At 33.0% G+C, this 110216-nt stretch overlaps 4 protein-coding genes across 6 annotated transcripts; 1 reads left to right on the forward strand and 3 right to left on the reverse strand.

The window, feature by feature from the left end:
- Positions 1–779: 779 nt before the first annotated feature.
- LOC132700148 (estradiol 17-beta-dehydrogenase 11-like) lies at positions 780–45814 on the reverse strand. Of its 3 annotated transcripts, XM_060667295.1 has the most exons (8): positions 45659–45805; positions 27731–27808; positions 23122–23507; positions 6494–6618; positions 5802–5912; positions 3525–3693; positions 3278–3473; positions 780–1303 (listed from the first exon to the last, which is right to left on the reverse strand). In XM_060667295.1, exons 3-8 carry the CDS (start codon positions 23405–23407, stop codon positions 1102–1104), a joined length of 1089 nt encoding a protein of 362 aa, XP_060523278.1. In that variant the 5' UTR covers positions 23408–23507; positions 27731–27808; positions 45659–45805; the 3' UTR covers positions 780–1101. The 3 variants fall into 3 exon arrangements, with proteins under 3 accessions (XP_060523278.1, XP_060523276.1, XP_060523279.1); XM_060667293.1 differs by lacking the exon at positions 27731–27808 and having other exon boundaries at positions 45659–45814; XM_060667296.1 differs by lacking the exons at positions 27731–27808; positions 45659–45805 and adding an exon at positions 23562–23628.
- A 72-nt stretch (positions 45815–45886) lies between these two features.
- Positions 45887–70176, forward strand: LOC132699647 (major facilitator superfamily domain-containing protein 12-like). Its single transcript, XM_060666483.1, has 10 exons — positions 45887–46020; positions 51560–51739; positions 55884–55967; positions 56025–56223; positions 63134–63242; positions 63311–63492; positions 66917–67052; positions 69404–69512; positions 69570–69720; positions 69777–70176. Exons 1-10 carry the CDS (start codon positions 45954–45956, stop codon positions 69913–69915), a joined length of 1356 nt encoding a protein of 451 aa, XP_060522466.1. The 5' UTR covers positions 45887–45953; the 3' UTR covers positions 69916–70176.
- Positions 70177–71960: 1784 nt separating this feature from the next.
- LOC132700147 (integrin beta-nu-like) lies at positions 71961–98604 on the reverse strand. Its single transcript, XM_060667292.1, has 10 exons — positions 98129–98604; positions 95085–95271; positions 94408–94739; positions 90083–90373; positions 87783–88115; positions 84997–85160; positions 79855–79944; positions 79599–79804; positions 75786–76004; positions 71961–72554 (listed from the first exon to the last, which is right to left on the reverse strand). Exons 1-10 carry the CDS (start codon positions 98300–98302, stop codon positions 72214–72216), a joined length of 2337 nt encoding a protein of 778 aa, XP_060523275.1. The 5' UTR covers positions 98303–98604; the 3' UTR covers positions 71961–72213.
- Positions 98605–101966: 3362 nt separating this feature from the next.
- On the reverse strand, positions 101967–110010 carry LOC132699448 (aldehyde dehydrogenase, dimeric NADP-preferring-like). Its single transcript, XM_060666165.1, has 8 exons — positions 109614–110010; positions 109272–109468; positions 107382–107622; positions 106888–107167; positions 105306–105391; positions 105041–105245; positions 102288–102463; positions 101967–102227 (listed from the first exon to the last, which is right to left on the reverse strand). The coding sequence occupies exons 1-8, from the start codon at positions 109705–109707 to the stop codon at positions 102025–102027; spliced, it is 1482 nt and encodes a 493-aa protein (XP_060522148.1). The 5' UTR covers positions 109708–110010; the 3' UTR covers positions 101967–102024.
- Positions 110011–110216: the final 206 nt, after the last annotated feature.

The raw sequence follows: 110216 nt of genomic DNA on the forward strand, positions 1-110216 counted from the left end.
TTTCTGCCCAATTTATTTAAAAAATAATATATTGCCATTGCCGAAGTAAATTAAATTAAAAAGGTTTATCTAAGACAAAAATATAACAATATCGTATTCTTAAACAAATACTTTTATTAAGTATGAATAATATTTGTTTCAAAATAAAGCATTTCTACAATTCTAATCAAAATTGATTGAAATTCCTCTAAAAATTAAGCGGCTCATACCCAGTGCGAGTCTCTAATTTAATTTAATAAAAGGACGTGGCTATCAAATGCCAAAGATCTCCAAGAGGCTTATATTAATCTTTGCAACATCTAAGTATAAAATTGAAGATATTCTGACCTTTAGGTTACAAAAAACTCTCTATGAAGCATTGGTTTTGAAGGGACGATTTGCCTAAATGTAAATTATAAACAGTACAGAATTATCACCTGGATGTTTCTCATATTTATTGGAAAAAAGGACTTGAAGCAATAGCCTTCATTTCAATGGAAATTCTTAGTATGAAATGCCCATAATGAAGAATATGCCTTTCTCAAAAAACATCTTATTTCTAACTTAATGGTGGTGGGCAGCAATAAAAAACAACGCCGTTTCCTCTTTTATATTCCAAAATATAATTGAGTTTTATCTCAATGCTAGCCTTATCCGAACACTCTTTATTGGATAGTCAATATTACTTTTTGTATAGCTGTTAAAATTAAGATTAACATGTATGGAAGTTGGTATGCCTGATTAACGCTCGGTTAAACTAACAGTTCAGCTGATGTTCGCCGACATTAAAATAAAAGCGGTTTTATTTATTTATTTTATTTATTTAAAACTTAATAGTGGTGGGTAACAATAAAAAAACAACGCCGTTTCCTCTTTTATATTCTAAAATATAATTAAGTTTTATCACAATGCTAACCTTATGCGAATACTTGTTGCCGGACAATATTAATTTTTGTAATGCTTTTAAAATTAACATCCCATGGTTGATAAATGAAAAGAGGGGAAACATATTCACAACCGCGTTTATAGAACCTGTAAGAGAAATCTAATACCCACTGAGAGCATTTCTGAACAAATGGCACTCGCTATCTAAATTATAAAAAGTTGCAAATAAAATTTGAATTATGGATTCTTTCCGATCGGCGAATTCCGACTCAGCTTCGATACAGTTTCTGTTAAGCTGTTGCCGTTGAGTTTGACATTGTCCAAATTTGTGATCAATTCTTCCTCTTCGCTGTCCGTATTGATCACCGATGGGGAGTGCGGTCCCGCGTCTGGGACCAAACCTCTTAGGAATGTGGACAGTACCGTCCATGGAATTATTCTGTAACACAGAGTAATCATATATAAAACACCAGGTGACTTGCTAAGCCATATCGCTAAAAAAGCCACGTACCAGGGAAAATAATACATGCGCCTGTCATTAGTTCATACTTTACAAGGATATTAGATGAATAAAAAACACCCGTTGCTGAAATTCAGTTGGTAAACTTTCATTAAGCACGCATTTTTAAAATTTGTTAAATACCCATTTTTGATGCATTAAGCATTAAACATATTCTGTAAGAAATTTTATAAACCTCATTATATTAAACAATCATAAGTGAAGTTATGTGAACAAAGTTATTTCTTATTAATTATAATATAATAATAATGAATATATTGTACACATATAGTTTCTTCTCACAGAACTCAATAGAAAATTATTTAAAAATATTTAACTAACAAGCAATAAAAACCATTATTTTGTAAAAACCTACACCATTTAAACGAGACGGCAACTACGTAAATTGGTCCCAACTTGTAATTGGCAAGGAATAATAAAAATTACTATCGATTACGTCACTTTGCACTTAGCGCAAAACACTACCTGCTAATATTAAACTTGGAACCAGCAACCGATTGGGGTTTCGCGTCCGATTCATTGTCGACATCTCCAGGTTCTGTATTTGGATTTTTAATATGTTATCGAATTTTCTATTACTTTAGTCACAAGTTTGGAAGCGATCATTTGCAAGTTTTCACGGTCACGTCACACGTCATTCTCTATGAATGTATTCGTGCTCCAAGCGGTAAAATGAGAAGGTTTCAACTTATTTTAAAACCAGAGTCTATTTAGTGGAAATGGTCTTTGTTTTATATTTTCGACTTGTATTTGGGTTTGTAAATTAGGATATGAAGTAAGTTTTTAACAGGCTGGGAGGTAAGTATAGTATAGTAAAATATTTTTATAGCTAACAAATTTATCCTGAAATGCTGGAGAAATAGTTATATCTTCTTACTGGCAATCAATAAATTGATGTCACATTATAGGCATCATATTTCTAAGAAATTCTTGGATCTTGTACATAATAAAATATCGTATATGTTTTATGTTTTATAACGTAACAAATATGGCCGAATAGGATCTAAAACAAAAACCAAATTCGAACAAAATGCTTGATGGAAGCAATTATATTGGGTTTGTTTTAGTTTTCTCTTTGCCCTTTTATATTTTAAAAAACACAAACAAAACAACAACTTGACTGGTCGCTGATTGCAAAACCGGCTTTATAAAAAAAGTAAATGCCTGAATGGGCGTTCAGGCGATCTAAATATATGAAACCGTACATGTGGGTTTGGCGGCTGATCGGCCGTTGATATCTCCAGTTTTGTTTATTTGTTAATACATTTATATGAACATGTCTAGCTCCAAAATTCCCATTTTCTAAGATTACTGTTATCTGTTGCTGTTGATGTCATTGAAATTGATTAAAAAATTGGTGATGGTACCCTTACAAAAATATTTGTATTAGTTGTATTGAGAAATGTACATTTTTTTAGGGATTTAGGAATGTTAAGAGTACATGGAGCAACTGCGTTGTAATTGTGGAGTTGAAAACGAGATAAACTATGCAAAAAATCTAAATTGTTGAGGGTTGTTTGTTCTGGAGTTAGGGTACATATACTAAGCTATTTTTTCTGTAAAAAAGTTACTGTTGCCGGTCACTCAGCTAGTTTTCCAAAAAGTTGAAAGCAAATGCTAAATCTTTAACATGAAACTGTCGACGAGTTTTTTAGTTAATCAATTGCCTCTTTTAATTTATAAAGATCAACACAGAGAGAAGTACAAAAATTATTTCACATTAAAAAAACGAAAATTTAAGTAAAAGGCAGAAATTCTTTCCGTAATAATAAACAGACCCGATGCGAAAGGTGTGAAAAATGAAAATCATGCTCAGAAGTTTGTCGTCTGATCGATTGTTGATATTTCCACGTCGTGTTTACTGTTTACAGAAAAATCGATATTTCCACTTACGATTTGAGGACTAGCCCGAATCTCATAACTCCCGGGATGACCACCATGACCTCGTTACTTCGTATTCCTTCGATGATGCGATCCGCAACGTCGTTGGGTTTTAACCTTGGCAAAAACCTCGAATCGACGGTGTCGAACATTCCGGTTTGTTGGATGAAATACGGGCACACCGCCGTAGTCAGAACTCCTTTGACCCCTAAAACAGTTGAATTTGCGACGGAGATCATAAAAGAAAATGCTTGGTTACCTTGGGCTTCTAATTCTACTCTGAGTGCTTCGTCGAAACCCACTGCCGCAAATTTCGACGAACAATAGTCTACCAGTTTGTTAATCCCGACGTGTCCGGCCATAGACGCGACGGTGACGATATGTCCGTGCTTGTTTTTTATCATCTTTGGTAAAAACGCTTTTACAGTCTGAAAGAAATACCGAGATAAGAATGGCTGTTAATAATGCAGATCATATTTTGGTGGTCGACACTGTGCAATTTCCAGCAAAATTTGCTTGATTGTTTTGGCAGCATTTTGGTTATTTTTTAACTTTGAGCACTTAACAGAAACCTAGATTTTGGTTTTCGGAAGTTTCAGTTAAATGCCAAAAATGTATTGAACACTTACGTCTAAGGAAAATCAAAAAACTAATAGGAAAGGAAAACGGGGCTGTTTGAAGTGCTAAATAAAATCCAATATGCTAATTTAATTAATTTTTGTATTCTCTAAAACTCATTTTTTTTATAGGCTTCTTTTATACTAGTTTCAGTTTTCAGGATAATTGCACACATACATTTTTTTAAACAAATGGTTTATTGCAAATTTTCTATAATAATGAGCGTTCTATCTAGTACGCTTGGGTTTTACTAAACAAGCCAAAACCACATCAGAATCTTCTTTTTAACACTTTTACAAATGATTTTTTCAGCCCGATGTTTAATATCTCATAGGCTGGAAACAGCGGTTACTTATAAAGGTATTTATAATAAATAAATATTTTTCTATTTTTAATAGTCATGTTGCAATATTCTCGTGTCTACCGGGCTTTAATTCATTCTCTGCTATCGTATTATACTGGGTCGACTTATTATAAGTATATTTGGAATGGAAAAAAATAAGCTTTTAAAAATTGGGTGACTGTCATAGAGGGCTATCTCTCTATCTCCATTTTGAAATATTTTTGTTGTCGTTGTCGCTTCTACTCGAGACAGATATCAACTTCACATTCTTAAGAGAATAAAATAGATGCCTATTTTGTGAATGTAATTGATAGCTATAGAAAAATAATACATCAAAAACAGTTTTTAAGCTCTTCTTTCTAAATGTCTGTTCTTGTACTACAAACTAAGTTAGCTTGAATTGTCACAAGCTGGTGTAATCTGTCTCATCTGGAAAAGTCATTTTTTTCTAGTTCTCCATTTCATGGGATATCCGATTGAATATATTTTATTAATTAATTTTTCAACTAGACTACATTATTTTATATTATTTGTATATTTTGTCCATTACACAGGCATACATTTTCTTCCAATCTGCTTCAAACAGAGACCTTTTACTGCATTTTTGTACGCCTTTATCCTTGTCAGCTTTTGCAGATCTTTGGGTAAAAATTGTATGTAACTTTATAACATAACATTTCATGTGGCTCTTCTCATATCGTTCACAATTTTTTGTTTTTGTGTATAAGCCTTAGTGCCGACTGTCTGAAAAAAACAAATTCCTATTATCAAGAAGTTGGAATATATAATTTTAAGAAGTTACTTTAGCACTAAACTTAGATTTAGCAAATGTGAATCACATAACCTGCCTTAACCGAGGAGACCATAGCTGTAAGTGAGAATGTGCTAGGGATAAATGTCTTGCGTGAACTTACCGATAGATTTTCTTTTATATATTTCAATCTAACAACGAACCTGAATTTCAAATGTGGATCCAATATTACTCAACTAATAATAATTTTAAGTGAAAATCTAAAATGTTAGTTATGGCTTGCAATGACTTCTGTATAATGTTATAACAGGCTTAAGTAGAATATTGAAGACCTATGTAAATATACAGATTTACAAAACCATAAAAAGACAACCATTTTACTCGTGCTGTTGTATCAAAGTACATAAATTTATTTTTTTCAAAGTAACTTTTACAGTGCCATCGCTTAGGGATCTGCAAGGCACTGTAAGTCAAAATAAAGAATTTTCAGTTTTCAAAAATTCTATACAAATTCCATTAAATTTTTGTTCAAAAAAGGAATTACTTGTATGGAGATCGCATGGAGAAAATGGCGTAAAGTGTAATAATATTATATAATAACTATATGATAGAACTTAAGAAAATAAGTTCATGAACAATAAAAAAATAATAAAATGCAAATAGAATTATGTGGCACTTGTAAGACGTCGGAGCCTTTTCCATCGCACCCGAACCAATCGATTTCGCGTCTTCCATAATGAGGCAACGAAATCGAGAACATATTTCTCAAGGTCGCATTTTAATAAAACCGCAAACCATTCATTGGAATATTATTGTTTGCTTACCCAAAAATGCGCAATGACATTCACATCGAACGTCCTTTTAATGAGATGGTCTGGCGTGTCCAATAATAGGTTACCCACCGCGACTCCCGCGTTGTTTATCAAAAGGGTCACCTATAACATAAACTCAATGTTATGATACCGAGGCACCATAATATTGTAAGCGATTGGTTTAGACAAATTACGATTTTTGTGCGTTTTTTACGAGTGGTCTTTTTTGCACGACGTGCTATTTTAAGCACCAAGCTAATTAGATTACTATAATAATAATAATAATAATAATCATAATAATAATAATAATAATAATAATAATAATAATAATAATGATAATAATAAATGGTCTGTATTGGTAAAAAAATATTACTATTTTAATCGCAAACAAGGAAAAATTGGCCAAGAGGAAAGTTTAGCTAATACAAAAAGGTACACTTATAAATAATATCGAATTTCCTAAAATAAGTTAGAACATATGAAAAAGTTTTTCCTGCACATTTAAAGATCTAAATTGGTTTACACTGGAATTGCATATGCTCTACAAAGTCTTTGAGTTAAAATTTTTTGACTATATATTGCTGATGTGATATCCATGCAACAGAACAAAAGCGTGTTATAGATACACTTTTTGTATATACTTACAAGAATCGAATGACCACTCACGTATTTACGTACGTCGTTTATAAAAAAAATACACTTACGTCCCCAACTTCCTGTTGCGTCTTTTTAGCTACCCGGTACACGTCATCTTTGTCGGCTAAGTCACATTTGTAGCCATAAGCGATTCCACCAATTCCTTTAACTAAACTCACAGTTTCTTCAACACCTGAAAGATCAAAACCCAATCAGATAAATATAAAATTTGAAACTAACCACCGATTAAAAATCTGTTGCTCACTCATACACGAACCATTCATGAATAAAATTTGATATCATTGGATAGAGAGTGCAATTTATTTTACACTTCCTTTTTAAATAATGTTGACAAAAAAATAATGCTTTTCCCAAAAATATCGTTTCTTCTCGTGTGGTCAAATCTTAAGTATGTTTTTTTATTAAAGTCCCCATTTCTTTTTGCTATTTAAAATCGATTAACTATTACAAGTTTAAAGAAAGTTTCATTTTTTAAAATTTTCTGTCATCCTCCGACGTGTTCAGCTTTCTTTCTATTTTTATGAATAAATTATCGTGATATATTACCGCAGTGGAGGAGAAAGCTTTTCTGTAAATCCTCTCTTGTGAAAATTTGTCCATAAAACAACCAAAAAATTTCTCATTAGGAATGACGTGGTAGTGAAAAATTATTACCTACTTCAAATATTACTTCATTTTACTTAGCGTATTGCAAGATGTCTTGCGACAGAATAATTATTCCACAATCACTTTGTAAACCTTAATTATGTACGCTAGAACACTGTGATTTATCTTAAAATTGCAGATTAGTTCTTTAACCGCTTCGTATAATCGAATACATATTTTCACTTACGCACTAATAAATGAAATGCCGACGATGAGAGCGCACCCTGAGACGTAAATACGTTGGTCAATTTATTAATTATTTTTTTGGCAATATTTAATGAACCATATTATATGCGTTCTTTAAAAAATAAAATCACTACATATAGTTAGCAAAGTGGAAGAACCGTTATTACTTTTAGTTTTGCTTGAATAAAGGGTAACTTATAAGTGCTTTATAAGAAACCTTCATTTAAATAACAGTTTTTCCAGTTTTGTAATAAATTTTATAAGATTTCCAATAAATAAATAAAACATTTCCGTTCATAATGTATTAAACCTTTCATGCTGGTTACTTGAAGCTTTTTAAAAAGATTTTATAGGCTTCGTAAACACCTTGTTATAACATTTTCCTCTTGGAGTTTTATAAGTTACCCCGTAGCCAAATAAATCACAAACAATCTCCTTTCAAAAAAGATTATAGAAAAAAAGGAGAAAAAGTTTTATTAGCCATTCATGTAAGCTTTACAAAACAACAAATAGTAAGTCAGCAGACAATATCACAAGCAGATCGACATTGAAGAAATATTCAAATCATAGATTTTGACTCATAAATAACCTTGAAGTTATAATCAGCTTTATGTAATGGGATTCTCTAACAATAATTGCTTCTTCAACCGCGTGGTAAAGATTATTATTCTGAGATGCCCGCCTGGTATTATAGTTATGCATGCACTAAATAAACAATAATTGAAAAGTGAGGTTATTATAGAATGCGCACTTATAGTTTTCGATTGGTCTTCCAGTTACTCATAGTTTTATGGCGACTACCAAGGTTTTTATAAATAATATGATACTGCTAAAATACATCAAATCGATAAAATAACCTATTAAAGTGTCATAAAAAAACAAGAACATAATATTAGTTACCCAGAAAAATGTAAGAAAATATATTCTTAATTGCCAATAAAAATTAGTTTAAGAAGCAAATATAACTTGTAGTAGTTTTTTAATGTTGAAGAACTTACTGATTCCTAGTATATAATTTGTTGAAATGTTCTTATTACAAAAAAAATCAGTTTAATAATCAGCAAACTGGAACCATATGGGAAAAACTCATTTTTATAAAAACTTCTGCATCTTTTAGACTCTAGAATATTGTCGATGTTTTCCAGCAGTAACAACATTTGTTAAAAATATAATGTTTAGTCAAGTATTTTGAAATTGGACAATAAATATACAATTAAATCAATTTTTGAAATGTGTTTCTAGGTACAATAACAATGCAAATTTTACTATAGATACTGTAGAGCTGCCTCATGTCACAGTACATTGAATGTTAGGGAATATGTTGAACATATATTCCCCCTCGGGGGAGCCTGTAACCCCTAGAGGGCGCGTCCCCAGGTGGCGGATAGGGGGATGCCCGACCCGGTTCACCGGTGGGTAGGAGGGAAATAAAATACCTCCCGCGGACCAACAGGCACTTGCCAAACCGTCTGGCCAGCGTGGCAAGTTAAGGCTAGATACCCCTTATGGAATGTCGAACTCAAAAACAAGTGTATCCCAGGCGAGTAGAGATAATATCTCAGAATCTCGCACTGTGAAAACAGTCAGCCTCACGGATTCTGGGAGAGGCAAAAGTTCGATGATATCAAAAACAAGGAAAGACAGAGAGCGCATCAAGACAAAAACCCTATACGTGTCCACTTTTAACGTAAGAACCCTATCCACAGATGACAAATTAATTGAGTTTGAGGAAGAGCTGAAAGGTGTTAACTGGCATATAATTGGACTATCCGAAGTGAGAAGGTGTGGAGAAAGTTGCACAACACTGCAAAATGGACACACTCTCTACCACAGAGGCAACCAGACAAACAAGATTAATGGAGTGGGATTTCTCGTAAACAAAAACATAGTAAACAACATTATAGAATATAAAAGTATATCTGAGAGGGTGATATCGATAGATCTAAGAGTAAACAAAAGATACACATGTAAAATAATACAAGTATACGCCCCGACAACAGAACATGAAGATGAGGAAGTAGAAGAATTCTACGAGGAAATCAATCAGGTTTTGAATAACAACACGGCTCACTATGTTCTTATGATGGGTGACTTCAATGCAAAAATTGGAATAAGATCAGACCCACAAGAAAAAGGAGTAGGAGCATTCGGATCGGGAACACGTAATGAAAGAGGAAAACTTCTACTGAATTACGTTAAAGAAAACAACCTCCATATCATGAACACCTACTTTAAGAAGAAAGAAAGCCGGAGGTGGACTTGGAAAAGCCCAAACGGATTAATCAAAAACGAAATAGACTTCTTAATAAGTAACAACAAAAACATAGTACTAGATACAAGTGTAGTAAACTCCGTTAAAATGGGAAGTGACCACCGTATGGTCAGATCTAAGATATACTTCGATACAAAAATAGAACGATACAAATTGATCTCAAAGGGACCCAAAGGTATCAACACAGAGGAACTCAGAGTAAAACAGGAGCAATACCAACGTCAACTAGAAAATTGTATCGATCGAAATATGCTACACACCCAGTCTATTAATATGCTAAACAACGAGATCTCAAAGCAAATCCAAGAAATAGCACATAACGTGGCAGGAAATAAGAAAAAGAAAAAACTTCAGCTTTGCCAACAAACTCTGGATCTAATCAAAAAACGCAAGACGATAAACCAAGATATTACATTGAATCATATAGAAGTCACGGAACTAAACAAGACAATAAGAAAGAAAATCCGACTCGAAACAAGGAATTATAAGAACCAGCAAGTTAGACAGACGCTAGAGGAGAGAAAAAGTTTGAAAGTACTGCAAAGGGAATTTAAGAACAGGACCCACATCACAAAGCTTGTAAATGAGAACAACATCGAATGTACCAGGATGGAAGAATTAAAAGAATTAACTGAGGCATTTTATCGATCGCTATACGAAAGCAAAGCCAAACCACCACTAGAAACATCTTCTAAAGAACGACAGAAGGTAATGAATGTAGGCTCAGAAGAAATCCCAGACATAACAAGTGAGGAAATTGAGAGAACCATGTCCAAAATGCCAAAAGGAAGAACAGCGGGAGGGGATGGTATAGTATTGGAAATGCTGATCTATGGAGGAGAAATAGTTCTGGACATTTTAAAGATATTATACAATAAATGCCTGCTGGAGTGCGACGTCCCCGCAGACTGGAAGAACGCCCTAGTAGTTTTGCTCTTCAAAAAAGGCGATAAAACTAAATTAAGCAATTACAGACCAATCAGCCTGTTGTCTGTCATGTATAAAGTATTTATAAAAATAATAACAGAAAGATTGACCAACAAACTTGACAGTTACCAGCCTAAAGAGCAAGCCGGATTTAGAAGAGGTTTCAGCACACTAGATCATCTGCAAGTAGTAAGAACAGTTATAGAAAAGACAAATGAATACAATATCCCAATCTGGGTCGCTTTTATTGACTATGAAAAAGCTTTTGACTCTGTAGAGATATGGGCTGTATTGAAGGCATTAAGCAACAGCAGAGTCGACTATCGATGCACAACCTTAATCCAAAATATATATAGCAACGCAACCCTCCAAGTTATGTTGAAAGATTTCACAGATAAGATTGATATAGGCAGAGGAGTTAGACAAGGAGAGTCCATCTCACCGAAGCTGTTCACGCTTGCGTTGGAGGATATGTTCAAGAATATCGGATGGGAAACTAAGGGCATTAAAATAAATGGAGAATACTTAAGTCACCTACGGTTTGCTGACGATATTGTTCTCTTCGCGGATAATCAACAAGATTTGCAAGACATGCTATTGGAACTAGATCAAAACTCTAAAAAGATAGGCCTCAAGATGAATATAGGAAAAACCAAATATATGACGAACGATAATATCACACAAGAAACGAGAATCGAAATAGATAACAAAAAAATAGAACACACAGAATCCTATGTTTATCTAGGTCAGAAAATAGAAGTTTCAAAAAACAACTTAAAAGCAGAACTACCGCGAAGGATATCGTTGGCATGGACAGCCTTTGGAAGACTCAGAGAGGTTTTTTGTTCAGGCCTCCCAAACACCCTCAAAGCGCAAATCTTCGATCAATATGTACTTCCAACACTAACATACGGTACAGAAACATGGGCAATTAATAAAGAAATCATTTGCAAGCTACAAACAACACAACGAGCTATGGAAAGGAGGATGATAGGTGTAACCCTCCGGGACCGAATAAACAATAATATAATCCGGGAAAGATCAAAAGTGACAGATGTCATAGAGAGATTATGTAGACTGCGATGGAGCTGGGCAGGACATATAGCCAGGAGCAAAGATGATCGTTGGACACGCAGAGTGATGGAGTGGAGACCATGGAGCAGTAAGAGGAGCAGAGGACGCCCCCAGACTAGGTGGACAGATGATATAAAGAGACTGGTGGGAGACAATTGGATGTGGCATGCGCAGGATAGAAAGGAGTGGCAATGCTTAGGGGAGGCGTACGTCCGACGATGGATGGATAGCTGAGGATGATGATGACTGTAGAGCTGCCTCATGTCACAGTACATTGAATGTTAGGGAATATGTTGAACATATATTCCAAGGAAACGTTATTCACAGATATTCTGATTATTTTTTGTCTGCTATATCCCCTAAACTCCCCCTCTTGACCACTTCCAAAGGGGCTACTTCAAAAAATAAGTATACCAGGAAGGGCCATTCCATGAGCAAGAATAATTTTGGAAAAACGCAAGGAAATGTCTCCAGAAATAAAATTTGCCAAGGGTACGAAAAAATTAAATAATTGTAATCAATGTTTAAAAATCTGTACGATCACTCATAAAAAAATTTAAAACCATTGGATAGCATTGGAAAACATTAAACGAGACGGCCGATATGTGGAGACGTTTGTTTTGGTTAGTTAGGATTAAAATAAATTTATATGCATTCAACAATTTTTATTGCAAATTTCAAACCTCAACATCAAACATTTTAACAAAATTTTTAGTTGTGGTCAACTTTTTTTAACAACTGCACTTTTGAGTAAAATTATTATTTGCGAAAACTCGTATATTACGGGAAAAAATGATATGTGAGACATATTGCATATTTAATTTTACTATTAAGTTGGAAGTTTCTTTAATAATTTCAATTCAGATTGAACTTCAAAACTAAAATGCAACTTTACATATTTTTTAAAATTTGATTATTTATTTATTATCTAGGTAAGACAAGAAACACACGAAAGTACTCATTTTAATTTAAAACGAGTGACATATTTCTCATAAAACTGCATGATCAGACCAATGCAAATTTAAAACAAACGATACACTATACAACAATCATCTGGTAAATGCCACTATGAACCCTTGTTTCATAGCATGTACTTAATTAGAATTAGTTTTTGCATTGCATTTTTTGAAAAATATGTAATGATAAACATAATACTCTCCCATAAAAAGTTGTTGTACTTGGTACTGCATTCGATTAAAACTTATACTAATGCGTTCTGAATGTTCTTGAAATTCTAACCTTTTTTACGATTTTTTTGGGATTATTCATATGCACATATTTTATATATTTGTTTTAAATTTACTGCGCTTTATTTATCAACATGCAATTATTTAAACATTTGCCAACGGCCGAGTCAAATTTCCTGTTTTGCTATTTCATTATTGTACCTCTTTGTGAATTATAAGCAAATTAAGTGAGTTAATGAGTTATATTCGGTGTACGAATTATTCTCTGCTTATTGCCGTATATTTTCCAACTTAAAGTATAAAAATATTTGGCGACGATAATGGATTATTTCATATTATTAACATATTGTTTAACCCATAGTATCCCAAGCATAAAAAAAAATAAAAAATACTTTTTTGTTCTGAAATTATTTATTTTGTTGCTCTTAAGAATACATTACATGTATCAATAAAAATATATAACATACAAAAAAATACTTTTGCGTAAACGAACCACTGGGAAAAAACATTGAATAATGTTTTGGGGCACATAAGATGTAACATATAATTTATGCATAAATATACAAAAGAAAGTTCAAATTCGACAGAAAACAACTAAAAGTAGATTGTTTTCTAAATAGAACATGATTTGATACAAAAAAACGCATATTTTATGGTGCGCGGTAACACAACATTTTTGGTGATATTTTACAAAGCATGAAGTATGTAAATGCACATTACACTTATTACAAACGTAAATTGTATGGCTGTTGCAGATTCCACATCTCCTTCGGGCGTTATTAGCATGAACAATCATGAGATAACATTGATTATCATAACGCACTTCATCTATGGCAGGTGTAAGATTTCTTTGAGTAATTGTTTTATCAGTTTTTAAAAGTTGCAAAAAACATAAAAAATATTTCAAGCGGAGTTTTTCTAGAAAGCCTATTTTTTAGTTCCTCACATGATCTACATTTATCGGATATAGGTGTGTGAGTGTACTAAATCTGACCTTTCTTTCATTTGACAGTAGAAGCAAGTCAGTCGTTTGCAGAAAGGATACGTTTTTTTTTGAATTCCAAGGTTTCATTATCTGATGAGTCCCATTCAGGTTCAGTAGTTGATGAATTACGGGACTGTCGAAGGACAGCTGTATCATTTGGTGTATGTAACCCGAAAGTTCCAACTATATCAGTTGCTTCCCCAAACTCTTGTAGATTTATGCTTTCCTTCATATCTTCTTCGTCATTCCAGGTATCCATGCCGGGTGGAATATAGACCGCGTCAATATGCTCTGTAAATATTTCTTCACTGTATTTTTAGCATAAATTTATAAACATCATAATCTAAATAATACTTACGACTTTCATTGTTATTGTCCTTATTCATCACGATCTCCTCCATAGCCGTCTCTAATTCCCTTTGAGTCAAATACCTCGGAAATGCCATATTTTACGAACTGTAACGTTCACTGCACAAGGCACAAACTAATACTAAAGAACACGCAAATTGTTGGATGTTTATTCTATATGCGCTGACTTGTCTAGACGTGCAAAAACAAAGTTTTGTTTTACAGATAAAACCAGTGGTGCATTCACGAACCAGTAAGTATTTTCAAAATATAAAGCCTAATAATAAAGTATTTCGAATGTATGTTTTCTGCGATATAATCTACATGCTCTCAAAACAAATACAAATCCAAAATATTTTTTTTTACTTTTTTGTGATACAAATTTATGTACCGCTTTTGTTAACTTTTGAAGTCATATATAAGATCTTTCCTTTACACATAACTTACCGATTTCTATGGTTTTATGTCGTTTAGTAGTGATAATAATAAATTTTCTAAATGGATGTGCAAAAACATTTCCTGAATGTGACAAAAAAAAGCATAGAATAGGTGCTGCATTAACGCACCACTGGGACAAAATGGGTTGATATTTACTTTTCTTTTTGCTTTATTGATATTAAGAGGTAATACCTAGATCGTTATTCATTCTTGGCAAGTTGGAGGGTTTATAAGGAATTTTCGTTAGTTTTATTATTAAAATTTTTATCAACCATCATCTAGAACTATATCTAATTTTACGAGCAGAAGATGGGGGATAGAAAGTGTCAATTTTCGATATTAACCAACGTAGACATTAGAGTCGATTAAAATCACCGCTAATTCAACTTAATACATACAAGAATTTCACTTCAGGTCCATAAATAAAGTGGCAGATAATTATTCAAAATATCTAGCACGCAAACGGTGAGTGGATATTACAACTTATTTTAGAAAATGTTATTTAAAAAAAATTAACATTGCTTTATGCCTAAAGCAAATCGATCGTGTGTCGAAAGATCGCAAAAACAAATTTTATCGCAATTTATTTAATTAGGCAGGGAAGCGGACAAACTTTGTGGATACCGTAAAAAGACCACTGAATTAACATTTCGTTAAAGCTATTAAGCGAATATAATTGTTATAGAAAAAGAAAAATTAAAACTATTATCAGTTTCCCTTAGCTAAAACGGATGAAAGTATTTTATCAGTATCAGTTTATTTTCTTTAGTCTAACGTTCCCTTTTACAACTTCCGTTTCAAATATCCCAACTGTGAAGGTAATTAAAGTGACCATCCCTTATGCCCAACTTAATTAAATTACATGTTTTTCGATTCACCATACTCAATCAGAGCGTAACATTGACGACCGTCGAAAGTAAATAAAGAAATTATTCGATACGAATTAAAAATGGCGCATGTACCTACTATATGTGTGTTATTTTACGGTTCATATATAATGGCGCTTATGTGGGTTTTGTTTTTCACGGTTTGGCAGCATAAAACGTTTCCTCGAGCATTAAAATCATTATTTTTCGTGTGACATCAAAGAAATTTGGAAATGCAATCACCAGGAAAATTATCTCACCAAACAATATTTTGCTAAATTTTGGTGTATACTTTAAAACTTAGTGTTCTTAGCCTGAACGTCAAGGGTCTCGAGCGTGACAGATAGTTTAGTGTTTAGAATTGGAACTATAGTTACTTTCCGATAGTTGTTGTTGAGGTTCGTTCCTAAAAATGGCTAGTGGTCCTAAATTTGTTGATGAGTTCAACTGCACTTTCTAAAAATGAAAAAATTATTATCTCAAGGTGTTCAAAGGACTTCGCCAAAGAGAAATACAAGAATAAAAGAAACTCTGACTATAAAAAGAGTGCCGTCAGAAGAATAAGGCAACAGATTGATAATTACTCACTTTCGTAGCAAGAATAGATTAATCAGTACTGGCTTACTAGCATTTCAATCAAAAGGGACTTAACACTACCATGCAGACATGAATGCTAATGTCATTGAAAACTACTTTCAGCAAATTGTAGATCTTATTCCTCCTGGGTACTGTTTTGGTAGTGGATAACATCATCTACCATTCGAGAAAATCCAAATACTTATAAAAAAGAATAGATGTGCTTAAAAAGAGCTACCAGAGTGTGAATTAAACCCCATATAATTGGTATGGGCGCAAGTACCAGGGGTCTGTTAATTCATAACACCGCTTTTAAAATGAGGGGGCGTTGAAACCATTTTGAGAGACGGAATAAAAGCTGTGAATTGTGAATAATAGAAGCAAGTGATGAGTGAGTAACAAGAATGTGGGAAGCTGCTAGGATCCTAAAAAGCAATGTAGTGCCTCTTTGGACTCCAACAACTATAGTTCATCTGACTAAAATTTGCAATTGAAGTTATTTTTTAAATGCCAATATTTATTATAATTTATTTATTTTCATATAATTCTTGTTTTTTTATAAGTTCTTATTTACTTGATCGTAGAAAAACTGATATAATGATGTATAATTACTATTAACTACCTGCAAACTGCGGAATTTATAAAAACTATCATTGCACTTCATCTTAACTTTACGATATAACCTTTAAGTTGTCCGCCATGTTTAATAGTCAATGTCATTCCAAACTTACAATTCATTACTCCCTCGCATTAAGAAATATTGTGTAATTATTATAAGAAATATTTTTTGTCCATAATTTAGAACACAATGTGCACTACCGGCATTTTTCAGGAAATGTTGCATGGATGTAACTCACGATGCAACTTTTACTGTAAATGTGTTAACCCCATTACTTCAACAAATGTTACATGTAAGTGTTAACATCGTTTACACAGATATTATTAAATATGTAGCATGACAGCTCAAAAATAGTAAATAAAGTCTTTTCCAAGCGCTAATTGCAGCTTAGCTCTGAGTACGATCGTATCTAAAATAAAGAATTTGAAGTGAGCCAAAAAATGAAAGGACAAATAAAAATCTCTTGACACCCCCGTCGTTCCACAGAGTGTTCTAAATTGCGTGGCGACACTTATCCACAATATAAAACATATATAGCTAATAAAAATATTTACGATGGACGTTTATTAAAACATTGAGTGGATTAACAATTTCGCCGGCTGGTTTGCAAATAAAATGTCGGGCAATTAACAGTTTTCTGCAAACAAATAATGACGGACCGAGCGTTTGACGTGAACCGATCGTTCATTATGTAACAATTATTGCCGGCTGACTCTGAACGGTCGAAAGTAGGTATTGGGAGCGATAAAGTTGGCAACGTCGCAAAAGCTGAATATTAGTCGGACACGGCAATTTGCAAGAATAACCGGAGGCAAAATCGTTAAATCCACGCGTATTTTCACATACGTAGCGCGCACATTTTCAAATAGGACTTTTCACATTTCTGGCGTCTTCTGCAATAACGAAAGAAATGCCTTATGGGATTAGAAATGCGCAAAATTCGTTTTTTTTTTATTTAAAATTTTTTGCTTAAAGAAAAAGAAAGTTTTTTTTTAAATATCAATCCTGTTGAAGCAGTTAATCATCATACATATTTTGGAGCTATTTTCCGTTCTTCGTTTTTCCGGGAAATAACTTTTATAACCAAAGCAGAGACCCAGCAATACATTTTTCTGGTAACATAGTGTCTGGGACACACGCTATTTTGATATTATAAAAATACCAATATAATTTCTTCAATTATCGTCAATTACAATTGGCGGATACATGGACATCAAATATAATTATAGTGTGCAGTTGAGGGGTCTAACTATTAACTATGGTAAAATCTTAATCCAAGCACTCTAAAACAACAGCATAAGTATAAGCATAAGTATTAGTGACCGTTTTCCAAAATATCTCAACTCTTATTTACCTGTCCACACAACTAACATTCTGGATCAACTTAGCGAATAATTATTTCACAAAATTTACGGTCACGTATAATGCGGTAAGAATCTATCCTGTTTAAAGATGTGGCTTTTGTGGAACAATTGGATAATTTTACACACAGAGCCGGGGTGGATATTAGTGCAGGATTGATGTCCGTTCTTAAGCTTAGATCCATTCTCATTAATGAATAATATTTAATAAATCGGTTAAAATTAACTGTAGTTTTTTGCACATATTAACATTCAGACATCCTTGTTGCAGGAATTTCATTTAAACAATAAGTCATCATATTACAGTTAACTAAATTATTACACCATTTGGACATTAGGATAGTCACGGCTTGTTATTTAGTGAACTACTTTATTTATAAAAGTCAAATCAATTTTATTTATGTGTTAACTTTATAAGTTGTTATTTATTTATGAAACAAATTCAAATACCTTAATATGCAAAAAATCTTTCTTATATGGGTTACATATACATTACTGCAACCATATGCAATGGCACATTAGATTATTAATAGTAAAACATTCAAAAAATATCACCACCAAAGCAGAATAAGCAAAACAAACCATTGAATTCATTATTCAATAATGTAAACAATCCATTATTACAGTTATGATAACAACAATAATCTAAATCATATGTTTGGTATGCTTAAAATATACAAAGAATTAAAAAAATAAAAATAAAATTAATATTAATAACCCTAAAACAATGCTAAAATGGTCACCAGAGAAATTATGCAAGTTTTTTTACAGAGAAGACTGCCATTAGTATTAACGTGTAGGATAAATAGGAAACAAATCCCCATGTCACTCTAAATCAAAATTTCTCTGCAAAATCTATATTGTTTGCAATAGGGGAACCAATATGGACGGACATTACTGTTATTTGCTATTAAAAAAGTATCTTTTTAATAGCAAATGTAACACTTTAAACGCCTAAATTTACTAATTAATGAATTAACAATAACATAAATAGGATGTTTTATTTCTAAGCCTTCCTGATTTAGTCTTCTTACTTTTTTCACTGTTGACTTCAAATTCGTCAACAAACCAATGAATTAAAACTTTTGTATACTTTGCAACTATAATCAAGGATCCGCGCATATGAATTTATTGTATATTTCATATAAAAATATTGAATAAAATATCCTAATGTCAAATTTGAACCACTTATTAACAATATTAATAAATAAATAGACGCAATTGTTGTCACGCGTTTTGTGGAATGATTTATTTAGTTAAACCGGTATGGATATTTCGTCATGCACAAAAGTGGACCGTGTAATGGTTTATGCTATCGCGTTTTGGCGTCTAAAAGTCTAAAAGATGAAGATTTAAAAACATTTTTTCACGCACGTATCCAATGGCAGATAAAGACTTGAATAGGTATTGGAACATGATCATATTTGATTTTTATATATGTGTATTAAATCAATGCACTATCCTTTTTTCCTAATCTTACAAGCTTAATCTTATTGCCTATAAATAAAAAACAATGGTTGAACACTTGCTACAAAAAATATCAACACACTGGTCCATTATACTGTTTCTTTCTCTGATTTCATATTTTTTTATTGTTACATTTAGAAATTGGTTTAGTTTATTAATATTATTATTACCTGCTGTCTTGCAGAGAATATATATTTGATGGTATCTTGTATGCGTTGAAATTCTTTTCGTAATTTTAACTGTTGTGTAATGCATGTGAGTGTTTGATTTTTCGCAATTTTCTGAATTTCAACTATATTAGCTCCAATTTGCCCTCCCATTTAAACGATTACTTTTGCACACACTTGTTTTATTTTTGAAATTTAAACCACGAATTCATTGTAAGTGTAACAATTTTATAAATACTTGTATACCCACACAGGAGCACCAATTAAATACACGCGGATGAATTCTGATTTCAAAACGAATCATGAAGGTCACAAAAATCCGAAATTATTCAGTTAATCTTAGTTACTTAATTAACCACTTTCAAGGTTAACGCTAACCGATTGAGAATAAGCTGTTCTTGACTTAAATTTGTTAGAATTTGTTATTTCAGCGAATGCAAGACTGCTCTCTCTCTAATTGCGGCGGAGAAATCTAGTCAGTTTTGGGGATTTGTAAATTGCGCAAATGGTTTCGAAGTATACTGTTAATTATAGACTTAAATATTTTTCTACAATAATAATATATTTAGTAAAAAAAAAAACCTTTAAAATTATGTACCAATGAGAAGGAGAAAATGTGTTTATTTGTCTTATTTTTATTTCACGTCACTGATTTCAATATGTAATGAGCCTGATGGTAGATATGGAAGATAAATATCTAGCATTTTGAGAATTGTGCTCAGGTATTCTTATAATTGCGTTTTTTAAGCACTAGACAAATAAAGTTAACACCTTCTTAGGTCATGGGTGTTTAATTAACATGTGACTTAAGAAGTTTATTGAGGTGTTGCATACTATACTTTTTCTACGACCGTCAGTTTTATGGTACATCTTTAAAAAACAGCATTAAGGGACGTGTGACGTGTAACTAGTTAAAATCTACAGAAAACAACTACTCTATCCCAAACCCGTGACCAAAATACCGGAAACGTAGCTCGGTAGACTAGTTAACGGAGCTCGCGTCTTAGTATGAGAGCACACCCTTGATTGAGCTGCATAGTTTGGTATTTTAGAGTAAATTGTGGAAAAAAGCATTGAAACAAATATGTCCGTGTTATAATAATGACGCAAGTACTAAAAATCCAACTAAGAAAGTAGACAGTTAAGGCATTGATGGACCCATACCCTAAAAAGTAACTGCGACCTTCAAACGTAATGCTACTGGGTAAATTCAACAAACAATTTATTAATATCAGTGGCAGTGTTAAATAATCTGTTTTACCGTGCAGGTCGGCAAGGCTACTTACAAATGTATAACTAACAGATGCGCTCTTAAAGATTTAATTACCTCGAGGAAATTCAGAAGCGAAAACAGATTATTTTTATTAGTTTTTTCTTTTTCATAAGAAAATAAAAATTTGTTCTCTACAGTTATTTTTCTAACAGAAAACACTGACTTATGAAACATTTCCCGATAAAAAATGATACAAGAAAAAAGATTCTTCAATGAGGAAGCATCTGGGTTTTAGAATGTACATATCTACTTCAGGTGTAAGACTATCCAGTTGTTCCACAAAATACTCCTCATCTATTAACCTCGCACATGTAAAGAGTACGTGGAATAGAGATTTATTTTCTAGTTCAGTATGGTTGGGTTTATATGACAAACCTTTGTACCTAAATTTTGTGAAGTTGTTTGGAGAGGTAAACTAGAGCTAAGGTATTTTTGGAAAACAGTTACTAATACTTAATGTGTTTTGAGCAAAGTCAAGGTAAGAGTGAAAGCAATTTTCTTTTTATTTAATAAGGATTTAAGGCAAAATTTTATGTCCATACTGTCCGTCAATTGTAATTGGCGTTCGAAACACTGCTTTGGCAGTCTGCCAGTGCTCATTCAAGACTCAAGAGAGCGGAAGAAGTAAATTTCGGCAACTTTAGTAAACGTTTCAAGAAGTTACATTGGGTTTTTTCAATAACATCAAAATATACAGCAACGTTACTAGAACAACAACTGACTGATAGTACTATCTCAACCCTATTATCCGAAAGCAGATGTAAAATTTACCACGATAAAACTTAAATCGATACAAAAGATTGGTTGATTCCAGTAAAAATTGTCAGACAAAAAGACGTACTTATAATATATGATTATATAAAGTTTTTATACACTAGTCAAAGAAATGAGCACATCACTACTATATTTTTTTATTTCATAATGCTTATCAAATATGTACGTCTTAATTAAATACATTCTTATTCCAACTCAATAAGGCTATTAAAACAAGAACATTTAAAAGATTAACTAAGTTAAAAATAGCGGACATTTCCTCCTGTAATTTCAATAACAGCACGCCATCTGGCTTTGATTCAAATTGTTGCATATTTGGCTAATAACTTCAGTGTGCCCATTCAAAATGTTTTAGGAATGTTAGGAAGTTCTTAACGCCTGTCGATCATGTAACAAAAATTTTCAATGCGGTTAAGATCAAGACTGTATGCTGAGCAATCCATAGTTTCAATTCCAACCTCATCAATATAATTTTGCACAATCTGAGCAACATGGGGTCTAGTATTATCTTGTCGAAACAAAACATTCTTTCCAATGTAAGGGCCAAATGGTATAACATGTTCTTGCAGAATCTCCCTCGTGTACCTATCTGCTATTAAACTGACATTAAGAACCACCAAGGCAGTACAAGCAGTTAAAGAGATCTATCCCCAAAACATCACTGGCCCTCCACCAAATAATCTGTTGTTTTGGAGTTACATCTTTCATTTCGTCTTCGATAAACTCTTATACCTACATCTATCTGAGTGGTAGAGACAAAATCTGGTTTCATCTGATCAAAGAACCATTTCCCAGTCATCAGCCCAATCGATGTGTTCTATAGCAGCGATGTTGTGGGGTCAAAGCTGGTCCTTGCGCTGAGTTTCTTGTTCTCAGATCAAATCTAGCTAGGCGTCGACGAACAGTATAAGTTGAAATCTGCTGTAGCTCTGTCTGCACCAATCTTCCTGTCATAAACCGTAGTCTTAAAGCAAAAAACGGTCTTGAACTGGCGTTGTTATGCGATGTCTGCCTTGACTCGGTCAGCACTTTCTCTGTAACCTTCGATCAGACGGAAATCTTTGTCCAATTATTCGAAAGCACCCCTCTTTCAGAAAAATGTCTGCTGCGCCACACTCATCGGCGGTCCAATTCCTAGATTGGCGTTCCATAATAAACACTTCACTACACCTTACAAAGTTTAAATGTTCAGTGCAGATGATAAATTTTCGCAATAAAACTTACAAAGAATGAGGTATGTTATTTATCTGAATTACAACAATACAATAGTAAGACAAACTTCGATAAAAAGAACTGTATAAATTTGGAATGAATGTACTATGTCAGCTTACAATTAATTAATGTTTAATTTAATGGTGCCTTAATTGTGCTGGCGAGTGTAAAATATTAATTTTATTGTTAATTATTTTCTTTATTACATTTGTTAATGGTAATATTAATAATTTGTTCAATTCTTTCTGTACTAAATTTTGTTGTAGTAAGAATAAATATTATTAATAATAAAACTTACCGCTGACATTAACGTCCCAAACCACAACGGTGGCTCCTAATTTCCCCAACCTTAAAGCTAGTAGTCTGCCAAGTCCTCCTCCGCCACCGGTCACCAGCGCCACCTCGCCCCTTAAATCCTTCAGGGTCTTGTACCGCTTGGGCAAAAAGAACTTATAGATCGCCCGCAATATGTGCAGGGCGGAAATGATCAGAAACCCGATTACGTCGACGGTTGATTTGAGCAGTTTGGGTTCCCTGATGGGGCGCATGTTTTTCGAAAAATGCCCGTTTCGATCGTAGGACATGTTTAGCGGACGAACGGCGACCGAACGATAAAACTTCCGTATCGTTAAAAGTCGTCCTGCATGTTGTTTCGCTTCCTCCGATTAATAATTGCGGTGACGTCTGAAACCGAAAAAAAAAAACACTTGGCAATATATTTTAATGGTTCGGCCATACGAATCACGGAACGTCTTTTAAACTACCGCGTTTTTCGTTAAACTAGCTGACCTTACGGATATCGTAAATGTTTTAAAAAATAAGCGTCGCTCTTACGGATAAAAGCACGCGCATAGGCATCTCGTAAGTTTCAAGGCGTTCGCCGTCATAGACGAAAGGTCGATGCCGCCCATACTAAGTATCCAGTTTAAAATGTATCGAATTATTTTAATTGAGGAAATGGTGGTGGATCTCTATTAATAAACATTATTCGAAAAAATCAAATGCGAAAAGTTATTATTCTCATTCAACGAGATCCAGACCTAACCAGTGACTTTCAGAAGGAAAATCTGTTTTCTTTAACATAATTTGCTAAATATTTGAACGAAATTTGTACCAACGATTATTTTCTAAGCAGAATATTTTCTAATTTTTTGGGATTCGCGTCTTTGTCTTACTCAAACAAAAAAAGCGAAAAAATTAAGGGGGTGATTTCTGGTTTGAAATAAAGGTTTGTTAAAAACGAAAATAGATGTAGTGACGTAAAAAATAGTTTGTATTTTATGTTTTATTTAGAAAGTGCCGGCAATTTTTCATGAGCAATGCAGAATGAGATAAAAAAAATTATTAGATAAAAAAATTAGCGGGCACTTCTTATTTTACCTCCATTTGACATTGCTCAATACTAATTTAATAAATTATCCTCTAATCCTAATAAGCGTTTTAATTCAATAATGGCGAGTTAAACTAATGCAGAAATGGCAGATATGCATTTTATGTACGGGTGTGCAAAAGAAAATTCCTTGAAAGCTCCTCGTCTTTATACACACGACAATCTGGAAGTTTCCAAAAAAAGACTTTTGATACCGACCGACACAAGGAAGTTTATCATTGAAGGGCAACCGGAGGTAACTACCAGCAAAATTGTTGCAGAGTTAAATACCGATGCCAACTGTACGCAGAATAAATTCGGAGTTCAGATTTTCACGAAAATATATACTTTCACATGACAATTGTTTCGACGACACCGTCTGACGCTAAAACCTTAATTAATGTTTAATTAATTAAGCTTCTGAAAATGACAATATTTACACGTGCAGATAAAGGAAAGACAGTCTTAGCTATCGATCTCTCAGAACATATTTCAAAAACCAACAATTTTCTTAAACCAGAACTTTTCCAAGAGACTTAATCCCGTAGAATTTGACATATTTGATTATAGAGTTCGAACATACATTTCATATTAAGCACGACCCTACCGAGTTATATCAAAGACAAAACAAGAAAGTAATTAATAACTCCACAATATTTAGTGACAAAGACAAATATTTTTTAAAATTATGAATCCACAACCGCCGAAATTATATTCCTTAGTTAAATTACATAAACAAGATATGCCCATTAGACCAGTCGTGTCTTATGTGACAGCTTCAGCAGTTAAACTCTCAACAAAATTAGTAAATATTTTAATAATAATAATAAATAATTTTTTTTTGAATTAATCAACAAAATTAAAGATATCAAAATCCCTTCTAACGCAACACTATTGTCTTTTGATGTACAAAACTTATTTCCCAGTATTCCACCTATGGATGCGATAGATTTAGTAGATTTCACCCTCACTCGGAAACAAGTTAACCCATTAGTGAAACAAGATTTATTAGATTGCTTAATAGTATCTTTACACCAAAATTATTTTGAATTTAGTGGACAGATTTACATATCTAAGGAAGTTTTGATTATGGAAAATTTACTTAGTCCTTTGTTAGCCGAGATTTTTATGGATAATTTGGAAAATATCATACTAGAACATCCTTTAAGTAAAAGTTTTCTATGGTGGTATAGACACGTGGATGATGTCTTTGCTTGCTTTGTTGGAACGGACAGACAATTGAATTCTTTTTTAAATTACATTAACCCATTAAATAATTATAAAAATTCACTATCGAGATTGAACAGGATAACTCTATTAATTTTTTAGACTTAACTATTACGAAAACGCAAAACAAATTAGATTTTTTCATTTACCATAAACCTTCACACAACGACACAGTCATGCATAACAGCTCAAATCACCCTTATACACACAAAATGGCTTCATTTTACTCTTTTATACACAGACTTCGTAATACGCCACTCTCGACAGAAAATTCCAACAAAGAACTTAATATCATTAAACAAATTGCACTGAACAAAGGCTACAATCGGTCCATGATCGATAAAATTATAAATAAAAAACAAATCCAGACAACAGTAAACTCTATTTATCAGAAAACTTATACAGAATACGAACAATTGAAAACAATTACATACATTGGAGAACCCAGTGAAAAAGTTTAAAACATTTGTCAAAAATAAAATCTCAAAAATCAGGTGTCTACAGGTTGAAATGCGGATCTTGTCCTAAAATTTATATTCGACAAACAGGTAGATCCTTCAAGAAACGCATTAACGAATATAAAAGAGCGTTTAAAACCAATAGGCTAGATTCTAATTATGCTACACACTTAAACACAGAAAAACACATTTTTGACGACAATTTTGATATTTTACATAAAGCCCCAAAATGTAGAAAATTAAATTTACTGCAAGCCATGGAGATTAATAAAATGAGACATTCAAATGTATTGTTTTACGATCAATTAGATTTAAATAACTCTCCATTATTAAACTTAAATTCTCATAACATTAATTAAGGTTTTATTGACATTTTTCGGTATATATACTAGCAGGTAGTTTGTAAATATTACATTTGATAAAGACACGGTATTGTCGAAACAATTGTCATGTGAAAATATATAATTTCGTGAAAATCTTAACTTTTAGTTCTTATTTATTTTGTTAAACGGATTTTCATCAAGTAAAAGCCACCTCAGTTCAATGTTCCCATAATATAAAAAAAACAATAGCTGTATCCATACCAGCACGTGCAGAGGGTTCAAGCCCTTTTACAGAGACATTTTTTTTGGACCTGCAATGCTTTTCATTTATTTTTTTATTTGGAAACTGTAAATTTATTTTTCCCATGTCATTATGTGAGTTTATCTTTAAATTTTGCTAAGAACCATTTTAATTCAATCCTCTATGTTCATTTTTTTTTTAAAATATGCAGAAAGTGCGTTTTTATGTTTTAAGATAAAAATGGAAACCTTATTTTTCCTCTGTATTTGTAGCGCGATATCTCACTAATTGTTGGCTTTTGACATAAATTGTACAAGGAAGGAAGTTTTGTTTTGAAATGCCCTGTATAAATAGGAGAGTGGGGTGTTCTCGTTGTTTCATTATTTTTTTTCACTAATATTCTTGCTGCAATAATTTCTTTACATAATATTGTGAAAAAATAAAATTTATAACAGACATTTCTTGAAAAAACACCGAAAAAAGCGTATTCAAATTCAGAATGTGACTAACGTTAAAAAATATATTTATCAGAAAATAGCAGTGTGCATTATTTACAAAAAGGCGAAATACACACGTATTTACCTAGATGACATAACTTGATTTGTTTTAAATCACCCAGTGTAATATATAATTTATTTGAAAACAACTTAAAGGCACCTAAGAAAGAAGAAGAAAGAAGGAAACCAATTTTTGTTAACAATACTTCTACAAAATTACTGCCTGATAGACTCATGTTGAGATAAACATTAATATAAGTCTAATCAAATTTTATCCGGATTAAACGTCAGATATAAAGATAATTTTACACGTTGTGTTATTTAATAAGTGAGAACGGTGTGATAATCACTTACTTATTACATTTTAGTTACATTAAATATTAAAAACTATGTTATCACGAATTTTGTTTAATTTAAATATAAACCTGGGCGTCGGCATGACAAATTTAACTAAAAGGTTTAATTTCTTTCCTAAATACCCAAAAACTCTAACTCTAGTTCGAATTTTAAAACTTAAGTTATAATAACATAAAGACAGACAGATATTTTGAAAAAAATATATAAGCGACAAGTAATTTAACACCTAATTAATTTAAAAAATATATATTAAATTGTAACGGTTCACAATGTATAACAAAAATATGGGTTTTTAGTTTTTCGACATCATATAAATAATTTCCACTAATAATCAATAAATCAATAATCAATACATTTTGATTGGACCTACAAAATTAGCATTTTCTCTATTTCCTTGTCTTTAAGACAAATATTACATGTTTATCGGAAACTTACCGTTAATAATCAAAATTGCTTACGCTTGACGGTCGTTGAGTTCTGTTTCACCTTGCAGTGGACGATGTCCGCAGGAAACTACACAAAGTATCAGTCAAGATCACGACTCACAGCGAGAAATTCATTAAACTTTTACCATATACAGAAATAGTCAATGCAATATATACGTCGATTTGAAACGATAAAGGAAACAAAGTTCGAATTTATTAATTATCTGTTTTGAAAACAAACTAAAGATCTCTCATACCTTCACACATATACTGATAAGGTGCGGAAACCATAAGTACATGGTGCCACGTGCAACATTTTATTTTAAGTTGTTTATTATATAAGGTATTTTATAATTTAATGTCATTGTTTATGGAGGTCTTGTGTGTCAATTTTAGGAAGGAAACTTCATATGGAATGACCTAAACGTCATAACATTTGGCATACAGGGTGATAAAATTTGTAAATATTCAAATATTTGTTGAGATATGTTAACGAGATTTGATATACAATAATTGAAATGTATTGTATGATACGCAACTTTTCTTTATATTTTCACCAGTAAGAAAATAATAGTATATTATAAAGAAGTTCGATGAACGCCACTTTAGTCACGACTTTGATTTGGCGTGATCGAAATTCGTGTTTAACAAACGACTGACTGAAGAAATTTACTGTATTTTTTCTACAACCATTACTAGTTTTTGGGTACATTTTTTGAGGAGCATCACGTACATGAGTGATATGATCATCAGCATTGACCAAAATCAAAAATATCTGATCCTTCCTAAATAATAGCAGACTCGACCTTTAGACCAATATCAATTAATGAAATGCACGTGATTACCATTGTAGTGGTATCATCGTCCACTTCGTTTGCGGTACGGAAATTGCATTTAGACGGTAGGAGTGATCATAGATAAGAAAACGATGTCATCAACTACACACAAACAACAGCATTGTATTAAAAACGGAAATCTTCATTTAACGATGATTTCCAACGCCCGACCAAATTACGCGTCTCAGCAACAAATGTTTTAGATAGCGATAATAATATGGATTTTTAAGTGGGTACAACGGCTATGGCTTATCGCGAACGTCAACATGACTAAGATTCACCAAAGATTGCAGAAAAATATTTGCTTTGTAATTATGGTTCGTATATATTCTGCAAGGTGTTAGTTAAGACTTGTACAAAGTTTAAAGTGTGAATCCTTGACTAATTTTAAGATAAAATGTTCATATGAACATTGGTCTGCAATTACTTAGTTGACTTGACTATATTTTTGTTCAGTAACGTGCCAATTAGACTAAATTCCAGATACTGAATATATCGATGACTGTGATTTTTACTTTTAGTTTTCGTTTAATGTTAGAAGTGTTGTTCCTGAATTCAATTAACCATAACTTTTTGTGTCGCACTGTAATGCCATTTTTGACTAGGCCTGCCCTGTATCTCAAGAACTAAGCCATTGCCAAGCCATGAACTTTTTATCTCAATTATTATATATTATATGTGTGTATTATTGAAATCGAACGCGGTTAAAGAATTTTCAGTGAAACTGCTCTCGCACGGGCGTTTGCAAGTTTTTGTACTTATGTCGAAATCGATATGAAAATATGTGTATACACCTATAAGGCGTGTTCCATGAAATCGTGATTTTAAACAAAAGACTATTAATTCAAGCAAAGACGTTCACCGTTTTCTATTTGCGGTGCTGTTCGCTATAAAATGCCGGTGAATTTTTGTACCGCATTATATCTACAACCACATAATGTCCCTCAAATCTAGAAAACTGTTTATACATTTTACAGCTCGCGAGGAGCGACTTCAGTTTTTTCAGTTTTGACAACTCTACTGGATTCGCAGTATTTCGAAATAAAAGCACTCAAAAATTCAAAAACCAAAATTTAATAACATGTAAGTGGAATTATTTCAGTCTAGTTTTTAGGCAGATTGGTGACAAATTATAAAACCGGCAACGCAGCAAACCAGTCCACGGGCACAGTTAAAAAAATAATAATAATAGTCAATAGAAATTCAAGTCAATGTGTACTCGCCATATACAGGGTATCAGATATTTCACAGGGTGCTTTCCCAAGTATTTTTAAGCAAAAAAATTGCAAAAAATGTATTATACATTTCTAGTATAAAGTGCTTCGTCTTTAGCATAGAAAGGGTTACAGTTTCTTTTTTGGAGATTTATTGTTATACAATGATGTTGATTGAAAAAGTTGATGTTGGTTAAAAAAGTTGCCTTACAAAATTGTTTTCCATGTTTAAAATCCAAAATACATGCTCCTAACGACTGCAATAGGTTTTAAGTCCAATTCAGGGTGCTTGCTTTTGCAATCTGCTTGCGTTTATCATCATTGTTGTGTCAAACTATACTTAAATTTCTGATGGATAAAAATGAATTATCTCATAATACTTGTAAATGCGCGTAAATTCAATTGTTCCATAAAGTATAGCTTTCTTTCCATATTTGACGAATTTCCCAAAACTTTATTTCACTTGTTATTTTAAGACCATGAAAGTAAAGTAAATTAATAATAAAGTAATAATTGTGAAATAATATAAATAAAGATGACTGAGTTAACATATAAAGTTTATAAAGCACGTCCAAATGAACAAAAACAATTGGAAGATATCGACCACAATAAAATAATGACCACTGTCAAGAATCAAATAATATCTTTTATCCCTTGTTTGTATTTCTCTTCAGAATAAAAACAGTGTTCCATAAAAAAAGATTTTATTTTGGCTTTAAAATGTTTAAATGGCAAATTTGTTATCTAATTTGGAATTAGGTTATATAATAAGCTCAGATGAAGATAATTTTTCACGCTTTTAGTGTATTTAAGCTTCCTAGTTCGAAGCAAACTTGAGGAGCAAGTATTATATCCATCAACACCTGAGTGAGGTGATAAGAGATTTTCTCGAGTGATGGATGTATACCAATGCCAATGGCATAACCCTAAGTTTTTGAAACAGACATTGGTAATGGTATCTATATCACACGTTGGATATAATTCTAATCGCCGTTTCTTGCACTATGATAGCATATGCCAAAAATGAATAAAAAAGTAGCTCGAGACTAACAATCTTCTGGAATTAAATGTTTTAATCGTCGGAGCAAAAAGTTGACACTTGGAGCTTTACTAAATAGGCAATGTAGTCCATTCAAGAGAGCCTATCATTCAGGACGTTACCCCATAACTTCGCAAATTTCCCGTCCAAAACATTTACATTTATTGAAGATTTAATGGCTATAAACCACTGATTAGTATTTTCTTTTGCCGAATGTGTTTCCTCTCTGAGACTTTCTATATTTGGGTTTGATGTATGAAATGTAGAGTCATCTGCAAAATTAATTGCAGCCACAGTGTCCATATGATCACAGATATCATTAAGATAGGTTAAAACCAATAATGAACCCAAAATGAAACCCTGCTGGACTCCTTGTATTACCATTCAACTGGTTTGATTTCTATCAGAAAGATAAGACAAGATAAAGAGAAAGATAAGATGAAAGGCATAATATATATATATTATAGGCAACAAACTGTAAAACTCTAGTTTTTCGGGCAAAATTGAATGAGCGCCACAGGCACAGATCTTGGAGAGGTCACACATGGTTAAAGTACCATGCTCTTCTTCCTCATAGCCCTCAAATATGCCAGTCACCATACGCAATAGTGCTTGGATGGAGGAATGCCCATTTTTTAAAACCACTGATTTTTGGATTAATCTAATCGTTAGACTCAAAATAATGAAACAATTGAGAATCCCCTTTTTTTCCAAAAACTTTGGAAACCATTGGGATAATTAAAACGGGTCGATAATTATTAGGATCAGATATTTCACCTTTTTGTGCATTTTTACAACTTTAGATATTTTAAAAACCTCTGTACAACCATTACATTGCAGCACTGCTTAGTGATTCTACTATTCAATCAGTAAAAGTCTATAATTTGAATTTGAATTATTCAAGGACATTATAACCTTCTGAACCTGAAGTAAAAAAACCAGGGAAAATTGAAATTAAGATTTAGGTTGATGCTTGACCTCTGACAGCCTAGCAGGAGTTTCATCTAAGGTTTCCAATGTTTTATGCGCTATTGTGGTAAAAAATATATTGAGGTCGTCGGAGGATAAATCTTTCGTTCCGGGTATTAATTAATCGGTAATTTTTGTATAACTGTAAATAGTTTGTATAAGCCTTGTTTTTGGTATTTTTTATTAAATTTTTAGACTCTTCTTTGAATTTTTTATATATTGGATCTCGATTATTTGTAATTTGTGCTGTACTACGAATTTTTAATCATTTTTTGCACATGACTCTAAGATCATCATTGAACCAGTGCACTGGAGATTTATGTTTACTTGTTTTTATAACTAAAGAAAAACACAACAAAGAAACGATGTTTTTTGGCAAAGTAAGTACCAAATCGTTCAATCGTATCAAAGGCATTAACATTTATTGCAATTGATGATTGCAGATATCCGAAATATTTTTTATAGTTTGTTCCTGAGTACTTTCGATATCTCATTTTATTATTGAAGAAATTATGATTATCAGTCTCGAAATGAATAATCTGGTCCCTGTGATACGACAAACAAGAATCGATCACCTGGCAATCTATGTTCGTAATAATATTATTAATATTTACCGGTTACGAATAATAATTTCCACGTTTTACTAAAAAATCACTTTTATCTGTCGCCTAAAGTCGCGTAAGTCAAAAGCTGATAAAGATATTTTGTTTTGCGTATCAGTTCGCTAATTGCGTATGTACATGCAACAATTCGATTTTGTATGAAAAAGATTAATTTAGAACACGTACGCATTAGAAAGCGGACGTTTAATTTTTTTCATATTGTTTTGTGGTAATAATGAATGTGACGAAATAAAATTATAAAGCTAAGTACACTCCGGATGCATTACGGTGACACGCAATCGCTAGTATATGCTGTTATATAACTGAGTGGATTTTAGGCATTCGCTATTTAAATAAATGAAAATTACGTCACTATGAAAAATTAGCAATTAGTGATGTATGATATACATAAATCAAAAAGTTAAAGGTTCATGCGGTCTACGGTCCCCTTAAAATGATCCCTGAATATTTTTCTTTTCGAAAATCGAAGCCTACTTGTAGCTACTATGTCAATATTTTGATGAAAGAAAGGTACCGTTTTACAAATATGGAATATATGGGAAAATAAAATATTACGGAAGTACCAGCATCCTATATGTATGTATCTTTATTCTATGTTATATTTAGAAACATTTATCTCTAGCAATTTTTTCATAATACTTGCCGTTTCCAAATAAAGAAGCAAACGAATTAAAATATAAATAAAAATTCTCTATTTATTTTTTTTATCTGGGAACTGTAAGTTTTACAAAAAAAAATTAGTTAAGAAAAATGATAGGAGTCGTCTACTTCAATCCTTTCCACTTATTTAAAGAACACAGAAATATACAAAAAATGCGTTTTTGTATGATTTAGTATTATTTTATTGTTCTATCATTTTAAGATAAAAAAGAAAAACATTTCCTAATGGTTGACGTTTATATAACAAAGTGCCCTTTTTTTTTAAACAAGTGCAATAAATATAAAAGTGATATATTCATGTACATAAACACATAATTGCCATGTTAAACTCAACAAAGTTTTTAGTAACTTGTCTGTGCTTTGTGAAGTATAAGAGCGTTTTTTATGGAAATTAATTGTTATTTTCCTTTTTTTAAAACATTTTTGGTAGAACTACGCTGCACGAATCTAGTATTAGTTGCGTTTGTATTGCATTTTTATTTATTGTTTATTTTAAGGAATTTTCTTATGCTTTAGTATGCCCGACAGAGTAAAAAGTGATGTGGTACTATATCATGCAAAATGGTAGAGGATTAACTGAACTAGTCTGTAACTAAAATAATGACTAAAATTGCTGTATAAAAATTGACCATCTTTATTCGTTGTTATTGGTATAATGGATGTGAACTTCCCATTGCAGGTGTAATTCTAGTTTTATCTTAGTAAGGTAACAGTTCTCGTTATTCCATCACAAATCGGTAAAGCAGTACTATAATTTGACAATGCAACGAAATTGCTTTATCAGAATTGAGAGGTGGTAAAGTTTGTTTATAGATATAAGAAAGTGATTAACTGATACGAATTATGGAAAGAACCGGGCAAGCTGTAAGAATGAAATATGGCCGAACAGGTCCGTACTTTGCCTAGAATTTAATTATTTGGGGTTTTGTTAGTAAAGATGCTAAACAATATTTATTTATTTATGTATGTATTTATGTTTAAATCTAAAATAAAATTAAAAATTATTTTTATTACCTACTTAACTTACTTCAAATTATTCACATAATATAACAGTATCACTATCGCTATCATCGTCTGTTCTAATTATTATTTCTTCTATATTATTTGCAATATGGATATACGATGGTTTTGCGTTTTCTATATGTTTAATACAATTTTCCCAACTTTGTTTTCTATAAATTTGAGGACATTGGAGTTAACATGGGGAAAAACATTGTTACGACAAATGGCAGATTTCAGTTGGTACCAACCATGTTCAATGGGGTTCAATATACAGTGGTAAGGTGGACGCCTTAAAACTGTATGATCTAGATTTTTTGCATAATTATCACAGACGTATTCCTTTTGTAGGTTCAACCTTAATTAATTGCTTTTTGGTATAATCCTAGTGAAAATAAATGTCGTTATTATACATGTACTTTTGGATTGTTGCTTTTGTGTCACATGAGGAAGGGGTTTTAGTCAACTGTCTACTGTGATAACTTGCATTGTCCATTACATTGACGCTATTAGGAGGAATATTTGGAACTAGTTTGTTTTTAATCCAACTTTCAAATAAATCAGCGGTGGTGTCTTCATGGTAATCCAGAGAAGAATCTTTAATATTTTTCGCAGATGGAGAAAGTCCATTTGGAATCCAACCATCTTTAGAGCTTAGCATGCAAAATAGTTATTCATTTACCTCTTTTGGATGGCGCGTTTGTTTTACACTTATCAGTTGAATCAACCCAACCCTTTTCCGGGGTATCACAATTGTCTAACCAGCTTTCATCCAAGTAAATAATTCGCCTTTGTGGTTCTCTGTAAATCCTAATTTTTTCTAGATATTCCAATCGCCATTTGCGAATTCTAAAAGATTCCATTAGACTTGCCTTTTGTCAATTTTTTAAAATCTAAAACCCATGTGTTGCATACACTTCCATACGGTAGTTCTTGCCACATTTAACACCGGTTTCATCTTTTTCAAGCCTCCTAATTAAAATATCTAATGTAGGCACACTTTGTTCCTCCTATAACTGGTAAATTTTACGCCGTATTATATCTTGATCACTTTCATCTACACTCGAGAAAATGTCAGCATCGCTTCTTTTTTTCCTCGCTGAAATGGGATTATTCACAATTTTCCATACAGTTGATGTTGGAATTTTCGTTAATGTGGCCGTTTCTTTTAAAGATGCTTGCTTGCTGGCACCACGTTCAATGAGAGTCAACTAAATATTGTTTATAGAATAGTCTCAATAGAATAGTGTTTTTTACATTTGGGCGGGAGCATCTCCTGAGATACACTAGACTCGCATATATTTTGCATAAATCGCACACGATTCGACACACGCTGTATTACACACGAAATAAGAATGATTACTAATAAACTTAAACTAAGTAGTATATCAAACCAAAGAATATTAAACACAGGTAGGTATAAAATTATTTTACCTGAATTTAAATTCCGAAACTTTAAGTAATAATCTTGTTGCATTATATGTTAATGACCACCCTTGGATAATCCCATTCAAAAGCACTTTCTTATATCTATGAACAGACCATATATTGCTACATTTATAGTTAACTCTTTCAGTGATATACACTTGATCGTCGGCTTATGCTTTCTCCATTAAGTGCTGGTTTTAAAAGCCCGTCACTATAAATGTCAAAAAATAATATAGAATCCACGTACACTACCTTGTGGTGTTAATTATTTGAAATATTCCAAAATGTCTAGTTCCAATTCGAGACCTTATTTAGAGGCCAGCAAAAGTTCGCCTCAAAACAAGGTTTGTGACAATTTTTCTAAACAAACATATCTGTTTCGGTCATAAAATCATTGAAAACTGCGTCTTTTTACATTGGCGCCATAAGTACTAAAATAGCAATTTCTTACTGAAAAATAACTAAATCAATGTATAGGTCAAGTGCATGATTGTGTACGAATTTTAACATGCAAAATGTTACATCGTAAACGCAGATTTTTCTTTCTGTTTCCGGTAATAAACTGCCTTGTCTTTGAGTGAAAGTGTTTAAATATTTAGATGATGATTATACACACAACACGGCGCAAAAGTTTTTGCTTATAAATCAGTTGAATTAACTCCATCCTATAGCACGTCGTGAATTTCTACTAGTCTATTCGTGCATTTTTTTAAACACTAAGTTTTCTTTTAAATTTAATTAAATTCCAACATAATTAACACCCTATACTTACATATATGTTTTTGTCGTCGTAATAGTTTTAACAAACAAATGGAGCTATGTCTGCAATGTTTGCAGTTACAAGTCTAAAACGACTTGAGTCAATAATCGAACACTAAAACCGTTAAAATTCTGTTATACAATAGATTGCAACTTGAACGAATTTCTGTTAAAGAAAACGCAAATCGCAATGTTTTGATGCTTAAATCAAACCACAAATCCAATCTTTGTTTGTCGCATTAAAAACTAAATTGGAAACATCAGACTATACATTTTGCATAATTTCTTCTTCCCTTTCTGCAGTTGTAGGTTAATTACCCATATTTCTTCACACTCCGAACTTTTGTTATGCTGTATCTTTTTCTGGAGATAGACAACTTTTTGACTGTCTTTTTCGTGGTCTCGTTACGCTTCTTTTCTATGGCGGTTGTTTTCGTATAACTGAATTGCTTCCTCTGTCAACTGTAGTCTTTCCCCTTGTGCTTGCATATCATTCTTTTATATTTATTTTTATACCTCAGTCTGTTCCTCTATATTTTGCAGTCTACTTTTGTATATTTATTTGTTCATGTCATGTCGCGTAAACATTCTGAATGGTTTGCCCTTTCAAATCGTACATTTTGTATTTTCATTTACTACAGCCATGCTGTAGTGTTTTGCTGTTGTCTCTATTTGTCTCTGAAAGTTTTGCATAACATCACATAGACTAATTATAACTTGAACAGAATAAATTGGTCAAATGGTAAAGATTAATAAATAAGGAGAGCGAAATGTACCCAAGACTAGGTTAAGGCTATATTTTGCCTTTTTCAATATTCCCGGGTGTTTTTGAGTAATTTTTTATAGAGGGCAGGTATTTAGAAATGTAATAAATTAAATGGCCCTTCAAGACATTCAAAAGGCTTTTGATATTCGGAGTTTAGCCTCTGAGCATACAATACAAATTTTTGATGGCAGAGGAAGTAATCAAATAACTCTGGATTTTGGTATTGTTATCTTTGACTAAACAACTCCGAACCAACAAAGAAATAGTGTGATTTAACTGACACTACTACAAATCTTAAATAATAACATTGGCAAAAATAAATCTACAAGAAAAAGAACTGCATTTTGGCTTTATCTTATGGCTAATACAGATTTGTGGTGAAAGCAGGATGCATTTAATGACAACTAGGCAATGTTAAAAAATATCAAAATAGGCACAAAAATATTTGATGCATTTAAAAATAAAAAGAAAACAACACGAATACCTAGACAAACGGCACATTGGTAACGTCTGACTGGATTCTGAAAAGTCAGGTAACAGTTTAAATATTTGGCGTTTTATTTAACATTATAATTATATTATATTATATTGTTATTTAATAATCAGTCTATTATAAAAAGTAATGTTGTCTAGAGTAGTTTTACAAAAACAACATGTATAGAAATAATTATAAGCGCGAAACACCTAGCTGCAATGCATTTGAATACGCAGCACGATTTAAAAAATCGAATGGCGGCGTTCAAACGTAATTTCAGAGATTAAGACGTCTATCGATTCATAATACGTTGTTTGAAAGCCATATTAAGTTTTACATTGTACGAAACCATTGTCGATTCGCTGCGGGCGAGTTAACGTTGAAAAACTGTAACTTATGCAAGTCACGCACTAATTGCCAAGGTTTTTTGTCGATTTACTTTTGGACCATCGCTTAACATTTGTTAACTGCGGTCGACATTTATTTGGCGCCTGTGTACATTAAAAACATAACTCTTTTTTGAAAATTAAGAAAAACAAACATTTAGTTATCTATAATTCACATATAACAGCTGTAATCCGTGGATGGTTTAGAAGCTAGCTGGTTACGATGCAAACTATCGATTTGCTTCAGTTAAGATGAAGATAATGTAATAGCTGTTGGTTTAGATACTAAGTGGTTGGTTTATAAACTTTATGTCGGTTCATGTTAATATATGACTACTAATGTGGTTTTGTAGTTGTTGTTGATTATTGGTTTCTATATCTAAATCAGTTATTTTTTTGAAATAAAATTGCCAATAAAGAAGTCTATTTTGCCTTTTTGTAGCACTTGCAAAAGTTTAGAAAGTACGTTACAACCAAGTTAATGCAATAATTTAAAATGAATTTCTGAAAGTACCTGATTACTGGTTCTCACTGAGAGGCTAAGAGGCTTCTTTGCTATACTCCGTTACTATCACAGTTTCATGATTGTAACGGGTATTGTCCAGATAATAGAGATAAGTTTCATATTCAAAAAATTCGAAACTCCTCTAAAATTAGAAAAGAAGGTTTGCAAAGGTCCTTCTCATATCAAATTGTAAATATGATGAAGCAATACTTTATTGTTATTAATGGTTGAAGTATATTAATATGAGAAAAAATAAATATACAACTATGTATTTAATATAGTTTTTTCTTTAGAGGCATTTACTATTTACTAAGTTCATCCAGAACTTTCAACACATAAATCTTTTGGTGCACTGACATAATGTTGCTTCGATAGCGATAGCGATTGTTACAGAGAATTATAATCGTAAATACTTTTTTGGACAAAACATTATTACTACTCAATCTGATACCTGCCTCGTATTGTTGGACTATAGTAAAGCTTTGATGCTATTGGACACAGGCTGTCAACGACTGAGCTAGGGTATTTGGCTCTTGGACCGGGTTCTGTAGAGCTCCTGGTAAATTGTTTAGCAGGGTGAAAACAATGAGTTAAACTAAATACTGAAATGTGACGCTATGTAGCTGTGCATCGTGGTGTATCTAATGGTAATAAAATGGTTAAATGGTAAAATAATGGGTCACTTCTCTTCAGTGTTAGTACGGATCTGGGTAATTGTCAACATGCTAATGATCTACAACGTTATTGATTCTGTAGGCTATTGTATTTCCGAATCATATTAATAATGATCTAAATGCTGTGCAAACGTTCTCACTTAAGCATGGTTATTTTTAAACACAAATACTTACAATTACTTAATTTAAATGTTTTGTTAAATGATGTGACTTTGCTGATCACCGAATGTGCAAAAAATTTAGGGGTTCTATTTGACACCAGCTTCAGATTCCGAAACCATGTGGAATTGCTGTTGCAAAAATGTTATTTTAAATTAAATTTGCTATATATGCACAAGGACTGCCTCGGTAAAGATGTCATATTAAGGATCACTCATTCTCTCATCTCTGGCCTATTGTGCCGTAGTGTATTGGTCTGTTCTTCATAATAGAGAAAAGGTGAATGTTCAGAAACTTCAAAATTCTTGTTTACGGTTTAGTTTTGCCATTCGACCGTTCGATCGTATATCGCATCCGCACCATGAGTTTAACTGGTTAGTTTGATAAAAGCTTGGGCTTAGATCAAAGATCATGCATATTCTCTGCTTATTATATAAAATTAATTAGTCTTCTCTTTCTCAATATATATTTTCGAGACTAATTAAACGTTGAAATCTTCACACAAAAAATACTAGGCATGAAAAGGAGTATATTATTTCAAGGTATCAAACTTAACTTTTTCCGTGTCCAATTACCTAGGATGCTGTAACAATTTATAAATCTCCACCAGGCCAGGTAAAAAAATGCCCCACGGTATCCTCGTTTAAAATGGCTCTTCTTAATCACTTGTCCGATTAGGGCTAGAGTACAAATAGTTTACATTTTTTTGATACAGTTCTCACTTAACTGTATTTTGCTCCTACGCGTTTATTTTGGTGGTTCATAGTGGTAAATGGATAAATTAGATTAGTTAAAAAATTGAAATTTATGTAGGTTGCAAACACAATTAACAAATTTCAGCAGTCCATTTTGACGTACTTCTAAATGTCTTATTCACCTGACATTTTGCACAATTGTGTATACTGGATGACAATAAAATATAATGACATCAACTCGCTTGTCACTTTAGATAGATCAGAACCGCCGCCATGTTTTCTAACAAACGGCTAGCACCCTAGCACGAAACCCTTTTTTTGTACTTTGTAGCAGTAGAGTTAGTATGGATAGACTGAATCGTTTTGTTGTAATATCTACAAGAAACTCAGAAAAAATAAAGGCACTAAAATAATCACAGATATATATGTATATATATGTATATGTCCAAATCATTGAACACGTCAGGTTATTTTCTTGGCAGTTTTTGAAACTTTTTCGCTAGGTTCTCCTATGTACGTAATTGTTTTAAATTGTTCGTGTTTTAACCAAAACATTTGTCAAAATGTGGTTTAAAAATAGCTTTCAGAACTAACAACACAATAGGAAAATATTTAAAAACAATAAATCGAAATGTCCAAAATTCCAAAAATCAGGTGTCTACAGGTTGAAATGTGGATCTTGTCCTAAAATTTATATTGGACAAACAGGTAGATCCTTCAAGAAACGCATTAATGAACATATAAGAGCGTTTAAAAACAATAGTCTAGATTCTAATTATGCTACACACTTAAACACAGAAAAACTCATTTTTGACGACAATTTTGATATATTACACACAGCCACAAAAAGTAGAAAATTAAATTTATTGGAAGCCATGGAGATTAACAAAATGAGACATTAACGATCAATTAGATTTAAATACCTCTCCTTTATTGAACTTAAACTCTCGCAACAACATGAATTAAGGTTTTATGGTCATTTTGCAGTATACATAGTAGCAGGTAGTTTGTAAATATTACATTTGATAAAGACACGGTGTTGTCGAAACAATTGTCATGTCATAATATATAATTTCGTGAAAATCTGAACTTTTAGTTATTTATTTTGATTTTTATTCCAGATATTTATCCCTTGGTTTGCATCCTATCCACCTATAATGCCGTATTTAGGAGATTCACAAATTAGCTCGTTAGTTTGAAAACTAGGGGAGTAACCAAACCAAAATGACATTTTAATATTATCTATATCCAACTTTTATGAGCAGCGGCTGTGTATGGATTTAACTGTTATACTAGTAGGTAATTATTCTATTTCTACCCTATCGTTACAATTATTACGATTTACGATAATTACTACGTATGATATTTAGTAATTATTTACGCGAGGTGAAAAAGGTAAACGATAGCCTTGAAGTTTAACACAAAACGATTTACGCGTCGAGACCAGGGGCAAAGAAAAACGGTGCAAACTAAAAACTAACAACAAGGCTGTAAAAGGGCATTTTATATATTTTTTATCGCCGTCCGCGGGAACAGGTTGCTTTTTGCTTAATTTGCAATGTCGTTCGGTACCGGTTTTAGAACGTAAACGAACCTGCGTGTCCATATGGTCAAGAATTTCTCAAGCGCGATTTGATCATCTCATTTCAGACTCGCGATCTAAAACAATACGACGGTATTGAATTTTCGACGTCAATACTCTTGCGTCGTTCGGTTCGCTCGGATTCTGGGTTTCGTGGTTCTGACCGAATTAAATAAATTTAAAAAATTCAAAGTTTGTTGCCGAATCCAGTGTTGCAATAATTGAAGCGGCTAATGCAACGCACTTTGTGGACGCAGATCTGCGGAGTCATGATTTTTTTTCGTGAATAGCTGTTTTCGTTATCCAAAACTAATCACGAATTATATTAGCTTCCATTAGTTATTTTCTTTAAATTATCTACTTACTACTTACTGTATCGATAGTAATAAGTTTTTAATTATTATAAAATATACAATATTGTTGGTAAGTATTTCGATTGGACGAAATCCTTTTGACTCAACTTTCTTTTATCCGAAATCATTTACATAAATAAGGATTTTGCTTTGATTTTGATTTAAAGTCGTTCATAAAAATTGTTTACTCTGAAATGTAAATGTCTTTTTGAACATAAAAACACAAAAATTTTCCTGCGGAATATAAAAATGCAACAATTTTTCCGCGGAAATGTAAATATGTATTACACGTTTGTGTAATAACTTTTAATTTTTCTTGTTATTAATAAGCAAAAATAACTATTGTGTAAGGAAAATACATTACATATTCTAAACATACCACACAAACTTTCTTATCGCTTGCATTTTGGTCCCTTGTTTTTATTAGTTTCAGTTTTAATGGAACTGATTTTGGTTATTGTATATTCTGGAAAATGAAAATCGTGCATTCCCGCAGAATTTTTTTTTTATATGTTTGTAAAGGCTTCTAAAGGGCAACTCTCAGATAACTAAATTCAGCTAAACGAAATTTTACCCATCATTTTTAACAAACAAGTTGAACTCTTCTCGTTTTCTTTTAAAATTATTGACTTCAAAAATAATATTAAAATCTTTACCTCAAACATGGTATATATTTCAACAGCAGTACCCTAGGAATCGATGCTGGGTCCGATATTATATATTATGTAATAGATTCCAGTATTCCATTTACAGCTTTACGCTGATAGAGTTCTCTGCAATAACTTATATCATTATAAGTAAAAATAGCTAGTTCTGTGATCATCTTTCATCGATGACAAAAGAGTTTAAATAAATTAAAAGTTGAAGTGGACAGCGCAAAGATATAACATTTCTTGGCCAATATATTGATAAAAATCTTAACTTTGCGAACACACTGTGAATACTTAATACTCAAAGTTATGTTCTGAAAAAATTAAAACGAAAAGCTTATTCAGGTTTATTTTGCGAACATTGGTGACATGCCGCTTGTTTCTATGGTCGGTCAACCCGCGCTACAGATGTTTTCATTGCTCAAAAAAGGTGGATACGTTCTCTTGGTGGAAATCCAAAAACTCGTAGTTGTAGAGATTATTTTAAAAATTTTAATATTTCAACTATGTCGCCTTTATGTTTATATAAAATCGGTTTGTTTCTTTTTATAAATCGTGATAACTTTTTTTTTAATGTGATCTACGTAGATTAAGTGCTAGAAGTAATTCTGTCCTCCGCACAAATATTTGCAAATCGAAATTGGCTTTTCGATCTCCTCGAAAAGTAATATAATAATATTAATATTAATAATAATAATAATAATAATAATAATAATAACAATAGTAATAATAATATGCCTATTCTGTAGACATCGACAAATTTAAATTAAAAATACTACATCACATTTTGTATATCCACAAAATAACCAAATAAAAATTCTCAATAAAACTCTTAAGTTGAGCGGGATCCCATATCATAAATTTACCCTGCCACATATTGCACTAAATGACGTTAACAAATGTTTAAAGAAATTACTACATAATTTATATAAAATACAAAGTCTAACCTACGTAATATAAGAATTTTAAACAAGCAATTCTACGATGTAATTTTTAGTCGTTTTATTTTGGACATTTTCTCATTTTTTTGGATTTATATATATATATATATATATATATATATATATATATATATATATATATATATATATATATATATATATATATATATATATATATATATATATATATATATTAGTTTACTTCTTGTTCTTTATTGCTTCGAGGCTTACAGATAAATTTTTTGAAATGTTTTTTAAATGAATTATGAATCTCCGCCTTACATCCTCATCTAGGAAATTTTAAAAATAGGAGTGCAAAAATGTGTAACATTTTTGTCCAATTTGTGTTTTACACTTATTTGTTATCACATTTGCCTGTTCACTATTTATTGTATTATAAAAATGAGTTATATTATGTAGTTCGGTTTTGTTTTCAAAAATATTTAAAATCGGTGTTTTAGAAAATAATTGCCTCATCGTAAACCATTTCGACTCCCTAAATAGTTGCACAGAAGAGAAATTTATAGTTTTTTGGAAAACCATTGTTAGGAAATATTTTTACATAATATGCATTTTTTAAGATGTATATCCAGTACTGTAGGGCTCTAATTTTGAAATAATTTTCCACTTCACATAAAACTCGCAGTTATGTTAAAAACTCTTTGTAATAAAAAAAACTTGACATCGTGTAGCAGATTATTTACAAATTGTGTTGATTTTTCGTTTCTCCTTTTAAGTAACTGTTAGTGTCGGTGGAAATAAACGTATTACATTGCATTGTTAACGTACGATTCTCACTCGTAAAATATATTTTCACATTTCCAATCTTGCATTTGAAATATTCCTTAATGTTGGAAAATAGAGGCTACAGGCTACTGTAAAATGACCTTAAACTTTTAAGTTTGTATCAAAAAATTAATTAATGCAGAGAGAAATAAAACAAAATTTCAAATAAAACGCTCCAGACGACTGCCTAACAGTGCATATATATGAAGAAAAGAAATCTAATTCAACTCAAATCAATATTTATGATGTTCAATGGAATGAAAATAAAATATTGGTTTATCATATGAAACATATACAGAATGCTTATATTACGAAATCAACTTTGCAACATTCTAACCGGAAAAATGTTTTTTTGAATGAAACTCTTAGTTAAAGATAAATCATTTCGTGCTACATCTGAATTCAATAGTTTCGCAGAAGATGGTGATTATATAAAATATAAATAAACACAAAATTATTAAAAAAATTGTGGTGGCTGCTTTCATAAAAGTAGAATGAAAAGGGAAATTCATTTTCATTCGATTTGACAGTGTTGCAGCTGCAAAATATTTCAATTTCCATATTCTAGTCCAAAATTTTTAATTAGTTTAGTTTAAAAAATACTTTAGTTTAGTTTAGTTAATTTATAAAACGTATACAAATCCAGCGCTATTATAAACTTCGCAATTTGTAAATTCGCAGTATCTAAAAATAAATACATAACATTGCAGATTCTCAACTGGTTAAACGAGAAATTTAAGCCAGAACCGTATTGCAGATCTGCGAGTTTCTGTTTTTATTAACAGCAATATCAAAACTATAAATGTGTCACACAGACCTAACAAAAATCATGGCATTAAAATTAATATTAGCTTTTAAAAAAATTGCATGCATAGGAAAAATTGTAAAGAAAAAATCCTTTGTTACTGCTAAATTGGTGGAAGCTCGAAGGTAAGCTAAGATGGACTGCTGGCTTAATTGTTGTATTTTTGGAAATTGTTAAAAATTCTAATAATGTAACCTCAGAAATCTAAGTTAAAATAAAACTCTCGGATTTCCAACTATGTTCTCATTTATTAATCTAAATAAATTTTTTCCAATCTCGGATGCCTTATTTCAAGTATCTTCAATTTTCAACTCTGGTGTTGGGCCCAATTGAATCGAAGTTGACTCCAATTCGTTCAAATTGTTTAAGTTAGCCTTTAAAAACCCGAATTAAAATTTAGTGGTGAATGCAACAAATTATTTTTTTTTAAACTTTTTAATGAATTTAAATCATAAAAAAGTGAGTGCGCTCTTTAATAATTGAACTAAATGATTTTTACTCGAGTCGCGCTCACACAAACTCGCTTCGGGTGGTAATATCGACCATTCCTTTAAAGTTCGAAAAGACGAATGGGAATCTGGGGCGACTATGCGGCGTTGTCCCACAACGAGCGGCAAAAACGAGCAAAACTAACCTCTGTAGATTTCTCAACCGTTAATCCATTCGCCAAGCTAAAGCCGAATTTCGGTGTCAGATTTCGTTCCCGGTCAGTGAAAGACGATCACCACGATATTCTAAAACCGCGTTGTACTCATGTTACCTCTCCCGTCGCGACTGAACGATCGTTGGACACGAACTGGTGGCGGCAAGTTCGCAGGAAATCGCCCGAAACCTTCTATCCGTTTGTTGGTTGTGAAAATCGCTCGTCGCCATTCGGCATTCCTGACAGATCCTGCGGCGGTGGAAGTTAGGTGCGGGGTGCAAGGAAAATGCCACCGGCAGGACTTCGATGCGCGGCGCACCTCGTTAGAGTCGCGCGGCGATGCCACGTTGCGTGTAAGTTCGAAACACTTTTCAAGGTTTCATTTTTTAAGTTCCACAATTAGATTTTAACACATTAATGAGAAATTTAAATGTTAATAGAAGAAAATGAGGATTTCAAAATCGAAAACATAGCTTGAAATATTAATACTTCATCAATAGTATTACATATTACTGGTTGTTTACATACGAAATCCCACGTAAATTTTCAGGTGCCCAAATATTGCCTCCCCTGTACATTTTATAGCAAAGTTGTAATATAACTTTTTCAAGAGGCCGGTATGGTTAACTCATGTGTAGAGTTTGAATAAATTTTAATGAATCAATCTTCAGTTATTGAATTAAATATGACTACAAAATTGCGTCTACGGTTTTTGAAAATACAAGGGTGACGTCACATACTACAGCTGTATTGACAACATCTGTGTGAATTGTGTGAACAGCCTAGTAATTGACGCTTGTATTTCTGATCATGGTGCCTGGAAAAATACATTACTGTTCGAGTTTAGAAGAAGATATCAAACTGCCTAAAAAAACAAAGGTGGGAGGCTAACGGGGCTACTGGTACCGAAATTACAGCAATCTCATTCGCGATCGCCCATGGTTTTATTAATAAAGCAAGGAATAAAAGTTGTTAACGCTCAGTGTATAGTGGCTTTTTATTAGTAATCTAGTTTTCGCCTGCATATGCAAGCTTCATCAGGATTCTACGTCCCATTGGATAGTGTGTTGGTGCGATACCAATCAAGAGTTTAAACCTTGTATGAATTTGTTTTGTATAATGTTTAATCAATGCTTTCCTAAGAAAACAATGAAAAACGCTAGTGGCATAAAATAAATAAATAAAATGCTAATAGATTTAAAACCCTTCCAAAACATTACTTACAATATTTTCATTAATTTGCCTTATTTGCAATTATAAATTTTAATTATCCAAGTTTTATAGTTTTCCTTATTTATTTTGAATTTTAAATATCCTCCAAGAAAAAATCTAGTGGACTAATAACTGGAAATCTTATGGGTCATTCTATTGATTCCCTTCTAAAAATCAACTGTCCTGGAAGTGCCGTATTTAGATATTCACGCACTTGTCTATCTAGCATATAAGGCGGATTTGGACTTGGAAAAGAAACTGCAAAAGTAGAAATGAAGTCATTTTGAAGAAATTGTAAATATCTGGCTTCAGCAAGATTTTGATCGATCAAATAAGGTCCAATAATTTTGCTATTCAAAATCCCTGCCCAAATATTTACTTTTTGTAGATGTTGTATATGATATTCTCTTATCCATCATGGATTATTTGTATGCATACTCCAATACGAACAATTTTTTTATTTACTATTTAAGATTTGAACAAGACTTCGCTTCATAGCTAAACAGTGTCTAACGACGAAAAAATTGATTTAAGTTGGGCTTCATCATAGTTTCAATGTTCAGTGCTGCTATATTATTGTAATCTGGTTGATAGTTTTGATCTTTTAATGAATGCAAAGCTATTTGTTGGGTAATATCATTATTTGGATCTGGGTGTGTCTAGAATCAGAACGGATTTTTTTCTTCGACGTCCTCCCCTACTACAAGAATAAGATCGCCATTAGATTCACTGATGGAAGTAATATAAGTTCTAATTTTGACATGATTATTTTTTTTCTTTAAAGTTGTGTTCGTCATTAAAATATTCTGTTGTATTGTGTAATGTTTTGTTATTTATTATATTGGTTACGATACAATACACATTATTATTCAGTAAGTATAAGTTATTTTATTAAAATATATAAAAGATATTAATTAATATAAACCTACAAAATATTTATTTAATTTTTCGAGATTTCAAGATTAATCCCGGGATTGCAAGTAAAAATCCCGAAATTGAATCCTGATTCCGAAAATTGGAAACCCCAATAATAACTCGTAAATCGAAAATGTTTCACAAAATCGAACTTTTTTAGCGTTAATTCCTGTAAATCATATTTTAGGTTAGGATAAAGCGGTTTCACTGCATCGTTGGACCCTTATTTGACTATCTAATCACTTGGTGGCAAGGTAAATAATCACAAGCTCAAACAGCTATATACCAAACCTCATTGCTCTGACTTGGGACGTTTTGATGTTTTGGGAAGACAGTTGGAATTTCTTAAAAGCAATATTGAAATCTCAATAGTTAATTCCAAAATTGGTTTAGTTGATGAGACAAAAACTTGGGAATAGTAATCGATAGTCATCTTAGGTTTTAGCAACACCTACAACTGATATTATAAAGAACTTTTTGTCTCCAAAAATGCTTTAGAGCAACTGACATATTTTAAATTTCAAACCTGTATACGAATTATATGTAGTTTTAAACCACGACTTGCAATGACTTAGAATGAATTTTAAATGTGTACAGGGTGGCTGAAATTCGACTCTCATCATTGGGATTTCGGAAACCGTAAGAGATACAGGTTTTGATGCTCAATATAATTCCGTTTTGCGTTTTGAGAAATTACAAAAACATTTGAAAATATCGACATTTTCAATTTTGGTTTCTACTTAAAATGAAAAACACCTGCGGACCTGATTTGCTTTCAATTTAATTAAATTCTTTCAATTTTAAAACACTATATATCGTGACTTTGACATTTGCTCATACAGAAAATTCCATCACCAGAATATTTTATATATTTTTTATCATAATACGACCATGAACTACATTTGAGATTGATGTTTTTATATTTATCTTTGTTTTTATTGCATCTCATGAAATTAAACCTAAGATACAAAAAAGTAGACAACAAATCAGTTTACATAAACAATTTGTCCTATATTTGATACGCATATTAAAAATAAATTTTATTTGTTTTTTTGTAGGTGGTTGTCTCAACGCCTCGCGCCAAAATTATTTTATTCCGAAAGTTTCGACAGGATCAATAATATTCTTGGCTCTAGTTAATAGCAAAATGGTATTTTCTTCTTTGGAAATGATAAAAAGCTGTTGCAATCCAATATTCTCAAGTAGTAAGTCAACAGGAATTGTATCCGGAAAGACCACAGACTCATTATAACCGTTTCGCTATTTTAGGCAATAATTTGTCTCTGTATGGTAGTTTTCATAAACCGAGAAGAAAATATGGATCCCGTGTAACTGCTGAAGAAGAGCAACAGATTATTAAGGAAGTTAGTTTATTTTTTATTTTTCTATCTGTTGCTACAACATATTTATATTTAAGGCCAGTCAAACACTCAAGCCAGGAGATAATGAAAGGCGCTTGGGGTTTTGTAACCGATTATTTTAAAAAATATATACAAATGTATATATACAATAACATAACATTCACAGACGAATGCAGGTTTCTGAATTAGCGGATTATTCAATCGGAACAATGAACATTATTGGTCTTGGTAATACAAGAATAAGCTTCAGAGGTTCATTCAATGTATGGATTGGTATGTAGAGGAACCGAATTATTGAATCTTTCATTTAGGACGGGACCTTAACTTCCGAACGATATCTAAATTTGATTAGGGATGATGTCCTAGATGCTCTAGGCGATCAACCTTGGGCGGTATTGCAAGAATTATGGTGGCAGTAAGACGGAGCTCTTGTTCTTAATGGAAGGGAAGTAACTCAATTCCTTAACCATGTAATTCCTAATAACTGGAAAGCCAAAAAACGGTTTTGTAAGATGGTCCGCCAAAAGTCCACATCTCAGTCTCCTTGGTTATTTCCTTTGGGAATATCTTAAGAACCTTCAAGTACTACAATTTCCGCTGTTAGATATCAATGAGTTGCAATAAAAACATCATGAAAATATAATAAATTTATTCTGTTGTTCACCTAAAAATGTAGTTCAAGGCCGTATTATGATTAAATAAATATTAATTAATATATTCGGGTGATGGAATTTTGTGTAAGAAATATCCATAAATATCAAAGTCACAATATATTGTGTTTTAAAAGTAATGAAAGGATTTAATTAAAATGAAAAAAGAACAGGCTCCTATTTAAAAAAAATAAATTAATGATGGTCACCAGAATATTTAATCATACAGCCAGAAAATGTATTTTTCATTTCAAGTTATCTTAACAAATAAAACCAGGAGACAATGGAAACCAAAATTTAAAAAAACCATTTTTTCCGAATATGTTGCCCGACTTTGGCTCTATTTAAGCTACCCCTGTATTTCTTACGGTTTGAGCCACCCTGAACATCATTTTGCAAATTTTTATATAAAATTATTAAAAACAATAAGGATTCACTCACTCACTGGTATCTCGTCATAATGTTCGTGTACTATTCATGAAGTACAGAAATAAATTGTCTGCAGTTTTTTATTGTTGATTGATTGTTGATTTATTAAAGTTAAATGTTGGAAATTAAAAAAAATATTTACTTTTGAGTTAGCTTAGTTAGTGACTGTTGTGTAACAAAGTTATTCTTTCTTAAAATTATATTTTTAATTTAGTACGTAATTTACAGTGTACTTGCTGATTGAGTAGAGTAGCTCTAAGGTCGACTGCGCCAGTAGGGAAAACCTATTGAAAAATTGTAAATTGTTTTCACTTTCGTTTAATTAAGTATTATTATTATTATTGTTATTATTATTAATTAATGATTTGCATTGTTACATAGTTTATAATAGAGATTTAAAATTGATTCAGATTTCGTTGGTCATAGTTGACTTTTGTACTCAACAAAAAATACTGTTTTCCTGAAGCGGTTTTAGTCACAGTTAGCCATCCGTTAGGCATTTATGCGACAAAAGATATCAAGTTTCAAATAGCGTAAAGTAGGTAACACCAGTAGCCGCCGATATAAGAAGAAACCTATCAACTTCGAACGGAATATTATCCCACCGACAGAATGGTTCGTGTTTCGTGCGCGACTTGTCTCATTGAAAATGTGTTCCTAGTAAAACTGTGTATTTTCGCTTTGTCTCTGGTGAGTTTTCCCGCTAACGTTTCCGTCACGGCGTTCTACTTTTCGTCATCAATCCGCGAGTCACTTTTACTTGCACGAACGAAAAAGTGAATGCCGCGAATGTTTAATTACAAGAAACTCGGTACTAGTTGATTGCTCGACAGCTGCTCTGCTATTAAACGTCCAAAAAATCAAAAATTCGGTCGAATGTGCGCTGCTCAGTCGACTTTTAGCTAATGAACGACGAAATTGCCAAAGTCAACATGGAGTGAAGTTTATTCTTATTATCTCGTAATGGGATTTAGTCATGAAAGAACGTAAATTATCTTCGAAGCGTACGATAACAACTATTTGCTCAGAAGCCGCCATTCATTTAAAATTTATCTGCTCTGTATATTGGTGAAATTCAAACAGAACCACCGCTCACCGCAGTATATTTTCGAGTCTTATTTCGTGTAATCTTACAATGTACCTAATTGGCGTTTCATGTACATAGTGTATTCCCTTTTCTATTTGAGTTTCCTTCAAACGAATACAGAAACAGTCAATGAGATAGCAATGTCAATTTCGTTACTAAATCTCCGAAGAGGTACCTATATCCTATTTGATTTTTCATTAAATATGTGTAGATTTCCTAGTTGATTGAATATTTTCAGGCAACATGGAATTGGAGGAGCGTTTCAGACCGACGTGCTCGTCGTTGCAGAAGATAAGTTTCGGCCTCGGCCACGTATTCAACGATTTATGTGCCGCTATGTGGTTCTCCTACACTTTGTTTTATTTACAAGTTGTTTTAAGTATTCCATCTACGACGGCCGGAACACTTTTGATGATCGGTAAGTTACCTAATCTATCGGGTGTCCCACTTATGAATACAATCCAGAGGCACCGTAGAGCGTTTAGAGCAGAATTACTTTCCAGAGTCGTGGAAATTTTTTTTATAGGAAAACCTTTTCTAGTGTCAAACATCATTGAAAAAGTTTTATATGCTCAAGAATTGATATTTTCTTATCAACACCCAAAATGGTTTTCGAGAAAAACACCACAATTTCCTGATCTGACAACAGGAGGGGAAATACGTACAAAATGACACACTCTTTCTTTTTGAAAATATACAGAGTGTCCCACTTAAGAAATGTACACCCTTGTAAAATCTTTGTTTATGGTTCGATTATGATTTTTTTGTTGGATAGATCTCTGAAAAATGTACTAAAATCTTGTTTTGCTTATTACTTCAACTTGAAGTCATGGCCAACTAGGACTACTTAACAAAAGGAGAAAATAGAGAAGTACTATTATGGATTTTTTTAAAAATAAATTGGCAACTAATTCTTATTCGGGAGTACTTAGAACCGAACTATACCATTTTTTATAATGTTTGAAATATCGTTGTAAATCGTTGATTACGGTTCGATTTTGATTTTTTTTTTGGATATATCTCTCAAAAATGCACTAAAACATTTTGTTTCTTATTGTGTCAACTCAAAGTCATGGCTAACTGGGACTAACTTTTGATGTCAAATATTCACAAGGTCTATTGGGCATTACCAAATATTGTAAACTTTGTAAATAACGATTATTTTCTATGTGATTTTAAGATCTTACAAATTGACATTACACAAATTTCAAAAATAATGGTAAAAAAGACTTTTAAGGGGACATTTATTTTTTAGTATCATCTTAAAACAACAGCATGAATAAATCTTAGTATTCGAAACATGTAAACAAAATTAAAATATACATTAACGAGTGAATTTCGCTTCTCCATGGGAAACTTGGTTTCACAAAGGCAACAATATGCCGACGTCAATAAATTTTGTTATCCTTTTTAATTAAAAAAATACAGCGTTTTAAAGTTTAGTTTGTATCTAATCCTCTCTAATCACATTTAATTTAAAGAAAATCGTTAGTTTCTTTCAGTGAAATCTATGCAGCATAAAAATTATCAAACATTCTACAGGAGTAATGCTTAAGCGAGGGACCTGCGATATTTCCCTACTCTGAATTCGAAATTCATGGAAATTGGGTTTTACGTAATGAAAAAGGATTCGTTGACACTTTATTCTTACTTTCTTAGCCATGACTTCAGGTTGATGTAATAAGAAACATAAGGTTTTGGTGCGTTTTTGAGAGATCTATCCAAACAAACCAAAAATATCAAAATCAAACTGTAATTAAAGATTTTACCACGTACAGACGATATTTCAAACACCCTTTATTGAAGCATCCTGAAATTATTTCGTCCATATTAGGAGTTGATGTCAATACGAGCACGTTATGTATTTTACGGGGGTTTCTTTTACCTTGTCCAGTTACACGTGCTCCAATAGGCACTGGGGATATTACGGAATTGGAAATTGTTCGGAGTTTTGATGGGTCCTTTTTTCGATGCTAGGTCCTATTATTTGACTGTTTTCTAGATATAAATCGTTTTTCCGAAGGTTCAAATCGTAGTCTAGAAAACATGTGAATTTGATGGCCAAACCATTGTGCGCGTTTTGTACAGTTGCTGTTTTCTCATACGACTTGCCAAAAAAATATCCAATTTATAAGTGAATTACAACCCTGCTTGCATTCTGTTTAAGCCATAACGTAATTTCTTGATTGAAATATGTTTTTAGCGGACCAAAAAATGAAATATCCAATAGTCGGATTTTATAGGTGCAGTGGGCTGGCAAAATTTAGTGTGTCAATATCTTTTTGACTAATATGTTCGTCTAATACAAATAGAACTGTGTCATCTTTGGAGGCTTTCACGTGGGACTGAAAAAGAGCAAGCCATTTATAAAATATGTTTGTAGTCATTCAGCCTGATTCCTGTGCTACACCTACGTTGCCGATTTGTCTCCCATCAGTTAATAAATTCTTTTTACCAAACTTCTGGATTCCTCCTGCTTCGGTTTTTGCTGAGTCGAAATTGCTGACGTTTCGGTAATCATCCTGTTGGCTTCTTCAGTTTCAGTCAAGCTCTGAAGAAGCCAACAGGATGATTGGCGAAACGTCAGCAATTTCGACTCAGCAAAAACCGACGCAGGAGGAATCCAGAAGTTTTGTAAAAAGTATTACAGTAGCCTGTGGAAGTTTCTTTGAAAAATATTCATATTCTTTCTAGGGGATATGAGAAATATGTTTACATCCAGCAGTTGCAAATATCTTCTGGCCCGTTTGAACGGTATTTAAACCCGACCCTATTATTCTGTATAACTTCAAAACCTTTCAACGGTTCTCAAAACCATTTTTGCTGCTAATTGATAAGCTTTTATAATGGCGTGATATTGTTTATATTTAATATGAAACAACAAAATGGGTAAAATGACATATTATGTCATTTTAGACATGGTTGGTATATGTCATTTTGTAAATAAATCAGAATCAATATTTATTCAAAATTAAAACAAAAATTGCATAAACATTCACCAGTTTCTACTGTATATGACTACTGAGACATGCAGACCAGTAGTCCAAATATCAAACCTAATTTTAAACTAAAATTAAATATCTTAACATCAGTGGACGTCTTACTTGATACGGTGCATGAGCCGAAAAAAAATTTTGACAGCATTGCGCTGGGTTCCAACAAGGATTTTAAATACTATGTTGTTTTGTCCGTATATGTCATTTTATTCCCCTAAGGGCTGATATTACGGAAGCTAACTATCGTTGCTTGAAAACGATAGACGACCGCCTTGTTTCGAGTAAACTGAAGTCTTATGGACCCAGGCAGGTGACAATTTCTCAGACTCTGGCCAAGTACTTTCTGTAGTGTGCAACACTGGTCCATGATTTTTTATTTTTTACACAATTTGCTTAAATCTACAAAATATTGCAGTCTTACGCTGAGGACACACTACTTTATTGTCATTTTCAAATGAGTAATTTTTGTCGGTCTATTCAATCTATTATTGAAGATCTGGAATTTATTAAAGCTTATTAAGGAAGAACATGCACTAAATCTATATTCTATTAGATTTAACCTATGAAATTTTTTGAAAAATCAAGGAAAGACTTTCTGATCAAACCCCTCTAGTTCTGCACACAACCTGGATTCTGAGTTTATTGAACATACCAGAAACCTGGTGTAAACATTACACAGTCGTATTTAAGTTGTTCCGAATATTATTCTAAACCGACATATCAAATTTCATGACAAAATGCGCATTCTTAGTTTTTGCATTATTTTGGTCGATATCTATACAAAGTTTTATTTTTTTACTTCAAAAACTAAGAAAGTATGACAGAATGTTATATCAAAATTAAGATTGGTTAAACACGTTAAATAGAAGGCTAGATATAAATATAAATTATCTTCTCCTAAACATAGAATAGCTATCTATATAATTCAATGCTTGAACAACTTTAATCTTATAAAGGTTTAAAATTTGATGCTAATCTAAAGGTCCACTTCTTTGAAAAAGACAATGGCTTTATAATGATAATAATAATATTAATAAGGTTTTTTATTATTATTTACCATACAAATTAAAAAAGAAAAACATTACAGAAATACTTATTCAACATCGTATTAGGTAAAAAGCAGTTAAAAACAATTCGGAAAAGATATAAATTAACTCTTATTACAAAAATGTATTAATGTATTAATGCGTTTTTTTAAGATATTATTATGATGTTATACAGGGACAAACGTCATATATAAACAAACGTTCGAATCATTTGGTCTGAGTATATTTTAATTTGTGTGTTGTCCGGATATACACCTCAGTGTATACTTTTTATTCGAAATAAAAGTCGATATATTATCGATATATTTATGTTTGTGGTATTGCTTGTTGTTTAGTATTATGTTAGTTATTAAAGGACCCTAAAAAGTTATTTATAAATTTTTACTATTTAAATCATAACTTCAGAATTATGTATGTATTGTATCCATACTATGTATGGATGTATGTATTCATTGATCGCTGGTATGTTCACCAAGTACTACGTCAAAACCCGAATAATATTTTGATCATTTTTGCCTAGGTCAGGTTGTCGACTCTCTAGCAACACCGGCGGCAGGGTGGGCCATAGATTACACTGATCGACGTCGAGGATGGCATTTTGGCGGTAATAATTTCTGATTAGCTGAAATGTAGCTGAGCCGATCACGTTTCGTCATTTCAGGAACTGTTGCAGTAGCCGTAGGATTTTTCCTGATGTTTTCACTCAAACCGACAAATCTTACCACCTTAGTTTTAGTATATTACATTTTGAGTATAACTTTATTTCAAGTCGGCTGGGCTATCGTTCAGATCTCACATTTGTCGATTATTCCAAAGATATCGAGAAGTCACAGTCACAGTTCAGACTTGACCGCCATTCGGTGAGTCTATTTTCTTTTTCGCAAGGATGACACGTTCCAAAATTGGGTTTACTAGACTCGTAGGCTTCCAGGACTTAGTTATGGTCCTGAAGTTCGCATACTCTTCATATGTTTCGTAAACTAGTTATAAGATGTGTTTTTTGGTATAAAGTACTATACTATTTTTAAAAGTAAAGTACTGTAAGTTTCAATCATTAGGTAGGTAAGTGGTTACAAAATAGATGGTATTTAATTAAAAATGTAGAGGGGTTGTAAATAAGATGGCCAGTACTACAATCAGTAGTTATTATTAAATTAGTCTTAAAAAATCATTTCGTATTAGTAGAGTTAAATGAAACAAAATATATTTTTATCTTATTATTATTAATGTTTTCAGAAATTATATAAAATAATAGAGACATCAAATCTTAACAAACGTTATGGGTCATACATATGGGTTTCTGTCTACTTGGAATAAAGCTTTATTTCATCACTAAAGTACACTTTAATTTAAACTTAGTAAAGAAATTATTAAAAAAAAAATACCGCCAACATCTCTGCTTGTAAGTCACTTTTTTATGTTGTCTTTACCCCACCTGCTAATAGGTACCTTTTCAATGAGTCTGAAGTGATAGAGACATTCTATAAAATAATCAGAATTGGTTTCTCTGCAAATTTAGGGTCACCCGTTTCGGGTATCGTGCCATCACTATCTGTGATCTGTGAGGTCTTTCCATTTCCGAATGTCTTTCCTTGAGAATGAGGTCCACATATCTGTTTGGAGATCTTACTCGGCTTCTCGTTCCTTGCATGTTCCCTTGAATAGTGAGATTTTCCAGTCCGTTTCTTCTGACGACATGTCCAAAAAAGGATGTAATTCGCTCGGAGACGATGGTGTACAGTCGTTTTTTAATCTTTAACTGGTTTAAAATTAAATCGTTCGTTCCTCTTCGTGTTCATGATATGCGCAGCATCTTTCGCCAGCAACACATTTCAAAAGCATCGATAGCACGTTTGTCTGTTTGCTTGAGTGTCCAGCACTCCGATGCATAAAGGAAGACTGAGAATACCAAGGTTTTGACGAGTCTCATCTATGTAGACAGGGCTATGTCTCGACTCTGCCGTGCACCCTCCTAAATTTGTTATGAGAGAGCCAAGATTCACGAACTGATTAACGACATCTATACTCTCTGGGGAGAGATATTGTGTGTGTTTGGGAGAGATAGCCCCACATATCCTGCCATCTAACACTGTCAAAGGATTTGCTATAGTCTATAAAACGGATATAGGTAGCAACATTAAATTCTCGTGATTTTCCTATTATTTGCCTGATATTAAGGATCTGCTCTCTGGTGCCACGACCAGGAACAAACCCGGTCTGTTCTTCGGGTATCTCAGGCAGCAGGTGTACCTTAAGTCCCTCCAGCATTAGCTGCAGCATTATCTTACTGCGCAACTAGCTTTGACCCTTTCTTGTGTAGGGGTATGTATACAGAGGTTGTCCAGTCCTCTGGCCATGTACATGTGTGCCAAATGCTCTGACGCAGTTCAAGAAGTAATGTTATACCTGTATCACTTGGAGCGGTGATCATTTCAGGTGTTATTTTAACTACACCCGGGGATTTATATGTTTTAAGTTTCTTAAGGGCTGCTTCAACTTCTGCTCTTAAGACGCCAAGTTCAGGACTTAAAATATTTGCTACCTCCTCTGCTGTATCTTTCGTTGCTTACGGATGAGCCATGAGTTGCTGACAATATGTTTTCCATCGTTCCAGTATTTTATTTGTGTCCGTTAGGATTATTCCACCTTCCGATCTTATACTATTGTGGTTTGGGGAGAATTTTCGCTTTATTTGTTTGATCTTCATAAACAGACCTCTGGTCTCATTTTTGTTCTGGCGTGCTTCGATTTCTTGGCATATATTGTTCAGATATTTCTTTTTGTCGTCTCTGCACATTGGTTTGATCTTTATATGGAGCTTACCATATTCCTCGGCGCTCATTTATCATGATAATCGTCAGTTTTTTGGATGAGCAAAAAATTAAAGTAACATTAATTACAAATCCTTCGCTGTTACCTGTGTGTACAACTATTTATCTTTCCCCAGCATTAGAGTTGCAATTAAAAATAACATTTATTTGTATCATCTTGCTAAGATTTAATTGCATATTCGAAAAATATAAGTCGTAACCTGTGGTTTGATACTAAGAGTCGCACTTACAAAAAGCTTGTAAAAAATGCGTTAAAACACTGCAAATAACATCAATTTTCATCAGCTTCCATCTAAATTCTATAAAACGGCCTATAAACATATAAAAACAAAATTTAGAGATCGAAGAGGTCTTGGGAACAATGTATTCACCTAGAGTACCATGCAAAATTTTATTCTATGGAGTGACCCATCCATTACTTGACTTTTGTCACCCGGTTCGAATTTCATAACATATGAGTGTTTTAGAAACCTCCCACAAAACCTGATTCTATACCTTTGTTCTATATATAATAAAATACTTCTTGCAAAATACCCAGTTCCTAGGGTAACGTATTATTCTCGTATGCTACATCAAAAAGGAATCAGCGAAGATCCAGAAAATTACAGCCATATGGATCTCTTAAATTGTGCTGTAAAATATTTTGTTAAAATTCTACTTTCTAGACTATTAAAATGTCATCATGAATCCGAGATCTAGTTTCCGGGGGCTGTAAAGATAATGTTTATCTTTTGCCATACCTTCATTTGAGGCTTAAAATGCGAAAGATTTTTGTGCACATATGGATTGTACACTTGCCTGTAATAATGTAAACCACAATCTACTTTTGTTCTTTTGCAATTACATCCATGTCCATGTCACCGCTGCTTTTTCTATTATTTATCTCAGATATTCAAACACACTTAGAATCCCAAATTTCACTTCTCCTTTTTGCTAATGAGCTTGTCTTATTAGCTACTTCACAACAACAACAATAACTACTACAACTACTACACAAACGTAAATTGTAATGTAAGCAAAACTAAAATCATTAAATTTAATAGACCTGGCCAAAGAGCTTACTCTTTTCTCTTACTGAGATGACGGAAAAGTCAGTAATCAAAGCCAATCAGTTAACCGGCAGACTATTCTCAACAATGCCTAAACCCAAAATGGTAAAAAAACTCTTCCATTTCTTGTGTGTAAATGGACTTGCCGAATGTCTGGCTGGATGTGACCTAGATATTTAGACATTGTAAAGCAAATTCAAACTTTTATAAGAGAGTCCTTTGTTTCCAGAAATCAACCGCCTCTGGTTTTGTTAGGCTTGAAACAGAGTCAATTCATTTATCTTTTATTATCTTCAAAATGACTTTAAACTTCCTCTATAAAAATCACAAAATGTAAAAGAACTGCTTTCTAAGATTTTTTTTAACCGCCAAAGTCAACTTTTTCTGAGGCCGAATTTAATTGGGTGTTGTGAGAAAACTTTTTTTTTTAAAGCATTCAGTGTTTAGGCCTCTGGGGAAACCTAAATTTACAACGTATAATACAGCAAAAGCCTATTCTGCTCGAAAAAATGCGAATCAAATTGTTTGAGTGCGATATTGCTATTGCACAAAGCTCAGCATATGCCAACGTATATATATATTCTGATTTCACTCATCACACATCCTCATCGGCAGAATATTTGTTGCTTTGTAATCTAACATTCATTGTCAAATTAGTTGCTCAAATAAGAACAAATAATGCATCACTAACAACCCTTGTTTAGGAGAACGTAATGTTTTCCATGAACAATAAATAAATAAATAAAAATATTTCTGCAGAAACTCTCAGCTCTTACCGACAAAATTGGACCATTTGCATAACGAATTTGTGTTATCGTTTTTTGTATTTAAATCCTAAATTAGTTAATATATCAGATAAAGTGTGATCTTTTCAAATGTGAATTTATTTTTCTCCAATATTCTATAGTACAGCATCCCTAGCACCAAGTTCCTTTGTACATTTCATAAATAATATTTTCTATACTTCGTTGCTGCAAGTAGATCGACGCCTTTTGTTTTGTTTTGCAATTATAACCTCTCGCATTAACTTCCCGTTTTTGAACTGCAGGAACTAGTTTCAACCGTTCATTGTGTCGCTTATTACGAAGAAAACATTTTTCCACTTGCATAACAGCAAATGTTATTTGGGAGTCAAATACGTATCACTGGGAAAGATAATTGAATGGGTGATTGGAAAAAGGATAACATTCCAGTGAAGCGTGTTTCTGAAAAATCGAATAAAGTAGTTTATTTGCGAAACCGTTAATTGACAAAGTACATTTGATGCCAAAGTTTGAACGATTTACACCTATTTGGTAATTAGATATTGGCATTTGAATGTACAAAAATTTTATCTTTTTTCCACTCAAATTGCAAAAAGTTAGTTAAAAAAAACAAATGAAGGCTTTAATGAAGAACTCTGATTTATTTAAGCAACCAACATTGTAAAAAACATTATTTATATGCTTCTTAGTCTTCTGGGTCACTGGTTTCCCTATTTGTAGTGGGATTGGCCAGAATTTCATTATAGAAGGTTCTGTAGTCCAGTAGTATTTTGGAAATATCTTCCAGCTTCTTATAGTTGATAGGAGCTTTCTCATTGTATGCTTTTGAAATGGGAAGATCCACATTGTATGGTTTTTCATATTGAAAAGACCATGGGTGAAGCTGTCAATGAATTCACATGCTCTGATATAGCCTCTCATTGCTTGAGTATATGTTAAATGCCTGTATTTGCTTATGATAAAAGTAAATGTTTTTCCTTGATTTCTTGAAGTTTTTTGTAAAATTTGGATGCTCGTCTTTAATGAATCATAAGCTCTGCAACTGCGCACCTCTTTGCTGTTTCATTAAGAGTAGTCGACTTTATTTTTGCATTCAAGTCTTCACAAGTCGAGCAAACATCGACTTGAAGCCTACCAAACCGGTATCCGTAGTTTTCCTGAAAATGTCTCAAATAATATTCATACTTGACGTGAGTTCTCAAATCAGGATTTTCATTAGTGAAGAGCTATACATCTTAGTGATGTTCAAACTTCCATCTAAGTAGGTAATTAACTTAGAAGAATAATGAGATTCCTTTTTTGGAAATGATTTGATATGGTCATCAATTTTGGCAACAATTGCCCCATCGAGTTTATTTGCACGATTTGCATGCCTTCCTCTCATGTCAAATGGTGAAGTTTCAGTTCCACGGAGCTTGGTTAAACGTTGTACGACTTTATTCGAGAGACCATGCAAACTCATGTACGCACTGCGGCAAACTTCAACCCTGCTCGTCCCTTTCATAGCAAAATATTTGAAAGAAGAAAGATTTTGTCTAGACTCTGCTGTTGCAGGACGATAAAACTAACCAACCATCGTATCTTTGTATTAGTCCTATAAGATATGTATCTTTTTCATTTTTTGGCCGTCCATTATAAACAATTTCAATTACTGAACGTTTTTCTTCAATAGTAAAATCTGCCATACATTTTTTACGGCACGTGCAATCCGGCCCGCATTATCTAGTTTACCTTTATGTGTAACAAACTGTGCTCCTCGTTGTCTAGCTAATTTTTCCCTTTCTTTTATGTGACACTTTTAGTTCAACTTTCGCCTTTTTCCCTTCACGTTCTCCCTCTGAGTCCGATGAATCTGACATTTGTACAATACAGAAATACAACTTTAATATTTCTATTTAACCATCACTAAATAGGCACTTACCTTCTACGCACTAAACTGTCAAATTACAGATAATCAAGATTTCACTAACTACTAAAACACCTGTTGTCTCAACGCAAATGCAAAACTATGTGAAATAATCGGCTCAAGACGCTAACGGTTGTCAACAGGGCGCATAAATCATATTGTGCTGAAGACCAGGAATATTATCTTTTTTCCGCTCAACAACAAAATTATTATATGAAGGGAGCCGGCGATTTTATCCTTTTTGCGCTCAGCAGAAAGTGAATACAAATTTTAATATATTGGCTATCTTACTCACTCATTCAATTATAAAATGAATAATGAATGAATTTCACTAAATTTAATTTTGCTCAATTAATAGCATTTCAATATGGTTCATTTGTAACTGAACACTTTCAAGGACCCCGGGAATATAGTAGAGTTCTCTGACGATATACCGTTTTTACAACCTTTTGTGGTTTTGATATCGGAATGAGGTTTAAACCTGCCTGTTGTAAAGCGGAAGCGACCATTCTTTGCAGCACGTGTACTACCAGGGCCGTATTTAAGATATTAGCCGACAAGAACTGTGTGGTGCGGGCTGTTTTATTTTAAGAGTAGGATATCAAACTAAGAATAGATTTTTGATTGCATGGACTAATAACAATCAAGGAACCTCACCGATGAAACTCTACACAAATCCGTCAGCTTTCAGCATTTGTATGCGCGAAGTATCAGAGTACGGTTCTGGAACGTTATTATGAAATTGCGAATCTTGAGGGTTACAATGAGAAACCCAAGCGAGGTAGGACTGCGGTTAAAACTTTATGAAAATTTACCTAAGTGAAAAACCGGTTTAAGTCGTAAAAACGGTATATCGTTAGAGAACTCTACCACCCTTACATTGGACTACAATCAGCTCAAAGGTTTCATTATTTGCCTGGGTTCATATATACCTACCTACCTAATGATTTATTTATGGTTCCACCTTGTTGGTTCAATACTGGTCAGCTTATAATGGCTTACGTTTATGTCTTTAACAACTTACCGATACTTCCTCAAGTTCTAACAATAACATGGACAATTTTTTTAAAAGTATTTTGCTGACATTTCAAACAAGACATGTTCAGTAAATAAAATCAGCCATATCCTAATTTTAACAGCTTTAGACTACATGCTACCAGGCCGTTTGAGTCTACTATTCCCAAGTTCAAAGCTGTTTCAAATTACTATTTATGTTCTAGTTATACCGCATCAGTTTGCTGCAGTATTACGGTCTATGTTATCACGCTGATAATTTTGGGCACGAACGATACGGCAGTCATTGGACCGAACGATTTTTACAAATTTAAGGTAACATGGTACAGTGACACTATTTTACTTTGAAAGTTATGGTTGATAATTCTGGCGTTTCTTTTTAGGAAATATCGCTAATTATTTTATTTGTTGGAATTTTGGCATCGTTATTGTTTTATTGCGGACTTCTCGGCACGGAGGAAAACGAGTACGAAATCATTCGAGAAGTCGACGATGTGAACCATTTAAACACCAACAATGGAAAACACTTTTTGAGGCAATCCATCATATACCTGGTAGCTTTGATGTAAGTAGTGTCTAATCACTTTGACCAGTGTCTTTTTTCCTATTTTACTTTGCAACTAAAGTTAAGGATTTGAGAGTATTAATATATATATATATATATATATATATATATATATATATATATATATATATATATATATATATATATATATATATATATATATATATATATATATATATATATATATATATATATATATATATATATATATATATATATATATATATATATATATATATATATATATATATATATATATATATATATATATATAATGCTCGAGAGGGTTTAAAAATAATCGTAGTTACTACCACAGAATATAGAAATGTAGCATGTTTGGTTTCTATACATAAGATACTGCATAACAATTGTGTAATTTTAAGTAGGTTTTTTATATTGGTAAAGAAAATGCGAATCTGCCTAAGAGGCAACCTATGTTCTGCATTGGTACTGCGTAAACTTGTTGGCAGCAATTAAATATTCTTTAAAACCTAAAAAAATATATTTCTGTATAATCTTAAAATCTAGCTCTATACCTAAAGACCTAAAGACCTAGAGATATGTAGACTTGCTGTTGATCAATCCAATATTATATAGGATATTTTTCGTACTTTCATTTTTTTCTGTGTTTGTAGTGATCAATAGTAAATAGTTGAGTGAGATTTAATTCTAGTCGATAATTGAACTCTAGTAATACTATAAGTAACAAATAATAATTAGAATAATAATGACTTTATTTGAACAATATGATATGACAAAGTTATTACAAAGAAATAATTTCCAAGTTCCAATTTTGGAGCAAGTCTAGCCTTTGGCTACTCTACTGGACCAAAGAGAGACAAACATAGTTTAACAATACTATGTTAATCCTATAAAAATATTATCTAGAGAAATTAATGTAATCATATTTGTGTTAGGTCATTGGAGGACGATTAATTGATTTTATAACAGTTTGGACTTAGTGATATGTAGGTATGGTATGTTCATAGATATGAGAGAGTGGCCAATTGCTTTTGAATGGTGGTCATTAACATACAATGCAACAAGATTATTACCTAAAGTTTTGGAATTAAAATTCAGGTAAAATTGTGGTCCGTAATAGAAAAAATTTTTACACCTACCTGTGTTTAATATTCTTTGGTTTGGTATACTACTTAGTTTAAGTTTATTAGTAATCATTCTTATTTAATGTGTAATACAGCGTGTGCGAATTGCTCCCGCCCAAATGTAGAAAACACTATTCTATTGAGACTAAGGAAGTTATAAACAATGTTTATTTGACTCTCATTGAACGTGGTGCCAGCAAGCAAGCATCTTTAGAAGAAACGGCCACATTGACGAAAATTCCAACATCAACTGTATGGAAAATTGTGAATAATCCCATTTCAGCGAGGAAAAAAAGAAACGATGCTGACATTTTCTCGAGTGCAGATGAAAGTGATCAAGATATAATACGGCGTCAAATTTACCAGTTATACGAGGAACAAAGCGTGCCTACATTAGATATATTAATTAGGAGGGTTGAAAATGATGAAAACGGTATTAAATGTGGCAGAACTACCTTATAGAAGTGTATTCAACACATGAGTGTTAGATTTAAAAAAAATGACAAAAGGCAAGTTTTAATGGAATGTTTTAGAATTCGGAAATGGCGACTGGAATATCTAGAAAAAAATTAGGATTTACAGAGAACAACAAAGGCCAATTATTTACTTGGATGAAACCTGGTTCGACACTTATGATACCCCGGAAGAGGGTTGGGTTGACTCAAATGATGATGAGTGTAAAATAAACGCGCCATCAAAAAGAGGTAAAAAAATAACTATTTTGCATGCTGCCTCTAAACATGGTTGATTCCAAATGGACTTTCTCTGTCTGCGAAAAATATTAAAGACTCTTCTCTGGATGAAGACACCACCGCTGATTTATTTGAAAGTTGGTTTAAAAGCAAACTAGTTCCAAACATTCCTCCAGCGTAATTGTAATGAACAATGCAAGTTGTCACAGTAGACAGTTGAATAAAACCCCTTCCTCATGTGACACAAAATCAACAATCCAAAACTAGATATATAATAACGACATTTATTTTCACGAAGATTATACCAAAAAGGAATTAATTGAGGTTCTACAAAGCTTGAACCTACAAAAGGAATACGTCTGTGATAATTATGCAAAAACGCTAGGGCATACAGTTTTAAGGCTTCCACCTTACCACTGCATATTTAATCCCATTGAACATGTTTGGCACCAACTGAAATCCGCCATTCGCCGTAAAAATGTTTTTCCCCGTGTTAACTCCAATGTAATCAAACAAAGTTGGGAAAATATAGAACAAATAATAATTAGAACAGGCCATGATAGCGATAGTGATGCTGATATATTATGTGAATAATTTTAAGTAATCTAAGTAGGGAATAAAAATAATTTGTAATTTATATTATGTGAATAATTTTAAGTAATCTAAGTAGGGAATAAAAATAATTTGTAATTTTATTTTAGATTTAAACATAAATGCATACATAAATAAATAAATATTGTTTAGTATCTTTGCTAACAAAATCCCAAATAATAAAATTCTACGCAAAGTACGGACCTGTTCCGCCATATTTCATCCTTACAGTTTGCCCGGGTCTTTCCTTAATTCGTATTGGTTAGTCACTTTCTTATATCTATGAATAGACTTTACTATGTTAGTTATTTTAGTTTAAGCCCGTCAATCGAGATTTAAAAGACGTTTTTAATTTTTTATTTTGAAATTATGTAATGACATGTCCAGAAGCTGATTGGAAATAAGTTGAAAAACTTTACGGCGTTGTATGAAAATGAGCGTTGAAAGATTGCACTGTTATGATGTGGCATACTTATTTATTACTAATCATTATTTCTAATGTTAATATTGTGGACATTGTTACGAAATGTTAAACTATTTTTTATAGACAAAAATGTCGGGTAATGTAGAATTCTGCGCTCATACATACATAATCAAATTTCCTCAAAACATACACAAACCTGATACATGCATTCTGTACTACATGAACACACAAACCTCGTTTCATTTGTTTACCTAAAATATGTCTATTGTTATGTAAAACTTTCATGGAGCCAGGAATTTTTGAAATATATGTTTAGGTGTTCTTTGAATTTAAGTTTGCTGTCTGAGATAACTCCCAGATTCTTGCCACAAAATTTACAATTTAATTTTGAGTTTGCTCTTTGTGAAGTTGTCATTCTTATCATTCCCGAAAACCATAACACGTGATTTACTTGTGATAAATGTTGATAATGATAATAAAATAAAATAAACTTAAGAACCATCGAGGGATGAGCTCTGAAAATGTTAATGGTATTTCCAAATATGTTTTCACTAGTGATAACATCAACATAAGAAATACCCGCTAGTATGTTGCGTTATGCGTGTTTTCAGGTATATGACATCGAGATTGTTTACGATTTTGAATCTTATTTATATACCGCTTTATCTTGACGAACGTGGCGAAATTGAACTCGTCGCCAAAGAGAAAATGCTGCTGAAATGTCGGGTGTCATCTTGTAGCGACAAGGTAATAACTCGTTTTTTATTTAGTTTGCAACATCCCACCTCTTATTATTAACTTATTAAGTTGGCCAACTTTTTCAATAAAAATGGTTTCGTCGCCTTTGAAACGGCAGTAACTTTTAATAGACGAAAAATCTTTCTTTTAAAATCCAAATTCCTTTTGTTTCCTTTTTTTCTGCTGTCAACAATTTTACTTTTAATTTTACTTTAATAATGATTTCCAATTGAACCTGCATCGGAGTAATAACTAATTTGCTTTTAATTGCTGTAGTGGTAATATATTAACGGAATGGCCAGCTAGATCGCCTGCTTTATGCCCATTAGACTTGTTTCTTTGGCGCCATTTACATTACATTATAGCTTTGTCGAAGAATTTTTGAAACTTGATGCATTATTTATAGAAATGTTTTTGAAAATGTGTTTAGCTAGTAATGGGCAATATCTTGACAATTACTTAAATTAATTAATTGCTGTAGGAAAAAAATTACAGTTGTTTTTTAAATAAAAAAAATGCTTATTGGTAAAATATTAAAAATTAGGAACATTTTGGCAAGAAGTATATACATCCTATAATAAACCTATCAATGAGCTGTTAATTTTAGCAAATACTTTTAGCAGCCTGTTTACGAGACTTTTCAGATGATTCATAGCTCTAATCGAGGTTTTAATGGTTTACATGATTTAGGTAATTTTAACATGTACCCTTATACAGAACATGAACCTTTGGATTTACTTTGAACTAAATTAAGGAAATCAAGATCCAGTGGTGTTGATGCCCTTTCAAACTTTTTAGTTAAACAAGTTATAATATAAACATTATGAAACCACCTACGTGATGAATCTCCCATTTTGTTGTCGTCAGTTCTCAAGCAGAATAAAAATCAGTAAACTTATCCCCATATTTAAAATAGTTAAATACAAACTTGCAAATCACAGATGCAGATCACAGTTATTTTTCATATTGATATTATCCTATCTTTCATATTAATTTTTTAAATTCATTTACAAATTAATGAAATATTATCAGCAAATCAGTAAGGGTTTGGAAAGGTAGAAGTACAATGTCAGCGAAATATGGTTTTGATGGTGGGGCTTTTGGTTGGTCAGTATTGTTTTTATTAAATAGGTGACAATATGTCACTCTTCAAAATATTAACATTAAAAATAATATTAAAGATTTTACCTCAAACATGTTAAATATTTCAACAAGAGTAGTACCCCACGGTTCCAACCTGTGTCCAATATTCTTTATCTTATTAATGACCAGTTTTACACTATAGATATTAACGCTCTATTTACAGCTTTGGCGTATGATGTTTCGTCTTTCAGTTTTGATATCTTTGTTACTGTGATCACCCTTCTTTACCTAAAGCAATCTGAAATAAAACATTGAATTGGACAACGAAAAAAATCCGTTTTAGGGAAAATATCAAATGTCTTGACCTACACATTGACAATCTTCCCTGGAAAACACACAACAATAAAACAAACAATAAATGCCTAATTCAAACAGTAAACTCTCAAAGTTATTATCTGAGACAAAAAAAAAATCAAACAGCGGATTCAGGTTTATTTTGTAGACGCAATGTTATAATATGTGTTGCTGAAGTTGGCCAACCCTCGCTACAGATGTTTTTATTGCTCAAAAGAGTTATACGTTCTGTTGCTGGAAAATCAAAAATTCATAGTCGAAGAACTTATTTTAAAAAATTATATATTTTAATTTTAGCGTCTTTGTTTCTGCATAAAATATAATGAAATCGAAATTTTCTTTCCGTTTTCCTCGAAATGGCTAAATAGCCAAATAACGTAAAGACGTGCACATCTTTCAAGCTCAAGCTCATGTTAAAATCTTCTTATTAGGAAGAAGTGTCCATCGTGTAGATTATTTACGAAATCGACCATGCATCATTTTTTGTTTTTTTCTTTTAGGTTAATATTAAGAATACAATATATCATGGAAATAAACGTATTGTTAAATTTTATTGGTCATATCGTTTTAATCATTATCTAAAAAAAAGCGCAATGTAAAGTTTATTTCGTAAAATCCTATATAAATCTACAAAGTTTTAAAAGAATTTATTAAGCCTCAATTGAGACAGCTTTAACATTTTTCTAACAATAAGTGTAGAGAATTTGTGATTGATTACTAATCAACCTCCAGTTGCTACTCACTTTTGGAGAGTTATTATGAAAATTCTTCAAAACATTTTATACATAGGAGAATGTAAATATTTAGTAGCACCTTTTCATTTTATTTATGGTAAAAAGAGTATCTGAATTAACTATATATTTAACAGAGAAAATTAATTGAATAAATTCAATTAAATAAATTTATATTTTTACTGATTTAAGGTAACGTACTTTTGTGGCGGACTTGTTGGTTTGTCGGCTTCAATCTGGCTTGGCTCTGGAGTGTCCCCCAGCTCGGACGTGGAGCTGTATTTTATAGCGATATTTCTCGGTAAGGAAACTAATTTCGGTTTAAAAGAAAATGCCATAATTATGACATATTCTCTAGGTGTAAGCGGCTCGTCCACTATGGTTGCCAGTTTATGTTTGACTGCAAATTTCGTAAAAGCCAACGGATACGGGGGCGGTCTAATATACAGCATTGTCACATTTACAGACAAGTTAATATCCGGGGGAGTCGTTCTACTAGTTCAAAACTTGTAAGTTGTATTATAAATATATATTATTATAAAAATCATAAAATTTCTTTTTGCAGACAGTGCACACCGAAAACTCTATGCCCGCATTATTACGAACACGTTTTGTCCTATATATGCGGCATAGTGTCCTTAATTGGAGTCGTATCTCTGGCGTTGCTGCAATGGGAAATAAAACGCAACGTAAGGCGACACTGAGATTAGCGAATATTTATTTTGAAAACCACGTTTTTGTTTTGAAAGAAAATATCGGTCAGTGCTTTAATTTCATATCCACATAAACTGCCACACTGCCTTATTGACTGATAGATGATCATTCTTGAAGTGAAGGTACTTGTCATAGGCTGTGAGAAGCACTTGGATACCAAACGATATTAATATTATATACCATATGGATATTAATATTTAAATCCTAGCATCGCACTGGTTTAAAAGCTCATTTTCCTTAATGTTATTTCTACTGCCAATTAAATAACATCGTATAGTATGATTTTTTTTAAATAATTGTAGTGTAATGATTCAAAAATATAAATTTTTACAGATTTGAATTTTTTATGTTGCAGTGTGTATTTGAAATCTGATATTTCTTAAAAAGGCTTAAAAAAAAAGGGCGTTAGTGGTCTGCCAATATTGCACATATTATAAAATATAGCGTATCAGTTACAAACAAAAAAGGTAAAGACGTTGATTTCGATGTTTTTATTAGGAAAATACTTTTTCACTTTTATCACGACTGAACGTTCTTCAAGATTATCGCTGGGCTGACGTGTTTTGAGAAACAAAAATTGAATACGCCACGACGCAATAAATAATTTTATAGCAACACAACCGTTCCTCTCTGAATGGATGGATGGAATGAAGTTTAATTTTGTTTATTTTATTATACTTTATTTGTTCCTGGGACAGGGTGATTGATTCATTAGAACGTATATACGAGGTGTGTTCAAACAGTAACGTGACTTTTGTAATTAGGCGAGATACGTACATACGATCTTCAATATTTTTTTCACAGTTTAAGCCAGTTTGCACGTTTACTTTTTTTACTTTTTTGTAAGACAGAAGCGTTAGACATGTTGTGCTGGGAAAACAGTTCTGTAAGATACTTGACATATTGACTACGGCATATGTTGAGTCTACTTTGAGTTAAAAAAATGTTCATAAGTGGTACGAGCTGTTCCAAGATGACCGAGAAGACGCCGATGACGAACCTCGCTCGGGACGCCCCAGCACGTCAATAATTGACGAAAGCTTTGAAAAAGTGAAACAAATAGTGTTGAAAAATCTTCGATTCATTAATATAGAAGTGGCTGAAGACGTCGGCATCTCTATTGGCTCATAGCATGCAATTTTTCCGAAGTTTTGGGCATGAAACGTGTAGCAACAAAATTTGTTCCGAATTTGAACAGAAGGACCGTCGAGGTCATAACTGATGACGAATCATGGGTATATAGTATGATATCGAAACCAAAGCCCAGTCGTCCCAATCGAAGAACGCAGAATCGCCAACATCGTCAAGGTTGTTTTCCTTACTGTTTTCTTTGGTTATTGTTGGGTAGTACAACAAGAGTTCTTACCATAATGTCGTTCGGTCAATAAAGAGTATTACCTTGAAGTGATGCGCCGTTTTCGAGAAGCAATACTTGGAAAACGACTGTGACTACGACTTTTTCATGTTCCCAAAACTCAAGAAACCAATGTCAACAAGGGGGTTTAGAACGATTGAGGAGATAAAGAAAAGTTCGCTAGAAGAATTCAAGGCTATACCAGAAGTGCTTCAAGGATTCAATTAATTTTGATAAATAATTACATACTTTTTGATAAAACTTAAAAGTCACCTTATTTCTTTAACACACCTCGTATTTTAAAGGTCTTGCTCATAGAGATTATTTGCAGTTGCTTTAGCCAAATATACCATGAAAATTTGGCACTGCGTGCGGATTGTGCCAGTTGTTCAAAGTCTTCTTTTACAAGTGAAGGTTCTAGGTTATGCATTTTTATTATGTCGGAGCATTTAATATAACGTGATAAATGATAAATAATCTGTCCTAATGTGTAATCGAACGGTGGGAACCCAAATATTGCAGGGAAAAAAGTGGTAATTGAAAATAATTTTTAATTTTTAATAATTGACTATACAGCGCATTTTTAAAAAACACAGGTATCTCTCAACAACTTTTCACATTCGCATAAGATATGTTTAGGTAGAACAACTGCAAATGATTTGATTTAACATGTCCTCCAAACAACACCAGCCATTCCGTGTAGTATCATTCTTAGGTTGGTTTATAATCACAGACTCAAAGGTTTCCTTATTTGCTTGAGTTTATGCTTGCCTAATGATTTATGATTCGATCTCACGTTTTTTAGAATTACGTATGATTCGCAAGTTATTGAACGAACGAAAGGAATGTTCAGCAGATTGGGTCTCGATAGTTCATTTATTTAGTTTATTTCTCACAGTCGTAACATCAATACTCGCTTTGCGCAGCCTGCTGCTCACTGGGACCTTGCCATCGGGTTCGTGAAAGTAGAAACGGGAGACTTGTACAAAGGGTTCATTTCGCTGACACTTTTCTTCTCGGTAATGAACCTTTTATATTCCGCTTGGTCCATTCGATAAATCTGAAACTTTTTAAACGCGATAAAGATCAAACCCAACAAGACCACGCCCATGAAAGCGGCGAGCGCGAAAAAAGTGGCGGTCGCGGTATTTGTCATCACGCATTCCTCGGATGTGACATGGAGGTGAATCGAGTTGTTCTGACCCGAGACGTAACGATAATCGATGCGGCATCGTCTGGTCGCTCCGGGAAAATATACCAGCGAACATTCTCCATCTGAAAAAATGCTTAATTGTAGGGAACTGTCGACATGTCATAAAATTTAAATAACCCAGAAGGAATTAATCGTTATTTCGTCTATCAACCATAATTTTTATAATTCTAAGATAAGCGATTTTAATGTTACTTTTAAATTCATTATATGGGTGCTACGGGGGGAGAACAGAATCACACAGGGGATGACAAACAAAATGACAAAATATAGTTGTCGTTTTGTGAATTCTTCTCTTGAAATCGGATTACTCAACTTTGTGGAATGAGAGCTATTCTAAAAAACTCTGGTTTGTCCATATTTGGGCCCTGAGCCCAATAAATTTGATACCGATTTTATAAAAAATTCTGGACAAAGTAGTATTCAAATAGATAAATAAATTGGTAGCTGTGAATGAGTTATTTCCAATTCACAACTCTGGGTTTAGAAAAAGACATATTGAATGGTTATATGCCTATTGAACGTGAACTATGGTTACAGCTCTAGTTTTAATAGAGTTCACAAAGGCCTTTGATATTATGGTTTCTTTGTTGAAAATTGTCAATGTACTGGATTTGATGAAACAACGTAAAATTTTCTGGAATCATATCCTTATAACTGGCATCAGAAAGTACTCTTAAAAAACCAGCGCTTGTCATCCCTATAAATTTTATCAGACGTGAACCCTTATTATTTTTATTTTATATGGCTTATCTGAGTGATGTGATTGTATGATGTGAATACGCTGGGAACCTCATGAATAGGGATTTAGAAACTAGCACTGGCTCTGCGAGAAAAGGAAGTTATATGTCGACAATAAACGTGTTAAAATGGGAGATGAGGATGAGGATATGAAGTTTTTAGATCATGGAACCTATATCTCCAAGCAATCTTATATGAGTTTGAAATTGTTGTATTCAAATAAAGACGTATTTATGTTATGTAATAGTTTTATTCTCCCTCGCCTGTCTTACTGTAATATTGTGTATTACTCCTGCGACCACGTAGCGGCTACAGAAAGTTCAGAATGTTTGTTGTCGCTTTATTTCTAATTTACACAGATTTGATGATATCCGCTGCATTGATGAAATTAAGTTGATTAAAAATATAAAATGTTTTCAAGCACAACAACCTATGTTGCTTAAAACGTGGATTCCAGCATTCTAGCATTCTCGAATTCAGTCACTACGCAGAACTTGAAATTTTCAATATTATTTTACACATAACACTGAAATTTTCAATTCAAGCTTACTTAGTTAGTGTAAAAATTTTTATTTTCTATTTAAAAAGGCTTCATGTGTAGATGTGGGCTAAGTGCGAGTGGCTTTAAAGTCAGATTTCGCACAGGATGTGATCTTACTATTTGTCCCGCTGTTTCTTGAAACTTGTTTATTAATTTAGGTTATCAGAAATATCAGTGAACTGCAAAGCATCATGAAAGAAAAGCATAATAACAATTATGTTCTATGAGAAGAAAATGGCAAACAAAATTGTGAAGATTCCTGCAAGACATGTGAAGAAAAGGACCAATCACCTATCGTTGTAATAAATGATCGATTTAAAAGAAACTTTTTCCATTTTCCAAGACAATGGCAAACAAAATTGTGAAGATTCCTGCAAGACATGTGAAGAAAAGAACCAATAACCTATCGTTGTAATAAATGATCGATTTAAAAGAAGCTTTTTCCATTTTCCAAGAAAATGGCAAACAAAATTGTGAACATTCCTGCAAGACATGTAAAGAAAAGAACCAAACGCCTATCGTTGTAATAAATGATCGATTTAAAAGAAGCTTTTTCCATTTTCCAAGAAAATGGCAAACAAAATTGTGAAGATTCCTGCAAGACATGTGAAGAAAAGAACCAATAACCTATCGTTGTACTAAATGATCTATTTAAAAGAAGCTTTTTCCATTTTCCAAGAAAATGGCAAACAAAATTGTGAACATTCCTGCAAGACATGTGAAGAAAAGAACCAATCGCCTATCGTTGTAATAAATGATCGATTTAAAAGAAGCTTTTTCCATTTTCCAAGAAAATCAATAGTCATTGCGCAAAAACAAAATCGGGCTGTTCTGTCGCATTTTGAAGGAAAGAGAGACAAAGGAAAGAAATTTGGAAATTTTAAAGGGTTGAACAAGTAGCAAATATAATTCCGTTCGTAGTAAATAGAGCAACTATTAAGCAACATTGAGGCAGCAAAATTTATTAGAAGAAAGTCAATGCATAGTCCATACTATACATCAAATTGCGATAGAAAGTGACTAAAACTTAAATTTTCTATATAGATTGTTTTCTGTTTCAGGTTTAATCATATATTAATCAAACATCTCAGAAAACTCGTTGAATTTATAAAAATTTCGACTAGCGCAAATACACGTCGCTATTGAAATGATATCAGATAATTTAATAAATGAATCTCATGGTCGAAGAAGAAATGAAAAGGAAATACTTATTATAACAACTAGTATTTGAAAAAAATACTAGCAAGGATTTGGTAAACAATGCTTATTGTGCAACTGGATCTTTCGGGGGAGACTACAACTATCGAGATGATAACGTTTGCCTTGATGCGGCGTTGCCAAACGGTGTGTACATGTTTCCAATAGTTCGGCCCCCACTACTTTAATACGCAAAAAACACAAAAAAAATGACAAAGCGATTTAACTAGATTTTCTGCTACCACCACAAAAGGTTGCAAATGGACTTTTGATAGGAATATTGCCAATTTCATACTCATCTGCTCTACGAGGCAACAAATTTAAACAACTTTAGATTTGGTTAGTTAAATTTTTACCAGCAACTCTTGTTTGCCGTGAAATTTATATAATATTCATAAAAGTTTTTCTTTTTGTTGCTAATTAATTGAAGTCGGTATTGTAGTTTGTAATCAAAATAGTCTTAAACATCAACAAAATAAATAGATTAAATAGATTTTGCCAAATTAACATGAAATATTTGTCACAAACATGCGGCCATAGTTGTCCAGTTGTGGCAAGTAGGTTACCAAAAAATAACATTTTTTTAACTGATTTGGCTGATAGGAGCTAGATGCACTAATCAGATTAACAGAGTAACACCTAGTATAAATCAAAATGTTACCTGTTTTCCCCCATATTTTGTTTATTTGTTCCATGTTGCTGGTGTGAAGAAAGGGTTTATTTTACCTACTTCTAACAACAATACTTATCGCATATTTTGAAGGTAAACGATTCATAATAATTATGGTCTCTGTTAATGTTGCCGCATTGTTTTTACCGCCATCATTTGAAGTTTCCCTCAGGCCTTCGACAAGTACTTCCACGTTGTTTCTTCGGAACAAACTCGTGCCGTTTTCTTTAAACTCTTTGACGTAGTCACTGTAGATGTCGCAGAAAAAGTTCTTCTCCTTATTTTTCTCGCAGTACGCGCCCTCGAAGCCTTCGTCGCACTGGCACGAATTACATTCGCAAGCCCCGTGACCGTTGCAGATATAATCTGGAAAAAATGGGAAAAATCACCCAATAGTTCTACGACATGAAAATGAATCTAAGTGACACGAAGATTCTGGTCTCTTCGATGGGGGCAAAACATTTGACTATTTAGAACGTGCCATACAATAGCTGTTTATTTCCCTTATATCATAATCAGAACATTGAAATTTTTTTATACCGATTAATAATAATCTTAAAAGAAAATTTTAATGTGTTTTTTTCTGGTTCTCGCATTTGTTTAAAGAAATAACACCTGGAGTATCCCATTTTGTTAAGGGTAATAGATGTAGCAACAGAAATTAAGAATGTAATGTTTATATTGGTTATTTATCTCTTCCATACTGACAGTTCGTTTTTTTTTCAAAGTCAAATTTATTTCATATTCCTTAGGTTCAGTCACTTTGCATTTTTTAATTTTTTTTTGACATTTCGTCAAAAAAATAATATCCGTTTGTACAGTTGTTTTGTAGCTTTATGGTCTTGATGTTGTTTGATGTTGTCGCCATAACTTCCCACAGTTTTTTAATTGGGATGGGGATTAGATTTGCTTTCTTCAGGTCAACAAATAGTAGATGTTTTTGTTCGTTATTCGTTGCCATTTTTTCCTCATGCATGAGTGACCAGCTCTAAAAGCGCCATATTCCTCTATTTCGAAGGGTCTATTTTCTTCTTCAACCACATTCTTCAATATCTTACCGTATAACCTGCTAAATGTGCTAGTTACTGTTATGCATGTATCTTTTCTGCCCTTTTTATGGATAGGGGTAATCTATCCACTTTTCCAGGTATTGGGCATAAGGACCACTGCCTCTATTCTTTTTCATTGATTTAAGAGATTTATCTGTTTGTTATTTTTTGACTTCAATAACTATTCCTTTCACTCAGCATGACTCGGGAGAGTGTGTGGTGCAGATAGGTCTTTCTTCATTGAGTTCTGTCTTGCCACTCTGTCTGTCTGTCTGGCCAGTTTTTAATGCCAATTAATAGAAAGTCTACTCGATTTTTGTTCTCATATTTCACTGTTTTGATAATTCTCCATTCTGCTAATGCTGCAGAACGCGTCTGTATCACTACCCCTGTTTGTGGCTGCATTTGTTTAAATGTTCTTTTTTGTAATCTCCCTGTCTGTTCGTGATTTAATACCCTTTTATTATTCCTCCAATGAAAGTCATTAAAAAGGCGATATGTCTGCCGTGCTAGTGCTGCAGATGTGGGTCTGGATTCGATTGACCAACCAGTTTATTAAATAATATGAACCGATAGCGATTTCAAGATGTCAAGTGTAAATTTAAAAAATAATATTATTTTTGCAATCTTTTAAGGCTAGGCAAATATCAGGAATAATAAGCAAATAATACTAGTAAAATAATAATAATAATAATAATAATAATAATAATAATAATAATAATAATGATAATAATAATAATAATAATAACAGGTCCTTATTTATGAGATCTAACATAGGTACTCATCCAATCACCCAAAAATCAAACAGTTTTGAGAAATATTTACTCACTACATTAAAATATAAACAATTAACTTCGCATTAGTACTAGATGTGTTTCAAATTTGTCACCTCAATGAAACGTAAGCCTAACACAATACATCATCAGAAAAAAAAGGAGACGATAAGCTTGGTCAAGATATAAATAAATTCAAATCTTAAAATATTAATTAACAAATGTGTGAGCTGTAAAAAATTTTTTTTATGTAAAATAAAGTTAATATTACAGTGATGTCTGTTTTTCAATTCTAAACCATAAAACACAAGTTATAATGATATAACAAACAAATATGGAATACTCACATTTGTTTTAATGAAAGGTAGACGTAAAAAACAATACTATTGTTTTAATGAAAAAATACTTTTAACACAAAGCCAGATTCAAAGTACTTTTTCACCAATATAGGGATTTTCTTGTAATGATTTCTTTCAATATCTACTCTCCATCTCAAAATAGGAAGCTGCAGAAATCCATTTCAAACCACACTATTCGAAACTCGCCACACAAATGATTTTCTATCTCACCTACGACAATCGTTTGCTTTGGATGGCCATATTTAATCAGGTGGTTTTTATAGCCTAATTGAGAAGGGCCAGCCAATATACTAGATTGCAATAGGATAGAAGGGAAAGGATTAGGATCGTTGAACATATAAAGGGTTCTAGTTTCCCGTGGCTCTTCTGAAGTAAATAAGATACCCCTAGATCTTTACAAGAATAGATTACTTTATGTTTTTATTATTCAATATAATTTTAAAATTATCATTTTGAAGCGAATACACGTTATTGCCAAATAATAAACATGCGTTCCAAATCTATATCCTGCTCCAGAGCAGTCTAAACAATCGAGTCAGTATCATCAGAAGCTAGAGTGCAAATTCCTTCTGTGTCTATTGACAATATTACTTAAAAAATTATTTACTAATTGAGGTTTAATCAACGTACTTGTATTTGTTTGAATATGTTCCATGATTGCTCTTTCATAGCTTACAACGAGCATATTTTCGTTTTTCTCAGTAACTATTTGTCATTAAGTAAGGAAAGTCTCCGTTTATCAAGCAAACCATAACTCCAAATGTTCTGGAGGATGAATAGTAAGATTTTCTTTTGCAGTAATTGGTGTCAACCTGGATCACAAAGTCCTCTTTGTAGTATCGTTGACTGCAGAGATGCTGTGAGACAGTTGCTTTCTACTTCACAACATGTTCTACTTGACATGGACCGAGTGCTTTAAATGCCATCGAGGTGAACGATTTTGCAGAGGTTGATGATTAAAAAGTTACATTTCATTACGGGAACAGTCCTACAGTGAATTTCACAAGAAGCACAAGAATAAAAAATATCACATAACCACCAACATTTACTATTATATATTTTATTTTAAGTGGTGAGAAAGAACTGCTCTTTAATATTGGTTTTGTTTATTTTTTGCTCACACTGATAATACTCGAGATAATCTCTTAAGGGCCATGTTTATTTCCCAAGGTAACTTAATGATATAAGTCCTAGGGGTGGGTGGGGCAAGGCGGCCCACTTAAGCTTTTTATTATATTGTGTGGCTTTTAGCCCCACTCGTCCTATGTATGTCTAAAAATTATAATTATTTATTAAAAAGTATTAAATAAAAAAAAACGTTACTGATTAGGAACGATTTTTCTATCCATTAAAAAATTTGTAATTAGTATTTATAAGATTTTCGAAAGCTATGACTTTAGGATAAATCCATAGAATTATATAACAAATAACACGTTCAATAAATTGAATGAAATGGTTGTAATAATGGGGAATAGCTTTTTTTTAGAATTTTTTAGCGGTTCATTACCCCTGGTATTACTCAAAGGACTAAAAATGTACAAATAACCAATTTATAAATATAATAACGAAAAAAAAAATTCGTTAATTTTTGAGATGGCCTCCTTGCCCCACATTCTCCTGTAACATTTTCTCATCGAAGTTATTGTTTACGTAAGAGGGATGCAGCTCCGGGAGGGTTCAGCACCAAATTTTCAAAACTTTGTTAATTTTTTTTTTCTATTTGTACGAAGTTTTGAAGAAAATGCGCTGCAACTGACCAAACTATATACGTATACCTACCTCTGCCGGTAAGTTTGCAGTTCTCAACACCAGTTTCGCACGAACAATCTTTTCCCGAGTACGCAGCATCGCAAGTGCATTCCCCTTCGAAACAAGTACCGTGTCCGCTGCATATCCTGTTACGTTTGTCGACCGGGCAGTAAAACTCGCAAAATTTTCCGGAATGTGGAAAATCGCACTCGCATTTACCGCACAGGCAATCGCCGCTAAAATGACATCTTATCTTTAAATCGAATACCAGGAATGCGGTGCTTACGCTCCGGAGCAAGTTAACTTGTTGGCGCTTTTAATGTTCCTGCACAGCGTCACGTTGTAGCTGCATTCCTCAGAGCAAGTCGGCCCGGTCCTGCAAAGTGCCGATGAGAAATGGTCACGCGAGTTGTTTAAAGATAACAGTGAGGCAAATTTGACAAAAAAATTGATATTGTTTTTCCCTAGCTCATGTGCATAAATTATATTCTTATTTGATTACTTATTTATTGACTTACTTTATTACTTGTTTATCTACCAATTTACTTTTCACTTATTTATTTACAAATATTTTGTTTAAATGATAAAACTGATATTGATAAAAATCTTACTTCTTCTTAAAAGACCCTCATTTCATTCGTTGAAAAGGTATGATAACTAAATCAATGGGTAGAGATAAACAAAATATTGATTTATTTTTCAATACTAAATATGGGGATAGGGATGTTTCTCTATTGAAGGTAAAGTCTGTTCATAGATATAAGAAAGGGACTAAATGATACGAATTAAGGAAAGATCCGGGCAAGCTGTAAGAATGAAATATGGCCGAACAGGTCTGTACTTTGCTTAGAATTTAATTATTTGGGGTTTTGTTAGGAAAGATACTAAACAATATTTATTTATTTATGTATGTATCTATGTTTAAATCTTAAATAAAATTACAAATTATTTTTATTACCTACTTAAATTACTTAAAATTATTCACATAATATATCAGTATCCCTATCGCTATCATCGCCTGTTCTAATTATTATTTGTTCTATGTTATTTGCAATATGGATATGCGATTGTTCTGCTTTTTCTATATGTTTAAAAGAATTTGCCCAACTTTGTGGAGGGATGGTAAAAACTTCGGTTTCTATAAGTTTGAGGACATTGGAGTTAACACGGGGAAAACATTGTTACGACGAATGACAGATTTCAGTTGGTACCAAACATGTTCAATAGGATTAAATATACAGTGGACATATTTCTTTTGTAGGTTCAAGCTTTGTACAACCTCAATTAATTGCTTTTTTGTATAATATTCGTGAATAAATGTAGTCATTATACATGTAGTTTTGGATTGTTGCTTTTGTGTCACATGAGGAAGGGGTTTTAGTGAACTGTCTACTGTGATAATTTGCATTGTCCACTACAATTACGCTATGAGGAGTAATCTTTGGAAATAGTTTGTTTTTAAACCAACCTTCAAATAAATCAGCGGTGGTGTCTTCATTTCATTCCAGAGAAGAATCTTTAATATTTTTTGCAGACAGAGGAAGTCTATTTGGAATCCAACCATCTTTAGAGGCAGCATGCAAAATAGTTATTCTTTTACCTTTTTTTGATGGCGCGTTTGTTTTACACACCCAACTCTTTTCCGGGGTATCAAAAGTATCGAACCCAGGTTTCATCCAAGTAAATAATTAGCCTTTGTTGTTCTCTGTAAATCTTAATTTTTGTCAAGATATTCCAGTCGCCATTTCCGAATTCTAAAAGATTCCATTATGACTTGCCTTTTGTCAATTTTTTTAAATCTAAAACCCATGTGTTGAATACACTTCCATAAGGTAGTTCTGCCACATTTAACAACGGTTTCATCTTTTTCAAGCCTCCTAATTAAGATATCTAATGTAGGCACGCTTTGTTCCTCGTATAACTCGTAAATTTTACATGGTATTATATCTTGATCACTTTCATCTACACTCGAGAAAATGTCAGCATCGCTTCTTTTTTCCTAGCTGAAATGGGATTATTCACAATTTTCCATAAAGTTGATGTTGGAATTTTTGTCAATGTGGCCGTTTCTTCTAAAGATGGTCGCTTGCTGGCACCACGTTCAATGAGTGTAAAATAAACATTGTTTATAACTTCCTTGGTCTCAATAGAATAGTGTTTTCTACATTTGACCGGGAGCATCTCCTGAGATACACTAGATTGGCACATGCTGTATTACACACGAAATAGGAATGATTACTAATAAACTTAAACTAAGTAGTATACCAAACCAAAGAATATTAAACACAGGTAGGTATAAAATTATTTTCTATTACGGACCACAATTTTACCTGAATTTAAATTCCGAAAATATAGGTAATAGTCTTGTTGCATTGTATGTTAATGACCACCCTTGGATAATCCTATTCAAAAGCAATTGGTCACTTTCTTATATCTATGAACAGACCATACCTTAGACGTTTACGGCGAACGGTTAGTTGGTTAGTTCCATGTGCAGCGATGCTCCATCGATCTAAAATATTTTTAACGCTGCGGCGTTGCCGCTTCTTCGAAAAGGTAGCATAAACATTGTATATTATTGCGTTTTTCGATCCGTTAATATTTTATGATTGTTTTTGAATAATACGTTCCTATACCGATCTTCAGCAGTTTTCGAGAACATTATTATTTTCTTCATTTTTGCGACTAATTAAATTTTTATTACTACGACACTGGAGCCAGTAGAAAGTTCAAATTCTGGCTTAGGCATCGAATATAATGATGACGAATGATGTCCCTAACCTAAAAGGTTTCTAAAAAAAAACAAGTTTCTCTGAAAATGGGATTACTTTGATATAATTCATCTTTTAGGTGGCCGATGTAGTAAATTTTTCTGAAGAGGATGCTTCCAATCGAAGGAATGAACACTGTAATTTTAGTTTATATATGTTTTGCTTGTTAAGACATAATAAAATGATTTACGATGAACCAACGAATGCTGCAAGATACCTTCAAATATTAAGAACAGTGGTAAATGATTTTCTTGCTGTCCTCACGAATTTCGAACCTCTTGGGATTGGTTAGCAAGATCGCCCGACCTCACGCCATTATATTTTTACATATGGGGTGCATCAAAGTCACGCTTCTATTTTACACCGGTGCAGGACACCAGTGTTAAGCATCGGATTGTACGATGCTTAGAACAAATGGATCCAACCGAAATGAAGAAGACTACTACCATTAGTTCACTTCAATGGACTTTAAAGGGTTTAGAATGTAATGGTTAGTGTAAACAGTTTTTAAAATGTTTTTCCTAAAATGGTTGGCAAAGCTTTTCTTAATTCTGGCAAATTTTCTCTTCTTTATTTGTTGTAAATCTGGTTGGTTAGTTTAAATTGTCTGTTCATTAAAATGTCTGTTTATATAGTGGTTCCATTGTCCATGTATAATAACCAAATTCATTAAAACAGCATGAATTGTTTATAAATTATGTAAAATAGGATGGATATTTCATGACCACCTAAAAGATGAATTCTGCCCAAGTAATCCAGTTTTCAGAGAAACTTACTTTTATTTCAGAATCCAAACTATTTAAGTATAGGGACATGGTACATCATCCGAAAGGGAATTTAAAACATGTGAACACTGGTGTTTCTTTTAAAAAATGTACTTTTCAGCATTTTTGGATCTTGTAGGCAAATCATTTGTGTTGACATACCCTGTATGATGTACAAGGAATCCCTAAGCTAATTCGAAAATATTACCTTTACTGGCTCCACTATAGGTCGGTAAAGGCACGTACTATTGAAAAACAATCGTAAAGTAATACCAGATCGAAAAATGTAATGCTCATTTGTGTCCCATTTAAAATTTCAACGTTGATGCTACTGTTTGGAAGAAGCAACGTCGATCGTAGATCGGCTCATAACGTTCTTAGATATCTTGCGATTTCTTTTTCTATGTTTCTCAGTCTCTCCATTGATTTTCATGGAGCTCTCTTTCTCTAATCGCTAATAACTCTTTCGTGATCTGCTTAGTTTTCTTCGTCCTTCCCGCTGCCAAACCTGTATTTGTTTTGGGAGTATTTTTAGGGGCATCATGTACAAGTCCATACCATGTCTTTAATTTCGTATGTACCTATAATCCCCCTAACTAGTTGGTTATTCTTTCTATTCCAGAGATTTCGACTGATCGCCTCCAGAACTCCAGTTCTGTTGATTTTACGGTTACGACGTTCTTAAATATTGTGGTATATATATCCTTTCCTATCCTTTTTTTCTATTTTGATATGCTTTTGTCCCAAAGGATTGTATTCCTGGTGTTAATTGATTTTCGATTTTAACCGTTGATTTTATTTGTCGTACACGTTTTTTTTTTCGGCGTAATACTTTTTGAGCTAATAAATTTACGATATTTCTTGTATGTTTTTAATTCGTTGTGCTTCGAAGGCTGTTAAATATAACATTTTTTTTATTACATAGTGATATCTCTCTGTCTCTCTTTCTCGTCTCGACATTAATGAAGTAGTAGTTTTTCGAATTGATAAAGTTTGTGGTAGTTCCCTTTCGAAGTTGTTTTGTTTTGCATCAGGACATGTATGTGAAGAAGCTAACGCAATAAAGGAAACAATTTATAGAATAGATTTATTTGCCTTCCTAAACAGAGTGAAAAGAAACTGTAGGGAACATGAACTATTTTGTTGGTTTATTTGCAGTTTTAGCGGCAGGAACAATATTTTCTTAATTTTAATGCCGATGCCGAATATATTTCAAAAATAGAATGTATATTTCAATAATATTTAAAAGAATATCTCCAAAACAATTCGCAACAACTTTAATTTTATTAATAACTAAACTAATAAAATGTTTTATGTATTACCTATTTTCTTTACAAATATACTTTTATAATTGTTAATTTGCATTAGTGCAATGCTTACAGCAGTTCCATGTTCATAATTTTTTTTATTAGATAACATTTTACCGGGCTTCAATAAATAAATTATTTGTTAATTGAAACAGCCCCATAAACCTCTTCCATTATTTTGTTGGTACTTTTTATAAAATTATTCATAAACATAAAACACAGTAAAATAGATTAGTTCTTTTAAAAAAGTCAATTATGTAAAATTATTAAATCAAAATACTAAATGGAGTAATTCTCCTAATTTTTCAAATGCGGAGCTGATTTAAAAGTTAGTTCACATAGGATTGTCCCGTGAGAAATAGTCGAAATATTCACTTTGTTCAAAGAAGGATAAGTGATTGCAATTATTTCACAAAGTAGAAGTTAACCTCAAAACAAGGTAGAAGGTATGTATAACAAAGGAAATCATCCCCTTTACTGCCCGTCTCACTCTAAATGAAATTTGCCTCACATTTCATTTCAGTACACTGCGTAATGCATAGAATGAACTTGACGTTTCCAAATGTGTGTTCCTGACTTGACTTACCATCCTTCAGAACAAAGACACGAACCGCAGCTGAGCACACCGTTTGGTCCACAATTCAAAATGTCCCGTGCCTGATAGTTTTCGCACGTACAATCGCAACCGGCGTATTCTATGTTAACTGTTAATTCTTCGTTTATGTTTTTCTCTTTTATGAAGATTTGCTCCTGAAATAATATCGCTAGTTATAAAGGCGCCTCAGTTCAGGACAAACGATTCGACTAGCGATTAGCGATTTTTGTCCTTTCTAGAAGCTTTATCTAAATTTTAACTAGGTGCACCAAGAACATCTGGGTTAGGATCAATCAACGACCAACCCTACTTTTCAAATTTCCTGTCCTTTTCCCCCAGTCTAATTTCGCACATCAGATTTTGTATAGTATTTCGTAAATTGGCAGTATCTATTTTAAAATTTTCTTTTAGTTTTATGATTTTTACATGCAGATAAAGTGTGGTTGCTTACTGAATTACATGGTGCATAATGCCTACTGCAGCGCTAGAACTCTAGCCCTACAGGGAAATAAAAGCAGACTAAGTCCTAGCCTATAGATAGCACAACACTCAAGTATTGCTTTGTTAAATATTACAAGACTCAAATATCGGCTATAGAAAATTGTAAAAATCGCCCACCAATAAAGACAGACGACTCAAAAAGCGAAGAAGGAGTAGGGGCTGACGAAAACAAAAATTTCTTCTCCAATGGGTGATTTAGCAATTGTGTTCCAAGCTGAGATCACTGCATTGTGCAAGAGCAACAGAAATGAAAAACATTCGTAATAAGATAATCGCGACTTATACCTAGAGTGAAGCGGCAATAGGCAGTCCAGCAACATAACATACCAATTAGTTCTGGATTATCATAAGACATTAAACCAGAAAGCGTCGTGTAGCTCGTGAAGACTCGTCAAGATGTATGATCAAACTAGGACCCTTCTGTAGGGTGGCCAAACCCTAATGGATGGGAAGAGAATCCAGGCAATGAATTCCTCAGAGGCCTATCGGTCAAATTTACAGCTAAGTCACCAAAAAGGCAGTAAGAATAATGGTTGGTCTATTGCCGGGCCACTGCCGGCATAAGAGACATCTAAGCCCATTGGGAGTGGAACAAAAAAACTGAAGGCAGATCCTGTTAAAAAGAGGAGGAAACAGCCATACAAATATTATGTCAGTGTGAAAGCCTATCGAAAGTGGGTTTCCATCTGCTGGAAGTAACCTAACCATAGGCAATCAGCTACACCAAGGAACCACTATCCACGTTGTAGAGTCTAGACAGAGAGATGAACCTGGATGATGCTCTATAGCTATGGAGAGAGTTACAATAGATCGAGGGCTCTTCTAGAGTTAGGAGCGAAAACCTGCGGTATTAGCGTTCTGAAGGCAATGCCCTGGTCAGGAACAGCGACCCACTTTATATAGACTAAAAACAAAAATAGGAACATACCCATACTACAATAGATTGCTAAAACTTAGAGGTGAAGTTAAGTAATTAACAATAAGAGTAAGAGTAAATGTGACATATTTATACCATTGAATTTCTGGATTTCTGGATTTAAATGTGCTGGTAGTTAAAGGAAACAAATTAATGGTATTTTACATTTTAATTGCTTTTATAATGTTACTTGATACTCAGAGCAATATTGTATTTACTTAGGAGTTGTTAGATTGTATGTAAACCAATCTGAGATTTTTTATGAGAATTTGTGATAAAATCAATGTGCCTATTAAAGATCTTATCAACAATGACACCAAGATCTTTAACTGAACTACAACTTAGCATTGTGCTCCTCAGCGATAGTCGTAAATAATAGCCCTAGATATAGTTGAGATAGTCATTTTTCTACATTTAAATCCAGATAATTACTAATACCTCAATTAAAGGTAATTCTAATTAGTCATTCTAACTTTGAACAATTTTATAAAATAAGACAAAGGTGTCAATAATTTTCTTGGGAAGCAAGAGTAGTAGCTAGGTATTCGTTAGATTAAAATACATTGAATTCAATAAACTACAAACTGCTGAACAAACTGATTATTTGTGCATGAAAACCAAGTAAAGAAAGTTTAGTATCAAGAAGTATGATCTAACCTGTCAAAGGCTCTCAAAAAATTTCTATATATTAGGTACTCCAAACTGGCTATTTCATCTCATAGGCCTTTCTTAGAAAGCAGACCATATTTTTTTGTTGATTTTTTGTTCTTAGATATCCAAGGATTTGGAAAAGTTATACTTAGCAGAGCTGGAGCACATTCCCCTAGTTGTTATCGATTCTGAAATAAATAGGGTCGAAACATTGTACATTATCCATTTTTTATGCGCTGTCACATGAATTTTGATAACTTGACTAGTAAAGTTTTTAATCGATAACTTATGATAATAGTCTATCGCAGCAGCTCAGTTTTCACTAATCTCCCCTATTACTGAGAGGAGAATATTGGCAACCATTGCTCAATGTTTTACTTTATGTTTTCTCACTAATCCTGCCATTGTCGAAGGCAAAATTCAGAACATTTGGTGCAGTTTCTCATTAGTTTGGAGAATAAAACCTAAAATTTAAAGCTAAAAGTTCGAGTCTAAACACGGTATTTACTTCAGTTGCAGCTACTCATAATTTTGAAGCGACAAAATTAGAAGAGACACTTTTATTAGTAAATAAATGCTCCATACGCCCAATTGCTAGCGTCTCAGAGACAGAGATATAGTTCTAATCTAATTCAAAATAGAATTATATCTGCATCCCAATTCAATATTCCTGCTATTAAGGGTTGTAAATGGCACCAAATTCACTCACCACTTTTTTCGACGTGAATTCTTTCAACGTGATCTGCACCTTGAAAGTGACCGGTGTTTCTTCCTCGACGTTATAACACGCCGAGGTTTGATTGAAGTGACCGAAACCGTCGCAGTTTCCGAAGAACTTTACGTCCAGTTCCGGTGCGTGGCTCGTATTCGCGGAAAACTGGACTTGCCTCATGAAATTGTAGAAACCGGTGTTTACCAATTTTAAAATGTTGGCCGAATTTTCCTCCAGCTCGCCGACGTAGACCTCGTCGTTCAATATGTGTGTTTTCATTTGTTCGTAAAATTTGATTTTGTCCTTCGTCACGGCGATTATAAGATTCACCTAAAATTTAAAACGCCTGGCTAGGGAGACGATTGCTTAAAAGTAATATGAGAATTTTCTATGAGATAAATAATTTTTTATTTGGTATTTTTGGTGGATTGTAAACCTGTTTATGGATAATATCGTCTATATGCGTAATTTTTGTGTGAAGAATCCAAAAGAGTGCTCAGATTTTGTCTATTAGCTCAAATTTTTTCAGGTGGGCTATATTTATCAATTTACATGTTCAACTTGTGCATATTTTACGTTATAATTGTTATTGCCAGTTAAATTACATGAATTTAAATATTTATTACAGTTATTTCTCTCAAAACCAAAGGTTTGTTAATCACGTCCTTTTTTTTAATCATGACGCCATTGATGGGCTTTTTTGTCAACCCAGTGCTCATTTTAAACTCTATTGCCCCAAAGGCCCCAAAGGATATTTTGTATAGCCACTCTCTTGTCCAAATTTATCATTTTGAAATCAATATAAAATTACACACTAACCAAAAACTAAAACTAATAGAATAATTTTACTGACACTTTTTGAATCAGCCCATTACAAATTTCATGATTTTCTGGCACCATTTTTTTTCATTTTGTTACTCCCTGGAATATATGGTCTAAAATTTCAAGCTAATTATCGAAAATTTCACTGAGTGATTTCTATTGTAGTTTTACTTTAGCAGTTATTTTAAATAAAAACATTTTGGGTGTCCGGAAAATGTGCGAAGTCTCTGGATTACGGATAAAGCACGAATAAAGAACATTTTTTTACAGGCTCACCATTTAATCTCTCACAAAATTAAATAGTTTATATACAACTATCAAATATGTTTCAAGGATACTATTTTAAGGGGTCCCGAATACAAGTCCTCATATTACTTTTTATTAAATGAAGCCAATTAATTTAAAAGTTGTTAAAAAACAATTTCCAGCCCATCCCTCAGGGACTCAGACCTCCATAGGGAGAGCCTGCAGGAAAACAATATAAGAACTGACCAACAAGATCTTTTTCCACATTTTCCCGACCACACTGTGGATTTGGTGTATGTAGACCATTCAAATTATAATATGCTGGATAATCTAAAAATGTATGTGTCAACTGTATTAAAGTGAATTTAAAAATCTATAAAATACCTAGAAATGCGTTCCCACTGGACCTTTTTGTATTTTATCTGTTAGCCATGTCAAGAATTGTATCTTTCCTCATGAACGCCACACTGTAAATTTTCCGATTTGAATATCATGTTTTTAACATTTTTAACAAGTTTTCCTCTCTACTTAGATTCCACACATCATATTAAAATATAAAAAGCATAAAATATACATACAGAGGAGTCAAAATTTATCAAAATGCGCTTTATATTAATAACCAGGGAATATAAACTTCAATGATAAGTTGAAAAAATTCCGTTGATTAGGATAACAATTCGCACAATTTCTTGTAAATATGAATATTAAAGGTAACTTTTAGATAATGCTGTTGCATATAAAAAACCGCTCAGCATAGTAACAAAAAATGAATTTATTCAATTAATTGAAAACTTTCCTTTGCGTCACTAACAACAATATTGCCACTTTTCAGATTGGAAAAAAATGCTTGTAAGGACCAGGAAAAAAATACAAATAAGATGGATTGCAATAAATTTAAAAAATGCAGCCGAAGCAAAAACAAAACCCCATTAAATTAATAGAATTTCATATTTTGATTTTTGGCCAATTTTTAATGGCATTTTTATATGAGCGCAGTTTTAAAAACCCTCAAATGATCACCTGGTCATTTTTCTGCCTGCCTCAAAAATAATGTTTCTAATTTTGGAAAACTTTTTACTTTTGATAAATGGCATACAACACAGACCATAATTCCAATCAACCAACGTATCAACCAATCAACTTCAATAACCCATCCGATATAAATATAGATTAACAGTTAAAACTGATTTTGCATTTTCTAAGTTTTCACTAAAACAGGTCTGGCATACCTTGTAATCTTTCAGAAGCCGTCTAATTTGTCCAACCGACGGGTAATCGTACCTTAGTGGGTCCATGTAATTGCCGTGATAGTCTATTAAACACACGTCGTCATTTTTTTTCACTGCCCCCGCTAAAAGGCCATCGCCCGCAGTATGCAGCAGACTATCCGTGGAAAGTACAATGAGCTTTCGAGAATTCTCGGTCCAGCCGAATTTCTTATTACAGACGAGTATTTGCGATATGGCTTCCAGAGCTCCGTCTAGATCGTCGACATTGGCACTTATCTGACTGTTTTTAACCTGAAAATCCAATATAAAGGGTGTCATTTAATAATAGGATGGATAAAAAGGAGAAATAAAATACTGGATACTGAATGTTTCAAAAGATGCCCTAGAAAAATTGTGGACAAGCAAATTCTTATGTGGTCTATTTTCTCTTCTATTTTTTAACATATACATATAACATTATATTTTTAAGATTATTACACCTATTATAAGTACTGAAATTAACAAGTTCAACTTATTATTGTATACAGATCGAGAGTCTAAGTGTGTTGCATATATACACCAAACCAACAAAATTATTTTTGGAAATTCGTGTAAAAATGAAAATATTTATTTTTATTCTAGGCGGCCATAGTACATACATTCCAAATTTAGAGTGTTTATTTTTACATTTATGAGGTACGGTGTAGTAAAGCCTTTCTTATTGAATGCAAGTCTAGAAATTTGACCCCCAGGAGTGTGCCCAGTGTCAGTCATTTTACTGGAAAAGAGCTATGGAAGAATGGGACAGAAATCGAAAGTTGCAGGGAGATAGGTCAGCACTTAAGAAGACTACGGGAGTGCAAAACCGTTTTTTAAGAGTCTCTGCTTTAAGACAACGATTTGCCACAGGAACATCACAGCTGCAGCAAGATAATGTTAGACCATATCTTGCTCAGAGTGTGCAAAATTATTTGAATGAGATTGGAAATGAAACTATGGATTGGCCAGCAACCAGCACTGATCTTAACCCACTTGAGAATGTTCGGGACATGATCTACAGATGTTTTCAAGACCTTTGTAACCCACCTAACAATATAACAATATAGAATAATTTAGACGAAAACGACATAAGACTAGTACTTTTCAGCATGAACAATTGCTGTCGTGCTGCTATTCAAAATAAAGGCGGAAATATCTGTTATTAATTTATATTCTCAATTTACAATTTTCATGGATATCATGATACTCCTCAAAAATTCTTATTTTTATTTTTTTTAAATATCTACGTTTCTTCGAAAAGATTGAAATTTTTTGTCAATGAGGTCTATCCATAGAAATTATAAAGTTCCTCGTTGTAAAACGTCAGCATTTCAGAGATCATATATATGTATATATATATATATATATATATATATATATATATATATATATATATATATATATATATATATATATATATTGGAGGAATCTGATTGTGTGGGTGCGGTTGCTTTCTTTGGCGCTACCGCCGCCTGCACTTTTGATGGGCATCTAGGGGAGCCGGTTTGATGGCCCTCTGCTTTACATTGGAGGCAGAATGGTTTATTCGAGCATGCATCTGCTTTGTGGCCCTCGTGCCCACATTTCCGACATAGTTTTTCTCTATCTGACCCTTTACATTGCGACTTGACATGCCCTAATCCCCAGCATCTGAAGCATCGGTCTTCTCTCTGCCTTTCGTAAATTCTAGTCCAGCCGATTTTTATCGTCTTAAGATTGATAGGTTTTTCTGCTTTCGCCTCGCTTACAATTAGGATGGTATTTTGCCTGCCTCCGTAAGCTGGTCTGAGAGCTCTTACGTCTACATTACTGGGGTTGGTGCCCGTTGCCTTAGAAACAGCCTCTTTGATCTCATCAGTTGTGGTAACTTCGTCCAGGTCTTTAACGTGGAGAACTTTTTTGCTTTTTAGCAAATGTGCAGTGGCACCGGGTACCTTTTCACCAATTTCCCTTTTTAGCAGTTCAGCTCGATCGGATCCATTATTACGGTAAGTAAGACTTGGCCGTTTCTTGTTTTTCTAAGTTGTCCAACGTCGACGCCTATGGCGCTAGGATCTACAGCAGTTTTAACGGCCTTAAGGAGGTCCGCAAAGCTCGTGTCTTTCATTTCTATCAGCAGCGCATCTTCCTTGGGTTTCCTCGGATTCGTCTCTTTGTTGCGTTTTATATGCTGGCTTGGCTGGTACTGTTCTCGTCGAATTTTTACAATACGTACTGGCGTATCGCAGAATAAGAACTGCAGCATTCGTGTCATTATGGTTCCGGTGATCTCATCGTTATCGAGAATCACTATATTAGTTCTATCCTGTTTTATGACTTGGATTTTGATCCTGCGTAGAGCCTCGAACATCTCTGAGTCGCCCACTTCTGACTGAGTGGATTTTTCGCTCAAGATAGGGTAGAATATCCACCTAGTGGACTGCACTAATTTTCCACTAACGTCAGGAAAGCCCACGGAGTGCACCATGATGGCAACCTCACCTTCTCTCTTGTTTTGAGACATTTGATACTTTCCAAATCGTAAAATACGTTTTCTTCCCAGTCCTCTTCACTGATGAACTGGTAGCACTCGAAAGTCCCCTCTTTTTTGAGCTGCTGTTGTCTCAAGACTCTTTTTTCCGCCCGTGCACACGCGTCACATTTTATAGTCTCTGATCTTTCTTGTCGTTTGTCGTTCTGTTCCGTTTTCATAGCGTTGACCTGCATTCGCAGTTCATCATTTTCTAGACGAAGTTTCTTTTCTGCTTCAGTATTTGTACTCACATCATGCAACCATTTTTCGATATCCATCGCACGGAGCTTCTCTGTTAAGAAGGATAGTTTGCCACTGATTTCACAGTATTCCTTTTTTGGTTTATATGCTTCTTTGATTATTCTTTCCATAGTTCTTACCTGTGCGAATACTTTGTCTAAGGTGTGGATAAAGTTCTTTTGCTTGTTGTTCACATTTGTGCTTGTTGAGTTATCGGGGGTTCCCTCCAGTCTCTTTCTTTTAGCTGCATTTTCCGTGATAGGGCCTTCTGTTTGGTGGGCCAATAGATCACTAGCGTCTGGGAGCGAGAAGGTTCCCCGTCTCGGTGGTGTTCTTTGAATAGAGTCTCTTCTTTGAAACGAATTTATCTCTTCGTATCCAGTAGCAAAAATACTCTCCTCAGCCTGGAATACCACGGAGGGTGAGCCGCAGTCGCTGGCTGACGGTCCAGTGGGGCCTGCTTCACCACCCCTGTTCTGGACCGGTACTAGGCATCCGAAACCTTGTACCGTACTCTTCTGCCTTCCGTTGGACATATCCGTTTTTTTACGCATTTTATACCTATCTGCCAGGTAGAAATATAAATAGGTGAAAAGGAGAGACCCCTAGCCCTCGTAACCTAATAGCGTCGGGGTCGGAAAAATACCAAAAGTTGGCCTAGGGGGGCCGATAGGAAAGATGAAATATATATATATATATATATATATATATATATATATATATATATATATATATATATATATATATATATATATATATATATATATATATATATATATATATATATATATATATATGATGACACTATATTCCGGGATATCTATTGCATTTCTTCTTGAATTAACAGTCATGCGTGTCTTTTTTTGTCTTTTTTGACAAATATTTTTATTTTTATTATAAATTATTTTCTCAAAAAAATACTTCATTACAATTTAAGTTCTTTTACCATTCAAGTACCAGTATTATAGTTCAAATGCAGTTCGTAGCATTTCAGTAGCCCGAATTAAAAAAGCGTGTTGGTGAAAGCACCGAAAATTCAGTCCTGGATTTAATAATATATGGTCATCACGAACATTTCGGCCACGCTAATAGTAATTACAATATTTTTAATAAAGCGCAAACATCTGCTGACAGGTGACAGCTGAAGTTACTGACACGTATTTCCGAAAATCTTCGGACATCCCCCACCTCTTTTCAGAGACAGGGCAAAAACACTTTAACTAAAAAAATAAAATTTATTCCAACTTGGAAACGGTGTCGATTTTGACTATTTGTAACATAATATTATTTCTCAAAAAACGGAATTTAAAATTCAAGAACACTGGCGGCAATTCCAGAAATTTTAAAATACATTTTTTCTTCGCCGCTTTAATCACATTTCTAGATATGGCATAGTGCTCTTCATAATTGACCACCCAGTACTCAAGTTCATACCCAAATGTATCTTAACATGTCTGAGTACTATACTCAAAATATGGCAACTATAGTAAATATTTTAATTTGGAATGAATCGAAAAAACATATATGCAGGTAACAAGGTTTGAAGGAGGTTTACCTTATCGAAAAATCTGCCGGTATTTTTGGTAAAGTTCAGCCTGTGCCTGAACAAATAACCCCTTTCGCATTTCTGCGACTCAGACATGCAGGGGTTATTCATGTTTTTCTCGTCAGTGTAAAAGAACGGCAAAGCTGGTTTGTCCAAGAAGGAACCGTATGCCAATTTGTAGTTCAAGGTCAAATTCTCCAAACTTTTCCCCAGATCGTCGCCCAAGTTTTTCAGAGTCTCCAAATGAGTTCGCATCGAGTAACTTAAGTCGCCTAAGTAGTACAACTCCAGTGGATAGTTCTTGGCAGCGTTGTAGGTAAATGTAAAATTTATCGGAGCATCTAAACATGCAAATAGAAAAATAAACATCAAAAATGTATAAGTATACAGGGTGTTCTAGGTTTTAATCTAGGAACATTGGGAGAACATTAGAGATTTCGACTTGATGAAAAATGCCACCAGTGAAAATACGATGACATAGTCTTTTTTGTTTTTTTTTTTTTTTCATTTACCTCAGTTTTAAATAACAGATTAAAAGTTGGCAGGCATGTTACACTTCAAAAACTCAATATTAAGCTGGAGTCTTCCATTTAAATTTTTGATGTCTCATTGAATTTAAAAGCGTTTCATTACTTTTAGATAAATATAAAACATTTTTCAATCCTATATCGACTATTAAATCTGACCTTTCCTCAAGACAACCTTGAAGCCTTGCGGTTTGATTTGTATGACTCTGGTCACATCACTGGTTTTTCTTATCGCCGTAAAGTCTTTGTCCGTCTCAATTTCCAATTTGGACTCGACATTCTTCTCGACTTGTCCATCGCATTGCTTAAGCTCCTCTATAAAGTTGCACCTACTGCCTGTAAAATTCTGCAAATCAAATTTATTACTTCGATCAGCAGTATTCAAAATATCTTGTTTTAAGATTCGCTTAAATTCTAGCAAACAAATCCGTTAATTTAATCCAAAAATTAACCATGATTGTAATTTTATCTTTTTAGTAGATAAACGCAATATGGAATGTAGGTAGTAATATTTTTCCAGAGGCACAGCGTTACATTATGTATATAAATTTGAAACATTATCCTTAATTATTTCAAATTTGTAAAGTAACTCACGTGAAGTTAAATCAAAAAAACCATAAGTGTCTTTCTTTACAAGATTTAATTGAGTTTTCCAATACAGAAAGCCTCCTATACCGTCGTATTTGGACAACATCGAATTATTAGGGTTTAACTAAAAAAAAAACACAAGAGTGCAAGAGAAGGTGGTTCTCCAACATTTTATCTTATAATACGAGGTATCTATAATTTCTACGGTGTATAGAATATTTTTAGAAAATAACGTTAGTGTGCAAACAAATGCTCCTTCTGAAGATAACTGCTTTTTATTTTGGGGTATATCATTTAGGGCAAAAATAAAATCTTGTTAACAATTTGCCATACAAAAGATATTTTTTTAAAAGTCGCACAAATTATTAGTTTTACAATTATAAAAAGAAATATATGGGAAATTTTTATAACCCAACCAAAGGCATTTATGGTCTAAATTCCAATTCAATTTCATCTAACAGCCTAAATATCGTCTCGGATGACTGATTCCCATATTGGTACCTGAGTCGCAGTTAAGATTGGTATGTTGCTTATAGATTTCTATAGACTCACGGATTTTTCATCATCAGAATTAAGTTTTATCGAATAAAATTTTATGTCCGGTTCGTGATTGTGTTCGACAACTGCTAATGGGTTTATTTGCCCTAGTTTTAAGGCTTAAATTCTTTGATGGGTTTATTTGCCCTAGTTTTAAGGCTTAAATTCTTTGAGTCTAGTTGATATTTTTCGTCGGATCTCTAAAATTTATTCTTTGCCACGTATGCATGGAATGCTGTAAACTGCTGCTCAAAGATGTTAAGTGACTTTTGAATAAGTGGTAAAATTGGGTTTGAAGTTACATTTCTTTAGAACTTTTGATATGTGGATTGCTATTGGAAGGTTGTGGTGAAATGTATTTTGTGATGGAACGCTTAATATGAATGTAGAAATTAGTAGAGAGAAGAGCAGAGGTAAGATGTTTTAATTCTGGGTTCAATGACTCGGGCTGAGATAGTTTTAAGGCTCGGTAAAGGATAGAGTTGATAACCGATGATTCTTGAGCAGGATGTTGAATGGGAGGTTTTTATTAGTTTCTAATTCAATGGTAAAACGTATGTTAGAGTGATTAGAGTTTAAATATCTAAGAAAATCTACTAGGAACTCTTGACCATGAGGCCAAATAACAAAAGTATCATCGACGGAGCGTTTCCATAATTTTGGTTTTAATGGAAGGTGTCGAGAGCTTTCATCTCAAAGGCTTATATAAATATATTCGTGATGACTGGTGATAGTGGAGAACCCATAGCTATGAGATGCCAGGAGTTTACATTGGACATAACGGACGAAAAATATCAACTAGGCTTAAAGAACATGAAAGAGCATTAAGGCAAAGACAAATAAACTCATCAGCAGTTGCCGAACACAATCACGAAACCGGACATAAAATTTCATTCGATAAAACTAAAATTCTTGCATGTAATCAATTTTTCTACCAACGAAAAATCCCAATGTCTATAGAAATCTATAAGCAGGCTAACAATCTTAACCGCGACTCAGATCACTGTCACCCACATGGGAATCAGTCATCCGAGACGGTGTTTATGCCTTAGCCACTTAGCTACGCCCCCCCTCAAATAATATAAAAGCATGTACAGAGTAAAATGCGAGCCAGTTTCAGTCAAGCTCTGAAGAAGTCAACAGGATGGATGATTGGCGAAATGTTAGCTAGTTCGATTCAACAAAAACCAACGCAGGAGGAATCCAGAAGTTTTATAAATAGTATTACAGGTGCCTGTAAAAGTTTTTTTGAAAAAATAAATATTCTACGTATATTCTTATTTTTGGTGAAGCCTTTGTCAAATAGTAGTTTATGTAACAAGTCCTGAAAGTGCATGGCAAACTTCTAGGCCGTCCAGACATGTTTTGGTTTGACTTTGGTGTGTGTTTTTTTCAAACTAACTCAGTGTACCATCGAAAAATTTTTAATTTTTTGAAGCCGTTCCAATGATATTATAAATTTTCGAAAAGATTCCACTTTTAGCTTGTTCTTTTTCCAATTGAAACAAATCCAAAACTGTTAGCCGTGATCTTGGAAAAATTTATAAAGAATCACAACAAATTAATGTAAATTTTGAGAAATAAATCCTGAAAGACACATAACCAATACCGGTATTGACTCTGATAAAAAAACATCAATGATTTTTTCAATTTGTCTCTGTCATTTGGCTTAGATTAAACAAAACTAACCAAAAATGACTATACAACGTCAAAAAATCAAAATCGTTACTAAGGAAAACAATTCCAAAGTGACTTACACTAAATTGAGACAGTCCGAACGTCTTTTTGCTGTAAATTACGATTCTCTAACCTAATATAAGGTAGGAAAATGTCACTTTTGGATTCTGTTTAAAAAAAAATCTGTTTTGAAGAACCCAACTGTTTTTTTTTTATTTATAACTGTTTATAATTTATAAAGATATAATAAATAAAATTATATTTTAAAAATATGTACATAAAATTATTATTTATTAGGCGAATCAGTTAATTCCTAGAATTAAATCGATATGCTAAATTTAAAACGTTTTAAGAAAGTTAAAATGGTGATTAATTAATCAAATAAGTGGTCGCATACTTACTTGCTGATCGTAACACCAATGGCAGCAGGGGTGTATTCGAATACATTCGTTGCAATTGGTCTGTTCGTTGCACAACAATTTCAAGTTTAGGGGACATTCGACCGCACTCCTTACTTGCGAAAAATGTGCGGCCAGTGCTAACAGAAAACCGCACCCTATTAAACCGACAGTCATTATGTTATTTAGAAATGTTCGAGCCGGGTCTTAAATGCTACATGACAAATATTGAAAAGGTAATCTTCAACATGTGCGCTGAGTAAACCGCCTTATCAAATTATAACGAACTCAAGGTAAATAATAATTTCACGAAAACGTGCGCGATCTCAATGTTGGTAGCGATGATGCATCCGTTTTCCCGCTGATGCAGCGTCTGGACAGTTTACCGCGCGGACAAACGATTTTGTTTATTATTTTTGTTTAATGCCTAGAGTCGGCGCTGGCCGTAACGGCCCAACACGAAAAAGTTGATGCACAAATAAACGTGATAACTGATAAGACTAACGGTTTATCTCGGCACCTATACTTTAATATTTTTGTTATCTTGCGGTACAGCGACACAAATGTTCGAGTCAAAGCCGGAGTCGATTTTTATTGGCACGTTTGTCATTTTAATTTTTTTTTTGGCCAGCGTCTAAATAAGAAACGTAACGCGGAATATAAACATTCTTGGATGTGTTTTAGATATGAGTTATCCAAATGTCCAGGGTATCCCATTTTGCAGCGTAGTTCCGTTATTTTTGTGAATAAAAAGTAGCGGTATGAAGAAAATAAATGACAATTAAAACGGATATAAACTGTTTTGAGTGGATCCAAAAAATGCCGAGAATATTTTACATTTGTTTTTCTTTTCTGCTATAAACAAGTCTACTATTAAATTCTCATAAAATTATCGAAAGTTCTTATCCATTAGTTTGTTTCTGAGAAAAGTTGCGTACTAATACGAGGGTCACTTGAAAAGTTTCCGACCTAATAAAGATACAAGACAAGTTTCTTCTTAAAATGTTTTTATTATTTTTCTATATACTCTTCATGTATATACATCTATATACTTCTCCCAGCGATGCTTCCATCTCTCTAATCCGTCCAAACGGTACCGAGCGCTTTATTCCACAAAACAATCTTTGTCCTCCGAGCGCACAAGCGCAGTTTTCAGATGAGGGAACAAAAAGAAGTCGCTTGGGACTAAATCTGGTGAGTAAGATGGATGGTCAAGATTTTTCCGCAATTTATGTTCTCAGTTTGCTCTTTTAATCGTTTTTCCTTTTTGAAAGTAATTGATTAAGATGACTCCATGGCAATCCCCAAAAACAGTCGCCATCACTTTCCCAGCCGCAAAAATTTTTTTGCTTTTTTCGAAGTCGATTCCCCCTTCGCGGTCCACTGTTTTGACTGTACTGTTGATTCGGGCAAATAATAGTGTATCCATGTTTTATCTACAGTAATTAATCGGCGCCAAAATTCTGATTTATTGCACCTAAACTGCGCTAACAGAGCGTTGGAAACGTTAATTCGAACATATTTTTGGTCCATCGTGAGTAAACGCGACACCCAAAGGCAGATAGCTTTCTTATGCCAAAATCTTGATTTAAAATGTGACAAACATGTTCGTAGGGCATTTTCATAACCTTACTATCTCTCTCACTGTAATTCGATTTGATCAACTTTAACAATATTGTCGTCGGTTGTTAGAGTTTTTGGACTTAACGAATGTTCATCATCTCCTAAGTTCTTAAATTCAACTGCCCAAAATTTCACTGTAGAAAATGACGGTGCAGAGTATCCATACACAGAGTCCACCTCAACTTTAATTTACGTATTCGTATTGCCTTTCAAATGCAAAAAATTTTTCCATTTTCGCGAAAACACTCACATCGGGTAACTCAAACGATTTTCAACTAAAATCCACAGGTCCAAAATGGCTGAAACTTTGATAAGTAACTATCAAGTAAGTACTATCAACAACCACGATCCCTAGCTTTCAGTAACTAGTGCCGCCGTCTTCAGGGCGTGGTCGAAAACTTTTCAAGTGACCGTCGTATATAAAAGTGTTAAAAAAAATATAGTAGGGTCTGATAACTTTTTGACCTGGCCCTGTATACTAAGGCAGAAAAGTTACATAATGGATATACCTTAAGAAACTAAAAAGTTTAGGAAATTCTTTTACGGTATCTTTACTTTACGAAAAAGTAGACCCTGCCTCAAAAATCACTTTTTATCTAAAAAATAACGGGGATAACCCTCAAAATGGGACATTGGACACCCTGTTTGTATTTAGATTTCGACACACGGATTAGCGTTATTTTTGGTAAAAAATGCAACAAACTAACTATCCATCGCACTAAACCGTTTCGTTATAGTTAATAAGGTTTTACAACTTCTAATAGACGTAATTGAAGATTTGTTTGGAAATAACTGAAGCACTTTATGTGCCCATGAAATAAGAACAGTCCGTAAAATCTAGGTATACATAAATATATATTACATATGAGGTATATTTATTAGGGCGATTTTGCAAAAATCTACCCCACACATTCAAAAACTTTTTCTCCGTTTGTGATAAAACAAAACAAGCGTCGGTTGTTAAAGTTGTTGCATACTGTATTATTATAATTATTCTGGGAAATAGTTGGGATCAATATGAATAATGCTGACATTTCGAAACAAATTTATTGAGAAGAATTTTGAAAAATTCAATGCTGGAGTTGCTCCTCCAGATAGGTTTTGATATTCTGTTACTCCTAGTGCCATGCGAAGAATTAGATGATGATATAAGTTCTAACAAGATAACCTTATCTCATGTCGTGGACAAATACCTAATATCAGATGTAGCAATCAACCCAGCCTCAATTATATTGATGTATTATAATTCAAACAAGTAGATCCTAATTCGCCTATTTAAAGAAGCTCCGACCAGCAATAAAATTTAAATGAAGTCTGAATCCAGACAATATTATGATAACGCTGAGTTTTTACTTATTTATGGTATTACTCTCACAAAACAATTTGCTGCTATTATTCATTTATTTGTGATAGCTCTAAGATTCCCATTTTAAAACTTTTAATTATTGATGTAGCATCAACTTGTCAGTGTTCAGTTTCATTTTTTAACGGGTGTTTTTCAACATAGAGACAACCACTACAGATTTCAATTATTAATAATCTTTCGAGTTATAACAACAACATAGAATAAAAACTGAAAATATCAATGTATAAAAAAATTTTAAACCCTTGTCTCATCTTTATCTAGCTAATAACTGGAAGAAGGCTGTAATAGTATATCAATCGGTTAGAAAAAGTTCAAAGGAAAGTTTTACAACTTCATGATTAATATTTCAACTACGTAGGTTTTTTATAGACTGCTCTAAATTGTTATCGCAGATGAGGTTTCACGTTCCTTTGTGAGCAGTCAGAACATCTTTATTCCACCTACCAGCTCCCCCCACAAACTTTTTAGTAAGGAGTTCGCTCTTACAAGCAAGTTTACTTTCAGATAATGACTTTATTTACTGTTACTTTTTTTATTTTTGAATTTTGTTTTTGTATTTGTATTTCTTCAAATGTTTGCATTAATTTCGGTTGGTTGGAAAGAGCAGAAGAAGTAATGAGAGGCCGCATCAAGTGGAAAGCAAATTGTAAAGTCAACAAGTATCCATCCCGGATTGTAATGCTACAGACAGAGGGAGAGAAAGAGAGATAAATAAAGAGAGAGAGAGAGAGTCTGACTATCTTAGTTGTTGACTCCACTTCCTGTTAAGCTGATTTTCTTCATTTTCTTTTTCCTTTATTTGTTTACGGCGTATTTATGAAAAAGATAAGTGTAAAAAAAATCTTATTGTCTCCAAAATTTCGTATCATTTATTGAAATAAATTTCTCATATAGGATTATTTAGTAACATTTACTTTTTGTATGAAAAACCTAAAAATCCGAATAGAATGGCTAACGCTGCAAAAAGCAGACGGTTAAAGTATCTAGCACCCGGCAACGGTGGAAACACTTTGGTAACCAACGACAGAATCCTCAAGTTGTTTTCCGTATATGGCGGGTACCTCACGCTCTGAGCAAATTCCCCAATCCTGTCTAGTTTTTTTATTAGGGCGGCTACAAGCAAAACCAAAAGCTCCGATTCGGATACAACTATTGCAGACGCCATATTGTTACCTCGTTTGTGAGAGAAAGTTTCGAAACTAAATTTTCCGTGATAGAATCCCATCCCGCTGTCGCCGACTCCGCCGAAAGGAAGCGAACTACAGGAAAAGTGCATCAGCACGTCATTGATTACTATCCCGCCACTTGAAGTGTTCTTGAGAAATTTTTCCTGTTCCATTTTGCTCGTGCTAGAATTCGATTTTTAATTACGTAACAGGAAGGTATTTCAGTTAAAAATGACCAATTTTCAACTTGCCCTGATTAAATAATTCTTCAGATGGCGATTCAATAGTTATGTCGCCCGTTTAGTTAGTACTAAGACCGAGGTTTCAAATGAATTTTGTCAGCAAAACGCAAAACTATACTATGTTTCTTAATGCGATAGTGTAATAAAATGAATATTAACAATAACAGGGATCATTAAAGAGGGTATACAAATTAAAGGTTATATCGTAAAGTTCAGATAAATTGCAACGATAGTTTTTAAAATTTCCGTATTTCAATTCAACATAATACAATAATAAATGTAACTTTAATTTTATATTATACACTGAGAGAGATAGGCAAATAATTAGGTAAATAAAACTTACATAGCTAAGAAGATATTGGAAATAGATTAATTGTAATTAATTTTAAAAAAGTGCTATTTACAATACAACTTCATTTGTAAAGTTTATTCCTTATGTTCTTGGTAGATAGATGAACTATAGAGTTAAAGTCCAGAGAAATAATGAGGGTCTCTATAGTGTTTCTTACATATTAATCATGTGTTAGAAGCCCATGTTCCATTTTCCGCAATCCATTCTCCTCCCTCTGGTAAGTGGGGTTTGAATGTTCCTCATATTAAGAGTAGTGTTATTTCTTGATGCAAATCCTTTTGCTTGGGCCCAAGACGAAGTAGCGTTATATTTCGTTTTGAAGTAACTTCGCCGATAACAAATTTCTTTAAATTTAAATTTATTCAAATTTAATATCTCCTCTAACTTCTTTTCAGCAAATCTTTCTGAAATTCTTCTTATTTAAGGAGGTAGTCGTCAAAAATATCAACATATGTCGTCACTATGATAATAATAAAAAGAATCGATCGAGAGTATTCATAATACTCAAGGTATAAATGTAAGAAAATAGAAATATATACAGGGCGAAGCCTAGCCCAAACCTAATTAAACTCAACCCTCGTAAACTGATTATCATCCTACAAGCTAAAACCTTGTTTTTATAAAATGCTCGTAAACTGATATATAATCTAATTAAGATGAAAGGATAGTAAACATGTCAATAAAGTGCGGTAAACGGTATTTGAGTCACCAGTTTTTTTGACACGAGCGGAGCGAGTGTTTAGTAAACGAAAACATCCGATTGCTCTCAAACCGGTGCGGTAATATCCCGAAAATGTCCGAAGGAGCTCGGATCCGTGGAAGAAGAACCTCAATTGGTAAAGTGACGCTTGCCGCAAGCTAGATCGGTGTATAATTAAGTATTTTACAGAAGGGAGTAAAAACAATAAAAAGAATGTATATATGCCGTGTTAGTACTGGTAGTGCAATAAGTCAAAAACTTTAAGTTCTTTGATTTTTTCAACATTATGATTTATTAAATCATGCGATAAATAATTATAAAGTTCAATGCTGTTATAAGCAATACTGTTATGTGTTCTGTAATTCGGTATTAAAAATTATAATTTATTTCTGGTATTTCTGTTATGCATATCAGCATAAATTTATTTTTAAAACTTGGTAAAGCAAGTATGATACACCATGTACAAAACAAACCAAATGATAAGTCCTTGGATAAAACCACCAACCACTGGAGTTCATTAATTGTATTTGTTATATGGTTCGATTTTCTTCGGTTAAATATCAATCGACAGCGCTTTTACTCTGACTGCCGAAGACAGGGACTATAGATAACGCTTGCATAATTAAAATGCGAGAGTAGTAACTTAACGTTCATTTTGGTACTTAGATTATGATCTTTAGGTACGAATTTTTATATGTAAGGTAAAGAGTAAATATAAAGCAAGCCAGATCGAGGATACCTGCCGTCTTAATAAATATTAAATTGTGACCGTCAATACTGATTGCAGTTATTTTCAATTTGGAGACATTAGTTTCAGCGCGTAATGTTCCCTTAATAGCTTTAAATCAAAACTAATTGCATACGTGTAAGTATTAACAAGGAAAGTGATAATAAAAGTGTGTAATCAGCAAAACTTTGCCCGAGTTAATATATTTAAGAAGCTCTGAAGTGTAGATTATGAAAAAGACCAAGTATGAAGCCTTGAGGCACCCCAGAAAGCACATTACTAGACTCTGAAAAAACACCATCTACCATAACCTTTAGTCTCCAGCATTTTGACTGAGGCCACCACGAATAAATCCATGAAAGCTTGCCTCGCACTTTTTAAATTTTCTATTCTGCCGGAAAGTACTATAATTCTAATTTCAAACACTACAGTACAGGGAGGTCATCTAACTGTCAGTCGCACCACTCGTGGGACCCTTGACAATCATCATAGCTAAGTTTTGTAGCTCAATAATAATTTATAAGTCTCTCGCATTAAGAAACAGAGCATAGTTAAAACTTGCTGAGTCTTGTCTTGGTTTTAGGCAATATGTTCTTCGTTGACTGCATTTTTCCACTTTTAAACTACATTCAAATGTGTGAAACAGAATGGGTAAATAATGAATGTGCTTATTTATCTAGGAATACGATCCGTATTTTGCTCGTTGTAAACTTTGCGGGCCTGTCCTTTGAAACATTACCTGAAAACGTAAAGAGCTAGAGGCTTCTCCCTTCCATTAATAAATTCTATTGCCTCCTCTGGGGTCGCGACCGTGACAATTGGCAAAATGGGTCCGAAAATTTCCTCCTGCATAATTGGATCATTCGCTTTGACGTCTATTACGATGGTTGGTTCTATATAAAGATTTGAATCGTCAAACTCACCTCCCATGGCAATGCGCTGCCCTAAAATTGGTTTCATTTAGCTGTTTAAGGAACTTTGATAGCGCTTTGATAGTCGATCACCTTCGAGCAATTTCTTAATTCTGCCATAGTGTCTCTCATTAATCACTCTCCCGTAGTCGGGATTTTGCTTAATATTTTCACCGTACCTAAAATGTTAGAACATATTCTTCACGTTGTTTCGTTTTACGGACTATATGGTGGAAAAAATTTATATTTATACAGAGGAAATCCTCTTTCTAACAGAGAGAGATGTAACGACGGGTTGATATCTGGAGCTAGATTTTCACTAGTAATGCCACTTAAGATTCAGGATTTAATTTGACTTCGTGTGATATTGGGTAAGAAAATGTCATTTCACACCAGTACAGACAACATCCAAAGGGTTAGAAGCATTGTAATCAATGTAATTGCCACCAGAATTGCCAATTGCCACAGAAGGTAGGTGAGTAAAAAGAACAAATAAATTTCAAAAACTTAAACAGTAACCAGGTACTCGGTTACATTTTTCAACGAACAACTGGCAAAAATTTCGGAGTCCAAAGTCGTATTGCATCCTCTATTTGTATTTCTTTTTTAATTTTTTCTCGTTAGTTCCTGCCAGTTCTTTTGGTGTCGTTAATTTTCGAATGGAATTTACAGAATTTCTTTTAACAACTATTTATTCTGCTTACCTAAACTCAACATATTAGTAACTAACCAAGGGTAACTAACCAAGTGGCATTTGTTTTGAGTATAAGAGAAAAAACTCAAATATGAAATTATATTTTTGAAAAAGTAATTCGTTCCCCTTGCACGATTAAATAATATATATTTCAAATAAAAATTGATTTGATTTGAAACTAATAGTTTTAGAACTATCATATTTAATTCATTCCACCTAAAACTGTACCTGGGGAAATGTTTTCATAAAAATATAAAATTTTGTACAACGAAAAAGTTACAGCGATTTTTTGAGCCCCAAACACCTACAATGGTGTTCATCCATCTCATTTAGAAAGGGGAATTCCCCTTTAAAAAAATGCTCAATTTGATCAACATTGCAGGTTTTCTTGGTGATTAGTAGAATCTACCATATCAATAATAACATTTTTCATACATTACTTGAATATTGCCCTTTTTTTATAAACTTATTGTTATATTTCGTTCCTCTAAGACACAATATTTAAGTTCCATAAATGGTGGAACCTCTAAATAGTTTTTAAATATGTAGGTGCTTTTGTATTCAAATAATAACAGCAAACATTGAATAACATCAATATAACAAAAAATCAACAACTTTTTGTTGATTTTCAGAAAGGACACAAAAGGAGGACCTATAAAATACAATACAATTTGAACAATATTTAAAACGATCATAGCTGAGTATTTTATATTTCCGATAAGCATTGTTATTTTAATCTTCTGACTTCGCAAACCTAAAAATATTTAGCGTTTAGAGATTATATTTTCTTCGATCTTTGGTGATAAATTCGCAGCCTAAGCACAAAGAACTGAAGCTTAGTTTTATGAAATCCTATTTTAACTTCACTTAAAAATGTATTTCTTATGAAAAAACAAATGTTTTTATAAAAAATGGAACGAAGACCGCCACTTTGAAATTCAAAACTAAGATACACCTTTCATTAAAAAAAAATGCATTTACCACTTTCGTACAACTTTTTTCGCAGCTTGAACAAATTTGTCCCTAATATACTCGTTGCATAATACATAGTCAGGGCCGATGCAACTTTGTCCAGTATTTAAGCATTTGCCCCACATTATCCTGCTGGCGGCCACCTCTACGTCTGCGGAGTCGTCCAAAAATACCGGACTTTTTCCGCCCAGTTCCAAAGTGACCGGAGTTAAATATTTCGAAGCCGCTCGGTATATAATTTTGCCAACTTGAGTGCCGCCGGTATAGAAGATATAGTCGAATCTTTCCTCTAAAACAATTTAGCTTTAGATATCTTTAAAAGCACATTTGTCTCATGAATTGAAATTAAAAATGTTTCATTATTTCACGACACCAATCACTTGAACTTGTATTTTTAACCCAATCCATTGTTTATACAAACTTTTACACATAATGAATGAAAATTTCCTAGCTATTTATAGCACTGACATTTAATTTTCACCCAAAGTCATCGCAAATCGTACCTAGTAAAGCTGTCGTTTCTGGTATTCCCCCGTTGTACACCTGATAACAGCTAGAGTCTACATATTTAGGCAAGACTTCTTCCATAAATTTGCCAATCAAAGGCGTGAGGTCCGACGGTTTGATTATGACGCAATTTCCCGCGGCTATGGCACCTATGACCGGAGAGAGCGTTAACATGAACGGATAATTCCACGCCCCCAATACCAAAACCACCCCATATGGTTCGTGACGTATCATCGCCTAAAACACATCCGACTCGTTTTTCCTACGGGATTAAACAATTAAAACTTTAAGTGCAATCAACGAGATGTTAATTTTTTTCTTTTAATACCCATGTGCATATAATAAAGAATATGATTCTACACTAACCGACTACTTTTATAATATAAACAAAATGTTATGAGTGCAAGCTAAATGGTACACAGTTCTTAAATTCTCACAATTAGATTTCTGCCAGTAAAGAAAATGGAAATAAAACCCAGAAAATTGAAATTTTTAAACTCTACGGCTCTAAGCTAGACTACGGCTCCAAAAACTAATGAGAACACATGATTAAATATTTCATTATAAGTTGGGGATAATCTCCATCGGGCATTTTAGCGAATAAAAAGAAGATACGAATCATCCGTACAAGATTACATTACTGCAGATGCTGAACGAAGATAATCCCGACCACGAAACTATGATGGAAATGTGCAACCTAAATCCAATTGAAGTACAAATAATCCCCACACATCTGCAAAATATAAAGGTTACTGAGGATTTCTTCTCGCCATTTCTTTCCTAAAATCCAAATCTTTCAACAGGATCTCCAGAGAGGTGAATTGGTAAAAGAGGATCAATAGAATGCCCTGCAAGATCTCTAGATATTACTTCAATGGATTTTTTCCTATTAGGTGATTTAAAATTTAGAATTAGATACGAAATAAGGCAAATTAAAGTAAATATCGTGAGTAATATTCAGGAAGACTTTGTAAACCAATTAGTAGATTGTCAAGAAGTTGATGGTGGGCATTTTCAACATCTAAAATATTTTTTTTACACTTTTTTTTATTCTTTGGCTTTTAGAAACTAAGAGACTGGTGTGAAGTATGGTACAGAATCGGAAAATAGATTAAAAAAAGAAACTTGATAGCTACATCTACTTTTTGCTCACCATGTATGTATATTTTTTACTTACTGTGACGGATGTGTGCGATCACTTTTCTTCAAATTCAAAACCTGATTTTTAAATAAATTTGTTGCATATTTTAGCTGTTTACTGTATGTTTAGAAAGTTTAAAATCTCATTAGTCACAATGTATATAATGTTACTTGGATTGTTGCTAAGAAGTATTTAGTTGAAATGGCTAGAAGTGTGCACAAGATGCTCTTGTGCATAAAGATTGGCCCCTTTGTTAATTTAGTTTTTTTTATTTTCATCAGTCGTTTCTCACATTTAAGAAAAAAAATTAAAGCACAGCTATTAGAGTTTCATAAAATTTTGTCCCCTCCCATCTTTCTCTCATCTATTAACTTATTAGTTTATTAAAGTCAAATTCCACCACAATTTCTTGAAGTATTACAGATTTGTACCAGCTATAATGGACTCTAATAAGATCTTACTTCTTTCTCTTTTTAAATCAATTTCAACCAATTAATTTTTTAGGTTAAATTAGCTCTCTAAGAGCGCTACATTTGTTCTTTAAACTGTTGCTTTTTAAATTTTCGTGTATTACACATTTTAATGCTTGGAATAATGAACGATTTATTATTATTATCTTTTATACAGTTGGTAAGAATAAAAAAATAACAATCACGCAAGTATAATGAACAAAGTAAATTAAATGTGTTAATTTATTTTTTGTTGTAATTAAATTAAAAAAGGCGCTTATCGTTTAGCTCTCTACCTGATCCATTACGTAAGCAATCGATTTTTGCACTTTGACGGGTTCCATCCACTCCTTGAGGTTGTACACGGCCTCCTTGATGTCATTTGTGACTTGATTTATTTCGAAAGCGTACGCCTCGAAGCTTGGTTTGTTATTTTCTTTCACTAATATGTCTACTATAGCCTTTTCGTGTTCGTTGACGAACTTTAATAACGCTAGAAGTGAAACGCATATTGCAGTATTATTTTATTTGCTTAGATAACGCTCATAGCGAGACTTGCACATTGTGGCGTGGGCTTTTTCAACATTCGTTCGCTTCCGTACAAAAGAAAACATCCACTAAAGATTAATCACGAGTACCTTTCAACTGTTTGATCCTAAATTCGTAAGGTTTGGTGCAGCCGCTGCTGAAGCTTTTTCTAGCGAGTTGGACGACCGCTTTCGGCTCCTTCATTTTCACGAAATAGAAAAAGCAATTGCAACACTTCTCCGGTACGTTTACGTCTCGTCAAATTATATAAACTAAACGCGCTTATCTCGCTGAGTACGATAAAAATATTGCAACAACTAGCCGGGAACGAGCGTTCGATCGGAATTGTGTTTTGTTTACCGCAGTAAACACATAATTTAAGGCAACTCACTGGTTTGGCGCATTAAGTGACTATCATTAACGGAATTGTTTCTGCTTGATAATGCAAGTTATTAACAGAGGTCAAAGTTTACCGCCGTTTTTTGACTTAAGTATTCCGTAGCGCGGATCACATTCGAATAGATACATATTTAATCGGCTTTTTATATAGGGGGTCAATTTCAGTTAAGTCGTCTATAATTAAGACCGTTTATTATGTCGTCATGTGTTTTTAGGTACGAGTTATACAAAATTAACTATCGTGTCAACACGTCACAATTTAGGTTTGACCTTGAGAACTGCAAAATTAATGATAATATAACTCGATGGGATCA

This window comes from Cylas formicarius, unplaced genomic scaffold (genome assembly GCF_029955315.1).
Source record: "Cylas formicarius isolate icCylForm1 unplaced genomic scaffold, icCylForm1.1 PGA_scaffold_3__17_contigs__length_32017465, whole genome shotgun sequence".
In the NCBI taxonomy this organism is placed as follows: Eukaryota; Metazoa; Arthropoda; class Insecta; order Coleoptera; family Brentidae; genus Cylas; species Cylas formicarius.

Bases quoted from the DNA above. Each gene is read 5' to 3' on its own strand.
- LOC132700147 (XM_060667292.1), bottom strand. From the start codon at position 98,302: ATGACTGTCGGTTTAATAGGGTGCGGTTTTCTGTTAGCACTGGCCGCA. The intron at 95,272-98,128 runs GTAAGTATGCGA...TTTGATTTGCAG, and splicing joins ATTGGTGTTACGATCAGCAA to AATTTTACAGGCAGTAGGTG. The intron at 88,116-90,082 runs GTATGCCAGACC...TTTAAATTTTAG, and splicing joins GGCTTCTGAAAGATTACAAG to GTGAATCTTATAATCGCCGT.
- LOC132700148 (XM_060667293.1), bottom strand. From the start codon at position 23,407: ATGTCCTACGATCGAAACGGGCATTTTTCGAAAAACATGCGCCCCATC. The intron at 3,694-5,801 runs GTAAGCAAACAA...TATTTCTTTCAG, and splicing joins ATGTCATTGCGCATTTTTGG to ACTGTAAAAGCGTTTTTACC. The intron at 1,304-3,277 runs GTAAGTGGAAAT...TCTGTGTTACAG, and splicing joins TTCGGGCTAGTCCTCAAATC to AATAATTCCATGGACGGTAC.
- LOC132699448 (XM_060666165.1), bottom strand. From the start codon at position 109,707: ATGAAGGAGCCGAAAGCGGTCGTCCAACTCGCTAGAAAAAGCTTCAGC. The intron at 109,469-109,613 runs GTACTCGTGATT...TTTCACTTCTAG, and splicing joins TAGGATCAAACAGTTGAAAG to CGTTATTAAAGTTCGTCAAC. The intron at 107,168-107,381 runs GTACGATTTGCG...AAATTGTTTTAG, and splicing joins AGAAACGACAGCTTTACTAG to AGGAAAGATTCGACTATATC.
- LOC132699647 (XM_060666483.1), top strand. From the start codon at position 45,954: ATGCCACCGGCAGGACTTCGATGCGCGGCGCACCTCGTTAGAGTCGCG. The intron at 55,968-56,024 runs GTAATAATTTCT...TCGTCATTTCAG, and splicing joins TCGAGGATGGCATTTTGGCG to GAACTGTTGCAGTAGCCGTA. The intron at 56,224-63,133 runs GTGAGTCTATTT...TTTATGTTCTAG, and splicing joins TCAGACTTGACCGCCATTCG to TTATACCGCATCAGTTTGCT.